The sequence below is a fragment of the Equus asinus genome, chromosome 2 (assembly GCF_041296235.1).
Source record: "Equus asinus isolate D_3611 breed Donkey chromosome 2, EquAss-T2T_v2, whole genome shotgun sequence".
In the NCBI taxonomy this organism is placed as follows: domain Eukaryota; kingdom Metazoa; phylum Chordata; class Mammalia; order Perissodactyla; family Equidae; genus Equus; species Equus asinus.
The window spans coordinates 173,176,605-173,320,783 of record NC_091791.1 but is presented as its reverse complement, the minus strand read 5'-3'; the positions used below and the strand labels follow the sequence as shown (position 1 = coordinate 173,320,783).

The window sequence follows — 144,179 nt, the reverse complement described above, 5'->3', positions numbered from 1 at the left end:
CTATATATGACATCCTCTTTTACCAGGAACCCTGCTTCTTGCTTAATGGACTCTAGTATAAAATTTTATGGTGTTAAGAATGGAGGTTATGAGCAAGCTTAATAACACAGAATTCCTCTCATTGAGTAATTCAAGTTAGAATTCTCCTTATTATACTCTGTTTTAAGCAGACAGCAATGCTGAGCTCCCCATATGGCACCAACACTAGAAAATCTTACACCCATCTAATAGCAGGTTGAAATTATTGGATCCTTTCCATTGCAAACAGGGTCATAAATTGTTGTCATTGAAAAAGAATCTTAATCTAGATAGGTATTTGTAATAGTAACCAATAATAGCCAATAATAACACCTTTCACTTCGATGCTTGCCATCTCACACAACACTTGCCCCAGAACGTCCTTTTTGGGAAGTCTCTTCTAAGATGAGTCCAAGTTAGCTACCTCTATGATTTTACTTAGCCAAGAGTGAAGAAAAAAATCATATGTAATGTCTCTCAGAATAATCTACTCAAAGATCAGTTATAAGGAGGATTTATCCTTCTCTTTTGAGGGTTGCCCCCGGAACTGATCACTTTTCCAAAGTGAGATGCACATGAATTTTTGGATATCCATGTCATCAGAGAAACTCTGGGATAGAAACAACGTCTTACACAATTCTGATTTCCTCATGCTTGACCAGGATTTAGATGGCCTACCATGCCTAAGGAATATGAACCTTTACTCTTTTTGCCTTTGTCATCCTTTGTCATGTGATATATGAAATTGCCTATTCACTGTTATTACTAAACAAGGAAGAAACAAAATCTATACCAGTGAATCCTCTGAGTTCCAGACATATTTATATATGCTCCAATCTTGAAACAGTTCCTCAAAATAATTAGGGTTGATTATCCCATTAATATATTAATTCCTTTATTTGGCTTCTTGTACACCAGTATAAATAGCATGCATATGTAACCTGGTCAAAGTGTTCTATCCAGGATCTCTAATTAATCAAAACTTAAGTTTATAAGGACAGGAAACATACAGAACACAACTGAGTTATTGGAAGTGTTGGTGAGGAGTTAATTCTACTTTCATTCTTTGATTCATGGATTCTTGATTCTAGGAATTGGAGACACAGTATTCACTATATATTTGCCATTGATTCAAATATACTACATCCTGGAATACAAGGTTCCCACAAATGTTGTCCTCCAGTTGGCACATTTGTTGAGTTTTAATAGACTATTAAATTATCCTATTATATTGGCTGCTTCTGGAAGATTGTCTATACAGTAGACCCTGTTCATATCATGGCCATGTGCCTATTATTCCATGTCCTTTGCAGTAAAATACTTCCTTTATCTGAGGCAATAGTATATGAGTATCCTAGGTCAGCAAATCTGGCATTCTCTAAGTTCTCAGATGGTGGTGCTGGCAGCAGTTTGTGGACTAGGAAAATAACTCATTTTCGGAGTTGGTCTATTCCATTAAGTCTGAATCACTACCTTCTCCAGGGTGAAAGGTGGCTTATGTAATAAATTTGCCACTAAGTAGCCAACTGGTCATCCCTAGAGAATGATGCGATATTGTGGGAAGGAATTTGTTCCCATTTAATGGCGGGGGATATTGACCAAGGACAGTATCTAGATCAGTTTTAGTAAGAAAGGGCCTAAGCTATTGGGTATATATAGGCTCCTTCCTTGCCACCATTGCCACTCTGTTTATGGTTTCATTGTGTAAACACTGTAATGGCTAAGGAGACAGACTACCTTATGTCCATCTAACAAGTCATTTTGTCTATCTGATATTTGAGTACTTCCTCTGGAGTGGAGGCCCTCTCATAAGAATTAGAAAAGATACAAAAATCCACAACTATTTACCTGCTTCCATTAGTCTTCCTAAATGCCTTGTAGCAGATGCCGTGATATGCTCCTCAGGTACCCTTCTGAGGACTGAATCTCGTTCCCCTAGTTGCTGAGCTTTTCTATGGCTGAAAACTCTCAGTTGAATCACTCTCCAGAAATTTCTCTCAGAGAAAGTGTGCAACCTTTCTCAAGGTTACAGTACTTCCTTGGTGGCAGTATCCAGTAACTGATTGATGCGGAGGTGTAAACTTTGCTGCGAAGTTGGAAAAACTCTAGACATTCTTGTAGAAATAGCTAAGGCCTTTGTTCAGACAGAATCACTGTTCAATTCCTCTTCTATTCAATCCTACTTCTTTCTCTCCCCGACATAGGCCCAAAAGGGTACTACTCAATTAATTTATTGAATGAAAACCCCAATATCAATCTCTGAAAGACAATATAAGACAGATGGTGCCAGGAGTGATCTGAGGAAACAGACACAAAAATGGGATTTTGGTGCTGTGTGACCAGTAGCAAGGAAGACCTACTGGGAGTAGATGAAACGTTGGGAGCCAACAGAATGCAGTAGCTATGCAACTTTTAAAACTTTCATTGATGGTGAATTGATATGGGATACCAGGGAAGGAAAGGTACTGATGGGGGCAATACACAAGCATATAAGAAGTTTGGGTAAGTAAAAATTATAGTATCTATGGAGTTGAATGGCTTTCTCTAGGTGCTTCTAGTGAACTGAAGAAAGTTGATGAAAGGCTGAAGGTTATTACTTACCAATTAAAGTCTTAGTTTGAAAGCTAAATGGCTTTCTTGGTAACATGTAAGTAGACTCTCAACTTGAGCAGCCAGACGGCATGAAAAGGTAAGAATTTGACCCAGGAATTATCTATAAGTTTATTCATAAGAGTAGCTACAAAGGAGTGTGAATTCTCAACCTCATTTAGTATGTAATACCAAGTTCAGGGCATTGATTGGGTAGGTGAGGGACATTGAGAAATGAGATGGAGATATCTAGATTAACACTTACAAAAATCTTGAATCTCTAGACTCTTCTGAACCCTGTGGTGCTTACAAATGGCCTACTATGCCCTGTTAAAGGCGAGTGCACCCCCTTGCTTGAAGATGATATAGAAGCCTCTGACCTGCAAGAAAGCATGCCCCTTCCTCAGCATCTACCCTCACTACACCTATGGACCAGCAGGCCTATGAGTACCATTGAGCTACAACAGAACCTGACCAGGGAAGTACTGGGCCCACTAAGAGGAAAGGGAGTATAGCTAAAAGGAGATTCAAGATGTAGCCATCTTATACTGGCAAGATCCTCGGGCGCGTACCTGGTTTGAATAAACAGGGGAAGAACTTAAAGTTGAATAACAGAGAGCTTATATATATGAGACTCATGACACAAGATTTATCATCTTAGAAATAATTCCAGAATATGATAGTCATATCCTGTTAGGGTGGCTCTTGGAAATTGGAGAAAGTGATGGCTAACCATAAATAAACAGAAAGGCCAAAATTTTTGTGGAAGAAGAGATTAAAATTCACAGAGAAATGGACATGCTTGAGTAGATATGCTACCTAAGGTAAAAAAACTCACCAACTGTCTAAGTTTTATAGGGGGCTCAAAAGAGACTTTCTTTTTTAACCAAAGCGATAAGGAATGTTCTAGGGAAAGGGGCACCACCATGGCTGAGAAGCTCAGAGGTGACTCATTGGTGTAGGACACAATAGGAGATGCTGTTTCAGATCAGGGATCCCTGACAGCAATGTGAATTATAGGAACGCTAAGTAATGTAAGCCAGATGGCAGTGATTAAATGAGTATGAAAGTCAAAGTGGCAACCAAAGGAACATGACCTCTTGAGAATTAAGGAGATGGTTAATAGACCACTATGTTCCTAGGTGGAAACTAATGGGCTATCAATAAAGAAACTGCTCAATCTAAACATTCAGACAAATTAAGGATAGCTAGGATGTTGAAGGCAGCTACCCCTGCAAAAATCAGTCTCTTGCTCAGTTTTTTGAGTTGAGTCAGTTTTAAACTTGAAACCCACAACCACAGGAAAGACTGAGTCTCCATGAGGAAGATATCTACAACCCCATGGCAAGTGAATAGAATAATGATTTCCCCATTCTTTCTCCAAAAGGAACCTATAGTCACTAATTCAGATACAGCGGACAAAATTGAATATCCAACATTTCAAGGATTATTGAACATAGGATCACACTATAGGATCACATTGATTCATTATATTGAGGACATCATGTTAATCAAACCAGATGAGCAAGAAGTGGTAAGTACACTGATGGTCTTGGTAAGATACATGAACTTCAGAGGGTGATAGAAAAGAATTACCTTAATTCTAGGGCCCACTACGTCAGTAAAGTTTTGAGGTGTTCAATGGTCTAGGGCATACTGATACAATGCCTCTAAAGTAAAGAATAAATTATTGATATTTGTGCATTCTTCAACTTAGAAGGCAGCTTCTGCATGTTCTAGATGCAGCATATTTCATACTTGGGAATACTATGTCAATCCATTTACCTGGTGTCATAAGAGGCCACTGGTTTTGAATGGGACACAGGGTACAAAAGGGCTCTATAGGAGATTCAGTCTATGGTGGAGGTGGCTTGGCTGTTGGATCATAGAACCCTGCAAACTCTATGGTATTTAAGGTATTGATGGTGGAAATAGGTGCCATGTGGTGCTTATAGCCAGCACAAATAAAATAAGAGGAATGGAGACTCCTAGGTTCCTGGATGAAGCTCATACTATCTTCAGTGAATAATTATACATAATTTTAAAACAGCTCCTCCATGCTAATAGGCCCTAGTATAGATGGAGAACTTGACCATGGCATTAAGAGATTATGCAGAAAATCTTCCCATAATTATTTGATTTCTCTCAGACCCACCATGTCATAAGGATGAATGGGCCTAGGACCATTGTAAGGTGGATTGGGTAAAAGCAGAAATAGAGAGCACAGGCAGATTGCAACAGAAAGTGATCCAGAGTTCGGTGACAGCCAACACTGTTACACTGATGTTTCCCTCTTAGCTAATACTATAATCTCATGGGAGTGGGGGACAATAATTTAGGATAAGTTGACTGAGGCCAAATATGGATTAGAGATATGTGTGCATGATAGAAAAAAACGAACTGCTGCAGTACTACAATCCCATTTGGAGTAGCTCCAAAAGATAGAAGTGAGTGAAGCCCACCAAGCTCAGGACTCCCCCCAGTGAAGAGCTTTTCTTAAGGCAACTGATCACCCACTTTGTGTGGAAAGGGAAGAATACTTATGGACTCTTGGGCAATGGTAAAGGGCTTGACTGGTTGAACGGAAGCCTGGAAGAAGAAATATTTGAAGATAGGGAACAAAGAAGTTTGGGGAAGATGCACACGGATGGATCTATGAAACGAGGGCACAAGGAATGAAGAGCTTCATTTTGCATGAAAACACTTACCAAAGAACATCCACTTTAAAAGATACATTAAGCCAGGTCAGTAAGTAGCAACCAGCCTCTGTCATTGTCCACCCCAGAACTGGCAGAATAGTCTCAATAGGCTGTAAATGATATCAATGGGCTCAAAAATACAGTAGCCATGAGGACAGCAATAAAGACTATGTATGGATCCAACTGTATGGACTTCTGATCTCCAAAGTTTACCTACCTACTACTGCTGACAAAGTCAGCAATAGACACTAATTCTGAGCTCCTGATACAATACCATTCCTTGAAGAGACAACTTGTTGCTTGATGGCAAGTTAATTACATTGGATCCCTTCCAAATTGGAAGGAGCAGTGATTCACCCTGAGTGGAATCAATACATATATCCAATAAGGTATGCTTAACTCCCTGCAAGACCTCAGATGGAATCATATCTGGCTTGATCCACTTACTCATGATCCCACATAATATAAGCCCTCTTTACAAAAATGAAGGTATGAAATTTAACATATGTCCATAGGATCCATTGGTCCTATTATCCATCTCACTGCCTCTTAGAAGCTGATGACCTGACAGAGTGATGGAAATGTCTTCTGAAGGTATAACTGAGACACATCAGTTTAGAAATGATAGCTTGCAAAGATGGGGAGACATTTTTCAATGTTCAATGTTTATGCTAAATCAGTGACCATTTTACGCTTCTGAATCTTCAATTGGTAGGATAAACATGGATTTGGTTACTAAGGATAAAAGTAATAGTGGCCTTGAGTAGCATCAAACTCAATGTTTGTCTTCCTTTGAGAAGTTGCACTTCCCAACCTCAAGGCAATATGGGTTTAGATGCCATGGTTCCCAGAGACAAATGTTTCCCTGGGGGGAACAGGATGAGTCATACTAAACTTTAAGCTGTGGTTATCACCTGAACTAAGACTCCTTATTTCAACAGACAAGGAGGCAAGGAAAGGAGTTATCAGCCTGGAAAATATAATTGACCCTAATCATCAGGAGGAAGTAGGACGGGTTTTAGATGTAGAGATGGGAAAGATTATGTTTGGTACCTAGGCCATCCATTTACATTTATGTTGATATTCCTTTGCCCATTTTGGGGGGTAAATTGACAAGTGCAACAGCTTGAAAAGGTCAGGATGACCAGGTGTTCAGAATTCTAAGGCATAATGGTCTTTGTAGGTACCCTATACCAGAAGAAGTGCTATTTAAAAAGAGGGACTCTCAAATCAGACTGGCCTGGAGACGCTTCTGGAAGTAATATCACGATGGCTGCCGAAGGAGAACCCTAAGTCCAGTTCAAACTTGTATTGGTTGGTGATGGTGGTACTGGAAAAACTACATTTATGAAAAGTTACCTGATGGGTGAATTTGAGAAGAAGTATGTAGCTACCCTGAGTGTTGAGGTCTATCCCCTTATGTTCCATACCAACAGAGGACCTATTAAGTTCGATGTGTGAGATACAGCTGGTCAGGAGAAATCTGGTGGACTGAGAGCTGGTTATTGTATCCAAGCCCCGTGTACCATTATAATGTTTGATGTAACATCAAGAGTTACTTACAAGAATGTGCCTAACTGGCAGAGAAATCTGGTACAAGTATGTGAAAACATCCCTGTCATGTTGTGTGGCAATAAAGTGGGTATTAGGACAGGAAAATTATGATAAAACCTATTGTCTTCCACCAAAAGAAGAATCTTCCGTATTACGACATTTCTGCCAAAAGTGACCACAAATTTGAAAAGCCCTTCCTCTGGCTTGCTAGAAACTCATTGCAGACCCTATCTTGGAGTTTGTCACCATGCCTGCTCTTGCCCCACCAGAGGTTGTCATGGACCCAGCTTTGGCAGCACAGTATGAGCATGATCTGGAGGTTGCTCAAACAACTGGTCTCCCGGATGAGGATGATGATCTGTAAGAAAATGAAGCTGGAGCCCAGTGTCAGAAGTCTAGTTTTACAGGCAACTGTCCTGTGATGTCAGTGCTGCAGTGTGTTTGCCACTTTGTTATATAGCTAAGCAGAGCATGTTCTTAATCTTTGGGATGCTGAAGGAGATGAAAGGGCTTCAGAGTGAATGTGGCCGTTAAAAAAATAAGCTTCTTTTTTGGACCTGCATATTTAGCTATTTTGGAACGCGATTGATTCTTATTTCAGTTTCAAATATAAGACTGTTACAGTCACATCACAAAAATAAATAAATGGATAAATAAATAAAGAGGCAATTCCAAATGTACAATAGGAAATGAAGATGCTATGTATCAATTTCACTTCTGAGAGCGGCTGCAGCAGGGGTTGTAGTTCTTCTCAGTAATCTTCCTCTTATTCCCCGGGAAAACAGACCAACCAAATCACAGCAGAGCTTCTCACAGAACTTCTGATATAAAATAAGTAAATCAAAGCAGCATAAGAGGCGAACAATAGTAGATGATGTGTGCGGTATCCAGATCACTCCTTCTAGACTGGGGCACTCATTCTTTCTCTTGTTAGGAGTCCTGGTGGCTAAAGGCTCCCAGCTGAGTCACTGTCTGTCCTGGACGGGAATATCAAGAGGAAATTGGGTTGCCACTACACAATGCAAGCAGGGAGAAATGGAACCCACTTTCTGAGGAGTGTTTTAGTGCTCTGATGTCATGTGATAAATTTAGTGTAAAACTGCAACGACCAATACAAATAGGAGTGCTAATGTCCCAAAAAGAATTCTTAATGGCTCAGACTCTATAAAAAAGAATGTTTGTTTCGAGTCACTTTCCCAGCTAAAGAACCCTGACCACCTGTAGTGCTTATAGAGGCAAGGAGAAAATGTGGCAGAAACCCTTATTTTTGAAAGGTCGCGGTGGTAAGGTGCAGTGGTTCTGTGATGCATAAGGGTTCTTGCAGACCTGCACACAAGCTTCACTTTGTCCTCCTAGCAGCATTCACAGATCTCTCTGTGAGCTCCTCTTTAAAGTGCTAACTTAACAGCTAAATGTGAAGCTTTTTGGATTTCCTTCAAGCTTCAATTTCTGCAAGATATCTAGATATTCCATGGAAGCCATTTAGTGTTATTTCTTCTATAGCACAATTGTAGCTTTCTGTGCTTTCACTCTCTCACCTCTTCGCATATCCATGTGGGTTCTAATTTTTATATTAAACTCCTAATTACTGTAATACTTAAATTGGAATGATAATGATACAAAGTGGATGATAACGGAAACTAATTCATATCCAAAATCGGGATAAAGCTAAAGTATAATTTAGATGTATCTATTAGAAGAGAATAATTTATTATAGGAACAAATATTTATGACTTTGGAGTAGTTCAAGATTTCTTAAACAAGGCACTGAATGCACTAACCATAAGGTAAAACATTTTTAATTGGACTTTATTAAAATTAGCAAAAGATATCATTAAGAGAGTAGAAGAGGACTCCCCAAACTAGGAGAAAGTACTTTCAAAACCTGCATCCCACAATAGACTTACATTCGTATGTATTTTTAACTAATCTGTAAAATTAATTGGAAAAAGACAAACAACACAATTAAGGAAAAAAAATGGACAGGACTTAGGTAATTCTCAAAAGAGCCTATCCAAATCACAGATAAGTTTACAAAAATGTAAATTGTACCCAAAATGCTATACCACTGCAAATCTACTAATATAGCTAAAATGTTTAACTGACAAGACCAAGTGTTGTTAAGAATGTGGAGCAAATGGAACTTTCACAGACTGTTGGGGAGAGTGTGAGTTGACAAAACTATTTTGGAAAATTGTTTGGCTTTATCCAGTAAGGCTGAGCATATCTATTCTCTTAAACATGGAGTTCAACTCTGGTTTTTACCTGAGATGATACAAAGGATAGGCTAGTTAAATGAAACTGTAAATATGAGAGCTTTTTCTAGTATCAAAATTTAGTAATAATTCAAAGATTAGAGGTAACCACAAGACACAAACAAAACACGAACTCCCAAACATCTCAAACGTAATGAGTCACTTATTGGTATCTAACTCCAAGGGGCTGGGAATATGCCCAGAAAAAGAAGGGAACCAGACCCAGATGACTGTTAGAAGTGTTTATGGGATCTGACAAAAGCAACATATCTAGTCCTTGGCAAAATCTGAGTACACTGTGTTGGATTAATTTATTATAGTTATTGGCGAGAAGGAATGATCACAGCAGAAGGGGTCAATGGAATCTACTTAAACTTTTAAAATTTTTACAAAAATTCTTTAAAAGTCTTTTAAATACATTGTATAAGCTCAGGATTATGGAATGATTGTGAAAAAAAATCAGAAGAGATTTGAACTTTGGCAGAGCTATTTAACATTTTTCCCTTGCTTTTATTTGGGATTACATATGGAGATCAGGGTATATCATAATCTTTTCAAGCCATAAAGTCTCTAAGATTTGAAATCTTAAATTTGCTGGATAACATCAAACTTTTTTGATAAGTGGAGATGCTGATGAAAAAAATTATAAGATCTCACAATTAAGTGCAACTAAGCAGAAAATTTGAAGCCAAAACTCTAGAGTAGAGAAGTCCAAATAAAAGAATATAAAAGCACAAAATTCAAATTATGTGTAATTGTCTATAATCCAGAAAAAAAGAGAGGTAATAATAGTAGATTTTATTGCTATTGCTGTTTGTTTCTGTTTGCCATCCTTCTCCCACCCATAGGCTATTAACTCTTGTGTTGGCACAACCAAAATGTTGAACAAATTCCTATGTGTTTTAATGACACTGGTAGAAATAAACTGAAATGCATTGTCCTGAATCAATATAAAGCAATGTGCTTCTAGAACATTCTGCACAGCCATATAACACATTCACTTGATGGTAATCTTTTAATTCAAAAAGGTAAAGGTATGGAAGAAAGAGGATCAAAATCTTTGTAGACATGAATAAAATAGATAAGTTACCAATGGATTTATTGGCCTAACCCTGATAGAGTAGATAAGAGGTAAGGCACTGAAATTGGGCAAAGTTATCTTGGAATAAAGATCAGGAAGCCCTTATTCATGGTGGATAATAAACTTAAAGAACTGTTTGTTCCAAGAAGTGGCAGTGGCAGGAAATTAAACTGGATTCAAAATGATTTTCATCAAATTGATGAATGATAGAACTATAAAAAGTTATTAAGAAAAACTGGGGCATGATTCAACTTTCAGGTTAAATTGAGGAAAATTAATCCATACCACTTAATGACAGGTAACTTGTGGTAATTGTCCACAACAGAATAATTGCTTAGAACTGAGGTGTCTAATAGAAAGTCACTAGCCACATGTGGCTATTTAAATTTAAATTTAAATCAATTAAAATTGAATAAAATAAAAATTCACTTCTTCAATTGCAATACACACATTTGAAATCCTTAATAGCTGCATGATACTAGTAGCTGCAGTATTGGACAGCACAGATTATACACCATTTCCATTATCACAGGAAGTTCTACTGTGCAGTGCTAGTAAAATGACCAGGAATATTACCTAAATTCTTTTCTGTTTCTTTGCTACTCCTAATGGAATATTGTATTTTATATCTCACTAAAGGAGAAATTGTGATGTTAAATATGACTTTCCAAACTCAGTCTTACAGAAAAATTATGTTCTGTGAAAATGTGAAATGGGGTTCCATGAAAAATATGTGGGAAAATTTCTATAGTGAAATATCTTGGGGAAAATGCTTCATGCAATGGCACACACAAGACAGTTACAGAGTATTGTACATTAGCATATTTTAAATACAGTGAAACATTCTATAGTAAATATGTATGTTCAACTTTGGTTACCCAAATATTTAAAGAGAGAATATTTAACTTTTTTCTTAGACCTCTCCAGTAATATTACTGTTTAAGAAATGCTGAGACACCCTATATAGGATTTTTAGTACTTATAAATGCAGATCTCTTACGTGTAAATGTATTCATCCAACTTGTAAAGTTGGTTCTGTTTTAAAGTATCATTTAATAAAAAAAGAATAAGCTATATAACTATGAGTTTATGATAAAAACATTATCTTATTTCATTTTACTTTTCACAGCAATTATGCAGTGTATAGGTTCAGTAACTTGTCCAAGGATAAATAATTACAACATGCTAGAGAAGGGTTTATAGTAAAACTGGCTTTGTTCAAACCTTGTGCCTTTTCTATTATTTTTAAAAATTTCAATAGCCTTTCTTCCAAACTATATTATGCTATAGATCAACATGTAGAGCAGATAAATGGGCAATTTCTCAAATAGAATCTGTGATGGGTGAATCAGAGCCCAGCACCCATGCGAATATATCCAACTCCACTGTGGTCCCCAAAGAGATTGGAAATCATTGTACTAGATTCTCCCACAGGCTAAGCACTATGCTTATTTAGGCAAGTGCAAGATAACAAAACATGATCTTTTACTTCAAGAGAGCTTAAACCTAGGGAGAGGAAAATTGAGATATAAAAATTTAAGGTAGTAGTTGCTCTAGTGCAATTAGTGGCACCCTTGCTGTGTGGAAGGGGAACATATGTTTACTTTGAGGAGTCAGAGATGACTTTACTGATGAGTTTTGACTGAGATGTAGAAAATATTTATTGAATTCGTTGTCAGGCAAATGCTGGAGAGATTTTCAGGCATGGAGAAAGGCATGTGCAAAAGCAAAATGGCATGAGCAAGCTGGCAAGTTTAGAGCAGAGCATCTATTTTGATAAAGTAAGAGTGCAGAGTGCCTAGTTGAGGTAGTCCTCTACAGTATATTGTGAATTTTTAATTTGTCACATTGAGCCCAGGGGCCACTTAATTAAAGTACAGAAATGGCACAGTTTTATTTGTGTGTCAGAAACATAACTCAATATAGATATTAAATTGATTAGAGAGCAAGAAACAAGGCAACTGGTTAAGAGACAATTGCAACAATCCCAGTGAGAAATTTTGGATAATGGGTAATGATAAGTGTCTAGACTGGAACAGATACAATCACCATAGAAAACATTTTGAAAAAAAAAAAAGATGCTGGGTGTTAGACACATTATTATGAAGGTGCTTGTGGAACATTCTTGTGAAGATATCCAGTAGAAAGTTTGGTTCAGAAGTCTGGAGTTCAAAAAAAGTCTGGAGAAAGGTTAACTCTTGAGATGAACTCTAAAGTCAACAACATTCAGGTAGAGGTTGTATTCATAGTCAAGCATCCATGAAAAGCATGGAAGATGAAAATATGGGAAAAAAAACTATGACTGACTCTTGGAAAATACTGATATTGTAATGGTTGGTTGAGGGAGTTAACTTCAATCTCTGACTTATCTCTGAAGACTCTGCTACTCTAGTGTAGTCAAGACCCTCAGTGGTCTTTGAGGATTCCACTTGATATTTTACAAATATTAGTAACAACCTTTCTATTGGAGTCAGAGTGGGGAAAATATGAGTACAACACTCTAAATATGTGTTCTTCCCTGTCATACTATCATGGCTTTATCATGCTGATGAATGACCATTATGAAAGTCTATCCAACCTAAGAAACAAGAGATTATTGACTTATCAGAAGTTTCTAGTTTCCAACTTCCTAAGGTCATTTTTCAAATCTTAGTTCTGCTTATCCGTCTGAGCAGGTAATTGTTAATTAACTGGTCATTAATTTCATCATTTTTTAAATCAGTATATTTTCAATGTTGATGCCAAAGTCACTAAATTACATAAAGACAACTCTTTAGTTAACTATAACCAAATACTTCCATATACATTAGAAAAGGAGTCACATCCTATTTTATTTCACTTTTTAAACTATGCTCAGTTATATTTTTTAACTAGGTTTGGCAGAAATGACAGAATGTAAACATGTGGAAGTGAATTTACTTGAATAAGAGCACAGCTTCTTCTAAGATTCTAATATATATGTTTTGAACACAGATCAAAAACCCTAAGGATCATATATGCTGAATATGCAAATCAAAACTACAATAAGATTAGGACTGGCCAGTGGCACAGCAGTTAGCTGAGCACGTTCTGCTTCAGCAGCCCGGGGTTCTCTGGTTCGGATCCTGGGTGTGGACATGGCACCCCTTGGCAAGCCATGCTGTGGTAGGCGTCCCACATATAAAGTGGAGGAAGATGGGCATGGATGTTAGCTCAGGGCCAGTCTTCCTCAGCAAAAAGAGGAGGATTGGCAGCAGATTTTAGCTCAGGGCTAATCTTCCTCAAAACAAAACAAAACAAAACAAAACTACAATGAGATATAACCTCACATGTTAGGATGGCTATTATTAAAAATGCAAAAGATAACAAGAGTTGGTGAAGATGTGGAGAAATTGGGACCCTCATACACTGTTGATGGGAATGTAAAATGATGCTGCCATTATGAAAAACAGTATGGAGTTTCCTCAAAAAATTAAAAATAAACTATCATATGATGCAGCAATCACCCTTCTGGGTATATAATCAAATGAATTGAAATCAGGATCACAAAGAGATATCTGTACTCCCATGTTCATAACAGCATTACCCATAACAGCCAAAATATGGATGGATAAGGAACATATGGATAGATAAAATGTGATCTATATAGTTATGCATACAATGGAAAATTATTCAATCTTAAAAAAGAAGAAAATTCTTCCATTTATGACAACATGGATGAACCTGGAGGACATTTACTGACTGGAATAAACCAGACGCAGGAAAAACACTGCATGATCTCGCTTGTATGTGGAATCTGCAATAGTCAAACTCATAGAAGCAGAGAGCAGAATGGTGGTTGCCAGAGGAGGTGGTCGTGGGGAATATGGAGATGTCGGTCAAAGGGTAGAAAGTTTCAGTTATACAAGACGAGTATGTTCCAAAGATTTAACGTACAGCATGGTGAATATAGTTAACAATATGATATTGTGCTCTTGAAATTTGCTAAGAGGTTTGATCTTAAGTGTTCTGAACACAAAAAAGAAAAGGATAACTACGTGAGTGATGGATATATCAGTTTACTTGATTGTAGTGATCATTTCACAACATGTACATATATCAAATCATCAAGTTGTATACCTTAAATATATACAATTCCTATTTGTCAATTATACCACCAAAAAACTGAAAAAATATCAAATGATCAATCAAGCTTGTTAGGTTTAAATTTTGAGGAATTTAGAAGATTACATTTGATGCAAATTAAGGAAGTCTATATGAATGTCCCTTGAGAGTATTCTTCATCAAAAAGTCAATTGCTCATGTGGCATCTTTTGTGAAACAGTGTTTGAACGACACTTATACATCCTAATACAATTACTTGTCTCCGAAAGGTTTTGTGATTTGCAAAATCAAAATATTATTGCAGCTAATAATATTCAAAATAGCATTTTAGGACAAGTGAAGATAGTTGCAAAAGAGAAGATTTCAAAAGGTTTTAAGTAGCAATAGTATTATTAGAGTCAGCACAGAAACTTTCAGGTTATAGTATTGAAGAGAAAATAACACTTACTTGAAAATGTTCCATCACGTTTGTTGTTTTTTTTAAAAGTATAATTGATTTAGAAATAAAATCGATAGCACACACCAAACTATCAGCTAACAGGATTGCTGAGTTGGCCTCTTTTGTCAGACTTGCTTATTAAACGGACAAGAAATGGCTGAACTTAGCACAGAATATATTTGCAAGTGAATCGTATTTCTAAAATTCTTAAAAATTGTTTATTTTAGGTACTTTAATAATCACTCTCTTTAAAATTTACAAAATTAATTTGCATAACCAGACCTTTAAAATTGGTAATGAAGTGTTAACTTGCTCTAGCTTGAGTAATTAATTCCATAGCTTAGTTTATTGAGGTCTAACTTAGATAATGTTTGTTATATTAAACTGAATACATATTTTTAGTGAGGAAAAATATCCCTGACAGTACTTTGTTCCATACAGTTATACACTGCAGACAAAGACAGTTTCAATTTCTACATAAATTATTCTTTAAAAATGCTTCCTTTAAAACAAATGAGGCAGTGAAACAGCAGAGCAAAATAACTAAAAGAAAAACAGGTAAAATAAGCACATGATTTTTTCCCTTTGCCCTTCAGTTAAAGGCTATGCTTATAATCCCATGATTTTAGTCACCACCACACTTTACAGCTAAACCTTAGGGCGGTTCCATTAAGTTCAGAAACAAAAGGTAAAAAAAATGTCCCATATGACTTCTATTTATAAACGTCACTCTGGTTTATACCATTCATGTGAAAACTGTACATTGTAAAGAAAAAATACAAATGACAAACATGTGAATATCCTGAATGTAATCTATGAGTTAAAAATTCAATTAAATAGTAATGATACAGTTTAAGTATTCAATTATTAAACTTTTTAATAATGAGAATAATAATGTTGGCTAGTGCACAGTGAACAGGTCTTCTTAGGCATTGCAGGTTGGAATTCAATCACTTCATCTGGTCTTGTCACTGACTAGATGCCCAAAGGCAACTCAAGGGTGGGTTTGGAAGCATTGAACTGTTTCCAAATTGTTATTTTCCCTTTTCTTATGTTAAGGAGATGCACTCGCCAACCACCCTGAACCAGACCAAGCCAGACCAGAGAGCTGTGCCTATGACCTTTGCCTTATTTTTAATGTTAAGAGCTCTCCAGGAGGAGCTTAGGCCTTATTACCATGACCAGCAGTGTGTGTGGAGGCGTGTTTCCATCTGAGCCTGCACAAGTGAATACCTACTCCTCCCTTTTGAGTATTCCTTCCCCATCTGAAATAAATGTCCCTTCTTCCCTTTGTTCAGGGGTGCCATGACTTTGGAAATGATTCCACATGGTCTCCTATTTGCCGCAAATATGCTTTATTTCTAGAGACAACTACTTCTGGTGGAGAGTCTGATTTAACTCACCAGGAGGGAACCCACTTTGGTTTGGTAACAATCTGAAATCACTTTGGCAGTTAACAGCAAGATCCTTTAAAAGAGGCTGTTCCATTGTGACCAAGGAATTCCATCTCTAAGAATCTACAATAACAAAATAGTAAAAACTGAGACATGGAATTGTGAAAAAAGATGTTTACAGAAAAGATATTAGAAAGAGACAAAATTAGAAATAGGAAATGTCTGACTATAGGTAAATAGATGAATATGTAGTACACCTATATAAAGAATTCCATAAAGCAATCTAAAATTCTATTTTATAAGAATATTTAATATGAAAAAATGCTCACAATATATGTGGAGTGCCTAAGGGAGAAATTAAAACTGCATAAACCGTATAATCTAATATAGTAAAAATAAAGAAAAACAAAGAAACATACATATCACATGTATACATACAGAATCTTAGAAAGTCTGAAAGGACAGATGAGATAGATAGATAGATAGATAGATAGACAGATAGACAGATGATAGATTGATAGCAAGGAAGGAAAGGAGTGAGGGAGGAAGAAGTTGGAAAGAATTCCTTGGTGCAATTAAGGGTAGATTTTATTTTCTTTTTACCCTCCTAGGATGAATCTGTACTAGTTTTATTATTTTTAAAAAATATACTGTAAACCTTTTATTACATAATGGATCACATTTTAATTGTTTAAAAGAGCAACAGCTCTAATTCTAAAATGTACTAAATATTTTATTTGGGGGAAATATGGCCCCTTCTCCATTTTGTCCTTCTCTCACTCCTGGATGTACCTTTAGAACATCTTTAGATCTATATAGGAACTAGCAGAGTATAACTATTAAATAATGACATTGCTCTCGCATGCACCAATTCAAAGATAAAATGTAAGTTAATAAATTCTTCATAAAAATGACACTGTTTCACAGAAGGGCACTACTGGAGATTGCTGGCTGATTAAACCTCCAGCAAGATCCATTTGTTTTCTAGATCTCTCCTTATTGATTCTGTAGCACCAACTGCAAGGCAGAATTACTGCTTGCACTTGCCTCAGCACACGAAGACCTGTTGTTTTTTTTATCAAGCATTATGTTTCCTATTTTACTTTTCAATTTCCTGGATGTATCAAGAAAAACAAAATGAGTTAAAAAAAATTGGCACCTGAGACTCTAATTTAGATCACCTAAAAATACAATGAGAAATGGAAAAAGTGTTTCCATGAAAACAGATAATTTTAGCATGTCAAAAATTAAAATTACAAAAGTGTATTCTGCTGACATAAAACTATTAATTTTAAATATTTTTATTTTTATTTTTATTTTAGAATAACATCTAACATTTGGTTACACTTACCTCCTTTCCATGCTATTGATTTTCTGTAATGAGGTTTATAAAGACAATTTCTAGCTGGAACAAATATGAATGGTAAACTCTGTATTACGACTTTTTCCTTGGTTTGCAAAAAAAAAAATTGTTAATATACATTCTGAATCACAATAATAAAACTCTCCTTCCAAGGATATGAAGATTCAACAGTGAAAAAATTTATTTTCAAAAGACGTAATAGACCAACACTTCAGTATCCTAGAATACAATAGCAGGGTGACGAGTAGTGATAGTGTTTTCTGCTCATTCTACATATAGGCGCAGATTAATTTGGGGATGATTTTCAGTTTTTTATCTCTTTTTTTTTAAATTAAGACAAAGACAAACTCAAAATGTGTTTTAAGAGTTATCATTAGAGTGCTAGGAAATATAGACAACTTATCATTTTTCAAGGTGTTTTAGCCTAATTTTTTCCTTTCATTTACCATATAAATTTTGAAACATTTTGGAGGTAATTTGAGATTTTTAAATTAATCCCTAAACCCATTTAGATAAATTTAGATTAACATATTTCTTAGCTCTTTACAGTTTGAATTAGGTTTTATAGATTTTATCCTTTGTATTAATTCACGTAGGATAGGCTAAGAAAACAACGGGACCCAAATATGTAAGAGGTCAGCACCATGAAAAGTTATTGCTTGCTCCTGTAGTCCATGGAAATTCCAATTTTTCAGAGTATGAGGCATGTCTCCTCCCCAAAATCATTTGAGAATAAAAGTCGAGGGCAACTTCTCTAAACTTCAGTATGCAGTTTCCACGGTTGCCCTGCGGGCCGTATTCCTGGTCAGTCAGAACAGGAAATGAGCATGGAGGAGGACGTTGAGGAGACGGAGGGTGTGTGAGGGGTGCAGGTTCATATTTCATAGGAGAGAATATGGTCACATGGACATATCTACCTGAAAGAGAGCTGGGAAACGTAGTCCAGGAAAGAAGAAGAAGACGTTTTTTAGAGGACTGCAAATAACTAAGCCCCAAGTTGGTCCCTCCACCCGTGATACAATTTTTCCCATAGAGAACATACTTCCTCCTTCCCAAGGGAAGCAATCTCATGGCCTCGAGTTACAGAAGTCTGCCCAAAGTCTGTTAGGTTTGAATCTGGTTCCTCATATGCTAAAGACTAACGAATTGAAAAAGTTATGGATACTGTCCCTTCACTGTCAACATTACGGCAAGGGCAGGATTGTTGTGCAAAAAAGCCTGTTTAGGAAAGGGAAAACTGAGAAACATATCGCAGGCCCTAGTTCACGGCAGGATAAAATCCTGCAAGGCAGGACTGCCTGCGAAAGGCCCTTCCCAGGGACCTGGAGAAAGTTTTTGATTCTATCCAGAGCCTGCTCTCTGTGGGGATACTCACTTCTTCGGTGTATCATGTGACCCTTGGCTCTGCCCTTTGAAAAGTCCCTCCATTTTGATTTTCTTCAATGGCCACATCTGAAGTGGGTGGAGTGGAGAATACCCTACTTGGAAACTGCACAGTTTGGACAGCTGTTTTCCTGCTGGTGAAATTCCTGGCATCCACTGGTTGGTTGATGATCACAGACTCTCTCTCTCATTGGGAGATGAGAGCTTCTTTTTAACTTTTTATTTTAATACAATATGAGACTTACAGAAAAGTTGTAAGAATAATGCTAAAATACCCATATCCATGTCACTGAAACTCCCAAATTGTTAATAATTTTATGAGCTTGTGGTCTCTAAGGCAATGCAATTCCATTAAACATTGCTTCTGATAAGTTCCATGTTCTAGTCATTTCCATGTTCCAGTAAATGCTGCCAAATTTCATTCCTTGCACGCGTCCATGCTTCTTTTTCTCTCTGTCTGTCTCTGTGTCTCTGTCTCTCTCTCTCTCACTGATATCCCTTTAAGGCCATCTGAAGCAGTAGGAGTGAATGAGAAGACAACCCCTCTTAAGCTGATTTTTGTACAAGCCGAAGCCCTTTGATTATGCTGTCTTAATATGCCTTTGGTTCTCAGAGTCTTTTTCAGTCTTATCTTTTATTGTTCAGGGTTCAGAGCAGTTGCATTTTCCAACATTACGATGCTTTTAATCTGGCTTTCTCTATTCCCTTCAAATCTCTGTTTAAAACCAGCTAATTCTTGCCTCAGCTCAGCTCTCATACTAATAGCTCAGTGCAGTAAATAGCAGTCACACATTTATTAACATTCCGGCTTTTTCTCACCACTTCCTCTATAGCTACAGGTCCAGTAGGCACTTCTACTTTCCAAGTGATTACAGGTGAAAGTTTTCAAAATGTTGGACCGCTGCATAGCTCGAACCTCCACTTTGCCATTTGCTATATGTATTTTTCTCACCATCTACTATTTCTTTGTTCTTTGTTGGTAGAGCAAAAATTTGTGTTATAAAACATTTTATATTTTTATAGCAGCACTCCACTTTGATATCATCATTTTTCTACTAGTTAGGGTGAGCTGGTCCATAGACAATGGAGCTAAACATGTAATGATTCAAGATAGTGTCATTCTCATGCAAGTGTTTAGGGATGTTCCAAGTCAACGATCAAGAATGGGGTAGGGTAGGGGTACTCTAGGAGTTTCTATTTTGGCAGAAGGAAGGAAAAAAAGCATGAAGGAGTTCTCATGGGTGATTTTTATAGGAATGGGCCTGGAAATGTGCATATCACTTTCTCTCACATTCCACCGGAGAATACTTGGTTATGTTCACTGCAGTCTGCAAGGGAAGTCAAGGATATGGTCTCGGTTTTGCTCCCAGGAATAAAAGGGCAGGCGGGCAGGGAGTGGATTCCACCTCACTTCTGAATTTCTCAAAAGTGGTTGCCTAACTCGTGAGGAACAAAGTATATATGAAAATATAAAAGTAGGTAAGAGAAAAAAATGCTCAAAGGAGAGAACAACAGTAACCACTGAATTTATATCATTTCATAATTTGCATTTTATAAATTGAGAGAAAAACGTCTTCCTTCACTTCCACATATTCAGAATGAATATATGTATTGCCCTAGTCACTGTCCTTTGCTCATACTTGTTTTGATGATGGTGATGATGAAATTAAAATTAGGCTGTGAGGTTTTATGTTTTGTTTCATAGAGTAATGTGCATTTGGCCACAAAAGAAAAAGCAGAAAATAGAGTAAATCTTCAAATTTCAATAAAGTTCTAGTTTCTGATCACTCTGTGACTTAGATATAATTATGTCAGTCACAAGGAAAATATTACTTTCCTTTCAAAGAAAACCAATATCTTTTAACACTAGGACGGCTTTTCTGTGTCTACATAATTCATTTCCATTAAGGTTGTCATGTTTGTTTTTCTGATATAATTCAGGACTTTGTTGGGGCAAGGGAGAAGAACTCTGGACTGCAAAATAAATGGTCAATAATGTATTTTTCACACTGAACCTGGAGTATATCCCATTACCTCTTTGTAACCTATAAATCTGTAACAAAGGGATTTTAATGTATCCTGAATGTGGTGAAGGACAATAAGCTATATTAGGCTGGCAACAGTATTCCATGTGTAAATAAATATTAAAGATAATGATTATATATATTAAGCATTGATTATGTAGCAGAACTTAATCTTCACAAAGCATGAGGTAGATCCTATCATTATGCCTGCTTTACAGATAAGAAAATTGAGCCTCCGTAGTCTCCTTACTTACCCAAGATCCAAAACCAAAGAAATAAAATATTAAAGATATCTACAGAGGTAGAATATGAACACCCATCTATCTGAGCCTAAAATTTGGTAAAAATTACCAGCATGACATATTGCCCTATATTATAACAGCAAATGTTTTACAGCATTTAATCAGTGCTAACACACTTCTAGAAGTTTTATATCTATTAACTCATTTAATACTCACAAGTGAATGGGGCAGGTACTACTTTTATTATGCAAGAGGAAAATGAAGCATGGAAAGATTACATAGATTGCTCACGTTCACACAGCTAGTGAGGAGGAGAGCTAAGATTCATGCCCAGACTGTTTAGCTCCAGGGTCTGTGCATTTAACTACTTCCCTGTGCTGCATCTCCCATATGCTCAGTTCCTACCAAGAAGGAAGTTTATTAGAGGAATAAGTGACCCACTGACATCAACCAGGGCAAAGTGTGGGCTTGTAATACCTGTTTGTAAAACTGATTATATCCTATTCCTTTTGGTTAACTGTTCGTTACTGACTAAACACATGACATCATCCATCTGAAAAATACTTTTTATTTGTGTGTTGATCTGCAAAATTCATATATATTCAGGCCTTTAAGTTTATTTTGCTAGAAATAATTAAAATTAATCAATTGTATAAATGGGGCATTCCGCTCTAGACACATTTTATTCTGTATTTCAAATTAGGCAAGACATAATGAGATTATGTTATTCACCCAGTATGACTTTGTCGACGAATATAATTCATAACCAATCTATAAATGAAAATTTGGGTGAGTTTATTCTGAGCTGAAATCTGAGGACCATGGCCTGGGGCCTTTCTTCCTAAAGGAAGAAAGGGCACCAAAGAAGTGAGGTGTACAGAGTGGTTATATACCCCCAAGCAGGACGTTTCACATATGATTGAAATGTCCCTCCCACAATAGTCACAAGATTGCCCTGTCAGCACAGCACTTGATGGACACAGCAGGTAGTGGATCTGCTATCTTGGTGGGCGTAGCAGGAGGCAAGTCTATTGTCTCAAGCTGGGTGGTCACAGGTGAGCGCAGCAATCAGTTTCTAGCCTGAGGAAAGACACTTAATCCTTAAGGAGATGCCAACGTTGGGAGGTGGAGGGAAGTTGCACCTTTATCTCAAGGGCCTTTGTTCTTGCCATAGGGAATATCTAAAGCAGATATACAATGCATGCTCAACAGCCACGGTCAGGCCCTTTTGGAAAGACAAGGTCAGGCCAAATTAGGTTTATACCAAATGGCTTCCTCATATTCTCCAATATATCCTATTGCTTGCCATTTTTATCTGTCAACTTGAATGCCAGAGTCATATCTAATATCCTCAAATCTATGATACTTACTCTTCTATTTCTTTCACTCAACCAATGTTGCAGTGTTTTAAATAACTTCAAATTTAATGACAGCATGAGCATGTACACTTTGTTGAAAAATTGAAAATAAGTTATTTTCTGCAATGAAAGTAAAGTTTTATTGTTGAAAAGAAGAAACTTATGGAGACTAATGTATTCTAAAAGAAATCTTTCAGCCCATTTCATCCTACCTAGTCATCATGGCTTTGATATCAAAACGAAAGAAATAGAAGCTTAAAATGATGACAGTGGATGAATGCATTGCAGGTTGTAGGGCTTAAACCAATTTTTCTTACCTGGGTAATTTGATCTTCCACGAGTTTCTGTTTTAGCAGGTTATTTTACCATTTCTCCACACCATATGGTGCGAATGCAAGTATGACTATCAAGCAGAATGCTGGCTATGAGGGCGGAGTGGACTGCCCTTGTGTGGGGCCACACACGGAGAATCTGCTGCTGGGGGCTGGTCCTCGAAGAGGAGCACCGCTACAGTGTCAGGCCTGAGAGCTGTAGATTACCAACTCCCCACCTTGTCCATCCTTAGATGTAGATTTATTTCTCACCAAGATCTTCCTGAGAAGATAATGCAGGTGTTCCATGTGAGGCAGTCAGCACTGCCTCTGCTCAGCAGCATACTTTCTCTCTTTATGGATTAGTCTTTCTTCACCACTGCTGTTACAGGTTTAGAATATAGAGAAAGAGTTAAAGATGTGACCCAGAGACACAGCACGTCTGGAGTTCCATTGAACTGGAAACACTGTTCCTGAAAGCAGAGAAAAGGAGTGCTCTTTGAAAAGAGAAAAAACCTTTAGTATAACTGGTGGGGATAACTTAGCATCTATACACTCAGCAACAAGTTCTATCAGATGTCTTCCTCTAACTTTAAAACTCACAGCACCAGAATGGAAATGGGTTCCCCAAAAGCAGGTAGTAGACTATCCCATTTTCTTCTCCATTATTTACATCCAAAATCTCCAGAAAAGTAGCCATGAGTGAATATTCCTCATTCTACAGTTAGGAAAACTGAGACATTAATGGATTAATTAAACAGATGACACTAGTAGTTAAAAAATATATATTCTTTTTTTCCTAAGGCCAGAGAAGTACCAAAAAACTATTTTTACCTTACGTAAAGTGAAATGAGAAAATTAAACAAATTCATTATTATTGCTCCCTCCAGGTGTCAGTTACCAAAATGGAGATAGGATGGGTGATTGCAACTGCCTCACTCGGGTCTTCTATTACTTACAAACTTTATCAATGGTTTTCCAATCTCTAACCAATGGATACTACCTAATCGTAAAGTAAGGTGTTCCCTAGTGAGTGGATTAGGCGATACGAGTGGACAGAATTGATCTGCACCAAAAGCCTCATCATCAGTGCTGAAGAACAAAGGCCACTGAGACTTATAAAAATGTTTGTTTCCTAAACCTAACCTACTGGCTGCCCTTGGTTATAGTCTGCTTTTTACATTAAATGGGTCCAAATCCAAGTAATATTTGTAAACAAATTAGAACTTTACCTGAAGAGAATAAAACATTCGAATATGCACTCTTTTGTTCTCAAGATAGTTTCCCTAGGCAAACTCTTCCTCTTAAAACAATTTGAATAGTAGGATGAGAAATGGTTAATGCCAATTTATTTCCGAACTGTTTATCTAAACTAATGACAATGCCAAAGACTTCTTTCAGAAAGTTCAACATATTCTTTTGATTTACTTTTTACTATATCATTAATAATTACAAATGAGTTCTGAAAGAAGAATGGTGTGTATCTTTCTGTTAACACATTTTCTTGACCCATATTCCCAGAGATAACATTTTCCAGTTCATCCAAAGCTTTCCGTAGTCACCTCTCTTAAGGTCAAGAAAAAGACAAAATAATGAGAAAATAGAGCAAACAGCAGCTAATGGAAGGAGTAGTTCATAAAAAGCCGTAATGGCAATTCCACCCAGACAGCAAAGGAATGCAGTATTTTCACTGAGCAGTACCTGACAGATTCAATAATCAAGGGAAGCCTTAATTGATGACACTTCATTAACATAATGAGTCGAAGCTGGGAAAAGAGAGTCCCTTATTAATTAATCAAGCAAAGCACGAACTGTTTCAGTCTCCTACACTCTGCCATTTTCCATTAATCAAGAAAATGTGTATTAAACTCATTTGAAATCTTGGCATGTGGATTATCATTCCAAGGAAAAGCAATGGCAAAATGGTTTGCCCAGCTGCACACATCTGCTCTGGACTCATGCGTGCCTCCAATTCAGATCTGCAAGGCTGAAAGCATGCACAGAGGGCACAGAGTAAGTGGTTCTCCAAAACATGTAAATCACCATTTCATTAGGAAAGTAAACGAAACCCCACCAGCCTCACTAGGAAAAAAAGAAAAAGAAAAGAGAAATTAACTTCATTCGCCTTTCCTTCAACAATGGTCCAAAACCTCTGTTGTGTGAAATATTATAAAATATTTATGTATACAAAAAATGTATAACAACCTGCTCAACATCCAAACCTGATTCTAGATTGACTATTTCTGGTTCTTCATATCCCATTAGGTCATGAGAGAAATGATTATTGATGGTGGGCTCTGGTACAAAGAAGTCATAAACCCTGGGTCCCCAACTAACCACAGGCACAGGTGTTGAGAATCAATGCTAATGAGGCTAACAAGCCAAGATCAAAGCTGTGGATTCCCTATAGCAGAATGGACTTGAAGAGAGACTAAAACCGTGACTCTATTATTGTAAGGTCACTTCCCCGTGATGTCTCTGATAATCTTCAGGTGAGAGGTGGCTGTCAACATATTAATAAGGTAAAAAGAGTTAGCACCGAGTTTTGAAAACAGATCACTGGAAAGGAAGCCTATGGACTCAGCCTTTAGAACTAACTTTGACAACCACTAGCTATATGGCTTAGTTCCACCCTTTGATGAGTAGGAGCTTTAGTTTACTCCCATACAGTAAGGAGTTTAAACTAGAGGAACTCTTAAGTCAATTTTGACTCTTGTAGTCTAAGATGAAATGCCATTCAGCAAAGAAGGTAATTTGAAGGAGGCAAGGGTCTGACTTACTCATTTAAACAACTATGGAAACTTTACGCAATTTTAGAATGTTGGTTTAATCAAACTCCTTACTTGCTTTGTATCCTTCTGTGTCAGTGCCTCCACATACTGTTGTGCCAATTGTGCACTATCCAGATAGAGGGAGCATCCTTTGCAAGGACTAGAGGTGACCAGGGTTCCTTGAAGTTATGCAATGCCCAAGATGCATGGCCATACATGACAGCCACATAAAACCAAAGTGAATTTGTTTGTCCATCTTGCCTTTATATTCATATTTATCTATACCTTCTCCAGTCCAAGATGTATTTGAAGAATTATCAAATCTTAATAGTTCTAGGACACCTGGAAAAAATAAAAACTGATCAGGCAGAAAACCATTCTATCCATTGCCTATTTATCAGCATTATTTTTAAGTGCTTGATATTCAAAAGACAAATTTGTGTGACAGAAAAGTGATTCATCTAAATATTCAAGTGGGTGCATTAAGCCCAGTAACAAAATAAATTCACATCTGAAGCACTCCTGGCATTCTAGAACTTAAGTGCAGTGATATACGGATTACAAGAAAAGAGCCATTACTGCTCCAGGGGCTCTTTCATGGCAGCCAAATTGGTCCCAAGTGCTGAACATTAACTGTTCGAGCTCTGAGTAGAGATGGGCATTACCTCCTTGAAGGGCAATAACCTGTATCAATTTGGAAAGAGCTCAGCTTTGTGATGAGGAAGATTTTATAGTAATAAATTGTATTTTGTAACTCGAAAATGGCTGAAGCCATCACCTATAACACTGGGTGGTAACCAGGTCTGCATGTTCTCAGCAGCTATTTTTTCTTATAAATATTTTATTGATTTTTCAGGCCACAAAAATTCCCTATTGTCATAAAGTTGGTTTAACGCATAAAATAGACTTTGTTCTATGCGTATAAAATGAAATCTCCTCTCCGGTATAATAGAGAGAGGGAAAATGCCTGTTATATGCAGGATCTAACTATTTTTGAGTTCCAACTATCGACTTTGCAAGAAGACTTTCTGATCTTTTCACTGTTTGCTGAATATTCTTGCAATGTGTTGTTTCTGTGTACAAGTATTATCAGTCAATAAAAAAATAGGAAAATTGATTTAAAAATGAGAAAACGTATTGTATGCCAAAGTCAAAAGTTAGCATAATTAAACACAAACAGAAAGGAAAAGGCAGAGATATAGAGTGATAGCAATTCTTTGTTTTAGATGCTGCGAAATAGTATCAGAAATACTTGTTTATTTCAATAAATATCGGACAGCTGTATTTTGGTAAAGAATGGCTCTCCACTGCTGCTGTGAAAATACTAAATTCCTATAAAAGGTAAGAATTGAGATAAATTAAAAAGATGGAATCCATTATCTTGATAACATGAAAGTATAAAGTAAGGTTGAAAGAATTGGGTCACATAAAACAGAGCAAAATAACAAAGCTACTTTTTAAAAAAATCTATAGCTGGTTAGTTTAAAAGAGACAAATTTTTTCAAGTTTTAACGTAAGTACACTTATTTTAAAACATGGGTTGGGGCCGTCCCCATGGCATAGTGGTTAAATTCAGTACACTCCACTCTGGCAGCCTGGTTTGTGGGTTCTGATCCTGGGTGTGGACCTACACCACTCGTCAGCCATGCTGTAGTGGTGACCCACATATAAAAGTAGAGGAAGATTGGCAAAGATGTTAGCTCAGGGCGAATCTTCCTCAGAAAAGAAAAAAAAAGATGTGAGTTGAATTTCAGAGAGGTGCTAATTTTCAGGGTTTGCCTAGCAACTTACCTCTGAAATGATTTTACTTCTGAAAAAGCCAACTATATTCATCAAATCTTGTTTGGGGAAGATGCATTCCCCTTTGCAGGTCATTTAGAATACTATTCTGTGTGCCTTAAGAGCAATGCCAAAAATAAATAAATAAATAAATAAATAAAACCACTTATTAAACATGGGCAACATCTAAGATATCTGGAGAGAAATGAAATAATTATATGCAAGTTCAAAGAATATTATTATTAGAGGAAGACGGCTTTAGAATAACTTTACAGTAGAGGGAAAGTTATATTTAACTTTGTATTTGCTATTCTGCATAAACCTGATAAAGAACTGCTTCCAATCGGAAGTTCATAAGGAAAAGCTAGAGATGGCCACTGTCTCTGAGTGTATTTTCCTCTATGGCCAACTCATAATTAAATAGAAAATAATGCACCAGATACTGCTAGGAAAAGGAAAACAAAACCAGCCTCATCCATGATTTCAAAGTCGTTTGTTTATTCAATCCCACAGCACATCCTTTGGTCAGTAGTTGAGAGAAGTTTACCACTACCATTTGTCATCCTTTAATGTTTCCCGAGGATCCCCTGGACACATTTTACTAAACAAGATACTTTGTGAACAGAAGAGCTCAGGTTCATAGAGAAGGAATAATGCCCAAGTGATAAAATGAACAAGTGATGAAGGCAGAAACAAAATCTCTGTCTTCCAATTGCCAGATCACTGCTTCACGTGAGCTCCTCTTGTGTTGTTGTGCTGGGACCCACAAGTGTACCTGGTATCCTTGCTGGGAAAACTGTAAGGACAACTCATGCTATTTTAACAGGATGACTGAGAGAATGAAAATGAATAGGATTTCTATTCTTGATATTCTTATATCTGGAGTTGGAGGTGCAGGAAATTACTCTGCAGACCAATAAATACTAAGAACCACAGTCTGTAGGCGTCTTAGCAGTTACAAAAGAACTACAAAAATTAAATCTTGACCTATTTTTAAAATACAGTATTAAAATACATTTTTAAGGAATGTGATTCTTTCAATGTATTAATACAGCAGAATCTTATGTGGTTATAACTAATCTGTATACTTGATTACTGGAAATTTTGGGGTTGTGTCATAATTTGAAATTATAATTCATTGTATTTAAGGAAACTTCCAAAGGATTCATGCTTTAGAGAGCACTTATTCCTGGAAATTCCTATGTCAAACCTAGAGCCAAAACTTAAGATGAAACATAGTTTTACAAAGATGAAGATGATTGCTTTGCTATTTTGAATCTTTCAAAGAAGAGAAATTAAAACTAATTTTTAAAAAATGGGAAAATTCAGGACTTCAATATTTCTAACATATACATATGTGTGTATATATACACATATATATACACATAGGTAAATTTTCCTGAACATAGGGTAAATAAAGTGAGGGACAAATGAAAAGCTTAGAGGGAGGGTTATGAAGCAGTATAAGACCTAGAAAACTTTGTTAGCCATGATGGTGATCATCTCTAGGCTAGACAAGCCTAAAGGCTAATGCCATTCCCTTAAAAATTATGGCAACCTCAAGTCATCTCATATTTCTCCATGATTTTTATAAAGAGAATTATTCACATTTTTATATTCAGGTTTCAGAATGAGAACAGCATGCCTGGATGTTATAATGTAAGGAAACCTAAGAAACAGTGCATTCACCACATCTAGGAGTCTTCATTAAAGTGTTTAAAAATAATTACATCTAATTGTTTTAGAATGTAGATTCAGAACATGTTTGATTATAGAAACATAAATTTGAGGTTGAGTTCATTTGAGATAGAGTAGCAATACATACTAAATCAAACCTTCCACCAATAATTTGATATGAATGTGCTCATGGGGAAAATGGCATCCAATTTGAAACCAATACTGTCCCACGAAGTTGATATATGCTCATTCAGCCATAGAGACTCGTCAAAGAGAAGTGTATACTGGTTTTTTTTTTTGAGATTTTTTACTCCTCCAACTTACTACAATACTAACTATTGTCTTGCCTCCATTGGCACCTTTCATTGGTCATTTTTGACTGCCATCTTCCAAGCCAAGGAGGTAGAACTGATACAAAAGGAAGTGTGTAAACACAAATCATTATACTTATGAAAAAGTGCTTTCATGGGATTTACCTTATAAATCCTATCATTTTGTGACAGCATTAGTTTATAGAAATGTATGATCGTGCATGTGTATGTTAGTGCTTGTGTGTGTGGCAGCAAACCTATATCTTCAAGATTGTCAAATCAATCGATATGGACCACTGTTAAAAAACAACAGACTTAAATTCTGCTTATATGCTTGAAACTGGAATAGAGATCATGGCTATCTATCAATTTCAGAGAAGAACCCAGTAGACTAAATCAATTACAACACTTTTAATTTCTTAAATAAAAGTTATGGTAAGTGAATTCCATCCCAAAAGAAAAAAAAGCTCTAGGGAAATGGAAAACAAGACTAATTTTTGATACAATAACTCAACAGGGAGGGGAAGAAATATTATCAAACTATACATTGGAAGAATTAATAATCACTGAAACACGTAATATTTAATCACAACCAGTTGCATTCATTTTAGATTTTTCTTTATATTTCTCCCTTACAGCATAAGAAAATAGAACCACCACCATCATAAAGACAAAAATTCTGAGATTCCATTATCAAGGTGAATATATGAATCACTGTTATGCATAGAGCACAATTTTAACTAGAATATTAAAAAGTTTCTGTCAAAGGTAGGAATGGTAAAAGGATCCTTCTAGAAATAACATCATTGGGGAATTCATAGATGTATTAGAAAGTGCATAGAAAGCCACAATGGCTTCTCCAGATGCCGCTTGGGGAAAATAAGAAACAATTTTTTATGTGTGTGAATCAATCAAAGATCATAAGATCTCTTTCTTCCTCAGGTTTAATCCATGGAATCTCTCTACTTGTTTAGAAAATGGGCTGCTATCTTCATTGTATCCTTCTCCTTTATTTTCCAAATGAGATCAATTAATAATTCCCATTGATGCTTCTCCACTCCATCTCTCATCTATGTACTCTTTGTGATCCCACAGATAATCTTAGTTCAGGCTGTCTTTACCTCCCTAGAGGAATAGGAGAGAGGTAGGCAATTATAGAGGTCATATTTTGAGAAGGTGGAATCTAGGGCACACCTGATACTTTTAATTGGAAGAGGGATACTTCATCCAAAGTAACAGAGGGAAAGTCAGACAGTGTAGCTGGTTACGGGTGCAAGTAAGTTCATAGTTTTGTGATGGAAAGGTGAAAAGAGTACATGCCTGATTATATCCGATTTATCAATTAAGTGCAAAGTTTGACCACTGGTGGAGGGCACAGTAGACGAAGAGGCAGGAATAGAACATGCAAGAGAAATAAGATGATATTAGTCCTTGTCTTGAAGCCTACTGGACATTTTACACAAAGCCAACAGCTATAAATCCTATGAAAGATGTGAAACAAACCTTTTCTTGTACAAATTCTAATTAAAATTAGGTCACAAATGTTCTAAACATCCACTTTAACAAGCAGGTGTTCTTTCAGAAGATGTAGACTCAATGGGCAGAAGGAATAATTGCAGATGATATTGTCAAGGGCTCATGTTGATAACATATATATGGTTCTCCACTACTCCTTCTAAAAAAAGCACTAGAGTTACCACAAGGAGATTGCGTGACAAGCTGCTTCTCATACATCTGTCTTAAATTTGCTCAATAATTTTACCTCTGGCTCCGAAAGGCAGAATTTGCACCCTAATGCAATCTCTGCCTTGAGTGCCTTAGGACTTTGCACCCTAATGCAATCTCTGCCTTGAGTGCCTTAGGACTTTGCCTTGGCCAGGCGAGGGCGGATGTTCTCGTTCTTCACTTGGTCCTTGACAATAAATCTCTCTATTTTTCTCATTGGGAAAAACATAAAACTCTTCTCACAGTCACATCTGTGGAATATGTCCTACTTTGGATCCTTTGTAAACAAGCCAGCAACGTCAGCTAAATTTATCATGAATATCTAAATGGTGACTATTAGACTGGAGTACAAAGGGTGGAGGGGGAGTTACTATATGCCTGGAAAGAAAGAAAAATGACACCTGGTAAGAGTAATGAAGCGATCTGTTTACCAGAATGGTGGAATAGTTTTCAGACTAAGAATACAGAGACACAGGCATACGGGATACTGCAGAAGTCCACTTTTTAAAAAAATGAAGCATAAGCTGAGGTCTGATTCTCATGAAGTTGAACGTAGGTTCAAGACGAGTCTATGAGGAAGTACGATTTGATTCTAAAACCAATAATGCTGGTTTACAATCCGTTAAGCCTTTCTGGCCGAGGAAAAGTGTGGCATTTGAGAAAGATAGAGACTCTAGCTCAGTGGTTTCAAGTGGGAATGCAGTTGTCCTCCAGGAACACTTAGCAATGTCTGCAGACAATTTTTGTTGTCATAATGAGGGGGTATGCTACTGGCATCTAGTGAGTAGACATCATGGATGCTACTAAACATCCTACAATGCAAGGACAGCCTTTTACAACAAAGAATTATCTGGCCCAAAATGTCGATATCACCAAGGTTGAGAAATTCTGTTCTAAAAAATGGCCAAGTAGCTACAGTTGTAAGCAGATTGAATAGTAGGCAGAGAATTTACCATTCCTGTGTTCTCAGGGTTATTCTTATTTGATTTATGTTGCATTTTGGGTGTCTTCACATAAATTACTGAGAAACAATCTTGTGTTCATGGGTTTTTTGATCTTTAGAATGTTTTCTCTGTCCTTTTGTCTGATGACTTACACACTTTTTGGTTATATTGCTGGTCTTCCTCTGGAATTCAATCTGCTCTCTCCCTACAAAATTTTCCCTACTTTACAGCCTGCCTCCTACTTCCAACACAACCCCATCTTCATCTGTTTTTATTTGACTTCATGCTTTGTCCCAATCATTGCACCTTCAGACACAAATAAATGATTTTGATCTGGACACACCCTTGTACTGTGTTCTTGCCGTGTCCCAAGATGTGATGTGACAATTGCAAACATGTGCTTCATTATACAGCTGGGATATTTCACAAAATATGGTTGGGATAGCATATCAAGACTTAAGAAAGAACTAATTTGAACTAATGCACACTGACCCATATCTTTTTTTCCCTGACACTTCAGAGTGTGAGACCATTTGTCAAATGTACTTTTCATTCATCAGAGAACAAAAATACCCCACCACAGATGCCCACCAGCCCTGGGGAACTGCCAAAAGCTGCAGTTCTACAGCCACTTTCTTGGAAACACAAAGGACAATGTGTTTATTTAATTATGTTGTGCTAGAAGCTCACAATATTTAGCTGCTTCCAACTCATCTGCATAATAATGATTGCATGGAATCAGTTATAGTGATAAAAACACATTCATAGAGGAGGTATTGTTCTTTCCTCTTGAATCATATATCTCTTTATCCATATACATGCTTTAAATTCAGCACATGTTTGGATAATCCTCTTTGTGACAGCTTCTGCAGCATCTCTGAACAGACATAAAAATAAGGAGAGAGCTTGGAACATTTTATTCCTCTTAGTATATAAAAAATTGAAAATGCAAAGAGCTGAATATTTAAGGATTTAAAACTCCTGATAAGTATAAAATCTTTTCCAACCACACTATTTCAAATTCCAGAGGGAAATAATAATGTAATAATAAATTAGTCTGTAGCATGTGGAGTAGCTTTAGAAAACAAGTTTTGTTTTTTTCCTCTATATGCCATCGAAAGTACCTCTTCCTGATGAACTGCCCTCATTTTTTTATTGTACAATGTTGGGTTATTTATTGCTCTTTCAAAATGGACCAGCTCTCATCATACATTTTCTGCATATTTTATTATGAATGATAAAACTTGTTTATGTGAGTAAAGTAAAAAAGCCCACATTTTTCTTGATGAACTAGTCTTTGCGTAGAGGCATGATTCTCTTTTCCTTGAAAAAAATACTAAATTTGATTGCTTATTTAAATTATATCTCCGCTCAGCTCTAAATTTGTATTATTATCTTTTAACATAAGGTACTGTATCGTTTAGAACATGTGCATGTAAGAAATACTATAGGAGAGAATATTCTCTCTATCTGTGGATAAGCTCCCCAAATTCCCATATATCAAAGTAACTAGGGCAATCTTTCCAAATGGGTGGGGATATATGGGGGACGCCTCTATCTAGGAACATTTTTAAGCTATCAGTCATTATCTGCAAAGAAAAAAATAATTTGTTCTCGAAATCTATTCTGGCATTTTCATATAACTTTAAGATTGCAAGATACTCTGGTTTGATTTGGCCTAAATGCTTTCTTTCTTTTCTTCATTTACTTTTGACCATTTTTAAGTTAAATAACTAGTGATGGTAAAGTGGTAGTGCAATGGGAAGATCTGGATCCTACTGGGTGGAATTAAAAATAAGGTGAAATATACATATAAATTCTATAGGATGGCCTGAGACTTCACTACACCAGTGCTGATGATCGTAAATAAACTATGCTTCCATGAAAAAGTACTCAACTTGCTCCAAAATGCTTGCAAACACAGAAGTCAGTACTAGGTGGGGAGACCAGGAAATCTCTGTAGATCTGTACTCTACGTCAGCACACCCTAGGAAGGAAATTCTGGAGAAAGATTGGTAGCTGATTCAAAAAAAAAGCTCTTTCGGGGCCGGTGGGTGGCACAGTGGTTAAGTTTGCACATTCTGCTTCGGGGCCCGGGGTTTGCCACTTCAGATCCCGGGTGGGGACATGGCACCGCTTGGCAAGCCATGCTGTGGGAGATGTCCCACATATAAAGTAGAGGAAGATGGACATGAATGTTAGCTCAGGCCCAGTCTTCCTCAGCAAAAAATGAGGAGGATTGTCAGCAGATGTTAGCTCAGGGATAATCTTCCTAAAAAAAAACAAAAAAAATTCTCTTTCTTTTTTCGAAAGGGAAAGCATAGTCTCTTTTATTCCACAAAAGAACTTTCAAGAGATACCTTTCTTCTGATCAAGAAAAGGCAGTTCTCAAATTTGGTGGAGATTTACCTCCTAACCTCCAGAGAGCTTTGAAAGCAAACCATCTGTTTAAATGATTTCCAGCAGCAATTCTGGAATATGAAGACCTCACTATCCTTAAATTCCCTCTATAAAGACAAGCAAGCTGTGTTTCTACTATTCTGAGTATTAAATCAATATAGCATAGCAACAAATATACTTAAAAACTGTAGATTAATACTCAAAATTACATAGAGAATAGTGACAGCTAAAGTTAAAGCAAGCAAACAAATGACAATAAAATCAGTTAACACCCCACTTAAAAGGAAGGATTCAGTGTATGTCTTAGGTTCAGTGTGATTTAGCCCAATCTCTGAGGTACATATCATGAAACCTACCAGATGATGAATAGACAAAGAATGCTTCCCTACATGATGATAGCATTCCTATCCTGTACAAACCGGACCAGAAAAGTCGGCAGATAAAATTTCAAAGCTCTTGTAATAAGGCTTTAAACAAAAATAGTGTGTGTATCATTTGGGGATGGAGGAAGAACCAGGATCTAATAATTCAAATTATTTCCCTTAAATATTCTGGCTAACCATGATTTGTTGCATGCAGCAATAAATTTCTCTCAAAGCACAAAATATGTCTTAAAACTACTGACACAGTAGTTAGAGTGTATGGGATTTGAGGCTCTCATCATGCATTTTTAGGCATTGAAATGTTGTGGTTTTTCTTTGACAAATAATGTGGAAGGAGGAACATTGTTGGCAATTCTTGGTTATAAAGAGATATATGTCTTCATCAAATTCAATTCTACAGGTATTTTTAAGCACGTACATTTTATGGTTATTCTTTCTTTCACAGTGGACAAGCTTCTTAAGAAGCTCATGGTCTAAAAGGGAGGAGAAATACATCCTAAAAGAAGAGAGAAACAAAGAAAAGAGCCTCTGACTGTGTCTTTGAGCATAAAACAAAGCTTTCTGGAGGTGGGGGATTAAGCAGGTGGGGGAAAGAGGAGGTGAAGATGAGTGGGCCAGGCACCATGGACACATGGAAAGGTCTCGATGTGAGAAAAAACACAGACTTGCAAGGAATTCAGTAGGCTGAAGTGAATCTACACACTTTTTGCTGTGCTTTTTTTGTTGTTTATTTCTAGCTCCTAAAAGATTCTTTAAATATAATTTCTATTATTTGAGGTATCCACACGGTTTCAGTAATTAGCTATAACCCCAAAGATCTTGTCTCAAACACAGCAGTCAGAAATTTTTATTCAGGATTCCAAAGCAACGTTTGCAAAATCCTTGTTGTAGATCGCTGGCTCCCAAACAGGCACATGTAAGCTTTGCTATGCGTTCTCCCTAAGAGGTAGGAGGGTACATTTGTATGCCTAATAACGTCCACCCAGCTGTAAGGGTATCGATATTCTACATCTGCCTCAGGAAACAAGTTGCCGTCAGTTTTGAGATGCATATTTGTGACTGCAAGCTGATCCAATCATTGTCATATTAATCTGACTGCTTCTCTAGATCGATAGAGAGCACTTATGACTTCACAACATTTTACATATGGAATTGCAAATCTTTCTGGCAGTGAGATGGTCTGGAAAAAAAGGATTAGTAATTCAAAGTACATTTTCTGTCACTCATGTTTTGTGTTTGCAGTACCAGCACAAATGAAGACCTTGATTTCCAACTTTATATCATACTTACAATCAAAATATAGATAGTACTAAAATAGAGCTTTGAACTCCTCTCTTTACTATTATTATTATAAATAAGATTTTCATGCAATATCTGGAAAATCCTCAGACTAAGAGTGCCAAGATGGTGAACAGTGCTTTGTCTAACAAGATCAGTTCCCTGCTAAAGATCCTTAAATGTCTGACTCTCTGTCACCTTTGAGATACTCAGAAAGGCGCACAACACAACCTATGGACATCGCTAACCTCATCTCTTGTTAGGTTTCCATCCTATGTTTTAACCATATTGAATTGTTTCAACTTTCTGTTACAAGCCAACTCAGGTTCTCACCTCCCACCTGTGCACTTGTAATTTTTGTCTGCTTGATGCTCCTTCCCCAGGCCTCCCAATCTGGATTAGGTGCCACTAAAAATTGCTTTTTATGCACCTTATCCTTTATCAAAACTTTTGTCACATTGCCTTTGCTCATGTGTTTTCACTCCCAGTGAAATAGAAGCTGCATATTGCAGGCAGCTCTGTCTTTCAAATACCCAATATTTCTAGTCGTTAGTAGTTGCTTAATAAATATCTATTGAATAAATAAATAAAAATATGTGGATAAACACTGTTTCTCCTTCCCTTTATATGGACTTTTTAAGGTGGGCTTAGGAATGCTGAGTTGTTTTTCCTCTGTCTTCTTATTGAGTTTTTATTCATTTAATTCACGTGGTAGGGAAAATTGATTTTCTTGCCTGATAGCTTAACTCAGCAGTACAGTTTTGACAACGCTGGAGCTTGGTGTTTTGTTTTTGTGTTTTTTGTTCTCTGAATGGATTTCATTGGTTTGTTCTGTACTGTTTACCATTATAATCTGAATTTCAGTAAAAGTATTGAAGTGTCACAAGCTGTGTGTGTGTATGTGTGTGCATGTGTGTGTGGTAGTTGCTTGTGAGGTTAGTGGGTTTAATATACATTATTCTTTACTTTTACTGGACTAGTTTATGCGCATTATAAGAGATAGGTCTTTTTTTTTACGACAATGTCTGAAATTATTATAGGATAATACCATAATTTTGTGGAGTTTCATTTACAGATTTGGCATCTTGAAATGAGAAAGCAACACTACCAAATATTTGTTATTTTGACCAATCTAAAACTGTCTTTAATAACGTAGTCTTTTTGTACAGCACCTTAAAAAATTCCATCATAAAATGTCCTTTGATTTTTATAAAAACAATATTTAATAATTATTATCTCCACCTTACACGGATGTGAGTGAATCAAAGAGATATTAAAATAACTTACCGGAGATCAAATTGATAGTGACAGGACACATTTCTCCTGAATCTCAGCCCTGGCCTCTGTTCAACTGACCAACAAAATAGAATCAATAATAGGAATTTACTTAATTAATATTTCCAATAATGATTTCACAGACGTTCACCTGTCTTTTCAAAGAAAACTTTCCCTTTTAAAACGGTTATCCCTCAAGTTATCGAGAAGGACAATGATGTGAGAATGGGAAGACACCGGTAGACATAATTATGGGACATACATTTTTTAGGAAAAGTATAAAGAAATTTAGATCATTAAATGGATAAGGAGGTGATGCAGCATATTACCAGGTGGAAATAAAAATTTCTGAGTCCTCCCAAAGTTCCCCAAGTAAGCATAGAGGTGTTGACAAATCCAACCACATGAATGACACTTTCACTGGATGTGAAGAAGCTCAGCTTTGACATCGTCAAAGGATTTATATAGTTCTGCTGCTGAGTCCTCCCCACCCTCACCACATCTGTCCTGGGCACTGGCTGTGGGCTTGCTTGCTTATTAGTACACATAACTGGAACAAAACTAGCCAAGAGTATTTTTCCTGAATGACTAAGTGAAGAAAAGTCAGTTTCTAAGGTGGAGCATCCCCTACAGTGTTTCTAATGGGTTGGATGGCACTATTAGCATTTGGAACAGGATGCTTAGCATCCCTGGCTCCTACTCAATAAATTCTAGTGCTCTCTTTTGCTCATTGTGGAAAACACCCTCCTTGCCTTTACAAATGCCCTAGTTTAGACCCATGGAATGGGCTGCCTGAGAATTCTCCCTGCCTCAAATGTTTTGGGAAAAAAATCTGCTTTCACGTCTTCAATATTTGTTGGAAAAATGTTATAGCATTTCCTGTAATTATCCTGTCCGTCATTCACTTCTGCAAAATCATCTAAAATACAATCGTATTTTAGGGCTAATGTATATTTATTATATATCACATATATGTCCATATGTTATTATCTTATGATAACAATGAACACTGTGTGAGAGATATCAGACAAATGGAACAGGACAGAAATATTTCATATAATTTAAAGTTAAAAAAGCACAGACCTACTACCATCCTCACTCTCAGTAAATTCAGACACACTTTAGAGAGGGACTCATTCTCTATTTGAACTCTTTTCTTGACAGGAAGTAAGTAACTTTACATTTCTGAACAACCATAATTGTTGAAGTTGTTAGAAATGTTTTCCTTATATGTCATTAGCTGCTTACCTATAAACTAGTGGTTTTAATTTTGACATCTGAATGACACAGAATAAAAATAATGTATATATTTTCCAAGGAAATACTTGAAGATTTTAAGATAGAAAGCTCTTTACGTATGAAATATTCTCAGTCCCCTCTTTCATTCCACATACAGCAAAATTTCCAAATATTTCTCCACTCTGATCCCTTTAGTCCAGACACATTGGAGGCAGTTAATGTGTCCTTGATATGCAGACTCCCAATATATAAAATTTGCAATAGCTTTTGTTGTTGCTGGCAACCACAACTCACTGTTAACTAAGACTGAGTTTTCAATTGATTTTAAACTTTACACTTTTGTGCATGCAATAAATATCTCAAAATCCTATTTGAAGTTAGTTTTTTTATGTAAAGATTTTTATATAAATGTAGTGTCTTATGTAATTCTCTACCTCAATTCGTATGCTACTTTCAGTTCATAATTCTGATTATGCATTCAGTATTTTGGCTCTCCTTAGCTTTGTCTTCCATATACTTGATAAACTTAAAATTGTGATAATGACGTCTGTCTGTTTTTAATAATAAAGTCTAATAACTTATATGTGTAATAAATTATATTACACATTTAAAGTTCAACAGTGCTTACATAGCACACCCTTAATGGCTATCAGTTCACTTTCCTCTCCCTGCCTCAGCTCACCTCTTTCAACATTTATTGAATGATTCAAGGTGAAACCCTATAAGACACCACCAATAATTGCCCTCTAGTTTCACTATGATCTATTAACAATATTATTGGAAATGGTGATTAACTAACTCTTAATATGTCAACCTGTAATTCATTCAGTCTGTAGTCTCCTATATTGTCTCAAATACGTTGCAGTAGAATTTGTTTAATGCCCTAAGAAATCCAGATATATTATGTCTACACTGTTCATACCTTCTATCACTTTAGTAATGAAAAGCGACAACCATAAAGTAAATTAGATGGCAAGATTTGCTCTTACTAAATTCATTCAGTTACCTAAGTGATTAACAAGTTATTTTTCTTTTGTTTTTAAGTTTTAAATTTCAAACATAGAGAAAATAGAAATGTATAACATAGAACATAAAAACACACAAGGAAATAGACATGCATTATGGCAGTAACTAATTTTCCCCCAGATTTCATCCTGATCTCTTTCCTTTTTGTAATAGAAATCAACTTCTATTCTCAGAGCTTTGGCATTGCACTTAACTGGCCAGTTACAGGTCATATTTCATAATCTCCTTGTACTGCGTGTAGACAAGGACTCCGTCTTTATCAATGGAATATGAGTAGAAGTGGGTGTGCAACCTCGACATCATCTCCCTAAAAGAAAATTGCCTCCTTTCCGCTGCCTCTCTAGTTCCCTCTCATAGGCTAGAGATGGAAGCGTTGCTGATGTCCCAGCTCCAACTAAGCAATTCAGGTAAACACCCATTTGAATGCTAGAGCTTAAAATAGAAGGAAGTCAGATTCCCTCTTGACCTTGTGAAGCAGACTTGCCTACCTAGATGTTGTCATGTAATGTGGTGAAAATAAGCTTCCATCTTGTTTTTAGCTTCTGTCTTTGGGATCCATTTGTCACATAATTAGCTTATATCTTAATTTTTACCCCTATATACCCACTGCTAAATATTTAAACATTAACATTTACTATATTTGCTTAGGATTCTTTTAAACAAAATAAATATTAGAGGTACTATTGAATCATTTCTCTCAGTCATCGTATTTTCCTCTCTCTTCCAGAAGTAATTGCCATGCTGAAGACTAGTAGGAAAGACTACTTATTGCTTTCACTGGGATTTGCCATTGAACCAGCAAACAAGAACTGAAAAAGGTACACTACGAAAGGCTACAAATGATTAAATAAGCATAGCTTCTCAGTGCCTGCCTAGCTCCTTACAGAGGTGCATTAACAGTTTAGTGAGAAATGCAGTCTGTGCAGAATGAGACATTTGCCACACTGGGCAATCCAGTGTTTTATCCCATTAGGCTTGGGAAGGGAAATGTGTGTCCTTGAGGTCTAGTTGGCACTTTAAAAGAAATTTCTTTTGCTGAGTTACAGTGATATTCTGCTGTTATTGCATCATCAGACTTTAAGAAAACTAGCCTTGGCCTATTAAGCTTTATACTTTCCCTACATTCAATGATATTTTTAAATGAGATGCTCAGTCTTCACAAACCAGCTGTTGAATTCAGGGATAAAGAACTGTTGAAGGATGAGCACTCGATTACATTGCAACTGTCGCTCGATAAATGTTTGTTAAATTATATTGAATGCATATTAGAATATAATCCAGTCATAACTAGCAAAAATGAGGTATCAATTCTGAGAAGAGTAATATTTTCTTATGGAATTCTTGCTGTGATTCAGAGTGCTCTGCTTTTTAGTGTATATAAAAATTCATACAATCATGGAAAATGTGTGCCACTTAATAAATGCAGTCATATAAAAGTGGTTTAATACCACCACAAATTAGATATTTGCAAATGAAACAACTATATGTATATCAGCAGAATTAATTAAACATTAATGTCCAGTTCCAAAATATTCCATCGTTCACTTAGCTATCTACTGAGTTTTATATCTTTACTACCTTTACCTTCACCATGGAGTAAATATATAGACATTTACTGTTTTCATTTTTTCTTGGTCCCAAAAGTTGGTGATAAATGTTTATAAAATATGGATGTTAAAAGTTTAAGGAGCAAGAAATCCTTTTGCAGAACAGTTTAAAATATTAATTTCAGAAATCCTCAGACACTGTGTACTAGTGACCAGAGCTTGATCTTTACCTTACAGCCAATCTTTCCACCACAATACCCCCAAATTAATCCCAGTAATTCTGTGTTAGCTTGAGATTCCGTTGAGAAAAGAGCCTGAAGTAAGAGATCAGATATAAAGTGTTTGTCTGGGGATTTGATCTAGTCTAGAGGAGTGAGAGGACAGAATCATGAAACAGGCCAAGAGGAAAAGCCAGTTCAAGGGTCCATTATTGAGCCAGTTTCTGTCATGGACAACTGTGGCCCAATTCCACCGGAGAAGCTCTGGATTTCTGTGTAGAATGTGTCCCAGAAGGGTCTGCCTCTTATCCAGAAAAGGAGAGTAGTTTTTGCCTTTCTTCTCCCTCTGACATATCTTTAATTCTAAGATATTTCAATTTTATTTCATAAATAATAATATATTATATATGCTGTAATAACTTTTTTAGATATTATTAAATAATAATATTTCAGATGACCAAAATAAGACTCACCAACATTAAATAAATTCCCCAAGTTTGTCCAGAAGTAAGTAGTAAAAGCGAGGACTTGAAGACAATTTTCCAGTCAGGAAAAAGATGGTATAATAAAATTTGTATAACACAGGAGAGTTTAATGAAGGGGTTGTCTATGAAGATATCATGTAGGAAAACCAGCAGGGATAGGGCAATGTCCCATAGATAGTGTCGGGGTGGGCAGAGTTCTACCCCTATGTCTAAAGGAGTACAGGAAAGAAGCTGTTACCAGAAAGTGGAAGAAGAGCATTGCATGGAGAAGACTATATTGCCAGGGAGTGTGGCTTTTGAGAGTAGAACACAGCCAGCCCAAGACTGTAAGGACAAGGCAGGGTGAATAAACATCTCTGAGAAGCTGAAGAGCAAGAGGGATATGAACGTAGTTGCTTCATCCTCTTGCTGCAGATTTTAACAAGGTGGAAATGAGAGGACAGCAGATCTGGGTAAAATAGAAAACAAACAGAAGACATCCAGTACAAGAAGACCATCCGGTTCCAAAGCCATATTTTTAATCACTATGTTATTAAGCCATTCTTAAAAAAGACGTTGTATGATATGAATATTTGTACAGAAAGTTTGTTCTGCAAGCTAATGTATGAAAAAGGACAGGGCGGGGGCTGGCCCCGTGGCTGAGTGGTTAAGTTCGCGCGCTCCACTGCAGGTGGCCCAGTGTTTCGTTGGTTCGAATCCTGGGCGCGGACACGGCACTGCTCATCAAACCACGCTGAGGCAGCGTCCCACACGCCACAACTAGAAGGACCCACAATGAAGAATATACAACTATGTACTGGGGGGCTTTGGGGAGAAAAAGGAAAAAATAAAATCTTTAAAAAAAAAAAGGACAGGGCGGATACTGGAAGTGGGGAAATCAGGTTGATTTGCAATGATCAAAGAGAGAGATTGAGGGCCTACAACTGTTGTTGCAGTATGTGTGGACTGATTGTGAGTACATTTCAGAGGTAGAGTCAACAGTACTTGACAACTAAATTGCATATGCAAATATGATAAAAGAGAATGAAGAAGTCATCTTTGTAGGCATGGAGGTCTTGCACAAAATGGCACTATTAAAAGAAACAGACAAAATAGAAATTGGAGCAGGTTTAAAAAGGATCAAGATTATTTAATTTGGGGGCAGACTATATTTGAAATTCTAATGGAATATACCAGTGAAAACATCTAGCCAGTTGTTGGAAATGCAGCAGTATATCTCTTGGGGGGAGGTCAGAATTTGGAATACCAACGAGGGAGTCATCTGCAAGGAGTGATATTTATAGTCATGAGTTAGGATAAGGAAAAAAGACATTATATATGTGGAGAAGTGCTTTCCATAGAATGTACAATTTAGATGAAAGGTTAAATTCACTTGAAAGACATAACACATTTAATATTGTATCTAATAACAAAACTTCAAAATATACAATGCAAAAAGTAAGCAAATTAAAAGTATAAAATGAGAAACTGACCTTTAGAAAGAGATATTTTAACCTATTTTAGCAATCAGTAGATTAGTCAGTCAAGTTGACACATAAAATTAACTACCATACTTTCCCAACATCATATTTTAAAAAAATCAATTCCCATCAGATAAATTGGTGAATGTAAGGAGTGAGATTTTAAAACTTTGAAAAGATACAAAGTGCCAATGTCTTTAAGAGTTTGGAACAGGGAAATATCTTTTTTGAGGGTACTACAAGCTCAAACTACAAAAAAAGAGTGATTAATTAGACTAAATTGAAATTGGAATTATGTAATTGTATATATCAAGAACATAATAAAGAAAATGAAAAGATTGCTCAATAACAAAAAGAAATCTGCCACACTTACACTGACAACAAATTAATATATAAAACATCTGTTTAAAAATCCCTATTTACCAATTACAAAAAATCAACAATACTTAAGAAATATGTGTAAAAGATATACATACATAGACTGCAAGAAAAAATATAAAGAAAGACACTCAAAATAATTATTAAACAGAATACAAATACTACGAGAGACCATTCATATACACCATACTACCAAAAATTACGAGTATGACAATATCATTTGTTGAGAATTATGGATGTAAACAAAGACTGTTACACTGTTGATAGTTAGGTAAATTGACAGTCCCTCTAAGGAAAACAACTTGTGATTACCTAGTAAACTTGAGCATATATATATGACTTAATAATTTCACTCATAGACATATACTGTAGAAAAATGCTTGCATATATACCCAGGAGATATATTCAAGAATATGCATAAGTGTATTATTCATAAGCACAACAAATTGGAAATTACCTAGATGTTCATCAATAATACAATGGGTAAATTGTGTTACTGGCATAAATGAACACCTTAGAGCTGTAAAAATGGATAAATTACGGCTACACCATCAACTTGGAATGTTCTCAAAAGAAAAATATTGAATTACTAAAGCAAGTGTCAGAATACATCAAGCATAATTTAACATATATAAAATTTAAAACCTTGAACAAGTAAATAATATATTTTTAGAGAGCACATATATACGGTAAACTGAAAAAAAAAGAAACAAGTAGAGTACAAAGATCAGAAAATCATAAAGTGGTTACCACTACAGAGAAGAGAGATCTGACCAGAAGTGGGCACACTGGGAATGTGGCAAATTGTATTTTCCCAAAATGGCTATAGTAATATCTCCAGGCCCACATACTTTTCCAGAAATATGCCATTTTCTCCTCAATAGATGGAGTTCATTTACCCTTTCCTTGAACTTTGTGACTGTCTCAATGTATGGAATAAGACAGAAGTGATGGTGTATGACTTTCAAGACCCAGTCATCACTGATAATACAACTTTTGCCTGATTCCCTCTCCCCATTTTGAGATGCTTATCGTTGAGACACATTCACCATATCATGAAACCACCTAGGACACATGTAGATGTTTAGTCCTAGCTAAAGTCCCAGCCAACAGCCATCATCAACCACCAGACACGCAAATGAACAAGTCTTCTCTGACTCCAGCCTTTAAAGTGCCCAGCTCTAAGTGAACGATACAGAGATAAGCTGTCAGCCCAGCCCTGCAGAGCCCAGTTGAAATTGTAGATTCGCGAGGAAAACAAATGCTGTCATTGCTTGGCAGCATTTAATTATGAGGTTGCTTGTTATGCAGAAATAGATAACTGGAACAGATTCTGCTACTTAGAAGTAGAATGTCACTAAAACAAAATCCAGAGCATGTGGCTTCAGACATGGGTGGTGGGTTGGAATGACAGTGAAGAGAGTGCTAGTAGACACCCAATGGGCTTTAAGGAGCTTGTAGGTGAGAGCTTAAAGGAAAGGGAGGATTATTAGAAACTAGAGGAAAGGGAGTCTTTTGTGTAATGGAGAAAAGTTTACCAGCACTTTCCTGAAGTAATGTGGATAATGGGAAAGTACCTAATGAGCTGAACAATCTAGCAAAGGTGGACTGTTGGAGATACTGTCGGTCTCCTTGCAGCTGTCTACAGCAAAAGCTGAGAGGAAGAAGATAAGTTAAGTGCATATGAAGGAGCCAAGACTTGTTGGGCTTAAAAACAAAACTACTGCTCATTTTCAGCCTCTCCAAGATTCTCAAATTAAGAAGGGCTTCCAAGCAAAAATCAATCCAGAGAGAGATGATAAGATTCTTGGTTATGATCACAGAAAGACAAAAGGCAATGCCTCAGAGAACTGTTCAGTCACATAAAAGTTCTTTTAAAGATCTTCAAGGCCTGCCTCACAGATTTCCTCCTTAGAAAGAGGGAGCGGGGAGAGGATGTCCTTGAACCTAATCAGAAAATAATGAGCTTTCTTATTCTCACATTTGTAATCCCTCACCCAAAGCATCATTAGAATACAACCATCCCTTAAGACAGCTGTGGTCATTCATTTTGCTGTTTACACATGCTTTTATTTCCCTCTGTGGCCATTAAAACAATTACAGAAACTTGTAAAATTTGTAATCGGTATTTATCAAGAAACAAACAAATTATGATGATCTAAAACAGAATGGCAGCTAAAGGGCTTTACTCCAAAACGATCAGATTTTCTGAGTAACTGATATGTCAGAACTATTCCCAGTGAGGATTTAACCAGAATTTTTATCCATCATTCATTAAATTGCAACACTGTGTTACTTTATAAGCCCTCACTGAAAAAGCATCCTTACTAATGTTATTATCAATTATTTTAATTAATAATAATAAATTATTAATTTTAATTAATAATTAATGATGGATGCTGGGTACGTGTGGGTTTGCTATAGTATTCTCTCTTGCTTTATGGATTATGGATTATTTGAAAATACCCATAATAAAAATTTTTTTTTAAAGAATGCCTCATTTTGATAATTTAAAATATACAGTTCTAGAGAAATAGGTTTTATACAATCTGTACAAGTTGATAATTTGTTAGTATACAACTTCTTAATCATAATTCCTTGCTTTATTTTAGAACATGAAACTTCTATGAAATGCTTCCTTTCACATGCTCTGTATAGAAGAAAAAGTCCATAATGCGATAATTAAAAACAAACTCCAAATAAAGTTGTTTACAAATCAAAAAGGGGAGGGTACTTGTAAGAAGCTTAAAGATTTCCCACAGCACATTTAAAGGAAGGGCTTATCCCAATGAGATTTATAAGTAAGATTTTGTTTAATGAATTGAATCCCAGTAACATTCGTAGGAAAGCCACAGAATTTTAAAGATAATTGTTTGAGGGGAAAACACTGGTTTGGCCTGAACTGCACAGATATTATTACAAAATGGAAGAAGATTCTCTTTTAGTTTTAATTTCTCCACATCCGGGAAAGGGGAGTACTCATCTGGCGATTCTGAATGCAGACCAAGGGTCAAAACCTAGACCAGGCAGAAGGCAGATTGTGGGGAAGAGACATCCAGCAAAGCTTTTAACAATATCCAGGGCCTCCAGAGATAGAACTGGAAACTTGCAGAACTGCTAGAACACAGCCAGACTTCCCTTCAAGCTGAAATCAGAGATTGTGTGAAGACTTTGGCTGAAAGCTTCTGCAGGGCAGAATAAAATGTCCTCCAGTCACAGGGTCCTGAGAAAACAACTGCCAGAGGAAAGGGGCAAGAGAAACAAAATAGGCAAGAGATGAAAACCCTAGAAGGGGTGCTGGATTGACCCTGAATCTGCACAGCTCCTTTGCATACTACAGTGTGGGCCAATGCTGGTGCAGTTACAGGCGAAGAATCCAAGGCTGGTCCTGTCAGAGGCGATTGCTGGGGACAGGGAAAGCAACAGTCATTTGACAGTCACAGAGGTTGGAGGGTTACAACTGACATCTTCAGGAACCTCAAACACACACTCAGTGTGTTTCACTTGGAAACACTGTCCAAATTACGAAGCCCTATGCGGTGTGAGACTAAAAACCTAATTAAAAAGCTCTGGAGGTTAGGACAGAACTAATATATGAGAACTGAGCAAAGTCCTGCCACACTCCAAAATCAAAATACACAAAAATACAAAGGCAGCCCAGAGAGAGAATCATTCTTACCCAAACTGTGTTCCAGCTCCCTCACAGCCTAATCCTCGAATGAACTGAGGTGACCAGGTCATTCGTCTGTTTGCCCAAGACAAAAAAGGAGTAACCCTTTCTCATGGAAGATAATATCATCTGCAGTTTTCAATGTTATTTTAGAGACATGCTTTAGAACAAAATAAAAATTAGAGACATGTAAGTAGGCGAGATTATTTGAGCAATAATCAAATATCATACTTAACGGAGAAATCCTGACAGCTTTCTCTCTGAGATTGGGAATGAGAAAACAAAACCTGTTCTCATCATTTCTATTCAAAATTGTACAGGGAGTTGTAGCCAGCAAAATAGGCAAATAAAAAAAAAAAAGAATTATGAAGCAATAAATAAAATTGCCCAAGAAATCTATGGATGAAATTTTAAAAAAGTTTGCAAGATTTGCAAAATACAAGTTCAATATGCAAAAACCATTTTAATTACTATATGCCAGCAATCAAGAGAAAATGAAATTTTAAAATAATATCCTGAAAAATATTAAATAAATGTAATACATGATGCAGTAGACCTCAACACTGGAAAATATAAAATGTTACTGAGAGAAATTGAACACTACCTGAATAAATGGAGAGATGTGCTATGTCCATGATTTGGAATACTTAATAATGTTAAAATAAAAATCTATGCAAAATAATTTATAGATTACATCAATATTTAATAAAATTATCATTAGTTATTTTTGCAAAATAAGTAAACTGATCTTAAAATTCACAAGAAATACAAATAGTAAGGTATACACAGAGCATTCCTGAAGGAGATTGCTATTGAGAACTTAGAGTGCTGTATATGAAGAACTCTAGGAAAGCTCTAGTAAATAAGACCTTACGATATTGGTATAAAGGTGGACAAAATGAAAAATTGAACAGAATAGTCATTCCAGAAACAGAATAACACATATACAGTCACCTGACTTATGACAAAGGGGACACTACAGTACAATGAGGAAATAATGATCTTTTCAATAAAGTGCCAGAATAATTCAAAATCGATATGGGAAAAAAATGTATCCTGAGTTCTGCTTTTGACTACGAGGATGTAACAGGGTCTGGAATTATTCTCCCTCTGGAAACACCTAAGAATACTCAAGAAAATATATGAAAAACTATTTTCAGGCAGCGTAAGACCATGATCCTTCCAGAAAGAATAAAATTAAGCACAGTTGGCCCAACAATTGGCCAGGGTTTCTGTTTGGAGGCAAGTTCTAGATTGCAGTACAAGGAGGCAGGACTCAAACAGAATCTAGAATTCTCATTGAGTTGAGGAGAGAGATTGAAGTTTGAGGAGATCATGGTGACTAGAATTTGAAGAGGAAAGCATACAAGATGAAGAAACTATATGGAGAAAAAATTCCAGAGATCAGCATCAGGTTTCCCATCATTCTTAACTGACTACTAATTTGCACATGTATCAAGTTAAACCACATGAGATTTGGAAAAGAATAATAATCAGGGAAGATTATAAATAATAGCATGTAATTCAAGCAATTTCCAGAACTCACACAGAACAAGAAATTGTTTTAATTCTTACCAACCAGAATGGAGAAGCCTCCTCGAATACATGAGACATTCAGAAGAAACTGCAGTAAAGCCCTGACAGCAGTGGGGCTGTTTGTCTCAGAGTAATAGTCCCATTAGCTTACCCTAAAAAGAGCTTAAAACCAAGCTCATAATGATCCAAGTCATCCACAAACAATTGGACCGACAGCCGGAAAAATGTCCAACGATCACCAGAAAAATACAACAAAATCTAATGTTAAACCATAAAGATCACAATGTTTGGCATTAAATCAAAAATTACTGCATATATCAACAAGCAGATAAATAAGAAAAGAAAGAATGAGTTAATAGAAAAAGAGAAATTATAGAGATGATGAAATTGCCAGTTGGCAATCATTTTGCAATACATATAGATATCAAAACATTATGGAGTTAACCTTAAACTAATATAATATGTCAATTACATCTCAGTAAATCTGGACTAAAAAAGAAATGAACAATCATGGCTTTCAGAATATTTGTTAAAAATATCTAATATACACTTGATAATACAAGGGAAAAAATGAACATAAAGAAAATAAAATTGGAAGATACAAAACATAGAAATTCTAAAGATAAAAGAAACAGTATCTGAAATGAAAATTTTACTCGAGTAAATAGGCAGACATGGCTATGTTAATATCAGAAAAGGTAGACTCCAGAATAATTATTACCAAGAAAAAAGAAGGATGTTTCATAATGACAAACTGGTCAGTTTATCAAGAAACAGAAAAATCTTAAATGTGTATGAACACAACTTAAAAAGCTTCAAAATATATTAATCAAGACTGACAGAACTGAAAGAAGAAATAGAAAATTTTACAATTATAGTGGAATAGAGGGTTTAACCTATCCCTCACATTAATTGATAAAATAGCACTCAAAGAGTAAAGATAAAGACATGAACAACAACATCAATCAACTCAACTTTATTGACATTTACAGAACATACCAAACAAATCCGCCAAATTCACATTATTTCCAAGCTTACCTGGAGTATTCGCCAAGATTGACCAAATTCTGGGTAATAAAACAAATTCTCAACAAATTTAAGAATATTTAAATAAAAGAATGTTCTCTGACAACAATGGAATAAACTAAAAATCAATAACAGAAGATATCTGGAAAATTCGGAATTATTAGAATATTAAAAAGCAAATGTTAAATAATACAAGACTCAAAGAACAAATCACAAGAGGATTTAGAAAGTGTTTTGAACATAATGGAAATAAGTATACTACATATGAAAATTTGAGGAATGTAGCTGAAACAGTGCTTAAGAGGAAATTTATAAGATTAAATGCTAATATCAAAAATAAGAAAGGTCACAGGCCAATGACAATGTTTCCAAATTAATAAATTATAAAAACAAGAACAAATTAAACCCAACATACACAGAGGGAGAATAATAGAAATCAGTAAAATAGAACACAAAATAACAATATATAAGGTCAGTGAAACTGAAAGGCTTTTTTTAATCAATAAAATTATTAATAAGCATCTACCCAGTTACAGTTGAAATAGGGAAATATGTTTTTATCTCTAAGTGTTTTAGGCTTTTGGGTGCTATTTTAAATGGTATTTTTTTAAGATCATGACACACCTTCCATACATTTAAAGGGATAATTATGGAACATAATGAACAACTTTAGGTTATACAATAGTATGCTGTACAAATACTTTGAAAGACAAAAATTGCCAAAACTAGCTTAAGAAGAGATAAAACATCTTTGCAGCTCTATACTTATTAAAGAAAGTAAATGTATAATTAAAATCTTTCCATAAAGAAGACTCCAGATCAACATCGTTTCTAACATTTAAGGAAGAATTAACACCAATCCCACACAAAAACTTATATAAAATAGAGGAGAAAGGAACACTTCTCAACTCATTTTCTCAGTACTGCCTTATCCTGATAACAAAACAGACAAAAATAGTAAAGAAATCAAAAGTACAAAACAATATCCCTCATAAACTGAGGAAATCCTTATGAAAAATTTAACAAATTAAATCTAGCATCTTATCAAAAGATAATACACCAATTCCATGTGGGGTATACCTCCTGGATTCAAGATTGATTTAACATTCTAAAAATCAATGCAATTCACATAAAAAAATTTATGATAAATGCATAAAAATTTATGCATAGTAAAAGCAATTTGACAAAAATCAGTACATTCAAAATAAAAACTCTCACTCCAATGCCACATTCTTTTGATTACGGAGAGGAATTTATTACTATATAGAATCAGGTAGAGAATAAGTCCTTCAAATTTGTTCTTTTTCAAAATTATTTTGGCTCTTGTAAAGGTGTTGAATTTCTAAATACATTTTAGAATATCAGGTTGTCAATATCTATCAAAAAATCTGCTGGAATTTTGAGCTGGATTGTATTGATTTATAGATCAGTTTGGGGAATACTGACATCTTAACACATATCATGATATATCACTTCATTTCTTTAGGTCTTTAAAAGTTTCTCTTAGCAGTGTTTTTAGTTTTTGGTGAACAGGTCTCCACATATTTTGCTAGGTTTATCTCTAAGTGTGTCATGCTTTTGGGTGCTATTTTAAATGGTGTATTTTAAAAAATTCAATTCTTAACTGATTGTTGCTAGGATATAAAAACACAATCTACACAATCTACCTCTGTATTTTGACCTTGTATCCTGCAACCTTGTAAACCCACCTATTATTTCTAGTAGTTTTTTAAAGATTCCTTATTCCTATGTGCAAGATTATTTCATCCTCAAATAAGAAAATTTTACTCCTTCTTTTCCAATATGTGTTCCTGATATCTACAAAGACAGAGTAAATTTGCAATGCCATGGAAAAAATGATATATTTTGCATATCCCAATATTCAAGACGCCCTTCTAGCTCCAATAAACTCTGGACCAGTGGCTTTTAAATATTTTTGTTTTATTGTAGTTCAAAGTAGGACACAAATTTTTACATTGCATCAGTGTCCACCCACACATACACACATGCATACATAATTGAGACAAAAATTCACATTTACCTCAAAAATGTGACACACTGATATTTCCTATTATATTTAATTACGTAATATTTTACTTTATTGTATTTTAAAATACTTCTCAAAACCCATTAAAATATCTGCTAATGGGTCACAACTTACTGTTTGAAAAGTAAAGTGCTATAAACACTGTAAATTTCTGCCAGAACTATCCCCACAGAGGAAGTTAGCCTTGCAGTAAACACAAAGGCTTCAGAATTTATTCATTTATTTACAGTCATTCAACAAATATTTATTGAGCGCTCACTGTATTGGTTTCCTAGGGCTGCTGTAACAGAGTACGACAAACTGGGTGACTTACAACAGAAATGTACTCTCCCACAGTTCTGGAGGCAAGTCCAAAATCAGAGTCAGTGGGGCCATGCTCCTCCTGCTAAAGGCTCTAGGAAAGAATCTTTCCTTCTTGCTACCACCTTTTGTGTGTCCTGGCTTTCCCTAGCACATTGACACATCTCCTCAATCTCTGCTGCTGTCTTCCCCTCATCTTCTCCATGTCCATGTCCTCTCCTCTTCTTGTAAGGATACCAGTGATCAGGTTAGAGCCTGACCCAAATCCAGGATGATTTCATAAGGAGATCCTTTATTAATTATATCTTCAAAGACCCTATTTCCAAATAAGGTGACATTCTGAGATTCCAGATGGACTTGAAATTTTGGGGAACTTTATTTAAGCCACTACAATTATACTTATTCTAGGTGCTGTAATAAATAGTAGAAGAAAAGCTTTCCCCTTAATTTTTTGTTTGCAATATATTGTAAAAGTGTTTGTTGAGCTATAAGTCTGGACCCATTAAAGGGTCACAATCAAAAAAAAGTTTTAATAATAGAAAAGGGTAGCAAACAGGCGATATCATATACAGTAAGGATAAATATTGTTCAACAAAATTTTGTTTCTGGTTTTGTGTATATATGTGTGCTCTAGAAGTAAACTATTTTTCTTACTGTGAGTTCTTTAAAGAGCTTGAAGGTGACTACTTTAGAACTGAGCTTCCTAACTATTTCAAAAGTGGCCTGGGCTCTTTTTCAGGCCAATGTCTGTACACAGGTCTGAACCCCACTTAGGTTTTAGAGGATTTTTTTCTTTTGACCGTTTGACTCCCTTCACCCATTTCTCCCACCCCATATCTCCAGCAACCACTCATCTATTCTCTGTATCTATGAGCTGGGTTTTTGTTTTGCCTTTTTAAAAAAATCCCACATATAAGAGAGATCATATGGTCTTGTCTTTCGCTGTCTTACTTATTTCACTCAGCATAATACTCTTGAGGACCATCTATGACATCACAAATGACAAGATTTCATTTTCATTATGGCTGAATCAATTCTATTGTATAAATGCCACAATTTCTTTATCCATTCATCCATTTATGGACACTTAGTTTGTTTCCATATCTCAGTTATTGTAAATAATGCTGTAATGAACATGGGAGTTCATATATCTCCTTTTTTGGTTAGGAAGATTGGCCCTGAGCTAATATCTGTTGCCAATCTTTCTCATTTTTTTGCTTGAGGAATATTGTTGCTGAGCTAACATCTGTGCCAATCTTCTTCTATTTTATATATGGGATGTCACTGCAGCATGACTTGATGAGCAATGTGTATATCTGCTCCCAGAATCCAAATCCACGATCCCTTTGCCACCAAAATGGAGCATGCAAACTTAACCACTATGCCACTGGGCTGGTCCTGCATATGTCTTTTTGTTAGTGTTGTGTTTTCTTCTTATCAATACCCAGAAGTGGAATTGCTGGATCATATGCTAGCTTTATTTTTAATTTTTTGAGGAAACTCCATACTGTTTTCCATAGTGGCTACACCAATTTACATTCCCATCAACAATGCACAAGGATTCTCCTTTTTACTACATCATCACCAGCACTTATTATTACTTGTCTTTTTGATAATAGTCCTGGAGCACCAGCCTGAAGGGCAGGCTTCAGGTATGGCACACGCCTTGTAGCCTACAGAGCTTCTCTCAAGGAACATAGGCTTTGGATGCTATCTTGGTGTTCTCCCTCTGCCTAACTTTAACTTGTTACCATTCCCTAGAAAAGAACTTATTCAGTCATCTAGAGCTCTGATTTTCATAATTTTCACCCAGGGGACACTGCCAGATCCCCTGGCTCTGGTGGCCAGTGGGGCTTACACTTGCAGTCCCACAGGACTGTATATATTTGCATACTTTTAAAAGCTGCTGCCTGAGAGTCTGGCTTGAAATCAGCCTGAATTTAGGTGTTAAGACCTTTCCCTTAGGGACACTGACAGGTCTTAGCACATCCCCAACTACTGGGAGCTATTAAAGACATGATAGGATGCTTGAATAAGCACAAAGGTTTGAGAGACAACAAAGAGCTGTGTCAGGGTTGAATGACAAGGTTCATCTCCTACACAAAGCCACCCCTTCAAGACTGGGAGAGGTGGTTATTTCATCTACTCTCTAGAAGCCAACACAGAGAGTCAAGCAAAATGAAGAAACAAAAGAATATATTCCAAATGAGAGAACAAGATAAAAACCTCAGAAAAAAGAAAAACTTAATGCAATGAAGATAAGTAATTTACCTGACAAAGAGTTCAAAGGAATGATTATCAAGATGCTTACCAAACTAAGGAGCAGAATGGATGAACAGTGAGAACATCAACAAAGAGATAGAAAATATAAGAAAGGACCAAATAAAAGTCACAGACCTGAAGAATACAACAACTGAACTGAAAAATACATTAGAGCAGTTCAACAGCAGATCAGATGAAGAAGAAGAAAAGATCAGTCAACTCAAAGACAAGGCAGTGGAACTCACCCAATCAAAGCAGCACAAACAACAAAGAATGAAAAAAAGTGAAGATAGTTTAAGAGATTTATGGGACACCATCAAATGGACTAACCTTTTCAATATAGGTCTCCCAGAAGGAGAAGAGAGAGAGAAAGGGACAGAAATCTTATTGAAGAAATAATGGCTGAAAACTTCCTTAACCTGGGGAAGGAAACAGACATGCAGATCCAGGAAGCTCAGAGCTCCAAATAAGATGAACTCTTAAGAGACCCACACCAAGATACATTATAATTAAAATGTCAAAAGTAAAAGACAAGGAGAGAATATTAAAAGCAGCAAGAGAAAAATAACTTGTTACATACATACCCCCATAAGACTATCAGCAGACTTTTCAACAGAAAGTTTACAGGCCAGTAGGGGATGGCATGATATATTCAAAGTGCTGAAAGAAAAAAACTTCTGACTAAGAATATTCTATCTGTCAAAGTTATCATTCAGACTCAAAGGAGAGATAAAGAGTTTTCCAGACAAGAAAAAGCTAAAAGAGTTCATCACCACCAAACCAGCCTTACAAGAAATGTTAACAGGACTTCTTTAAGCTAAAAAGAAAGGGCACTTATTAGTAACAAGAAAACATACAAAAGAATAAATCTCACTGGAAAGGTAAATACATAGTAAAGGTAGTAAATTAATCACTTATAAAGCTCGTGTGAAGGTTGAAAGACAAAGTAGTAAAAATAACTTTGATTACAATAATTAGTTAAGGGATATACAAGATAAGAAGATGTAAAATGTGACATCAAAACCATAACACGTGGAGGGGAGAGTAAAATGTTGAGTTTTAGAATGGGATCAAACTTGAGTTTCTATCAACTTAAAATAGAGCATTATAGAATATATGTAAGCCTCATGGTAACCACAAAGCAAAAACCATTAGTAAATATACAAAAGAGAATGTGAAAGGAATATAAGCATGCCGCTAAAGAAAGTCATCAAACCACACAAAGGAAGAGAGCAAGGGAAGATGAAAGGAACAGAGAGGAATTACAAAAACAGTCATAAAACAATTAACAAAATGGCAATATGTATGTACCTCTCAATAATTACTTTAAATGTAAATGGACTAAATTTTACAATTAAAAGACGTAAAATGAATCAGTGGATAGAAAAATAAGAGCCAACTATACGCTGCCTACAAAAGACTCACTTCAGATGTAAGGACACACACTAACTGAAAGTGAAGGGGTGGAAAAAGATATTCTATACAAATGCAACCCAAAAGAAAGCTGGAGTAGCTATACTAATATCAGACAAAAGAGACTTTAAAACAAAGACAATAATAAGAAACAAAGACAGCATTACATAGTAAAAAAGGGATCAATTCAACAACAGGATATGATATTTGCCAACATAGGAACACCTAAATATGTAAAGCAAATATTGACAGACCTGAAGTGACAAATGGGCAGCAATACAATAAAAGCAGGGAACTTTAATATTCTCACTTACATCAATGAATGGATCATCCAGATAGAAAATCAGTAAGGACACATCAGCCTTAAATGACGTATGAGACCAGATGGACTTAACAGATATATGCAGAACATTCCAGCCAAAAGCAACAGAATAGACATTCTTCTCAAGTGTGCATGGAACATTTTCCAGGATAGATCATATGTTAGGCCACAAAACAAGTTTTAATAAATTTAAGAGGATTGAAATCACATCAAGTATCTTTTCCAACTGCAATGGTATGAGACTAGAAATCAGTTGCAAGAAGAAAACTGGAAAATTCACAAATATTTGAAGATTAAACAACATGTTACTGAGCAAACAATGGGTCAAAGAAGAAATCACAAGAGAAATCAAAAAATGCATTGAGACAAATAAAAATGGAAACATAACATACTAAAATTTGTGGGATGCAGCAAAAGCAGTTTCAAGAGATATATTCCTTGATATAGTGATAAATTCCTACCTCAAGACATAAGAAAAGTCTCAAATAAATAAGCTAACTTTATACGTTAAGGAACTAGAAAAAGAACAAAGCCCAAAGTTAGTAGAAGGAAGGAAATAAAAAAGATTAGAGCAGAGATAAATGATATAGAGACTAAAAAGACAATAAAGATGATCAATGAAACTAAGAGCTGATTCTTTGAAAAGATGAAAAACATTGACAAGCCTGTAGCTAGGCTCACCAGGAAAAAAAAGAGAGAGGACTCACATAAATAAAATCAGAAATGAAAGAGAAGATATTACAACTGATACCATGGAAGTACAAAGGATCATAAGAGACTACTATGAACAATTATGTGCCTTGCCCTTAATTCTAATAAACACCCAAGAAAACTAAACAAGGGAATCTGTTGCCTAGACACCATTCCAAGGATTATCTAACCAGGAAAGATAAAATGTACTATAACTACAAAAGGAAAATAGTGACCAACCAGGATAAGCAAATGCCTAGTTCACTGAACTGAGAGGCTAGTGTTGGCAAGTCGTTGGATGAACAGAACAAGAATGCAATGCAGCAGTTAAGATTGGTTTTGTGGTTCATTTGTGTTAAAGGTAAATGTGGGATAACATGAGCACAGGCTGTCTGCAGCTATTTCTTGCTATGCGTGGCCTGGCTTAAATGGAGTTACAACATGTTCTTACTGATGTCAAACCTTTGGCACACCAAACCAAACCTTATTGTTAAGGAGTGTGGGTTCTCAAAGGAAAATATGTTGCTCTGGGGCTGGCTCCATGGCCGAGTGGTTGGATTCACGCACTCTGCTTCGCCAGCCTGGGGTTTCCTGGGTTCAGATCCTGGGTGCAGACCTAGTGCTGCTTGTCAAGCCATGCTGAGGCGGCGTCCCACGTAGCAGAGCCTACAACTACCCACGTAGAAAGACCTACAACTGGAATAAACATCTATGTACCCAGGGGCTTTGGGGAGAAGAAGAAGAAGAAGAAGAAGAAAAAAACATGTTGATCTTTGCAATTCAGGGATCATTTAATGCCATAGTTCTCAAAATTCTGTGAACCTTTTTAAAATAAAGAAATCTCATCCTATCCCCAGATTTCTGAATTAGAATGTCCCGAGGGTGGGAACCAGTCATATACACTTTCAAAAAGTTTCATAGATGGCCTGGAGAACTGCAAGTTTGGAAGAAAAAGGTTATCAAGAAAAATGCTGATCACGTCAAATCTATCCTTATTAGAGTATTTGCCCTGGGATTTTGTGTCAATGTCACAAATTGAAAAGAGTTATGAGAAAGAAATGTATCTACTTAAGAAAGTTAATTCCCATAACACTGGTTACTGCTACTGGGGATAAAAAAATTCAACCCACTGTCCCTGCTCCAGGAGCTCTCAGTCTAGACTTTGCCCAAAGGAAAGGCATGATGCTCACCTTGGATTGCTCTCCATTTTCATGTCGTAGTCTTAGCTTTCCTTCACAGGTTTTTCTACAGGAAGAATAATATTTTCTCTACATTTAAATGTCTCCATTTCCCATTCTTTGAAATTTCCTGTAATTAGTAACAAAAACTCATATTTGATTAGACTGTGAATTTTTTTTTGAAGTTCCTGGAGTGTGATCAGCATGACCTCAGCATCTTATTATTTTACAGAAGGTTTTTAAGTCTCTTTCTCAGAGATGAAGTACAACTTCATGCAGCCTCCAGATTTTCTGACTTTGATGATGATGTCTCCTAATGGTTTCCTAGTTTTCAGATTTGATTATACTAATGTATATAAAACATTTCAGGCACTAATGATACTATCTTTGAGAGCTGAATTTAGATCACATAAATGAGAACTCCCCGCACCAAAATGGTTCTTTGTAAAGGAATTTTGTGAAAATGCCACTCCTATCTTCACTTATGATGCCCTCTTCCTCATCATCATCTTAAATGTTTAAGGAAACACTTAAAATTTCTCATAGGAAAGACTTTTGTCATGGACAAATAGTTAGCTAGATGGCAACTCTTCCAAAGCCAGTGCTTGCTGATGCTTGCTCCCTGGCTGGCAAAAGACCCGTTTGCACAAACGCTAAGAGGTTTCTTGGCTCCACTATGTACTATAATTCACCCCGTTATGGAGGAAAACAGCTGTTTTGTGATCATCGTCTGGACATTTGCCATATTGGCATACTGAGTAAAAATCCCAACTTGACTCTCAGCACTGCAGCTCAGTCTCTAGGCTATTGGAGAACGAATGGAAGAGAGAATCCTTGGGCTTTCTCTTTTAATTCATTGACTTTGATTGTCCTCTCTAACTTATAGCATGTTTCGTTATTTATCAATAGCTCGATTGGCAGCAATATATAGCAATAAAAATATCCCTTGAAATTTTGTGTTTCCAAATCAAGATATCCAAAGATAACCACAGCCATTATAAGTAAATACCCTCGACTGCACTTCATAGTGATGTATAACTTCATTGGCTCATGATGGCACCTTATTCCCAAACCATGTACCTAGCTCAGTGGCTGGAGTCGGCACGTGGTTTGTATGCAATTTGAAGTCCATAAACGGCCCTCAATACTAGTTATCATATATTTGTAAAGTGCCCAAACACAGATTGCTTCAGGAGAAACATTACTGAGAATTCCCTCACCTCCATGAATGTAAAAACCTCATAAAATGAAACTGCATTTTAAAATTTTAATCTTAAGGGGTTTTAACAGCAAGTACACAAGACACTCGAGAATTTTGTCTAATTATTCTCCAGAATAACATAAGCACATATCCTGAAACAATTCACATGGAGTAGTCCATTTGAAATTCAGATAATACCCTCATATTCTCTTTGTAATGGTAGGTACATTTAAAAAGAAAAGAACATAATAAGATACACTGGGAAGAATAAAGAAATCACTTCCTTTTGTAGAGATGCATCAAGTTCCAGATTCCTTTGGATACGGTTACTATACTGCTGTGAGATTGCACTGATCTAACCATTACACCATGGAACAATCCACTAATAACTCACTAAGGATCATTAAACTTCACTTAAGGCAGTTAGTGGTTTATCAAAGGGACAAAAACATTAATTCCATCTCCAAATGGACTCACAGGGCATGGAGATTCTCAAATCTGTCATCCAGATGAGGGAGACATGCATATGCATATGCATTTCGATCACTGAGCATAAGTAACAGCCATCCCATTTAAAGGGCACAATTTACATTCTGCTCTTGTTTCTTTAGTACTCCAAGCCTGGGTTTGTTTATAGGAAGATAGTATTATCAAGCCTTTACCAATAAATCGTGATGCATTTTTAAGAATATCTAAAAATTTTAAGAGTCTGAAATTCTTCCCCAGACTCTAGGATTACTTTCAGATAAGGAGAAAGAAACACTCTACATATTTCTTGCAAATTGTGAATAATCATTTTCCATAGGAAATTGAAGAGGGAATCATCATACTAAATATTAGTAGTGAAAGAGTGGTGAAAGGACCTTTATCGAGTTTCCAGGAGATAACAGACACGTAGAAAAGATTGGAGCAGATCACAACTAACCTGGAACCAGAGTAGGTTCCAGAGATGCCATACAGTTGTAGGGACACAAGTATTTCCTTGTGTATATGCACAACAGCCAATTCTAGGCACACACTCTAAATCCCATTTCCAGCACTTGGAAAAGAGGATTATCAATGAAGAGATGGGCCACTGATCCTTGGAGAAGGCATAGGATGAGACACAGTTGACTAGTTATTAATTTTTAAATAATTTTCAGAAAATTTATTTTGTTAATATTTATTTTATGATGCAAGACTTTTCCTTTCTTTAAAAGTCTGCTGCATGTAAATATAATAAATATTAAAAGAACAGTTATTTCTTGAGGAATATTTATAAAATACTTTGCATTCATTAATAAAACACTTTACAACCAAATAAATATTTTGTGTCAGGGCAATGTCAGCAGGAATAGGTCCACTAATTATATTATGCAGGAGGAAATTTTGTTTGTCTGTTTGTTTAATATGCTTTGTTCTCCAAAATTCTCTATCTTCCCAAGAATGGTCTTTATGCCCTGTACCTGAAAACACATCATTCTAAAAGAGGATCTGACAATGAGTTCAGGCCTAACATAAAAATATCTACTATTAAGGAAAAAAAAAAAAGGTACTTGTAGTTCTTCAGCTCCCAACATGAGCCAATGTTTGAGAAAAGGAATGTGTTTGCTTTATACAATACTATTCACAACCAAATTATCCCAAAGTGCTTTACAAAGTAATTAGTTGGAGACTAGTATGAGAGCATGTAGGCAAACATAGGAGCCATTAAGACACTCAGCAACAGCTCACACACTGCTTTGGACATTAGAACCTGTTTTATTGAGAGTGGAGATGTTAGTTCAATTATAGAGTAATTTAATAGAATAATTGGAATTCCTCTGGGTCTGGTAAGTTTTACAGATCATCAAAAATGATAAGTTAATTCCACATTTTTTGAATTTCTAAAAATATCCAAGTGTGAATTAAAACATATATTTTCCCTCAGGTAATTTGTTTATAAGTTATTATTGCTATGAGGTTGAATTATAACAGAAAAGACTTACATGATTCTTTTCAAAAGATACTTTCCAGATTTGGTAAAGAGATATCATTTCATAAATTCTTTTACCTTCCCCATTTGACAAAGGTTTTACTGGTTTTCCCCTGAGCATTATTTATGCAAAGATTCAACCAGAAGTCCTTTTCCCTCCTCTCAGCGTATTTAATCCCTACCCTTCCTTTAAATCACAGTCAGATCTAACCTCTTTCATGAAAAAATCCCCAAATGAAACACCCTCTTTCCTGATTTTATATCACGTTTCTTATATTTCTCACTTGGCCTCAGCTCAGGTTATTTTTGATTATTTATACTTCAAGAATAAGACCCATGAGGACAGCAATAATGTCCATTGATTCATGCATTCCCAATACTTTAAGTAGAGAAGTGCCATGGTCAGATGCGTCGTTTCCGAAGCCCCCGCAGATGGCAGCCTCGAGGACGTACTGGCGGGAGCTTCTCCAAGAAAGCAATACACCGTGATGGTGATGGAGCAGTTAACAAACAGCCAAGCTTCTGGCGTCTACTCCCTCACCAGCTTGAGGTTTCTTCCTCATCCACCCGTGCTCCAAATTATTTTGATCAAGGGTCCCTCTTTAGACACCATTCCACACAGAAACAACCACTTATAGGTGAGTGTGGTGACATAACTGCATCTTGATCTCTTCATCATTGTGAATGTCAAAGGCAGCTGGCTAGGATGAGCTCAGCAGCTGTCAGACTGTTTCTTACCTTCCTCTGGTGCTCATGTCACAGTGTGGACTTCCCCCAGCTGACCCCTCTTTCTCTACAGGAGCAAGGAAAATTCAACAGATGAAATAATAAAAGAAAGAATGAATTAGAGAATAAAAAGCGTAGTTGGATTTTTACCTAAAATATATCATAAAACGTTAAAGTCTTTTGCTCTAAAACCTGTTTCTCACACAATTGTTGAATGTGCAGAGGGGCCCTCATTTGAAGGTTTACTCAGTAAAGGTCATAAAATCAACAATTTCTGTTAAGTAGGATTATGTTTTGTGGGTTTGAATTTTTCTGTCACTTTTTCTGTCTTGGGCAGGCACTCACTTTGGAAGTCTCTTTGGCAGTGACACCTTTCTTAGTAACAGGTACAGCCTATCAGCGAAACTCGATAAGTGCCACTGCACAGTCTGTAGGGCAGAGGCTAGTTCCATTTCTGTGGTTACAGCTTATACTTCTTTAACCAAGCTGACTCACGAAGAAACCAGGCCAGGAGACAATCTATCACACTTCAAGGCTGAAGCCGGTTGCCCAGGATGAACCGTTACATCCCAGCCACCCAGGGAATATGGAAGCTATTTGATACTATAATCATCAGTTTGGGCTCTCTTGTTTACCAGTGGCAGAAAACCAACCCAAACAAGTTTATTCAAAAAGGACTTCACTAATTCACATATAGAACAGTCCTGGTTCAGGCTTGCCTTGATCCTGGGGCTCACATAATGTCAACAGCACCCGATCTCTCTCAAAACTGAGCTCTGCCTTCTTTGTGTTGGCTCCATTCTTTGATAGGAATTCCCTTCCTGGTGCCAAAATGGATCCAACGGCTTCAGCTTTATATCCTCTGAATTCAAGTTCTATAGTCCAGTAAATATCTGATGACAACTCATTAGCTCTCACTGTGTTAGGTGCCCCTCTCTGAAACAATTACTCTGGGCAAGAGAATGCACTGCCTAATTTCAGAAATTGGAAAGGAGTCAATAACCATCAAATCGGCAAGGGTGAAAGTAAGAGAAGGGTGATTCACTGAGGGGAGTCAGGGTGCTAATGGGGAGGGAAAGGGGAATATATAATAAATGGCTGAAAAACATAAATGACTGCTACACTATCAACAGCAAAACTTCTCTCTTGTTTCACTAGGAGTTTACTGCAACACCAATAACATTCTTTGTGACGCAATTTTCATCTATTTCCCTTTAGGTGGACTTTGGATGAAAATTTGCATAAATATTTATGTAGAAAATATCGTCCTCACAAACTTATCTACAAATTCACATATTTATCAAATAAGCATATAGTCTCAGGACACATTATGAGCCATTAATGGTATTTCGTCAGCTCTCTAAGTTCTGGAAGTTTCTTTGTGTGATCAGCATCCTCTAGGAGGGGCAGAATAGTCTCCGTCACTTGGGTTAAACTTTCAAGATACTTGAGAACTCTTCCATCAAAATATTTCCCCCAACTTGACAATTCATTTATTTTATTCATTGAAATTATGTATGGAGCATCTGTTTTGTGTCTGACGCCACAATAGCTGCTAGGGAAATAGTGAACTGCAGAGACCAAACTCTGCCCTCATGAAGTTTAAGCGCAGTGGTGATATGATCAGCTTTGTGTTTTGAAAAGATCGCTCTGACTGACTGAACAAATGAATAAGCAAATAAAGAGCCATGGGTTGCAGTGCCTATAAATATACTATCACATTATATTTCTTTCTATTCACCATTACCTTCTCTAGGAATCTTCTTTAAAAGACAAAATTCTGAAAATTTTATAGTAACTACCTTTTAAAATATGATCATATTTATAATTGCAATAATTTATCCCCCTTGTAGAGGAAATTTTTGTTTGCTTGTTTTTTTCCAGTTTTACTGAGATACAATTGACATACTTCACTGTATAAGTTGAAGGTATACAGCGTAATGGTTTGACTCACATGTATTGTGAAATGATTACCACAGTAAGTTTAGTTAGCATCTATTATCTCATAGGGATAGAGGAAGTTTTTAATCACATGAGACGAGGCAAGGAAATTATGTTGGTAAATATAATAGGTAGAGAGGCAACCATGTGCATCTTTTCTCTTGTATAAAACTGGGGAAGGCTGGATCAGAAAGGCCGGTTTCAACACTTAATGTCCTTTCTCTTCCTCACCGCTGGCATTAGGAACTACATTAAGTGGGAAGTACTGAACAGTAGGACTAAAAAAGCAGGAAAGAGGAAGATAAATACAGACCTGTATTCTCCATGTTAAGGTATTTAGATTTTATCTGAAAAATGGTCATTTGGGAACTTTTATTCTCTTTGCCTCTGAATCCCCAAAAGTACTTATTTTCTAAACATTCATTTGGCTATGTAAGTGCCTTATAATTGACCATCTATTATAGCATTAGATTGTAAATTATCTCTTCTTTTGCTATTTAGCTTTTCAAACATGTGTCATATTTGAGTCATATCTAAGCCTTTGAGTTTCAGGAAGACCTTGATCTTCTTGTAGTCTAATCCCATCCCTTACACCATCTTGGCACTTGTTCGATTTCTAAGCTTCCCATTAGTTTTGGTATTCATTTATTAGGTGGCACCTATTCTTTCAAAGGTAAATGGTTAGCCTTTAGAATGTGAATAAAGAACATGTTATCGCTGGCAATGTTCCTCCCGTCATATCTATTGTACTCTAGTGTTCTTCCTGGGTTGGAGTTTTTTCCAATCAAAAACGATTTCAACTCAATCAGAAATCTCCCATATATCCTCAGAGGGAATGGTTCCTGAAGCACACCCTCAGGGTTATTTTTCAATCTTCTGATCTTGTAATCACTAGAGCTCAAATAGTTCCCAAGTCACTAGATAAGTTTTAGACAAGCATTGATTTATTTTCTGAGTTTCATCTTGCCAGACCTCTCATTTTAAAGATTGCTTCAAAAATGAGGTCTACGTTACTTTAACACTGGCTCTTTCCTTGATACATGTCTTGCTGTTAACTGAATACATGTCAGAAACACAAGAGACATCCACAGGGCACTTTCTATGCTAATCATTAAATGGACCCTGGTATGTTTTTCCTCTCAAAATTACCTTGGGTAAAATAACACTCTTGGGCTGAAGGAATTGCGACATTTTCTACTGGAATCTCCAAATGGCCCAATGTTTCTCAGTCCTGGCTTTGCATTACATCACAAAGGAGGAGTTATAAAAATATGCATGGGGCACTTCACTCCCAGAGATTTTGAATTTAACTTGCCCGAAGTAGTGCCCGGACATTAGTGACACCAACAATCAGCCAGGTTTGCGAAGCATGTTGCGCTAGTCAATAAAAGTAATAGTTTTTTTGTTTTGATTTTAATAAAACAAGAATCTGAAGACCTAAATTCAAGTCCTTTATAACTCTGCCAGTAATTATCTTGTGAATTTGGGCAAGTCATTTCATCTTTCCGAGTCTCAGATTTTAGACCTGTAAAATAAAAAGTTTAGATGAGATGATTTAATCCTTTACTAGGCCAACAGGTTTTATCTTCTAAATTTCAGACACACTGAGTTCCAGGTTGGATACAACGAATATGAGCCAGTCACTGACCCTGGTCTGTGGATTTTTAAGAAGTGGCTGTCATAACCAGCAGTACCTTTTCATTTACAATTAAATTCTTACTAAAATAAATTTTTAATTCAACAAAAATTTTATTAAATGCTATCCCGAACACTCTTTCTTTCACCTCTCTGCTTATAGTTAATTGCTTAATTAAGTAATTCAGTTGTTTTATTACTCTGAAGGAGTTTTGTAGATGGAGGTCAGGGTTGATTTCTTATATGTTAATCACCCTATAGTCTCACCATATTTGGGCAGAATGAAGTGGATTACGACAAGCTTTAATTTAGTTGCAGAAATGAATAATAAGGCAGAGACTGGTCCAGGAAACAGGTTAGGCAAGTGGCTCGATGATATTTAGGGCAAGATGAGGAACTACATTAGCATGTCTATTTCTAGTTCTTGAAAAGCTACAAGAATGGTTAACCAAATCTTGCAAGTCAGGTCATTGGTGCCTTAATGATCCAGATGATATCCTGTCCAATCTGGCGGGCCTTCTTCATACACCTTACCCATTCTGCGTCTTTACGTGTACTCAGAAAAGGAGTAGAATCCTTCACACTCCCATTGCCCCACTTTTCAAGAACTCTATGGTCATTTTATCTTCTAGCTCATCTCTCTTACTCTTGATAGCATTCCCAGCAACCGCTCCACTTTCTCTTGTTTTAATGTCACCCAAAAGAAACAATGTTTTGCTTTTCTCTTTCATTTGCCTTTCTCTGCTATAGGATTCCTCCCAGACGGATAATATGGACTTCTGAGGTTTATTGCATAAAACATTCCAAATGTCTTGATTTATAAGTGGGTTGCATATGTACAGATATTTGGACGCTATTGATTTGGATTGATTGTCTGTTATAAGCCTTAGTAACCCTCCCCCACCCTGTCTTCCTTTATTATTTAACTCCTTGGATTCAGTTTGGGGTCCGAGCACAATTTGGAGTAAAAGAAAATTAGCAATTTGGGGCAATCCTATATTGCACTCACTCTGCAGAACAGACTGAATATATTTTTAGGCACTGCATGTTTATAACCTCATTTTCCCTCATTACTTTACAGAGGTGACCTTGTTCTAATACCTTCAGCACCTGATGTTATAAAAGTGAAATTCTTTTCAAACCTGCTCTGTTAATGTGTTCCTGCTCAGAAACAAATGCAAGATAACATTAACATTCCTGCCACAAAATACCTGCTAATTTGCTTGCAGAGAAGATAGAAAGCTTTTCATTACATATCACAAACTTCATTTATGTAGGATGAGTCACCAGGCTTGCTGAAAAGCCAATGAGCATCTAATCTCCAATGTTGCCTTCAACTCTAACATCAATCCTCCTGGTTCTACGCATCTTTTATCAGCTATTCAGTCTTTCCTTTTTTTTTTTTTAATTTCCATCCTGTTACCAAATTGTGTTGTTCATCTGTCAAAACAGCTTTGATTTATACTTTTTTAATATTACAGCTTCAGAGAAGAAAACACATACAGAGGAATATGCTATTTTCTTATTAAGGTCAGAATGAAATCTATGCAACAGAAAATGAACAACTTGCTTTCAAACAAATGATGACACTATTAAGTTCAGAAAAGTTGCATTCCTGATCTTAAATTCTGCTTGATATGTGTCCTTCCATGTTAAGTTTCTCTTGAAAATGGTCTGCAGAGTTCTGTGTAGATTTATATGCCATCTCCAGGCACAAGTGAAAAATAAAAAGAAAGATGTCAATGTTTTGGTTTGTTCTAAACTTATTAAGACAATGGCGTTTCAATTACGGTTATTCTATTAAAGTCATATCTTCATGGCATACTGTCATTGATGGAGTCCTCTGTTAGTCTCTCAGAACTTTCCTGAAGATTAACCCTGGAGAGCTACTTAGTATCAATCTTGAATCATTTCCTTAAGAATGACAAAAAAATTCTGCTTTATATATCATACTTAACGATTGACTTTCATTAACCATATTTAATACATATTCTTACTTATTAGACATAAAATTCCCCAAGTGTTTTAGGGACTCAGAAAACCTCATTAAGAATGAACTCTTTTTGTTGATGGTTTCCTTTGCTATGAAGAAGCTTTTTAGTCTGATGAAGTCTCATTTGTTTATTTTTTCTTTTGTTTCCTTTGCCTGAATAGACACGGTATTTGAAAAGATACTGCTAAGACTAATGTCAAAGAGTGTACTGTCTATATTTTCTTCTAAGAGTTTTATGGTTTCAGGTCTTAAATTCACGTCTGTACTCCATTTTGAGTTAATTTTTGTGTATGGTATAAGATAATGGTCTACTTTCATTCTTTTGCATGTGGCTGTCCAATTTTCCCAAGACCATTTATTGAAGAGGCTTTCCTTTCTCCATTGTATCTTCTTGGCTCCTTTCAAAGGATTAGCTTTCCATAGATGTGTGGTTTTATTTCGGAGCTTCCAATTCTGTTCCATTGATCTGTGCGTCTGTCTTTAAGAAGATATGGTAGAGACCAGTCCCGTGGCCAAGTAGTTAAACTTCCATGCTCAGCTTTGGTGGCTGGGGTTTGCAGGTTCAGATTCCAGGTGTAAACCTGCTCCACTCATCAGCCATGCTGTGGAGCCATCCCACGTGCAAAGTAGAGGAAGATATGTTAGCTCAGGGCTAATCTTACTCAAGAAAAAAAAAATAATAAAGAGAAGGATTGGCAATGGCAATGGATGTTAGCTCAGGGCAAATCTTCCTCAAACAAAAAGAAAAAAGAGGAGTACTGGCAACAGATATAAGCTCAGGGTGAATCTTACTCAAAAAAAAAAGGAGCTGTGCTATATGTATATACACCATGGAATACTACTCAGACAGAAAAAAAGACAAAATTGTGCCATTTGCAACAAAATGGATGGACCCAGAGGGTATTATGCTAAATGAAATAAGTCAGACAGAGAAAGGCAAATACTGTATGATTTCACTCATATGTGGAGATAAACAAACAAACACATAGATGATGAGAACAGATTAGCTATTACCAGAGGAGAAGTCGGTGGGGGAGGGTGAAGGGGATAAAGGGACACATATGTGTGGTGAGGGATAAAAATTGGACTGTTGCTGGTGAACACAATTCAGTCTATACAGAAAGTGAAATATAGTGAGGTACACCCGAAATTTACACAATATTGTAAGCCAGTATGACCTCAATAAAATAATTAAAGAAAAAAAGAAATGAACTCTTTTGCTCTGGCAGAATTAGGTAACAAGTTAAACTGAATTTAATACTCTTGAAGGTGAAAAGTCAATACAAGTCAGGCAAAGAACATGTGTTTAGAAGATTGGAGACATTCTACCGCTTTGTACCAGTGGTATATTATGCAAACTTAAAACTTTTTTTTCTTTTCTTCCGTCTTTCATTTCTTTTAAACATCAAAGATATTTTATCCTTCCCAACAGGCTCACACAGAGGCATTTCTTTGCTGTAAGCAGCAGAGCCTGAGGTCATTATGCCCAATATGTTGTATCCTAGGCCCTAAAAGGTCTTCATATCATCCTGATGAAAAACGCAAGGTTAAATGAAGCTCCAGAGAGAATTCTTCCTAAAACAAAGCTAGTCTTATTTGTCTGGAGGTAAGGCACACACTTCTCCATAGTGTGACTGTTCCATGTGATTAAAAATGAGATAGTTACTAACTGGTTCCACCAAGTGACATTTAAGGCACCAATACCGAAGGTTTCACCAGAAGTTTCACACCTCAATTTATACCTTCTTCAGCCCAGAATTCATGGATGTGTACACACAAAGATAATAGCCAAATAGAATGCCTATTGTGAAGTTTTCCTGCTTCTTAATTATCAGCTCCAGTAAGTGTATTGAAATCATTCTATCCCAAGATGTTCCAAATCTACATTCTCGCTTAAGACCCCAAGTTTCCCCAACATTAAATCATTCATTTCTTCAACATCACCAAATTATTAGATAGAACAGAAAAAAACTTCTGAATCCTCAACTTTCTTGATTAATTATTTACTTACATCAGATATTTTTATGCCTAAATCAATTCTACTTCAGTACATTTGATGCTGACAAAAATAGGATTTATTCTGAAACAATCTACAAGTGATTTTTGTGTTGAGGATTTTGCTATACTTTTCCTTATCACTTTCATCTCTTTGTGGGAAATTTTTCAACTCTAGGAAATTTACATGAAAATTACCATAACAATGGTGTGCAACCTATATCACTACACATTTAACAGTGAGTTTATAAACATGCCTTTTATGAGCCCTATAACAACACTACGAAGAAGATATGTGGTCAACTGGTACATTGTCAGCACCGGGGTACATTGGAAAGAATTTTGATTCATAATTCAGAAGACCTCAATACTAGCTGTAGCTTCAACAATTTTTAATGTTAGTTTGGATAAGTCACATGACCCCTTTGAACCTCAGTTTCTTTAGTCCTTAATTTGACTAACTAATGAAAATCAACTATGAGCTGTAGGTTGTCTGGAAATGAGCAAAATAATCCATACCTTCACGTTCTGATATAGTGGAGACTCAGATATATATTTAAGACTACCGACATGATACTAGATATATAAATTAAAGTTTGTAATACCAGTCTAAGGAAAATTATAACAGAAATACTCTTGCAAAATATTGTTTAGATCAAATAAAATAAGGAAGAAAGGAATTTGAAAACATTGCACATATTATGCAAATGTAAAGTATTAGTATCAACATCACTCTAGGAAATAGTCCCAGGTTCAACAGGCAGAATGATGGCCCCCCAAAATATCTACATCCTAATCCCTGAAACCTGGGAATATGTTGCCTATGGCACAAAAGGGGCTTTGCAGGTGTGTTTAAGTCAAGGCGTTTGGGATGCAGAGAGTATCCTGGGTTATCTGAGTGGACCCAATGTAATCATCCTTCATAGTAGAAGAAGGTGGCAGAAGAGGAGATCAGAGTAATGAGGTGTGAGCAGGACTCACCCATCAGTGTTGGCTTCAAGACGGAGGAACGGAGCCATGAGGTAGAGAGTGTGGATGGCCTTTAGAAGCTGCAAAAGGTACAGAAGCAGACTCCTCCCTAGACCGGCCACGAGGGAATGTAGCCTCTCTGACACCTCCATGTTAGCCCACTGAGATCTGTGCTGCACTTCTAACGTACAGAAATCTAAGACAACAGATCTGTGCTGTGTTGAGTCACCAAGCTTGTAGTACTCTGTCACAGCAGCCATAGAAAATTAATACACCAGGCACGAAGCTGTATAATGTCAGACTTAAGCAGTTCCTAGGAACTCAGCCTCCAAGAATGAAAGCCAGACCAGGTGGATTGCTACTCTTGGAAGGCATTTGGTGGCCAGAAAACACAAGGGAGTGTATGGGGCATAAAAAAGAGACAGGGTGGCTCTTGGCCAAAGTGAGGAGAGAACAGAAAACAAACATAAAGTATAATGATCTACGTTCACATATTATTAAGGATCTAGTATATACATAATTATATGCTACAAGTGTTAAGGAATACAAGAAAGGTAAACCCAGTGCGTGTTCTTAAGTGCAGAGTCCAGTTAAAGAAAGACAACAGCAATACAGGACAGTCGCGAGTAAACATCAAATAGTAGAAACATGAGCATAATTTAAGTAGTATAAATTATACATAGAACTATGAGTTCTATGAGTCCGCAGATGAGAGTATTGACAAAAGGAGAGTAGTGAGGATGGGGATGTGAAGAGGTGCAAAGATTACAAGTCCTACCAGTATAGGACCAAGAGGAGGTAAATGCAGAGTAAATGGGAAGATTCCTACTCTGACTTCCCATCGCAACTAGAGGATTTCAGTGTTTATCTTTTTGTATATTTTGGACTCCCATGATAGGTTTCCTTTGTATAAAGATGCAAAGCTTTTTCAAATAATTTGACAACCACGCAGCAACCAATAGGAAACCAGTGAATAGATTTAAGCTTAGAAATTCCATGAATACTTGCCAGGAATGTTAGAGATGGAACAGAGAGGTCAATTGCAATAACCCAAGTTCAAGGATAATTGGGAAAGAAGTAACAAAGACAAATCTGAATGGTTAAAAAAAGAAAAGAAAAAAACAAAGAAAAAACCTGCTATAACTTGATGACTAGATAAGAGAGGGAGATAGAATGACCCTAAGATTCCCGGCTTGAAAGACGAGGTGGATAGTGCTGCTACTAGTCACTGAGTAGCAACACTGGTTTGAATATACTAATTTAATCCTCATAACAATGCTAGGAGTTGGCTTATATTATTATTCCATGTTTATTGATGAGGAAGCTGAGTTTACAAGAAGCTAAGTAATTTGCCCAGGGTCACTGGGTTAGCTACTGGCAGGGCCAGGATTCAAATTCAGGCAGAGTGGCTCTGGAACCATGTTCTCAGCCATTGTGCTATAGAGGATGGAGTAGTTATTTAGACAAAGACAGCAACTTTCATTTCAGGCATGTGAGATTTGAGGCAAACGAAATAGAACAACTCTGCAGTACATTTTGCTATCATTATAGGAAGATCTCAGAACATCGCTGCTGTGCAGAGCAAGGTTGACCCTGACAAATGATAAATCTAGATGCCATTAAATCACTGTTTGAGTCAATAGGACATCTTGACTTTTGCTGAATGTGCTGAGAACGGTAATATTATTTCATTATCCCTAAACTATAGCAATTCATAAAGGAATTAGAGAATTTCCCTGGGGACAGTCATGCCATATGGTTGTTATAAAAATATAGTTTTAAACAACATCAAATCTAAGCAGTGTTGTTGAAAGCTCTTCATATCACACTAAGTATAATTCCTAAGGGCTCAATAGAACACTAAATAAACCCCTGAAACAAGTAAATTAGCTGATTATACATTACTTGGCCTTTATAAATACAAAGAAAAATACTTCAACAATTATATTTCATTTTTTTTTAATGTAGGTAAATTCCTCCTTAAGGTTTAGTTACCAAACTATCACAGACGAGCAAAATAACAGAAATTAGTTTCAGTTTAGGTGTGGAATTTCTGGCATATAATTAGAGATCTACAAACTCATATGAAGACAAGAGAAGCCTCGTTACCCGCAGGTAGTTGACAAAATGCTTTGCCACCTGCATATTGCCTGTTAAATTTAGATCAAGATTGACGAAATATTTTTTCCTGTGGTGCTTATAACTCAAAAGCCAAAACTTCTAAGACTTCCTTGCCCTAGTTTTACTTTGTATTTATTTATTTATTTTTTAAGAAATCTTTCTTCATAGAAGCCTTTAGAACTCTTGTGAGTCTTTTTTTTTTTTTTTTTTCCTATTCCTTTGCTGTTTGGAATTTCACTCTTGAGTTACAGCTAGCGAAAGCTTTAAGATAACCACAACAACAAAAACAAAAATGTGACATGAAGTGGCATCTGACCTTCTGGCAGGCAGAATGGAACAAAATCTCTCCTTTAAATCCCTCCCGTATTTGGTGACTCTTCTAATCCCAAAGACCTGACTCTTATTGATTCCTTTCGTGTTATAAAAGAAATATCATATCTGAAGGACTTCTTTATAAAAGTCTGGAGAGTCTCAGCTACTTTGTTCAGAAGAATGCTCATGTTGAATAAAGAGCCAATAATAAGTACTAAAAGAAGGGCTCTGACCATTTGGAGAAAAACACGAAGAGGAATCTTACATTTCCTCTGAATATCATGCTGAAGCATCTTATCGCTTTCTGACATATGCTATATTTGGTTGTAGAATCTGAATATAAGTCATAAACAGATTGAGAGAATTCTCAAATATTGTGAATAAACTGAGATTAGTTAACTCAAAGATAAATTGATATGAACATGTTAGGTCATATCCATACATATATGAGTATATACATATATATGTTTGCTTTTCTTATTATACATTAATTTGTTTTAAATTTAAATTTTCAAATATATGTATAAGTACATTCAGTATCTATATATTCCTTATGTGATTTGCCAACATTTCAGCATTTTCCACACATATAAACTATGATTTTCGGAGTTTGAAGTCTCAGCTGCTATTCACTCTGGAAGTCAGAGAATTGTTTTGGGAACTCTTAGGTCACTCTGCTGCATCTGGGTCACTGAGCTCAGATCCAGGCAGAACAGAATGTTGCTCTTCTCCCAATGGACTTCTTTTTTAGTGCATGCTGCTTTTAATATTCACTCTTTCCCTGGGGTCTAAACGTGTTACACTCAAAGTCCAGCTCAGCACAGTGGTCCGACTTCTGACACTCTTGAGGATATTGTGGGCTACATTAATGTTTAACATATGGGTAATGAGCTACCTATAGATCAAGGGAATAAATCCTGGAAGTTCCCAATAAGAAAAAGTCATTCTATAGATACGTCCTCCAAGTAAACCATTAAAATAATTTGAGATAATTCAAGTGACTTAATTATTAGAATGTAGTTACTGTTTGCCAGTCTTACCTACAAGGCAGTCAATGTCAAGGATCTCAAGGGTAGTGTAATAAGGAATCTGTAATGTATTCACTTAGTGTTTAGTGAAATATTACTTAATAGAACTCAATTGGAAGATACAATATCTTTTTATAAATTTTCGCCTAAACACTGGCATTTACACTCAGCCTAAGGATATTTCCAAAGTAATCAGTTACACTAAAAACATAATTAGTTTTAAAATAGCTAAGATCCATAGCAAAAATAGAAAAGTCCCGGTTGTGACCATACTTCACCAACAACAGTAACTTACCCTTTCAAAAACAAAATAATAAAAAAGTATTTGGGGGGAAGCAATGTTAAGGTATTTGTTTTAGAAGTGATGGAATACAAAATGTCATGAACAACAGTTTAAGAATATGAGTTCTTTGGATTGCACTGAACAACCAAAAGTGCAACACGTCATGACAATTCTTGGAGAGATGCTGAGAAACCGGAAAGCTCAATTTTCTGCCTTCGTATGAGACCATACCTAAATTGACCTAGGAGAAATTATTTTCTCTTAGGAAAGAATTATGTGACTACTTTTAAGAACTGTGTGAAGTAAGAAAAACAGAAATTCCTTTAGTTCTTTCACACAGAGGAAATTTAACGTAGAGAATTGATTAAGCAAGTGATGAAAAAGTTGAGGAGCCAAACTGAGTACTATGAAGCACAACAAACGTTAACAACAGCAGGAAGACACCAATGATCCCTGGGACAAAGGGAACAATGAGAAGTGGAGTAACCCAAGCAAGAAAGTAGGGTTGTCTAACGGGCATTAGCATCCATTGCTTGCCGGGCAGGAGCAGAAACCATGGAACCAGCTTTCTATGATGAGCTCGAGCCAATATGGACACATGGCCACTGCCAGAAATGCTACTGTAAGCAGAGAAAGATGGGGAGAAATATCCTGATTTATTCCCATCTCACACCCACTAATGCCAACAATTTGCTAAACGTAACCAGAAGTCAATAGACATGAAAATCTGTGATACAGAACAAAATAAGGGAATGCAAGAAATAGGCTAGAAACTAAACAGGCAAACGACAAGCACAGGAATTCTGAGAAATGGAAAATTTCAGAATCCCTAAATATCAGCTCATCCAGCCTCTTACCTGTTCCAGATCGTTTATAGCCAGAAATGGTTCTGAAAAACGTCTGTGCTTATAATGAAACAAAATCCTTTATTTGTAGTCTGATCACATTCTCTAATGCTCACTAATCTGGTCACCATCCTTTTTACAGTAGCTCTTCAGTTATAAAGTTCATTTGGTGGCCTTAATTACTATTTTATTTGATTGGCTATAGAAGCTAAATATTCCTAAAGTTCATTCTTGGGTGATTGTCTTCAAGAATGAACACAAAGAATGAGATTGAGATGCCGTGGCAGAAACCTAGAGAACTTACAGTTTCATCCTCCTTGAAGTATTTCTCAAATGCTCTGTCTATAGACTTTTATATTTCTCCTTAGTGTGGAGGAGTAAGGAATATTCAATTAATCAAAGCTGTTCTTATACAGTACCTTCAAGTGACAAAATCTAATCCTTTTCTATTCTGCTTAGAACACCACCTTCCATTTTGCATAAATATTTCCAGGATCCAGCTATCTATCTCTGAAATCACGTTGAAAAAGTTTATCACTCCTTTCTTGGGAGGCAATATCAAATCTTACTCATGTAAAAATGCCATTGACTTTCAGTCTTTTTTCTGTTCTCAATGTTCTCCTAATTCTCTATGTCTAACTCATTGGAATATACTTTGATGGGTTATTTTTTTTGCTTTGAGTTATGGTCTTAAGCCAGTTTTTAGCACTGACAATGTGGTTATTTTCATCCCAGCCAAATTCAATTAATTTTTCAAGTAAAATTTCGAGGCACATTATATCAAAGCTTTTACTCCAGTTAAAAACAAAATTCAGGAATGGAAAACAGCTGTGTGCCTTTCCCCACTGTTTCTTTAATTCCATCTAAAGTTTATTTGTTCTTGTATTAGCATGGTTTCCATAGAATTTAGTGTTTTTTTTTGAAGGGTGGAGATGGGTGCTTTTTGCGTTAGTCAGGGTTCTCCAGACAGAACCAGTAGGATGTATGGATAAGTATATATAAATGTGCATGTGTGTATTTGTTTAAGGAATCGGCTTATGCGATTGTAGGGGCTGGTAAATTTCAAATTTGCAAGGCAGGCCCAAAGGCTAGAAGTTCTGGTAAGAGTTGATGTTTCAGTCTTGAGTTGGAAGGCAGGCTGGGGGCAGAATTCATTCCTCTGAGGGGCCTCAGTCTTTTAAGTCCTTCAACTGACTGGATGAGGCCTACCCACACTGTGGAGGGTAATCTGCTGTATTCAAAGTCTACTGATTTAAATGTTGATCATGTCTAAATAATGACTTCACAGCAACATCTAGACTGGTCTTTGACCAGACACCTGGGCACCATAACCTAGTCAAGGTTGACATGTAAACTTAACCATCACATTTTCCTTTGTCACAAATTCCTTCTTCGCCATTTCAAATCACCAGAAACCTATTTCATTTGAATTGTATTGCATCATCTATTATAAAAAATATACTGATATGAAATATTTGGGGAAATTTGCATTCTGAATATATGGCTATCATTTCCAAAATATTACTTAAGAATATTAAATATTATTATTAAACTTTATTTTAAACAAATGCATCAAAATAAAAAATGACTAGCAATATTTCCCAAGCAGAAAATCTGACAAAATTCCTGTAGGAGAGGTAAATTAACTTATATTTATTATAAAATGCCCCCAAAAGCTAACTTAAATTTGTAAAAATTTGTTTCCTTAATGCTGAAAATTTATTCTACAATCTTCTTTGTATTATCTTAATTTTTCATACATTTTACAAAAGCAAATTTCAGTAACTATACATGGAGTATCGATTTTGAATGTGCAGCTAAATCAATTTGTTACAAAAAACATGTTTTAGTAAGCTTAAAAGCCACTGCTTATACTGTAATTACTCCTATTTTGAACCTTGGGAGGCATTACTTCAGCGAATCTTCCCCTGGTATTTATGCAGCATTGTGGTTTAGAAAATACTTTTTCTTTTTTATATAAATACTGCCTTATCACTTTCCCACAAATCTGCTTTTAAAATAAGCATAGTTATAATAAATTAATGTTCCTAGGGAGACTAACTTCTTGGTCACTTTATAGAGTTTATTAATTAAATGTCATTTCTTGTATATTAATGATCTTTTTTAACCTTACAATTTCGCCAGCTGAGATTAGAAATAAAATAGTTCTCCATTAATTCTTTTGTTCAATGTTGTTTTAATTTTTCTTTCTGATATCTTTTATATTCTTTCAAAAGTTCAACTGCCACAGAGGTTAAGAACTTAGAGGTTCTTAATGTTTTTTCAGTCTTCTGATAGTAGGATGGACGGTCTACAAATTTGAACTCCATCGGAAAACATGTTTGTTCTTCCTTTTTTTATTAAGGAACTTAAGTGATATTTAGATTATCAAATCACATATTACTTTTTAAATAATAGTAAGTTTCAAAGTTAGAATTAAACAGCCATGGATTCCTTTCACCAAACCATCTGCTAAGCTTGTATGTAAGAAAAATATGGATTATTAATATTCCTTTTCTGAAGATAATGCTTTTCTCTATATCATTTAAGGATTTTTCATAAACACAGCCTCATTAATCATCTCAGTGTCCCCTAAGGTAATTGTGTATGCATGATTTCCATTTTACAGATTATAAACTAACCTAAGGAAACTGAGTGTCATGGAATTCATTTTGTTTCTCATGACACGGCTATGACCCACAAAGATTTCAAATTTATTATAGGCATAGACTTTATTTTACTCTTCTATTATATTCCCCAAAGTCCAAAGAGAATGTAGTCTTGTGTGACTAAAGAAGAAAAAAAGTTTCAGTCAGAAAGCCAGGCTTTGAGACACAGCTTTCCCTTTTGGGCAAATTATTTAACCTCTCCAAGTTTACATCTGTGAAACACCTGCTCTTTCCACAACACAGTGTTGTTTGTGAGGCTCAAATGAAAGAAGTATGTAAATGTGTTTTGTAAATTGCAGCTTCTATATCAATGCTAGTTGTTATGTTACACTTATATCCCCACTTGACAATTTATTTGAAGCAAAGATTGAGTTTATCACTGTTGGCATCTTTCAAGCCATAGTGCAGGTATAGCAGATGTATTCAGCAATCATTTATTGGATGCATTAATGAATGACTTCTATTGAACATTTACTGTGTGTCAGGCCCTATTCTAGATCGTCATGTCGATAGGTTGCATTTTTAAATGTTGTTATTAGGCCTGAAGTTGCTAAAAGCCTGAAGGAAGTAAGGATGCAAGCATATGGTTAACTGGAGGGAAACCATCTAGACAAAGGATACAGCAAGCACAAAGACACAGATGTGGAGTGTGCCAAGAAGGTTCAAGATACACATGGAGGATGCAGATGGCTGTTGCAGTGTAAACAGGGAGGAGTTAGTAGCGCATGAGATCTGAGGTAATAGAAATAGGGATAGATCAAGAAACACTGTGGGTTCTTATAAATACTGGTCTTTACTCTGAACAGTTTGGCAAGCCCTGGACTGTTTCATACAGGGAGAGATATCACTGTAGCTCCTGCATTGAGAATAGAGTGTAAAGGAAGAACAGCAGGAGCAATGAGACCAGACAAGGGGTCAGTGCAAGAGTCCAGGCAAGATATGATGGTGGACTCAACTAAGGTGTACTAGCAGAGAAGGTTGTGATAAGAAGGCAGGTGCTAGATACACTTTAAATGTAGAGCTGATAAAAATCTCTGATTGTGTTTAGAGTGAAATTATACACAAATTTTGGAAAAATTGACATCTTTATAAAACTGAATCATCCATTATTTGAACACAGAATATCTCTTCAATTATATATCTTTTATTTCCCTTAATTAGCTGTGTAGCTTCCAGTGTAGAATTCCAGAACTTATTTTCCCTAGATATTTAGCAATTTTTGTTGCTGCAAGTTTATCCTTAACTTATTATTTTTAGCCTATCTTATATAATCTTTATATCCATACAGAAATATATGTAATGTTTTTAAGTTCTGTAGTAGTCACTAAAAGAATGATACTAGATATAAAACAAAAATATAACAGAGGATAAAGAGGAATTTGAAGATACTTGATTAAAACCAAAGGAAAGAAAGGAGCCACAGAGAAGTGAACAAAAAATGAATAGCAGGATGGTAGGCTTAAACACAAATGTAATAATATGCATATGTATGCACACATGTGTGTGTACATATTTGTATACATACACGTGTATTGTAATATATATGAGTAAGATGTTAAAAAATGTGCTTTATATATTTTATTTCCATGTTTCATATTTTACTTTTTTCTTTCTTTGTGTCCTTTACCTGGAGTAGTCAAATCATTTTGATTATGCCATATTTTTCCTCGCTCAACTATTTTTACACTATTTTCCTTTTAATGATTACTCTATATATTTTATGCATCTTTGATTTATTGCAGTCCAATACCAATTTATGTTTTACCACTTCCCAAATAATGCTGGAACCTTAAGACTATTTAAATTATTTAATTCTCTGTGACTTTTGCTTTAATTTTATATATATTCCAAATATATATATATTTATATAAATTCCAAAACAATTATTGTTAATAAATATTCACTTAGATTTAGTTTCTTATCTCAACTTTCAGTTGCTCTTCATTCTTATCTAATTTCTGTGTTTCCACCCATCATTGTTTTCTTTTTACCTAATTCCTTTATTATTTTTTAGTTCACGTTGTCTGATAACAAAATTCTCATTATTTTCCTCTTTTTTTGGTTGGTTAAACATAGCTTTATTTTACCTTCATGTTTAAAGGATAGCATTGCAGGGTATACAATAAGTTCTCATATTTTAGACACCTTTCCATTTTCTTTTAGATTTCATTATTTCTGTTAAAGGTCAGGTTTCATCAGCTTTGTAAAATTCATATTTTCTCAAATCTCGTTTTGCACTGTTCTCTCTTGCCTCCAGTTCTGGGATTTTAATTACTCTTGTGTTGGGATGGAGAAATCCCACATGTGTCTTACACTCCTTTCCTTTATTTTGCAATATTTTTTCTCTCTGTTTTCAATTAAGATCAATACTTTTGTTGCTTTGGGTCACAGTTCACTAACTGTGTTTTCTGCTCTAATATGCTGATAAAATAATTTATTGAAGTCGTTTTTGTCAGTGTTATTGAGGTATAGTTGACAAATAAAATTGTAAGATATTTAAAGTGTACATTATGATGATTCGATAGTTGTATACACTGTGAAAGATTTCCCGCCATGTAATTAATAAACACATCCATCACCTCCCATATTTCCGTTTCTTTTTTTTTTTTTTTGTGAGAACACTTAAATTCTACTCTCTTAGGAAATTTCAATTATATAAAACAATGTTATCGGCTGCAGTCACCATATTTTACAATAGATCCTCAGACTTTATTCATCTTATAGCTAAAAGGATGTAGCCCTTTACCAACCTATTTCCCCTGGTCCCCAGCCCCTGGAACCACTTTTCTATTCTGTTTCTAGGAGTTTGCCTTATTTTTAGATTCCACATGTAAGTGATACATGCAGTATTTACCTTTTCCCATTTGGCTTATTTCAATAGCACATTGCCCTCAAGTTTCATCCATGTTGTCGCAAACAGAGAGGTGACTTTCTTTCTCATGGCTGAATATTATGCCATTGTATACATACATATACCACATCTTCTTTACCCTTTCATCCATTGGTGGATGTTTAGGTTGTTTCCATGTCTTGACTATTGTGAATAATGCTGTAATGAAGATGGGACTGCAGATATCTCTTCGAGATTCTGTTTTCATTTCCTTTAGATATATACTAGAAGTGGGATTGCTTGATCATATGGTAATTGCACTTATTTCTTGAGGAACCTCTATACAGTTTTCCATAGTGACTGAACCAATTTACATTCCCACAACAGTGTACGAGAGTTCCCTTTAAGCCATATCTTGCCAATATGGATTGTTGTTATGTGTTGTCTAATTGTTATTTGTTGTATTTTTGATGATAGTCATTCTAACAAGTTTGAGATGATATTTCATTGTGTTTTTGATTTGCATTTCCCGGATGATTAAGGATGGTAAGCATCATTTCATGTATCTGTTGGCATTCATGTGCCTGTGTGTCTTTGGAAAAATCACTGCTCAGTTCCTCTGTCTGTTTTTTAATCATATTTTTGATTTTTTGCTATTGAGTTGTATAAGTTATTCTAATATTTTGGATATTAACTCCTTATTAGATATATCATTTGCAAATATTTACTCCCATTGTGTAGGCTACCATTTCATTTTGTTGATGGTTTCCTTTATGGTGGTACAGAAGCTTTTTAATTTGATGTAGTCCCACTTGTTTACTTTTGTGTTTATTTCCATTGCTTTTGGTATTAAATCCAAAAAAACATTGCCCAAACTGACATTGAGGAGCTTACCTGCTAAGTTTTCTTCTAGGAATTTTAAGGTTTCAGGTCTTATGCTCAAATCCTTAATCCATATTGAGTTGATTTTTGTGTATGGTTTAAGATAGGTATCTTGTTTCATTCTTATGCATGTGGCTATCCAGTTTTCCCAACAGCATTTCCCACTGTATACTCTTGGCTCCTTTGTCATAAATTAATTGACTATATATGCATAGGTTTACTTCTGGACTCTATTCTGTTCCACTTATCTATGTGTCTGTTTTTATGCCAACATCATACTGTTTTTGTTACTATAGTTTTGTAGTATTGTCTGAAATCAGAAAGTGTGATGCCTCCAGCTTTGTTCTTTCTCAAGACAGCTTTGGCCATCTGAGGTCTTTGTAGTTCCACACAAATTTTGGGATTGTTTTTTCCTATTTCTGTAAAAAATGCCATGGAATTTTAATAGGGCTCACATTAAATCTGTAGATTGCTTTGAGTAGTGTGGACATTTTAACAATATTAATTCTCTCAATCCATGAACACAGGATATCTTTCCATTTATTTCTGTCTTCTTCAATTTCTTTCTTTGATGTCTCATAGTTTTCAGTGTACATATCTTTAACCTTCTTGGTTAAATTAATTTATAGGTATTTTATTCTCTTTGCTACAATGTGAATGGGTTTGTTTTCTTAATTAATATTTCTGATAGTTCATTGTTGGTATATAGAAATGCAACTAAATGTCCATACTACTCAATGTCCATACTACACAAAGCACTCAAAGCAATCTACAGATTCAATGTGAGCCCTATTAAAATTCCATATTCCATATATATATATATAAAATCACATCATCAGATATGGATAAAGACAATTATACTTTGTCTTATTTGATTTGAGTGCATTTTATTTCTTTTTCTTACCTAATCGCTTTGGCTAGGACTTCTAGTACTCTGTTGAATAAAAGTGGTGAGAGTGTGTATCCTTGTCTTGCTTCAGATCATAGAAGAAAAGCTTTCAGCTTCTCACCTTTGAGTATGATGTTAGCTGTGGGCTTGTCATGCGTGGCCTTTATTATATTGAGGTACGATCTCTCTATACCCAATTTGTTGAGAGTTTTTATCGCTAATGGATCTTGAATTTTGCCAAATGCCTTTCCTGCATCTATTGAGATGATCATCTAAATTTATCCTTTATTTTGTTAGTGTGGTATATCACACTGATTGATTTGCAGGTGTAGAACCATCCTTGCATCTCTGGAATGAACCTCTCTTCACCACGGTGTATGATCCTTTTAATGTATTATTGAATTTGGTTTGCTAATATTTCACTGAGGATATTTGCATTTATGTTCATCAGTGATATTGGCCTGTAATTTTATTTTTTTGTAGTGTCCTTGTCTGGCTTTGGTATCAGGGTAATGCTTGTCTCATAAAAATTAGTTTGGAGGGCCAGCCCCATGGCCGAGTGGTTAAGTTTGCACACTCTGCTTTGGCAGCCCAGAATCTGCTGGTTCAGATCCTGGGCACAGACCTATACACTGCTTATCAAGCAATGCTGTGGTGGCATCCCACATAGAGGAACTGGAATGACTTACAACTAGGATACACAACTATGTACTGTGGATTTGGCGAGCAATAAAAAGGAGGAAGATTGACAACAGGTGTTAGCTCAGAGCCAATCTTCAAAAAAAAATTAAAAATAAAGAGTTTGGAAGGCTTGTTCCTTCTTCTACCACTTTTGGGAGAGTTTGAGAAGGATTGATATTTTCTTTAAATGTTTAGCAAAATTCACCAGTGAAGCCATCTGGTCCTGGATTTTTCTTTGTTGGAAGGTTTTTGATTACTAATACAATATTCTTACTAGTAATTGGTCTGTTCATGTTTTCTATTTCTTCCTTATTAAATCTTGGTAGGTGGACTGTTTCTAGGAATTTATCCATTTCTTCTAGGTTGCCTGGTTCGTTGGCTTATAATCGTTCATAGAAGTCTTTTACAATCCTTTGTATTTCTGTGGTATCAATTGTAATGTCTCCTCTTTCAGTTCTAATTTTACTCATTTTAGTCCTCTCTTTTTCTTTCTAAGTCTAGATAGAAGGTTGTCTATTTTGTTTATCTTTTTAAAAAAACCCTCTCTTAGTTTCATTGACGTTTTCTATTGTCTTTTTAGTCTCCATTTATTCTCACTCTGATCTTTGTGATTGAATTTCCACAAATGGCCAACAGGTGCCTGAAAAGATGCTCAGTATCACTAATCATTAGGGAAATGCAAATCAAAACCACAATGAGATATCACCTTACACTACTAGAATGACTATCATCAAAAAGACAGGAGATGACAAGTGTTGGCTAGGATGTGGAGAAAAGGGAATCTTTGTACACTTATGCTGAGAACGTGAATTTGTTCAGCCACTGTGGAAAACAGCATGATGCATTCTCAAAAAATTGAAAATAGAGCTAACATATGATCCACCAATTCTACGTCTGGGTATGTACCCAAAGGAAATAAAAACAGGATATTAAAGAGATATATGAACTCCCATGTTTATTGCAGCATTATTCACAATAGCCAAGATATGGAAATAACCTAAATGTTCATCAATGAATGAATGGATAAAGATGTGACATATATATATATCATATATATTTGTACAATTTTACAAATTTTACAAATTTGTAAAATTGTACAAATACATGTATATATGTATTTGTATAATACAATATTATATATATTATATGAATACTATTCAACCATGAGAAAGAAAGAAATCCTGCCATTTGTGACAACATGGATTGCCTTGAGGACATTATGCTAAGTGAGATAAATCAGATTGAGAAAGACAAATACTGTATGATAACATATATGTGGAATATAATGCATATATAGTGAATATAGACAATGTTGTATTATAACCATCAAACTTGCTAAGAGACTAGATCTTAATTATTCCAATGACTAAAGAGAAATGATAATTATATGATGTGATAGAGGTGCTAATTAATGCTACAATGGCAATCATATAATAATATATAAATGTATCAAATTAACATGCTGTATGCCTTAAATTTACACAGTTTTATATGTCAAATATATTTCAATTAAAAAATTTTTAAAAATAAATAGAATATTAGCAAATTGAATCTCAGAAAATAAATAAGAAATTAAACCACAAAATAGTCCAGTTTGTTCCAAGTATGTAAAACCCTGATTTCTGGTCGTTCACATTCATAAAATAGAGAACAGAAATACAATCAGTGCAGTAGACAGAAAAAAATGACAAAGTTAAAAACGGTTCATGACTAAAACTCAGCAAACTAGGAGGAGAGGGGAAATTTTCCTTGATCCAGAAAGTAGTATCTACAAATATCCCACAGCAAAAATTTTAGTTAATGGTGAAATATTAAAAGTTCCTCTTCCGAGATCAGGAATGAGACAATGGTCTGCTCTTATCTCTTTTATTGAACATAGGACTGAATGTCCTGGTCACCGCTGAATTACAAGAATAAAAGGTACAAGTATTTGAGGACTTAAACTCATTTTATCTCATAAAACTCATAAAAAGACTCATAACTCATAAAACGACTTAAAACTTATCAAACAACATCATTGTATACTTTAAAAATTAAAAGGATATATAGTCAAATTATTAGAATTAATAAGTGGATTTAGCCAAATTTTTGAATATGGAGATTGGCCATAAAATCTAAAAACACATATAGAAATACATGTAACAAATTATACATAGATATTACATTGCAAGACACAATAAATTCAGGGACATTACATGATATATTCAATGCGTTGTCCCTCAGTAGTAATACATAATTCCATAATGTTGCATAAAATTGTAATGAAAGTTAATGCAGCATTTCCATCAGTCCCTATATTTAAATCTGTGATGTGTCACTTAATATGATGCTGTATAATTTCACTGACAAGCCCTCTGCTTTGGGCATATCCTACTTAGTGTATGTTAGTGCTTCATTTCAGTGGTGGCACTTAGTAGCCACTCAAACTATCTACTGATTGAATAACTGAATAACTGACTATAATATTTTCCTAATCTCTAAAATCTCTTAAATGTATGCCACTATTCAGATCAACTCTTATTGTAAGTTGGATGATTTTTCTTTTCTGAGAGATAAAGGTATTAAATATCTCTTCTCTTTTAACAATATTGTCTATCCAATTACTTTCTCCAGCCAAGTAAATTAAGCAATATATATTTTTTGTATCCTATTGTTAGTGATGTGTAAGATAACCGCCTGGAGCAGAGACAGGCAATATGATATTGCTGAACAAGATGCACAGATATGTTGTAAAACAGACTGGCTTCCAATTCCAGCCATTAGTTATGACACAATAATTCTAAGACCTAAGACAAATTATTTTACCTTTCTAAGTCTCAGTTTAGAGTTAAAAATGGGAAAATAATATCTATCTCTAAAGGTCACTGTAAAAATTAAAATGTGACCTTATATGGTAGTTGCTTTGCATAATGCTTACACACGATATTTAATTATTATTATTACAAGTTAATGACTGTACAATCCCTGTACATACTTCTCATTGGAAACTCCCAAATTTCTAAATAAGAGCCTAGGCAGAGAAATCTAGTTGTAAGAGGAGTTCTAGAAAATATGTTTGGAACTATAGAAACTCTATTTAGTAAGCACACTCTATTTAGAATACATTTTTTATTTGACGTGTGTTGGGGATAGCGGGTAATGGAGAATATGGAGAGTGTTGATACTTCTCCATTGACTGTGTGCAATTATCCTTCTGGGTGCAATGAATTTCCTACTCATACAAGAGTTTAAAGCAGAGGGAAAAAAATTTGTTGCTCTTTAAAACCAAAGTCGTTAATTCTGAAGAGGAGCAAGTTAAAAGGCAGCTGCTAAGTTCTCCAAAGTTCTACCAAGAACATTGAAGGCATTTGCGAATTGCTGTGGTTTCATTATTGTACAATATTTGGAGTATGTTGGCCTTCATTAGGGAGTACGTTGGCTTTTATTGGCATTAGGCTATAGCACAGGTGTTAACAACAAGGAAAGTAAAATTGGTGGACGTTTACACACTACAATGCAGGTAACTCAAAAAAGAAACTTTAATATTTATATTAAAATGTAAAATTAAGTTTGTGTAAGATTTAAAATAACCTCAACATTACATTATTTTAAAAAGTCTTTGTTGTTCAAAGGCAATACCCAAGATTGGCAGAGAATTGAAGTAACAAATATTGCTGAGATCATCTTAAAGCAAGGAGGGAATACGTGGTCATTCTCTCCCAAGATTCATTGCCTCTGTCTTTACCTAACAAAATCACAAAGTTGGAACATAATTGGAATCTAGAAGAAATATAAACAAACACATTTATGAAACAAGTGTTTGTGTTGTTTCTGGGGACCACTTAAGCACTGGTGACAGAGCGGTGTAAAACCTGCAAGCCCTGTCCCTCTGAAGTTTACATTCCGTCAGCAACACATGAAGTCTCGAAATGTCTAATGTAGTGTTTATGAGGTTGAGTGGGACAGCCTTTATTCAGTATTTCAGCTTTGTTCAGATACAATTATGGCAATCAGCAAAACCAAACAGAAGAAATTATTTCACATGAACTCTCCTGGCTCCAGGATTTTTAACTAGTAGTATAGTTCTCTAGAATCTTCCAACTATAAGGTGCAAAAGAAGAATTTGGAGGTTAAGAGTATTATTGTATTGAAGGGAATATAATTTCCAAAGATTACAGATGTTAATCTAATGATGGAAATTTTAAGATCATTCTATAGACTTGCTTAGAAAGTTTGGGCTGTTAACATTTTGCAGTTGGAATTTGGGTATGAAAGCCTGGAAAGATAGTGGTATTTTTGTTTGTTTGTTTGTTTGTTTGTTTGCTTGCTTGCTTATCAAAAACAGAAAGCTAGAAATTGAGATTGATAGATTATATCCTCCAATTGCAACTTGGTCTTAAGGAGTCCTAGAATCTGAATTCTGACAAGGAGTTTCTGAAACTTCAAGTGACCTCAGTCCTCTCTATCTCACAATATTTAACTGCAAAAATCAACTGTGGGACTCAGGATAGATTGAGTGTGTGACTCAATCGACAGGGTTCATAAGCACCTATTATAATGTCCTTAACATTCTGCTAGTTTCTGTGAATACAAGAAGAGTTTAAGACATAGTCTTGACTCTCAAAGAGTTTAAAAGTTTATTTGGAAATTCATATGAAATAAACACGTTAAGAGAACAACATAACACCTTGCATAGTTGAGTGCTTATTAGTGGAATTTCAGGGGAGGAGAAAGTTAATAGATATGTTTTTATTTAGAAAAGAACTCTAGGAGAGGATAGACTAGAGACTGGCCCATTGGTCTGGCTGGGATTTGTGTAGGCAAAAAGAAAATCCTTGCAGACAAGGATGGCATGAATGAAGGCACAATGAAAAGGAACATAACTGTGCAGTCGCTGAGTGTGAAGATATTCCCAAAGTACAAGCTGAGAATCCTCACCCAGTGTCATATCAGAATTTCTGTAACATAATCCTAGTCAGCATTTAGTTGTCTTCAGCTGAGATTTTTGTTGTATTTTTCATATAAGGATATAAATGTGGGTATACATGAATAAATAAAATAAAATGTATTGTCTAAACACATTCTTCAATATTGATTGATCCTTTAGCGAGTTGTATTTTGTCAAGAGTCTCATACCATAAGCCTGAAAATGAGTATATGGAAAGCAGAAGTGTATATGGGATAAGAAATAGTTTTCTGACGGAGATCTAACCCAGCTTTTTTAGCCACAAAAGTGTGCTCTCTTTTCAGGTAGGGTAGGAGAATTTGTATAAATGATGGTGCACAGATTTTTCTCTATTTCTGACGATGCACAAAAAATTAAAGAGAGAAAAGAACTGAAATTGCAGCCAAAGATTTTTAGAAAAAGTATCTCACCTATCAGAATTTTAACCCAGAAGAAAAGATTAGTAAGGCACATTTTTAAGGAAATGTTATTAAGCCCTGTCTCTAAAGCACTGAGCTACAAACAAGGGGTGATTGAAGTGGCTGCTTGAAGTGAATTCCCTACAAACAGAACCCCTTTCTGAAGGAAATCTATAAGGGTGTTAAAAATGTGTTCCTTGTTCGATAGCACAACACAGCTTTCTTGAATGCCAAAATACCACACATAGTAAGTTATACTAAATTGAAACAGCTTCAATTCAGTGGAATAGGGATTAACATCACAGTTATTTATGGTGTTAACAAAGACAAGAAAGAAATTCCACTGATGAGAGGCATCTAAGTCATTCAGCTTATCACCTCACCGAGTTGTCAGACATCGGGCAAGCACATTTTTCTTTTGCTTATTGCTAAACTAAAATTATGAAAGCTCTGGGGGGAAATCAGTTTTACTTGTGATCAAATGTTTAAAAGGGCCATTGCTGGTAACAGATAGGCACATATTTGATAAACTCAGCCTTAGAATATATTGTTCTCCTATTAGATTTTTCTCACGCCTTGATCTAGAATTGCAATAAACAAGAAATGTGTTGAGCTCAATATTTCTGCTGAACACTTCCCTTATTACAGTATCCTACCACCACCCCACAAGTATGGTCTATTATTTAAAGTTAGTATCATTCATTATTTACCATCCCAAATCCAAATTTTTCACCTTCTTTGGAAAGTATTATAATTATTCAACAAATATGCTCTATTAATTTAAATATTTGGACATCTTATTGGCCTTCCAAGCTGATTTTTAACTGATTGAAGCAAGCAGATAGATAAGTAAAATAATTCCGAATAAGAAATCGCTAAAAGGAAATTTGTAATTCCCACTCCAGCATGCGGCAGTTACTCCAGAGCTCAGAGTACTTAGATCTTTTAGCACGTCTGAACCTGCATGCAGACGGTGTGCTTTGTCAAGCTTAACTGAAGCCTGCAGAGCACAGTGGGATCCAAGCCATATCAGAGGCTCCACAGTCCCTTTCCTAATGTCACCACAGTATATGACCAGGACGCCACATTGTGAACATCAGACCCATCACAGAAAGTGGTCCCTGCTCCAGCATCACGTGGCTCTGGTCAGTGCACTGGCACTCTGCTCAGTTACACACTAAGCTTTCTATTATTTTGAGCTTCAGTTGCATTCAATTATCTCTTCTCAAAGCTAGTGCCGATGTCTTGTTAAATAAAACCAATAATATTGGGTGGTACTCCTGAATTATAAAAATAAAAGCGTGAATAATTATATATTCAATTTTCCATTACTTTCAAAATCTTGTGTCTGAATCTATGTTTATCTCATGGTAGATCCAGTAAAAAAATGTGGATCTTTCCTGAAGCTACATGCAGAGTTACCTTGAGAAGTTAAGAGACATAAATCCACACAAGAATGCTATCCTTAATGATTCACATTATAAAAGGCCTCTTAGATTCCAAGTTAAGATTACAGTGTCCTCTTACTACTGGTACTTCATAATTCTTGAACACCTAAACACCATAACTTCGTAGCATCTTAACACAAGACCAAGATGTTAAAATTATTCCCAGTGATCATCTCAGTCATCTACTGCTTCCCTCCCACAGACCCAAGTCATCTCTAAAAGAGGGCTATGTTCAAATTGTCGTGGGATCTCATCACTTCTCATATATATTTAGTTCCTAGAATCTCATCATCTGCACTAAATGGAATTTCTTACTTTAAATGATATAATTTCAGCTAGTTCTCTTCAGCCCCAGTTCTCATGGAAATGCACAAGATTTAACGAGCAGCTGATCTCTATGTCATATGTTTAAATTTGATATTAGCCTTTCCTCTGTCTTCTCTTCTATTCTTAGATACCGTAAGTGCCCAAATTGAAAGCATGGGCTAGCAGATCTTTTTCATATCTGTCCTTTGCCTTTTACAGCGTGTCCTTGCCGGCTGTCCTCTTTTCAAATTTTGTTTTCCTCTGAATGGGCTATTGCACTGATGGCTTTTGGCAGCTGCCGAGTGCTAAACTTGCATATAAAATCAATCTGTGGGACCAGAGCCACAAAACAGGGCCTACTTGAAATGGTTTTTTTTTCGGCTTTCTGGTTACCGTCATCTTAGAGTTTTAGTGCAATGGGCAAGGACAATAATTCATTGTACTTTATGAGAAATCTTTATTTTCAAGGGCTACTTCTTGGTTGAATTCTTTTCAGAGTATCCTCTTGAATTTATGCAGCACATACAGTAATTGAAGATCCGCCTCTTTAAATATTGTGGAGGAGAGACCAAGCCAGAGTTTTCTGCACCAAAGTTGTCATTAGTGTATACAAAGTTAGTAAGATACTTTGGCACACTCGTTATTTTCCCATACAAGCGAGGTATTACCAGAAGTATTATCACATTATCTTCCTCTTGTATATTTTTCTACTTTATCTCAAGAATAAAAGCCTTATTTCATTGCAGTTAAGACTACGGATTTTGGTATCAACCCAACCTAGATTCACTTCCCAGTTCTTTCTGAATGGAAAGAATGGATGTCCTTGGGCCAATTACTTATATAGTAATTAAACCTCATTATATTCATTTGTAAAATATAATGATAGTTCCTATCTTAGAGGAATAAGGTGGAAATTAAAAAAATAAATTAATAATTCATATAATGCAGCTAGCACAATACCTGACACAAAAGAACCTTTCAAAGTATGTCATTACATTTACGATTAATTATAATAATTGCCACTTTTGTTGTCTCCTAGTACGAGGAAGTTGTGCCTGAGTAACTCACCTCATTGCAATCATCTACTCCTCTGAACCAGAAATTAAAAATGTATGGTATTTCCAGAGTATAGTTAAAGCAACATAAATAATGTTTGAGAACAGATCATTTTTTAAAATGTAGTTCCTCAAAAAGGCTTTTGTTACCCTTATCTTTACTATTTAACAAGTCACTCCGAACTTAGTGGCATAAAACAATAGCCATTTAATTAGGCTTAGAAAATTGGTAGGTCAGATATCTGGAAAGGTACAACAGGATTGACCCTTTTTGCTTCACAATGTCTGGGGACTCAGCTGGAAAGACTGAAATGATAGGAGGCCATAACAGCTGTCTGGAGGTGTCACTTCAAGACGTCTTCTTCATTCATATGTTTTGCTCAATTGGGACAGTTGACCAGAGCTCTGAAACGCGGACTCTCTGTGTGGTTTGGGCTCTTCAGAACATGGTGGCTGGGTTCTGACGAGAGTTTCCTGAAACAGAATCTCCATGGAGGAGTGTTTCAAGAGAACCAGCTGGAAGCTGCATGATGTTTTCTGACCTAGCCTCAGAAGTCACACAGATGTCCCTTTAGCTGTACTCCCGCCAGTCAACGTAGTCACAAACCTGTCCAGGTTCAAAGGGAGGGGACATAAATTCCATCTTTGTTTGCAAGAAGAGTTAAAGAATTTTGAGGCCCTATTTTAAAACAACACGTATTTTCTCCATAAACTATCCTCCCTTTGATCATTCTTTCTTTCTACGCTTCCCTTTCCCTTATCATTCAGCACTACCTAGTACACATTATACATTGCTTTGTGGTTATTCCCGAGTCAATTAAACTTTATGTTATCGAGAATATTGTAAACTCAAGAACACAGAAATCAAATCTCCCTTTCATTTGTGTCTTCAAATGATTTCTAGCGTTGGATTCTTCTTTCACGTTTCTGATTCACTCAGTAAGCTTAAATATTTAGCAGTGCTTTAAAACAAAAGTGCATAGGCATTGGTAACAATGGTTAACAACTTTACAAGTGAGTACCAGATTAGGAAATGCATAATAGATACCAAAGTACATTACAAGACAGCCTGACTAAACCAAGACTTCCCCTAAACAAGGTTAACAATGAGGAAAGAATTATCTTTTTATTTAACAAGCCAGGGGTCCCTAATTCATAAAGAAACTAAAATTTTCATCAGTTTTGGAATCAGAAAATGTCTATTTGTTCCTATCAGATGCCTAAAATGAATGCAGACTCAAAACACTGGAGAGTTGGAATCTATCATTCATCATGAGAGGGAATATTTCCCCTGTATTTTATTTAAGACACTTATGGTTGATTTGAGTTATTAAAGCATCATTGAATTGCTTTTGTATTTTTGAAACACTTAAACTGTCATGCCAAATTTGGAGAAGCAAGATTTTATTAAAGCAGTTAATTCTTTTATCCTTTCCTTCAAAAATTATCTCTTGAAAATCTATTTCCTACAATTCCAGATGCTATGAATACAAAGATACATAGGACACAATTCTTGCCCACACCAAGATTACCTCCTAGTTGCAAAGGTAAATAAGTAGGCCTATAATAAATCTTGAATGTGGTAAGTGTTCTGAGAGAGGAATATTCAAGGTTCTATTGGGACATGGCTTAGAAATTAAGGGCTAAACAAGTCAATTGTGATAGATGATTTGATGTGTTGTCCAGCTTTCCCACCAGGACTGAAAGAATTATTCCCTCAGCTAGAGGGAGTACTGTTGTCAGACAGCATTCAGCTGTCAAGCTTTCTCAGGAATTACCTCTGCTGAAAAGTCACCTTTCCTGAGGCCATGGCCCCTTCCCGGGGCAGCCCACATTCAATGACTAGCTCAATTCTGAAGAGCTCTACCAGCTTTAGAACTCCCTTTGGAGTCAGCTGAGATCCTTTTTGGAGACTTCTGTCTCTAGTCAGTTGTACTTCTGTCCCTTTCCTTCCACAAGTGTGATCCTAACTTTAGATTACTCAAGGTAGCATTGAAAATTCTTCATTATCTGAATCTGACCTTATATCTTCATTTCCCGTTCTTCCCATTTATTTAATACTCAACTAAACAAACTGAACTGCTGCAACTATTGTATTTTTTCCCACTTCTGTGTCTTTGCTCACACAGTTCCTTTGCCCTGACATGGCCACGTGGCCAAATTCTACCTGTATTTTAAGACGCAACTCAGAGAACCTCCATTCATCAAATTTTACTCATCTTTCCTTTCACCACCACCAAGCTAAAGGGAATTGCTCTCTCCTCTGAACATGTATTGCATTTTATGTGCTCTTCTCTTGTAATTTTATATTTACCAGTTCATACTGTAATTATTTAAAAGTATGACATTTCCTTTTCTAGATCCTAAACGGTACACAGTGAATATCACAAAGACGTGGAAAAGAAAAGGAAGGTCAGAGGGAAAGAAGCTGGAATGAGGGAAGGATGGGGAGATTGAGGAAGAAGAAAGAGAAAGGATAATGGAGATGGAGAAAGAAGGATCAGAGATGAACAGCAGAAAAGGAGGGCAGCGCTTTGTCTTTCAAAAGAGTGTATTGAAAAAAATGCAGGATTATCTAATTTTTAAAAAATAAGAATATCAGTAACTCTTTATGGCACTTCCAGTGGAATTAAATAATAAACACTATCATCACTTTGTACTTTGGTCAAGACAGTAAGGAAATGGCAAACTTCAGAAGTGAAGTCTGAAATACGTTCCTTTTAATTAATATACTTTTGTCCTTGAAGCTGAGATTGTACACATATAAACCATTTTACTTCCTCTTGAGCTATTTCAAGCACTATTATAGAGCTCTGAGTTGCTCATTAAGGAATTTAGAAAGAAGAGCAAAGGATTTAAAGAAAGGTTATTTTATGGATGCTCTAGAGAATTAGAACCATAGCCAGCTGAAGACGCTCAGCAGATCCAGACAAAATGTGTCTTCCCTATGAATGTTCCGTACCCTGGTCACCCAGCACTTCAATCTTTGTCATGTTTGAATTCTTCCAGGAGCAACACTCAGAAAGGCAAATGAAAAGTTTAATTTCCGATATTGCCACAGTTTTTAATTTAGAGAGAATTTTTTAGGAATCAGCACCATGTCAGTTTGGATGCCCATGAGTCTTTGAATTCTCTAGTCCTAGCCCATCAGGTTATCAGGTCACTGCTTCACCAAAAAAGGTCAACTCAGAAGGACTTATAGTTTCACAGCCTCTTCTCAAAAGTACTCTCTGACTATAGTCAATAAGGCTCTTTTGAATAGAAAAAATACTTTCTAAGCAAGCAATGGTGCTTCTTCCACTTCTCTTCAGCATCCTGTGCCCCATCCAGCGGGAACAGGAGCGCTGTTTGGCTTGAACATCCGTGCTCTTCAGTCAGTAGTTGCATTGCCCCTCAGACTAAAGGCAAAGGAGAGATCTGACAGTTACCGCACACAAGTATAGAATCCCTGGCCTGAGGCTGCCCTCATTGTGCCTCCATCAGACTTTTTAGACTCAGAGACAGAAACCCTTGACGGCACCAATATTGAACTCTGGCCAGGGACAACTCTGCTGTAAGTATCTCAGGCAGAACCATTGACAATTACTTTATACTGTTTACAAAGTTAGAAAAGAATGCATCCAGCAAGCAGTCACCAAGATCATGATGATACCATGGATCATTCCTTTCATCTGAACAGTTCTTTTGCCTACTCTTAATTTAATTTGGTTTCAGCCTCATTCCTTTTGGAGTTGAAGTCTGATCATCCCCAATAATTGATGATGCTGAAAGAAGTCATCTCATCCAAATCCCGAGCAGCTGTGGTTTTTCCATTTGCTGACTCTCTCATGTCTGCCATTATCCAGGCTATTGGTCAAACATTCCAAAACGGTTGGACAATTTCCATCAAGTAGCCTCAGCAAATTTGTATTTGGAGACAGCCTGCTTAGCCACTATCCCTTCACCATCCCTACCTGTACCCAAGGGCAGTGCACAAAGCACTGCACAGTCCATGGTTGTGGAGCAGTTGATGCTTCTTACACCAGCTCTGCAGCCAGGTTACCAAAGGTCGTATCTTTATGGTGTCCAGTAAAGCTCATGTCACGTTTCCTAGCCTGGAGACTGGAATGGAATGGAAATAACATAGGATTTGTAGCCAGAAAATTTGAGTTTGACATGATCATTTGCTCCCTATATCATCCTTTAAAAAACTGCAACATCTCTGCCTCTATTTCTTAATCTGCAAAATGGGTGGACAGAATGTTAAAGTCATTAATCACTCATCTCTGTTGGGAAAGGTAAATAAGATAATGGACATGGCTTTTCAAATAATTTTTAAAAATCTGTATAAGCTTTTGTACTAAGTAACTAAATTAATATTGCAAACTTACAAGCTATGTTTTTGAACCAGCATAACCTAACCTCAGTAAATTACCAAAGCCAATTATGAAGGAAAAAGTTATACTCTTTTCTATTTCAGGATATCATTATTTTTTTCTTTTTCCTGTGGGAGACTTGCCAAGCCCAAACAGATGGTGTTGGTTAAAAAAGAAAAGGTAATTTAATAAAGGCAACCTCATGTCGTTTATAACCCATTTTAAAAGCACAAAGCATAAACCATTTTACTCTCACCCAGTGGCATCAGGTCACTGCTTCACCAAAAAAGGTCAACTCAGAAGGACTTATAGTTTCACAGCCTCTTCTCAAAAGTACTCTCTGACTATAGTCAATAAGGCTCACTTGAATAGAAAAAAGTTAAGCAAAGAAAGATTTCCAATTCTATTCTAAGGCTTAAAATGAAGTGGTTAACTTGACATCAAGGATTAAATATATGTCAAATAGAAAGTCAAAACGTTAAAGAAATCCTGTGATACAAAACTGCAAATTTCATGTCCTCTCAATATTTTCTAAGCAAGCAATGGTGCTTCTTCCACTTCTCTTCAGCATCCTGTGCCCCATCCAGCGGGAACAGGAGCGCTGTTTGGCTTGAACATCTGTGCTCTTCAGTCAGTAGTTGCATTGCCCCTCAGACTAATGTTTTGTTTCCAGTGGAAATGATGACTTCTAGAATCTAGCTAGGAAAATAACACCCCACAATAGCAGAGAGAGCTGGGTAAACTGAGTAGACAGGCATGTAAGGAGGAGATCACTGAACCTAAGTGACTTAAGAGGCACCAAACTGTCGGAAAACAAGTCTCCTAACTTTTCTTCCGCAGAATGTAACAAACACATGGCAAGGTGCCCTTGATAGAGCAGACCGCAAATGCGAAAACCCTTCGAACACAATCTTGTTGTCGTTTCGCTTTTAATATTGAGGCTATTTCTTCTTCATATCTTTTGAAAAAGACACATTTTAGAGATGATCTGATTGATTTCAACATGTGGGAATTTGAATAGCAACCTTTTCTAAGACTCATTTTTCAGCAAAAAGTGACTAAAACTGATGTGCATAAAGGCATTTGACTCACGGCAGGCACGAGACTAGGTTCTGACATTCTCTCTCTTGTATTTGTGTGTATGAGTTTGTGTCTGTGTTTATACATGCACGTACATATATCACATATATATGAATTACATGTGTAATTCACATATATATTACATGTGCGTGTGTGATATATGTACAATTTTACATCCTAGAAATAGTCCTTGAAAGCAGTAACATTTCACCATTATGGACTCAATGACATTGCATAACCAGGATATGTAATAGCCATAGCCAATGTTCTCATGAATAGAGATGATCTTAGGGTAGATCAGACAAAAGAAAAACTATACTGTAAAATATATATCAATCCCAGAACCTCACTTAATGACTTGTAATTTGTATGCTGCTTTGATGTCCTAGGGCCTCAATCTTTAAAAAAAAAAAAAAAGGTAAATCTGATTAAACCTTTTATAATTTGTTAAAGTACAGGATGAGTAATGTTAGCATGAGCTGAGAAAAACAAAACACTAGAAAGATATGTGGAGCTGTCAGTAATTCATCAGGGCCAGGCTATTTTAGCACCTAATAATTTCTTCTGTGCTCCTTCTTTGGAAGAGAACAAATCAGAACGCCAATGCAGTAAATTCTCACAGGGGAAACCATAATTCTATCGATGTGCTTCACGATGGCTTTTTGTTTTCAATTCTGCAAAAGCAGATCGATAAAACTAATGCAGGTTCTCTCCTAAGATTTTCCTTCTACATCCATAGTTAAGAGACTTGATAACACTGCTTTAACTGATTCGGCACTGGCAGGCATAACGGAGGAAGGTTTTGCAGAGAAGTGGAATATAAAAGGTAGAGAAAGAAAAACAAACAAACAAAATACAGCGCTAGAATGGGGCAGTTTCATTTATCAGTTAAACATGTGAACTGTTAAACTACCTAGGTTTGAATCCTAGTTTTACTTACTAGCTGTGTGACTTCAGCAAGAGATTTGACCATTCCGTACCTCATTTAATTCAAATAGTAAATGAGGATAATAAGCAGTAAGAGAGTTAAATCAGATTATTCATGTAAAATATTCTTAGAAGTTCTAGTAAATTCTAAGTGTTCAACAATGTTAACTTATCATTGCTACTATGGCATGACTTTACTACTCTTGCTCTCTGAACATGGGTGCCCCTCCTAGATCATTCAAAAACTGTCAGAAGAGATGATGACGTTCAAGGAAACAAGAATCGATGCATCCAGAATGTAGACTTGGACAGAGTTTGGGATGGAGGTGAGGAAGGAGTCTGTAAAGGAACAGAAGGAGTTTGAAAAGACTTTTAACAGCTCCTGCCCATCATTCTTTTTATTTGCTGCACTCCTAAGAGCTGATAGAAAAAGAAACTATAACACACATGCTAACCAGGCTGAAGAGGCTTAAGGGGAGTGTTGAAGCAGCCTTGGTTTTCAGAGCTAACATTGTCTTCTAATGCTCATTTAAGTTAGACTTCAAATCTTCAAAACAATTCTTATCTCTACTCTCAGACAGTAATGTACTCAGTCCTTTGTATCTACTTTATTGAAATTGTAGGCTCATTCCTTTACGTCCTTTCCATGCACTCTCTGGAATGGCCCAAACCCTCGTCTCTAACAATATAGCAAGTAGGACCCTCCTGGGTACCAGCTCTGAGGCCATGACTTACTAGCTGTGGGCCCTTGAGCAAAAAATTTAACCTCCTGTTTGTACCTGAAACTTCACATCTTGCCTATGTCCTCATCTATAAAACAGATGCATTGTGGGAGAATTCAAAAAGATAATGCATGTGAAGTTTAGCACGTGAAAAGTGAAGAATGAATGATAGGTGTTAATTGTATGATTGCTATGTTGTTTTTAACTTTATTTTGTATCATTATTGTTCATATGTCAAGCTCGTGCTGGACAGTTGCTTTTTCTATGAAGTCTATGTGGAAAAATCTTAAGCGTCAATGAATATTCATTATTCTGAATTCCTAAAATCCTCACATTCTGCGCTACACAATCAAGCTCTTGAAAATTTCAAGAGAGTAACTTGTCATTTCATAGATATATTTGTGCAGGTTGCATTTGTCAGCTGGGTGTTTTCATTCTTCTTATGTATTCTTATAAATACAAAATATGCTTATATTGAAATAGTCTCCTTGTAACACGTAAAATAGCAGACTATACAGCTTCTTATTAATGTATGAAATTTTTTATTAGGTGTATTGATAGAAGGAAGATGTTGGATGGAACTAGCCTTATTTGCAGCCCCAAGATTATAATTAGGTGGAAATACAAATGGTTTCATCAACATGGTTATACATAAAAATGCCAACAGTGCACAGCGTATGATTTCTAGATATATTACAAAGATCTCTTCACCTTCACACAATATAAACGTGATGCAAAGGCCACTATGCTATAAAAACTACATTTGCATTGTTATATTATTTTCCCTGGAATTTATGATTTTGAGAGACATGTAAAAGAGAAATATAATTCCCTTAACTTTTGTTAATTTGAAAAATATTTCTCCATAACTTCAAATATTTTCCCCAGCAGTTCATATCCTAAGGCTTATATTTAATACATTCAGCCAAAGCTCCCACTTAAGACTCGACAATAGTTCCCAGATGAGTGGTTCATTGTGTGATTTTGAAGTCAATGGTATTTGAAGAGGAAATGGACAGTGGAAAAAAATAACAAACAGCACTTTTTAAAAAATTAATAGGCTTTATTTTTTAGAAAAATTTTAAGATTGTAGAGAAACTGAGCAGTAAGTACATAGAATTCCCATATACCCCCTCCCCCTACACACATACACAGTTTCCCCTCTTATTGACATCTTGCATTAATGTAACACATTTATTCCAGTTGATGTTCCAGTTATTTAATTATTATTGAATAAGGTCCATAGTTTACATTAGGGTTCACTCTGTATACTCTGAGTTTGACAGATAGATGACATGTGTCCACCATTTTAGTATCAAACAGAGTAGTTTCACTGCCCTAAAAACCTCCTGTGCTCCACCTTTTCATTTCTCCCTCCCTCTCCGTAAACTCCTGGCAATCATTGATCTTTTTTTACTGTCTCCACAGTTCTGCTTTTTCCAGAATATTATATAGTTAGAATCATATAGTACATAGCCTTTAAAAGAGAAAACAAAGTAAAAACTTCTTTCACTTATCAATATGCATTTAAAGTCCCTTCATATCTTTCTGTGGCTTGATAGGTCATTTCTTTTTTATTTCTCAAAAATGTTTCATTATATGAAATGTGTCAGTTTGTCCATTCACCTATTGAATGCTTCCAAATGTTGGCAATTATGAATAAACCTGCTATAAACATTTGTGTGCAGGTTTTTGTGTGGACATCAGTTGTCAACTCCTTTGGGTTAATACGCAAGAGCTGTGCTATTTTGAATTCTCGTTAATAATGAATGAGAGTTCCTGTTGCTCCGCATCCTCGTCAGCATTTGTATTGTCAGTTTTTTGGATTTTGGTCATTCTAATAAGTCTCATTATTGTTTTAATTTCCAATTCCCTGATGAGAAATTATAATGAGCATTTTTTCATATGCTCACTTGTCATCTGTGTATCTTCGTTGATGAGGTAACTGTTCAGATCTTTTGCTATTTTTTAATTGGGTTGTTTATTTACTTTTATTGTTTTAATTCTTCTATGTATGCTTTAGATGCCAGTCCTTTATATGTGTTTTTTGCCCACTTTTTTATAACAGACTTTATTTTTTAGAGCAGTTTTAGATTTACAAAAATTTTAAAAGATAGTACAGAGAGTTCCTACATACTTTAAACTTAGTTTTCCTGTTTTTAACATCTTACCTCAGTAACAAACGTAGCTTTTAATAATTAATCAAGAGAAAATATGAAAATTGAAATAAGATCCAAACATTATCACTTTCCTGAGGACGGTAAGGAACCAAGAGTATCTGCACCTGCATTCAGGGGCCCTGGATGCTGCTGTTTGGAGGCACTCAGACGTTCTGCTCTTCTAACCAATAGCAATAATAATAATTGTAGTTCTTAACAGTTTTCAAGTGATTTAAATATGTGTTTCTTAGGAGGAATTATGATTGGGTAAAAGAGTGAACAAAGTAAGTGGATCAAGCCCTTTCAATTCTGTGATTCCTTTTCTTTTCAGCCTCCATGTTTTAGGTAGAATAGAATAAACTTATGATGTATTACCTTTATTAAATGAGCAAGAAATGTCCCAAGAACTACAATCAGGGCTTCACATTTTCTTTCCAGGGCTCATTCATCTATACAGGATGGATTCACTCACAAAAGGATTCACTCTTCTCAAATTGATTGAAAAGACTAAATAACAACAATAAGGTCTAAAATTCCATATTATTTATAATCTTTCGGTGTTCATTCCTTGTTTGTAGCCTACAGGTTTTTCTTTGAAAGTCCTAAACAAGGTCAGAATTACCCAAAAGATCATCACCCTTTTCTGTAAATGTCTAAAGTTTTCCTTTATGATTACAATTGCTTCTTATACAAAAGAAAATGCAACGTTTTATCACAAGTTAAAATCTCCACCTGAGTACCACATCTACGTCAAAAACTAATACACAAGCAAGGTAACTTTTGTTGTCAGAAACATAGATATTAAAATTGTAACGTCAAATCTCAGGTCAGTACTACAATTAACAAAAGTTTTGCCCACCTTATATGTTTTCTTCTGACCAACATCAGCCTTCAAACCCTGAGGCAGTTTCTTTTTCTACGTTTTAAAATATTTTTCAATAGATGGTATCAAACTATCTCATTACTGAGCAAAATCTTCTTGAGACCTTGAATTTTCACATTGGTTTCACATTTGTCACAAAAGGTGTTTTTCAGTAAGTAATGTATTTTGGCTTAAATTTCTTATATATGATAGATAACTCAGCAAGATGGGAATGCATTTTAAATCATCCTCGGAGGTGTACAACAACTGTGTCCATTACAACATGCAAGGCATTTATCCAGAATGTTTTATCTCATGTCTCAGGTTAGGAACTTAACATTGTCTCTTAAATTTGTATTTGTAGCTCAACTTGGGAACTTTCTATCTAACGTTTATTTCCTTGGCATTTAGTTCTTGATTTTTCCATGAGGAATAGGTATATGCTCTCCCAAAAACAATTCTAAATCTTTTTGATATTGTGTATAATACTTTTCTAATTTTTATATCTGTGTGTGTGTGTGTGTGTGACTTGTAAGGGATGTAGACATTTTAAACATATTCAAGTATTAAATAACCAAGCAACAAATATGGTTTCTGTTCTAATATCTCATAAAATTCCAAATCTTAAAATCTGCCTAATATGTTTATAAAGCCCATTTCTTTTCAAATATAATGAACTGGATGGCTCTTTAAAGTTTCATTAAGTCATGATATACATACAGAAAGCACACACATGTAAGAGTACATTTTAATGGATTTTCACAGACTGAAAACATCTATGTAACCATCATACCAGAAGCACTCCTCGTGGTCCTTTCTAGGTCCTGTAAAACCCATGACACCTGTGGCTATGACAGGTTGTGTTCTATAAGTGCAAATAGTAAACCCAAAACATGATAATGGTGAGAGAACCTATCAAAAGACCCAGAAAATTGTCGGCATGCTCTCCTATAGCACGAGACCTCACCTGATTACATCTGCAACATTCTGCCCCTTTGGACACAGAATATTATGAGAGAGGGACAATAATGCTTGGGAGTTGAAAACTGGGGTTTGTTTGAGTCTAAGCTCTGCAATTCAATATTCTTTGAAACAAATCAGTTAAAACAATTGCTGAACCTCAGTACGATAATCCATTACTTCAGATTTTTATGAGGTTCAGAGGCAAAAGCACAATGAAAGTGCCATATATATTTTAAAGGGCCCTGTAAACACACCATTATTTTTGTTTACAAAATATGGGATGTCCCCCAGTTCTACCAGTGCTGTAGCTTTAGATGGTCAACCAGGGCTTAAAACATCTCTAAGTGTTACAGAGCACATTTTGCCCATACTTGCATAATCTTGGTCTGAAGTGAAATTGCCATAATATTGACATCATCAGTAACAGGTTTCTTAACTAGGTATCTACCATAATATTCCAAAATTGTTTTAGAAACAAAAGTTCTGCTGCTTTTTTTTAAAAAGAAAAATCACTTCATTTCCTACATATGATGTGTTTTTGGTAATAAATCACACATTTTTTAAATAAACAAGACATCTGGAGATTAAAATATTACTTAAGTTTGCTGCAGTCATTGCCCCCTTGCTACCTAAAGTTGTCTTTATTAATGAATTTAAATAAGGACACATTTATTTCTGAAGCTCTTTTATTCTAGACTTATTTTAGCATCAATGATCATTGCAAGTAAAAAAATAAATTCACTTTGTCACCTATTGGATTTTATTCTATTGAATTCAGTACATAGGCTCTCATGAATGAAAAATGTGCTGCAATTATTATCCATACTATTTGCTAAATATAAAGAATAAAAAAATTCTGCTCTGTGGAAAAAGAGATAAAATAATGATGCCATTTTCTATGTTTAAGATGAAAATACAGATATCCTATTAAAGGACAAACATAACAGAAAGGATCAAAATTAAAAATAATATTGGCTGGTTTAATTTGAGATTCTAAAAATGCAAGCACATATCATCAATCATCAAGTGCTTACTACACGTTCAGAGAAGCTCTGATCATTATGCAGAAACTAGATAAAGAAGACATTGTTCCCGGTGATTTAAATTAATTATTCCACTATAAACTCAGCATTGAAGGTCCTGGGTCTGAGTCCTGGATTTCTGTTTGCCCCTAGATCCACAGCCCCTTTTATATCTCTGCTTGTCTTTTGTACTCCAAATTTATGAATTCCTGCCTTCATGACTGGTTTGGATTTAAGCTCTTCTGGGCTAAAACCTTGTTAGTGTTTACAGACCTAGACATTTGCCTGGCCCTCGCCAGCTTCCAATTCTTAAGGTCTAATCATGTCCTCCAGACTTTTTAGGTGAATATTGTCCCCATCCTTTCTCTTTCTGACTTCAGAGCCCTGACATCACCTAGAAATTCCCATTCTTAGGACCCAGCCATCAAATCTGATTCTCTTGAATGTTAGCACTCTCTTCAATCAAATTATTTCCCTTTGACAACATGATTTGGAGACCCAGATTTCCCGCAAAATTCGGTATGATGTATGCAAAGTGTGAAGGGAACTGGACTATCTCTATAGTCTTAGGGATTCCATAGCTTAGCCCATATTCCAGAAAGAAGTAAAGAATATGGCATTGAAGGCAAAAGATAATGCGAACAGTTCTGAAACAAATATTTCTAAGTCATACCATGGTCTTCATGATTTGGTGCCAGGTGGAAAACCTTTGAAGAGCAACATTATTCAAAGTGGAAGCACCATCAAGCCTTCAGTACTGTGTAAATTCTGGCAATTCTAAAGGATTTTGATTATGTGGACAAAATTGTTTAAAAAGGATAGGAAAAATTAAGGGTTTTTCTCGTGTTGATCATACATGGCCATCGGGAAAGTTTGGGAGTCAAAAGAGCTATACATAAAATAATAGCAAGTAAGGCAAGGTAATATACAATTTAGTGCTTAATTTACTAAGATTTTAAATACAATAGAGGTGGTAGAATTCAGCCAAGAAGATACTGATACTTGATCCTGAAAAATAATTAGAGAATGGAGATAACACTCATGCAACAATGGATTCATCCCAACCGATGCAGTGTGGCAGGAGTCAGTGTCCAGTTCTTAAGGCACAGAACATCAGTGTAAATGTTTCATCACTGTGCCGAGGAGTCGTAGGAAATTTGATTACCCCAGGAAAAGCAAGGCCAAATTAAGGACTGCCCTGAAGGCCAGGAAAAGAAGATGAAAAGAAACGTAGTCAAAGTATGAAAACATTGACAGATTTGGACCAAGGGAAGGTGTATGTCTTTACATATTAGATCTGCTTCATTTGCTCCTTTTTTCTCTGTTAGGCTAATATTGATAAGCATAGTCTAGGTCAGTTAAGTTCATATTAAATTGTAATTGACTGTAACTTAGAGTTCTTTGGGAGTAGCGTAGGAAGTTTGGAGGGGATGGTCAAGCAGATGGAGAATTAGTTCTCCACCCCTGACTCACTGCTTTGATCTGGTTTACACACTGTGATTGTGTCACATTTCTTTGAAACACAGCTTCAGCAGCTTAGAATACTGCAAAGCACAGCTAGGTGGTAAAATCATAAAATCTAGTTATGGAGAGGGACTTTTAAGACTAAAAGACATTTCAAGTTGATGACTACGCGCCTGTAATAAATTTGGAAGTTGATAAATCTTTTCAAATTGTTCTTTTAGAGAGAGATCTAAACCCTCCTCCCCAAACAATGATTTGCCTAAAAGCTCACGACACTTGGTAATAGGGGGGAACTAGGCTCTAGGTCTCTGTCTTTGGAGATTCTCCTTATTTTTTGATTCTGACCCTGCATTTCCACTTTTGATATCATGTTGCAGTATTATTGCTTGGGATAAAACATATGTTTCACTAAATCCATTGGCTAATGCCAGAATAATGAAGATAAAAAAAACCACACCTAGAATCAAATAGTTAACCGTATTATTTATAATCTCAAAACTAATATTTTTCAACAACAGATATATTTACGTTGCACTAAATTTTTATGGTTATTCTTCTTTGTTCAAAGTTGATTTATTGACCAACTCTATTACCTTTACCCAATCACGTTTTAGGAGACACGTCATCAACATTTGCATGTCTCGTTAGTAAAACTGTCTTAATCATCCTAAAGATTAATTATTCCTCTCAATTTATTCTAAACTCACAGGCATCACTTTTTTAAAGCACGTCGTCTATTATAGGCTTTGGCTATTGCCAAACTAATTCCTTCACACCTATATCCCTACTTAGTGTGTTTCATAACACTTTTTAATACTTTACAAAGAAAATTACTTAAATCATCCAGGTACCATAATTTATTGGACACAGTCTATGTGCAAGGCTCTGGCCAAATGCTGCAGGAGAAGCACCAAAGAAGAAACTGATAAATAAGTGGAAAGCAATAAGATATATTGGAGTATATGAGGAAGACATTTGGTTTAAAATTAATTCGGCCTGACCTTGTTTTTCCAAAATGGCCTGACATGGCCTGTTGAGCATGCATTGTATGTCTGTTTTAAATATTTACTATGTCCTAAAGACAAGAATGATGCCCTTAGAGATAGGGATGTAGCTTCCCCTATATCAGCATTTCTTTAAGGATAAACATCTCTCCCTAAACTGAGGATTAATTACTGACCTGCTGTGCTCACCTTGTGACCACTCACCTTGTGGCCACTGACCTGCTGTATTCACCAATCTTCTGTAGCAGCTAAGTGTCTCATGACAATTGTAAAGGGACATTCCTATCATATGTGATATAAGGTCTTTATTCTAAGACGGTATATAACCACTCTGGACACCCTACTTCTTTGGTGCCCTTCCTTCCTTAGGGAAGGAAGGCCCTAGGCCAGTTCTCAGATCTGGCTTATAATAAACTCACCCCAATTTTGATTTGTAGATTGATTATGGATTATTTGTATCGATAGTACCATTGTTGTGCCTTTGGAAAGAGTATCTCAGAATGTGAGATAAACATATTCCAGTTAGGAAAAGTCTTTGGAATACTTTCAATGCAACCTACAAATGAGGGCAAATCAAATCCAAAATTAAAATAGTGCAGGTTGTAAAAGGAGATGGAGTGTATAGGAGAGTTCATATACTACTGCACTCTCATCTGGCCTAACCCCACCAGCATCAAGCTCTTTTATTACCTATGTTTTGTCTATATTTTATTAGATACTGTCGTGTGTTACATGTTTCCCCTGCTGTAAGCCATCTGGACTGCTTGATGACACCGCTTCGATGTTCTCTGACAATCTTGACTTTAGCCTGGAATATCATCCCCTGAGTTGTCCTTCTCAACCTAGCAAGCTTTCATTCCATTGTCATCATTGTGTTGTAAGTCCCAAGTTGCTGATGAGTATCCCCAGCAGATCCGGCATACTCACTAACCCTTATCTTAATCAAAGAGAAAAAGTTTACAATTCAGCTGGGCATCAAACTGGGTTGAAATTCTCTGCCACCAGGGACTGAAAGAGCAAAACATGACCTCTCACACATTTATTTTGAAATTCACTGGCATTTAGTGTCAATGATAGGTTAGAGCAGAGGAGTAGATACTGCCTCCAGAGAGCCATTGTCAAAATTTTCCTGTTTTAGCGGATCTAAGAAATGCCTTTTACACTCATTTATTATCATATTACCATGACTCTTTAATATTTATTCCATCTAGCATCAATTTATTAATCAAAGGGAGTGAGGCCATAAGGAAATGTAGTGTAGACAAAAGCCATTTCAAAGGTGATACAAGGCAGTTCCTACAGGAAGCTGTTGGCTGGCGGGGGGATAGGAACTGCACATTCAGGGCAACTTCAACATACAGGTTTTTTTTGTTTTGTTTTGTTTTGTTTTTTGAGGAAGATTAGCCCTGAGCTAACTACGGCCAGTCCTCCTCTTTTCTGTTGAGGAAGCCTGGCCCTGAGCTAAGTGGTGCCACGTCCGCACCCGGGATCTGAACCAGTGAACCCTGGGCCGCCGAGAAGTGGAACGTGCGAACTTAACCGCTGCACCACCGGGCCGGCCCATAACATATAGGTAAGGCAGGACATCTCAGAAAAAACCTGAGAGTCCCAGGCCAGAGTCCAGCCATGGACATCAGGACATCAAGAAAGAAAAGGAAAGAGAAAAGAAAGTTATCACCATGAAGTAGGAGTTTGACATTAGGAGGGCATACCCCCCCCATCCCTCCCCCCCCCCCCCCCCCCGCCCCAAAAATGTATCTTTCTTATCAATTCTGCCCTTGGGTGATGGAAGACAATTTTGGTTACTGTTGAATTGGAACACACGGCGAAAAAAAGAAGAAGGAAAGCACGAAAGAAAAAACAATGTCCTTGGTCTTTTCTAGTCTAGGTAATACTGATTACCTAGATGAATCTGCTATTAATCTGCTCATTGACTAATTAGAACCTCACCAACCTTTATGGTCATTCACTCTTGGAGTGTCAACTTCCTCCTATAAACTGATGTGACCCTGAGCTAAACTTCTAAGCCTGTCTTTGGTTCTGAACTTCTTTCTGAGTGCCCAAACACTGGCCTTTCAAAGGTATCACACTAAAAGTTGACCTCATTATCTTCTCCACAATATTGGCTTTTCTTAACATCCTAAGCTAATTCAGTAAATGGCACCTACAGTCCCGAGACTCTAATTGGCAGATAACTGTATCTGATTAGCCTTTAATGACAGTTTTTTAAAAAGTTTTGAGACATTACTTTCCATTTATAATTCACAGCAAGAGGTACTAATTTTCTATTTATGGGCCTAAAATAAGATTTTTAAAATAAGTTCATGCAATTAAAAAATCGGGTTGACTTAAAAGAAGACGTCAAAGCCAACAGTCTATGCACTATGCATTTACGTTAAAGTTAGAAAATTCATACACAAATGACTGATTTAAAAACTCTGTCACAAGCCTTAAATTGTTCTCTATATGATGGTCCCTGCTGTCTTTTCATCTTCAGTACTTACCGTCCCTACTTCTGCTTGAATCTTATACACCAGTCATTGTTAGAATTCCCTGGACACAGATGTACTGCATGCCCACCACATTGCCTTTTCCAATGTCAGTTACTCTGCTTGGAATTAACCCCTCCAATCATGGGTGGATGGGTCATCTCTATCGCCGTTTATCAGCCTGACAATATCTTCTCAGGTTCTAAAATTCATTAAAATACATCTCACTACAATGATGCATTTTATTTCCAAATTCATCCTCCTAAGTTTTCAACCTTCAAAGGCATGTTTCAGTCTTTTCTGTACCTCTAGGCACTTGCCAAGAAGCCTGAATCAGACTGGGCACCTAAAAAATGTTTTTTGAGTGAATGACTATTTCTTTGATATTAGAAATTAATGTTTAATATATTAGAGCCATAAATAACCTGTCTTTCAGCTCTGGACTGTAATTCTATCAAAGATTTCTGTTGGCCATGCTTGCTTCTCAAACTCTAAACAGAAGTGTATACAATCCTGAGTACTGACAATCTCCAGATGTTGCTTCCAGAAGCCAACAGCTCATCTTTATGGCCTATCCTCAACTCTAACTGCTTTCCATTACATATTCTCTCCTTTCAAAGAATCTTTTAAATTTAAAAGTCAAGCATATCAAGCCTTCTGTCCTGCATCACAGGATGTAGGGGACGTTTATTCCAAGCCTGCGGCTTAATAGGTAGATGAGCAAATGTCCCTTCTCCCTCAATGTACTGTGTCAATGATTTCTAAGGATAATTTAGTCTAACACTCCACAAGAGATTGGAGTATTTGCCAAAAGTTCTTTTTCCTAGAAGAGAATTGTTGGTTTTACAGCACAGCATTGCATCAATTACTTGTAATTAGTCTTTGGCATTAAAAAAAAGACCATTCTAGCCTGAATATGACTTTGAGTAGCCTGCTGGTATCTGTAATCTTTCCTCAAAAATCTTTCATACTATATACATGTCAAAAAGAGAAGAAAGACCCTTAATAGATTGATCAGACTATACCTGGGATTTGTTTGCTTATTTGCTTCTTTTTGCTGTTTCAGAAGAAGCAATTCAGCCCATTGTATGCAACCCATTCTGGGAATGGGGATGGGGGAGGATGACTTCCCCAGGACAGAGTCAGAATGATAATGTCCTACCCCTATTTATTCCTTTACAAGTTCTGGACACAAATCATTGGGTTTCAAAAGACAGAGCCCTCCCAGTTTTCAAGAAAAAAGGAACACAGTTTTTCTAATCATTTAAGTACCATTTAGTCTGATTCGTAATCTATGGAGATTGCCACAGAAGGCAAAGATTCCCCTTAACAGAGGGACTGGAATTTCTGAAAGTAGTGGAGTGGAATAGTAAGGGCTCAAGTTGGGAGTTGATTGAGAAGGGGTTTGCTATTAATAAGTGCTAGATAAGTGATCCAAAGGGATCCTGCAATTCTTGCCATTTCAACGCCCAGAAATAGTGGATCAGAGTTTGGGATAGCTGACTAGCATGTCTTCATAGCCCCTATGTCAAGAGACATCACTAAGGGAACATTGCGCAGTTTGAACCCAAAGTCTCACTCCATCTACCAGTATGCTACTGTGGTGGGTAGAATAACCCTCACCCCAACCCCCCAAAATATGTTCAATATTAATCCCCAGAAGCTGCGAATAAGTTATGTTACATGGAAAAGGGGAATTAAGGTTGCAGACACCATTAAGATCACCTATCAGCTGACCTAAAATAGGGAGATTATCCTGAATTACTCAGGTGGGCCCAAAGTAATCACAAGAGTTCTTAAAAGTGGATGAGACAATGAGAAAAAAGAGCCAGAGAGCTAGATGGCAGCGTTAGAAGGACCCAAGTCAATATTACTAGTTCTTGAAGATAGAGAAAGGGAGCCATGCGCCAAGGAGAGCAGGCAGCTTCTAGAAGCTGAAAAAGGAAAGGAAACAAATTCTCCTCTAGAGCCTCCAGAAAGAAATGCAGCCCACCTGCACCTTGATCTCAGCCCAGTGAGATCTGCGCTTGTCTCCTAATCTGCAGAAGAGTAAAATAAGAAATCTGTCTTGTTTAAGCCACTAAACTTTTAGTAAATTATTAGAGCAGCGATAGAAAACTACATTACAAAGCCACCATGACTACTTCAAGGGGAATCTTTTTCCCAGCTGCACACAGGATCACTCTAAGACCAAAGAAAGCCCTGGTCACTTAGCAGAATGTTATACTGAAGATCCCGTACTTGTACTTGGGGCTAAAACTGAGCTCACTCACTACGCAATCACAGGATAGTGATAGTGAGGAAAGGACGCCTCAGACTTTGTGATGGAAATTTGCTCTCTTGTCTCTGCGTTAACCATCACACAAATCACCTATATTTGCACCTATTCTGTCCTTCTCTGCATCATAACTGGGGATTTACGCCTCTCCACCGATCCTCTCCACAGATGACGATTTGAAACCCATCACCTTCTATCTTCATAGGCACTTGACTGCATTGATTACTTTTCCTTTCTATTGTGTATTTAATCCCTCTCTCTGGAATGAAAATTTCCTGCTGTGGTTTTTAAACATTATCAAGTCTCTTTCATCAGCAAACAATCGTCCAAAAAATCCTTCCTTCTGTTCCCTATCCTATCTCTAAGTAGAACCTTGGGAGAAAATGCTCTCTATAGTAGAAGTACTGCTATTTCGTGAGTACATTTGTCGTCTCCCTTTTTTTCTCCATTTAAGTCAAACCTAGAATCATACCTCTCTCTAAAGTGACCAGTGACCTCTATACCACTAAAACCAATGCACATTCTTAGAGCAATTGACATTGTTGACCTCTCCCAATGTCTTCAAACACTCCTTTATCCAACCATTTGCAAAGAACCATTCTCTATCTAGGAATGTTGTTTTTCTCTCCATTTCACGTGATTATTACTATAGCTATCTCAGATTGGCACTTACAGAGGGAAACGTTGCCTGATTAAGTTAATCTTTCTATTATATACTTACCACAATTGTGTTTTTAAATGAGGGTCTGTGATTATTTGATTAATGTCTATCTTTCTTATGGGAATGTGGGCTCCTTAGGGTCAAGGTCCATGTCTGTTTTTGCTTACCATTATAGCCATAATTCCAAAAACATTCCTAAGAGCAATCCTAATAAAATTGATAGGCACTAAAAAAATATTTGTTCAGGGGCCAGCCAGGTGGCATAGTGGTTAAGTTTGTGAACTCTGCTTTGGCAGCCCAGGGTTTGCAGGTTCAGATCCCAGGCACAGACCTATGTAATGCTCATCAAGCCATGCTGTGGTGGCATCCCACATACAAAATAGAGGAAGATCGACAACAGATGTTAACTCAGGGCCAATCTTCCTCACCAAAAACAAAACCAATTTTTTCAATGAATGATAAATTTCAAAAGGGAAAAATGCATACGTAGAAAAAAGAGTGAGAAATCAATTTGATGGCTCATCTTATTTTAATCTTTTAAATGATCCAATGAAAATAGAAGTTCCATTATATAGATGAGAAAACTGAGGTTTGGAGAGAATAAATAAATCCTCTAAGGCCTCACAAGGAAAAGTGGCAAAATCAAGACATGGAATTTAGATATGCTTAGCCCAAAGTCTATTTTTGATATTTTGTTCATCATGAATATTTGCATAAATTTTACATTTTTTAAAATATTGCATTAAACTATTATTTCTCTTGGTAAATGTGCTTTTAGTTACCCCCTTAAATTTTGTGCCCCACTTGCCCTAACTTACCCCATCCTCATTGGACCCTGTACTAAGTATAAAGAGTTTAGTTAAAACGTTTATTTTGAAAGTAAGCTATATATGGAATTAAGTGATAGAAATCAGTCTTGCTGAGGGAAGATAGGAGAAAACAGTATTCTTAACCTGGATCAGAAGGATGAGAAGGGGCTTAAGAACAGACTCCATCCCTCAGTAAGGTAATGACTAGGATCTGAAAGAGCAGTGACAGGTGATTCTCCACGTGCCGAGGGCAGAAGAAGATAGAGAGAGAAGGATTTTCTATGCAGACACAAAAGTATGTTTGTTTGGCACAAGCATCACTTCTACCACATTCTGTTGTTCTGTTGTTGGTCAGTGCAAGTCACAAGGCCAGCCCAGATTCAAGAGGAGGCAAATATACTCCACCTCTTGACGAGTGGAGTTGCAAAGTCACACGGCCAGGGGTGTGTTTCCAGATAGAAGAATAGCTCCTACCAATTTTTGCCTATAGTCTACTACAAGTAGCAATGCTAGTACCATCATAGCGTAACTAGCAGAGGGTAAATTAGCTATTCACTTGTAAATCTTTGGCAATTTGGTTGGCAAATAACAGTCCTTTGCTGTTTTATTTTGCTTATTGATGTTTACTAGTGAACCTCATTCTGAAAACTGTGGAAATCACATTCCACAACATTCTAATTGTCTCTGGGGGAGAATGGATGGTTCTCAGATAAGAGACACTCTAGTTTTTGTTTGTTTGTCTTTGTTTTTCCTGACAGAAGGAAAATCCACCACCATTGCTCCCCCCCCGCCCCCCCCCCCCGCCCCGCCTATTTAACAGATTTTGCTCAATTTACCCTTGGAGACGTGATCACTCAGTTTGGGCATACTGCCTGTGTTAGGAAAGGCCGCGGGCGGGACGGAAATGATGATACCAACCAGACAGAATCTGCTGAAGCCCTCTCTATTAAAAATGCATTCTACGACGAATGGTTAATGTCTCTAAGAGTCAGGAAAAACGTTAGAGCCACCTGGGGATGGACTAAACGGATGATCTTGTGGCCTCAGCCTGCTGGAGACAGTTTTCCTGTCCATATCCAAACCGAAGAAATGAATCAGGGAAACAAGTTGTCTCAATTTACTTTACTGCCTCAAACAAGGCTTCATTATTAATGGAAATTGTTATAGAAAAACTCGGGGTTTTTTTTTTCCCCATGTATTGTTTATATGCCTGTTTAAATTCAAATTTGAGCTAGCAGCTAGGGAAATAAGAATGTTTGAAGCGTACGGCAAAAATCTCATATGCGGAAGCCTGATTTATCCAGAAGCGTAAATGCTGAATTATACACCTCCCACTTATTCTAAATTGAACTGCCCACGTCTTTGTGGGGCTGCCCACAAGGTGTCTAATGAGTTATATGCCTACACTTATTTAACAAGAAAAGAAACCAAATAGAGCGTAACTGAAACCTGGGTACATTTTGTTTTTGTTTTGTTTCAGAGAGCTGTCAGATATTTCAGTCCAATCTTAAAGTTGCTGCTTCCCTTTATTGCAAGTCTACTTCAGAATTTTAGTTACCTCTTGCTACAAAAGGTTTCAGTTTACAGGGTGGCAGGAAGAATGAAGATCGATGGTTCCTGGGTCTGGCTGGTCATACCAATTTGTACTGCAATCTAGGTGCTGCAATCTCTGAGATTTGAGTTTAAATGTGGGCCTTGCAGCTTTAGAAGAAAGATGTGGTCTGCATTCGGCTGTAGATCAACGCTGCCAGTTTATTCACAGATGAGGCATCCATCATGCTTGTGCACATGGGCATTTCATGGGGTAGAGAAAGGAAAGGAAAAGGAAAGGAGAGAGAGATGGAATGAGGAAAGGAAAAAAGGGAGAAAAGGAGGGAAGGAGGAAGAAAGAAAGGAAGGAGGGGTGGGGAGGGAGGTGATCTTGTTTGTTTTCTTAAAATAGCACAGACAGTAAATCTTTTAGGTAACATTTCCTGGTTCGTTCATAGAAAATAGCATCAGTCAAACATAAAAAAACAATATTATTGTTTAACAAATGCATGCTTAATAAAAATATAATAAAAACTAACCTCCAGTGCATACTGAATGATAAACGTGGGTCCAATATTTTTACTGGCATATACTGCTAGTTAATCCAAATTAATTCTCTTTTTAAAATCTTGCCTTTGAGGCATTGTCTCTCTGACTTGCCACATAAAGTGTCCTCCAATATTGCAATCTTGAACTACTTGCATTTGAAGGATTTCAAGTGATTCATATAAAATTTTTAGTTCCAAACAATCACTCTAAATTTGTAATGAAGGCCAAGTTCCTTTCTTATTTTATGAATTTAAAAAATTGGCAACACAATGGGTTAAGAAGTTCTAATTTTATAATGCAATCACATTCTAACTTTTAATGATATAGCTTTTTGCTTAACCCTTGAGATAATTCATATAACTTTACACATGCAATTGATTTTAGTTGCTGTTTTCTTGTCCCGTGAAACCTGAGGAAAAGCAGTGAGAAATAACATCGGTCTTTTGTAGTGGAGCAAAAATATCTATAGCTCGTTTCACAAATAAAAAGCTTGACTTTTCGGTCTCCTGGGCATATTTGAAGTGGGGGAGCCTATTTAAGGGAGAACGGAGGCTGCAGACCAGAATTTTCCCTGCTTTTTGTTTCTCTGCTTGTTTCTTCAAGACAAATACTTTGCAAAGAAAAATATTTTCTTTTAGGTTGAGAATGGATTTAGATTCAGTCAGTGAAATTGAATGCTAAAGTAATAAGCTAATATGATCTTCTTGAAAGAAATAGATAGGTCATGTTTATTTCGTTGAAACAGTTGGAACAGATTTTATATACTATACACAGTCTAACCATCTTTCAGAAGGGAAAAAATAGTTTTTTTATACATTAGGTTATAATTAATGTATTTATTTAATAAAGAGGAATGCTCTTTGTTTAAAATACATAATTAAGAAATTTACTCTTTTCTCTAAAGCAATCTAAGATAACCCTCTTTGGCTCTATCCTCCAGGTTGTAGTACCCTCTGATGGTAAAGAAGAGAGGTTATAGGGGAACTTAAAATGTTAACTGAATGGTAAAATAACTTTAATTCAGATGAGAAATGTCTTCTCTCTTCACTCAGTTCTGAAGGAGAGAAATCTTTAGTTTTACTCAGATATATACTTAAAAAAACATACTTTCAGATACTATCACAGTTATCTTTCCCATTCCAGAGATGAGGATAGTAAGGCCCAGAAAGAAAGAGCGTTTGTCTTTGGTAAAGAGTTGTATGCAGTGATCAATAAGCAGTGATTTGTGCTTAAATAAACACCACAGCCATTAGCTTAGAAATATTTGCAGAAGTCCATATACTGCTCATTCAGTCACTATTCTGTATTTTCTGTTTCCAAAGAATCAACTTAATCACACAATGTGATGATGCTAAAGGGCTAGTTTAATATCTTTAGAGCCCTAAATACTGTGAAAAGAATGCACCCCCACACATTCAAATAGTGACCAGTACTAAACCATAAAATGAGTAGTATTAGGAATTGCAACATTTCTGATTTTTCCCACAGAGACTTTCTTTTTAAGAAATATCATACATAAAATCATTTTCAAAAAAGAGTTGGTATTCTTGTTTGCTGGGCCCTAAGCACAACCTTGACCTGCCTCTTGGGTGTTCCAGAGGGACGACGTCTCAATCTCTTACACCACAGTAGCATGCGACTTTAACATTTAATCTGTTTCCTTTCTCTTCACATTCTTGAATATTTTAATTAGGAATCATTTTAATGGAAACATTTGAATTACCTAATATAGCCTTTAAACAACAGTCCAAATAAAGAAAAAAAAATGTTCCCTTTAAAAGAAATTGTCAGCTTTGCTGAGCATTCAGAGTAGCTGAGTATGGGGCACTACTCTGAATTAGCTCTTTAGTTTTTATTAAAGTTGTTATATTGAATAAGTTAAATATCTCTGCTCCTAATTTAAAATGGTAATGAGAAGCTGAAAATAAAAAGCATTCCAGTGAGGAATATCAGGGACATGCATGTCAAATTTAATAAAAGGATTCTTCATCCTTGTTTTAGCTTTGGCTTTATTCTTTTGACCAAAAAAGAACGTTGGAATCTTGACATAAAAGAGAAGGCTATAAATGAAGTGCAATGACTTTAGAGGTGAATGTATTGGTTCGTGTATTACTTGGTATTGAAATTTAGGATCTCTTAGAAAACCAAATTTCCAAAACCTATTAAAAAGACATAATTAATAATTCTACCTGAAACGATCTCTTTTTGCCATTATTATCACAAGAATTATATGAAGATATGCTTTAATCTAATCACTTGATCAAAAATTTACCTGTCGGCTTTCTTAGAGTATTTTTACCACTTTACATATTTTAATATATGGTAAGTGATGTTTATTTCTGTATTTGAACATTATCTGCTAATATAAATTGGCTTATCTAAGACTCCACATGAGAAAGTGAAAAGGCATCACTTTTAAATTTCCCCAGAAGACGTAATCACTCCATGATGTATTAAGGTATGTTGTCTTTAAAATGATCACTAACATAATAGAATTTTTACATGTTTTGGAGCCAAATTGCACTAGAAGACAGTGGTGTATATAGGGCAGTAAAAAAGAGGTTAGTTTTAGTTTGACATGTCAGTTTCATCTGACAAAACCATTTCAACTGACAGAAACCATTTAGGGCTTAGAGTTAGGGCATTGGTAGGGGGCTCATATGGCCACAAGAGGGCAGCAGATGGTCTGAAACTAATGAACTGGGCTGATGCATGTAGAAGGATTACAGTAGTGAAGGTTTTTCAGTCTAGAATGAGTACTTTCCAGCCTAAAAACGAAAAAGAAAGAAAAGAAGGAAGGAAGGAAGGAAGGGAAAGAAAGAGTGAAGGAGGAAAATGTGCCAAGAAGGGACAAAAGATAGGGAAACACAGGTACTTTTTAACATGTTTGGTTCGAGGGGTTTTTTTGATACAGGGATGCTCTGTGTGTGTGTGTGTGTGTGTTACCAATAGCTAAACTACTCAGCTACCCAAGGCTAAAATACATAAAAACTCTTAGTTCTGCCTAAATCGACCTCCAAAAGGTGCAATTGATGGCAAACTCCCTCCACTACAAAAAATGAAGCTTTTATCTGTAAGTTTTCTCTTCTCATATATCAACATTTTTCTCTCCTGAATAGTTAACCTCCAGCAAAACACTAGGTTTTGAAAATTGAAGAGCATAATCCAGCTGATTCTGCCCCTCTGCCTCCATAGTCCTCATCCAGGGACTAGAAATGGCAGTTTTCTAAATTTTGTGTTTGATTTTCTTTTTGTTAAATCATTTTCAATTATTTCTTGTCACAGGTTATGTTTCTTAGCTATGGTCCAGATATCACTAGAGAACTCAAGGTCTACATGTTAATTAATCTTTCACAGTTCTTCCCAAAGAGCACAAGACTACAAAAAAGACATAATTTACTAGTTTGCTTTCCCTAAACAATGTATCTGCCATTAAACCACCTTATCCTATTTACTAGGCTTTGCCTCCGTAATACTGAAGTAGATTTAAGTCATACCCAGGCTTAGATGGATACATAACATTGCATATAGTGAATGGAGGCCATTGCAGCTTTCTTCAGTGGAGGTGCCATTCACTCATCTTTACGTCTTGGCACATCCTCGTTAAATAGATAGCAAATAAATAAATCCTTGGGAAGTCACACAAGAAGCGTCGATCCTGATTCAGTGCAGAGTTTGATTATGAATCACAGAACAGGTCTACCTCTCCAGTCATTTTTACAATCACATCGGACATCAGACTCTCGGAATAGTAAATATTTGCCCAAGTCTCAGTTATTTGGGCTCAAAAGTCCAAGAAAAATTAAAGAATATTAAGAAAATATGTCTTCATTATATTGACCAATATACACCAACAATCATACCAATATAACAAAATTCAATTGGGGATATATGCAATTTACCCTGCTTCCTCACTCAGTCATTTACAACGCTTTAAAAAAGGACATAAGTAATTATAGCAAATATGGTTTCATCCCCTCTTGTTTGCACCTGTTTTCTATCAGATAGTCTTGGCTATGAGCAGGAAAATGATGAAAGAGTGCACATCAAAGTGGTAAAAAGTTTTCGGAAAGAAAATCTATAATGTATAAAGCGATAAATAAATAGCCCATAGTTCGCTAGGAGAGGAGAGCCGTGCTTTGTTCAAGTCGGAACACTTGCTAGCTTTGAGAAAAATAATGAACACATTATATGCCAGGTATTCTTCTAAGTACTTTATATATGTTACTCATTTTAGTCTTAAAGCAATCCTATAATTTGGTCTTATTAACCATGTCAGTTTTATAATTGAAGAAGTTTTATAATTAAAGTGCCAAGTAACTTCCCTAAGGTCACACAACTCGAAAGTGGAAGCTTTCTGCATAACCAGCTTTTTCTAAGTGTTGGTCTCCCAGGTGCGAAGCAGGAGGAGAGCATGCAGGCTAGTTTGGTTAGTGATGCCTTATTTTCACCCTTTCAATTAGGAGAAGAGGAAGTTTAGCACAAATAACTAGACTCTTCTAGAATGATAAAACGAAAGCGTTGTTTGAACCATAGAAAAGAGAGGGGGTTACATGTCTTGCAATGTATCTTGAGAAATTAGTTCATGAGTAGCTAATGTAATTTTTCAACCTTATCCTAGACCTTTCATGTGCTTTTAAAATTTCATACAATTTTTCTTTACAGTTTTGCCTTTGGTGTGTTTCTAGCCAAAATCCTTAAGGCAATGGAAAGAAAATTGGACTGAGAGTCAGGAGATGTGAATTCTAGAACAAGTTTTTTCACCTTACAGACCAACTAGTCAAGCTGAGTCATTTTATATAAAATATATATCTTTATTGGTGTTGCTTCCCATTATATAAAATATGAGAGTGGGCCAGGTGGTCTCTTTCACCTCTAATTTTTAAAATAATTGTAGTCTAGCACACTTGAATACATCCCAGGTTCTTTTTCACTCATTCCTTTTTTTATATGCTACATTCCTGGGAGAGAGAGGCAGGCTTTCATCCTCTGACGGCTTGACCTGTCATCTGATATATCTGCATCACACGGCTGGCCCATTTGGGTGATGGCTCCAGAGGAATTGTTTCCATGTCCCAATTTCTAGCCATCTAGCTGATCCACCTCTTTGAGAGATGCTTTCCCCATAATAGAAATACAGCTTTCAGAGTGATCATGTTTGTGTGTGTGTGTGTGTGTGATTCTTATTAGGTCAGTGGATTGGCCTATTTCTGTTATTAATGTTGCCTTACTCCACATCACCATGACTCCAAATTTCCAAGTCATTGTCCATTGGCCCTTCACTCTGGTATCCCACACTCAGTTAGACAATGAATCCAGCCAATTCCACCCTAAGTATCTTAGTCAGCTTGGGCTGCTTTAACAAATTACCATAGATTGGGTGGCTTAAACCACAAACATTTATTTATTACCGTCTGGAGCCTTGGAGTCCAAGATCAAGGTGCCTGGAAATTTGGTGTCTAGTGAAGACCCTCTTCCTGATTTGTAAACAGCAAACTTCTTCTATGTCCTCACATAGTGGAGACAGAGAGAAAACCTCTCTCTCATGTCTCAACTTATAAGGTCACTAACCTCATTCATGTGGGCTTCACTTTTGTGACCTAATTATCTCCCAAAGACCTCCCCTCCAAACACCATTGTGTTAGAGATTAAGGCTCCTACACAAGAATTTTAGTGGGACACAAACTTTCAATTGACAGCACTAAGCAAAGTGTGTGTGTGTGTGCATATATATATATATATTCCCATCTCCTCTTTCTTGTTACTGTTGTCATCATTATAGTGTAGCCTCTTATTACTCTTTTGGGCTGTTAAGTCAACTTATAACTTGTATCCCATCCTCAGGCTCTCTCCATGCTAATCCATCTTCCAGAGAGCTGTCAGAGGAATATTCCTCAGTGTGACTCTGATCACTTTACTTCCCTCTCAGAAACCCCCAGTGAGGACCATTTTTTGCCAAATCAAATGTGAACACATGGCAAAGTGATTAGGGCTCTCTGGAGTATGACCCCCTAGACAGCACATCTGAAGAGGAAAAATGGAATTCGAGAAAATCTGAGCTAGGCACTGGACACCAAACAATTGTGTCTCTCATTTTCCTCATTTATAAAATTAGATTAGACTTCATAATCTTGTGGTCACCTTCTGAAACCAATACTTTGTGAATATAGCTTTTCAGCCTTAACCCCTACTTCTCTACTTCAGATACCTAATATCGCCAACAAGAATCAAACTACTAGCCATTGCTAGAATATGAGCTGTATTTCTACCAGCGAGCTTGTATTCTATAATGCCATCCCTCATCAAGTGCCCTTCCAGCCAATGTGTCAACCAAAACCCAACCCATCACTAGGATTCTGCTCAACTAACAACTAAAAGTTCTCTCTCCTGCCTCCAAATCTCTTAGGAAAACATTGCATTCTCCATATTTAGGTCTTAGCTCCTGTCTCAGTCAGTTCTGGCTGCTATAATAAATACCATAATAAACTAGCGGGCTTAAACAACAAACACCTATTTCTCACAGCTCTGGAGCCTTGAAAGTCCAAGATCAAGGTACCGGCAGATGTAGTGTCTGGTGAGAGCCCACTTTCTGGCTTATAGATGGACACCTTCTCATTATATCCCCACGTGGTCAGAGAGAGAGCACAGTGCTCTCATGGGTCTCTTGCTCTCATGTGTCTCTTCTTGTAAGGGCACTAAGCCCATTATAAGGGCTCCACTCTCATGAACTAATTGTATTCCAAAGGCCCCATCTCCAAATATTATCATATTGGAGATTACAATTGCAACATATGACTATTGGGGAGACATAAGCCTTCAGTCTATAGCAGTTCCCCTATTCAAGTTATGAACCAAATGGGCAGAAACCATTTTCTTTGATCCTTTTATCTCTGTCAGATCTTATTGATTACAGATTTTCAATAAATTTTAATGATTTACTAAATTATGGGATATAAAAATCAAACGCTATAAGAGATTTAAATTCCTGATAAATATTTGAAATGAAGTTACTGTGCCTGATGAAGTTCCAAAAGAAAGCTTACCTATCACATGAATCCTCATGTGATGATTCACTGAGATCCAGAGTGCTACAGGGTCACTGCAGCTTACAGTTACAGAAAGGGAGGAAATTTCTATGTGACTTGATCTATTTCAGTAAAAGAACTCCTCTACGACAATAAAACTCTAAAGAAATGGTATTGAATACAACCATCAGTAAAACCTTGAAAGAAAGATATTTCTAAGAGTCAAAATTATTTCTTAGAATGTTCAAAAGAATCCCTCCTTATGATAATTCCATTTTAAAACTGAAAAAATATAATGGCATTTATTAAAGCACACATATTTAATAAAAAAATAAGAAATTGATAAGGACATATCATCTTTAAAGAATTTGGGGGGGAAATAGATGTTTTGACTTCTGTAACAGAGAAGAACTGAATATCAAAATAAATTATTTAGATATGTCATATAATAGATATATATCACCTTTCCTCTTCTTACAGGAGAAATAACTGATGATGATAACTCTTGGAAATAATATCTTAACTCATAATTTGTGAAAGGTAACCAAAAGAAGTTTGGAAATATGTTTTTTCCCACTTGCCTTCCCAAAAAAGTTTAACATTAAAAATAAAACAACCAATAAAAAGCAGAAGAAGTCAGGCTTCACAAAATCGTATCAAAAATAGCATCTAATTTTGGAAAAAAATAATATTTTACATTAAAAAATACGTAGATACACAGTAGAAAACAACTTTCTTCAGACTATTTTAACTCATCTTTTTGCCTTTGGGATTTCTCCTACGTCCAAACCTTGCCATAACACTCCATCCCTCGCCATTAGCCGTAGCTTTCCTGGGCCACAGGAAAGAGCAAAAAGAAAAGAGACAGCGACCACTCGGACTTATCATGTCTTCAAAAATTGTTCAGGTTCATGATGCCTTTCAGCATCATAGGAGAATGAATAATCAAAGTTCAAAGGAGTATACTTGATAATTTTATGTGAAAAGATTTTAAAAGCCTATACTTAACAAATTTAACCTTCCTTCTCATAAAAATATTTTTACATATATGAAATTATTTAAACGAAATTATAATCAGTCTCATGACCCTGCCCAAAAGATGTAGCATAGGTGCTCTGGACATTTTAATGGTGAACTAGAGCTCTTGGCTGTTTGTCCGTGTTATGCCAGCCATTCTTGAAGTCATACATTCATGTTTAGATTATTCAGAACTTCAGATGGAGCTGATCTGACCCTGTGCTGTGCTCTGTGGGTACACGGACATATAAAACACAACTCTCATATTCCTACCTTATTGTCTAACTGTCTTACGTTCCTTGAAAAGTCTGTTATTACATCCTTACTGTCTTATCCCAGCACCCTTGTGGCTAAAAGCATCTGTCTTCAAAATAGCAATAACAGGTTTCCTATGAAAAATAGACCAGCACCAACAGGTTGAGATGTGGATTTCAAATCAGATGTATTTTGGACTTGTCACACAAAACTTGAACGTCACCTTACGTTAAACTTTTCTTATGCGAATGTCGACTCACTTGCTTAAATTAGAAAAGAGAACTGTTTTTATATGTAAAGTGGTATAATATCAGTTGAAAGCAGACTGTTATAAGTTAAAGAGGTGTACTATAAAATGTAGAGCAACTCAAAAAAATAAAGAGATATGGTAAATAAACCAGTCAAGTTAGAGTCAGAGTGGGAAATCAAAATCTCCTTAGTTAATGCAAAATAAGGCAGGGAAAAAGGTAAAATAACAGATGAGACTGGCCAGCCCTGGTGGCCTAATGGTTAAGTTAGCCTTGCTCTGCTTCAGCAGCCTGGGGTTTGGTTCCTGGGTATGGAGCTACACTACTGGTCTGTCAGTGGCCATGCTGTGGCACTGGCTCACAAAAAGAAACAAAAAAAAGAGGAAGAGGAAGATTGGCAACAGATGTTAACACAGGGTGAATCTTCCTCAGCAAAGAAAAAAGAAACACAAGATGGGAAAATTTTTTAAACAAATAGCATAGTATAGATATGACCCTAACTGATTTAATACTTATATTAAATGCAAATGATCTAAGTACCCTAATTAGAGGGGAAAGATAGACACACTGGATAAAAAAGCAAGACTTGTTTGCTCTCTAAGAGAAACTCATTTTTAATATAAAGAAATAGGTGGGTTAAAAGTAAAATCTGGAAAAGAGATAGTCCTTGCAAACTATTAATCGGAAAGTTGGAGGGGTTCTGTAAATATCAGACAAAATAGACTTCAACAAGGGATATTATAAGGAATAAAAAAAGATAACTCATAATGATTGAAGGGTCAACTCATTAAGAGAATTTAAAAATTCTAAATGTGTATCTACCCAGGAACAAATCTTCAAAACACTTGAAGCAAAATACAACAGAATTGAAAGGAGGAACATCTATATTGCAGTTGGAGACGAACACTCTTGACCGAAAATAAGGAACCATATAGAAGACCTGAACAACGTTGCCTACCAGCCTCATCTGACTGATATTGTAGAGTACTCTACCTTCCATCATCGAATGCACATTAGTTCCAAAAACAGACGAAACATTCGTAAAGAGAGACGATAAGACGTCTCAACAAATTTAAAAAGATTGAAACCATAGATCGTATTTTCTCACCAAACTGAAACTAAAATAGAAGACAACAACGGAAAAATATATAGAAAATCCCTGGTGTATGGAAAATTTGAAATAAGTTTAAATTTAAACAACTTTAAATAACTTAGAGTTAAAAGAACAAATTACAAAGAAATTAGAAATATTTAACTGGGCAGAAAATGAAAATACAGTAAGTCAAAATGTGTGGGATGATGCTAAAGCAGTGTGTATAGGAAAAATGTCATTTTAATTCTAAGTGCTTAGATTAGATAACAAGGGTCTCAGACTAATGATCTAAGTTTTCACATGGATAAAATGAAAAGGAAGAGAAAATTGAAAACATAGTAAGCAAAAGGTAGAAAATATTAAAGATATGAGGAAACAGCTATAATAGAAAATAGGCAAAGAACAGAGAAGATCAATAAAACCTTGCAAACACCAAAAAAGCTGGTAAAATCTCTTGCTAAATCTATCAAAAAGAAAAAAAAAGAGAAAGAGAGAAGACAAAATTAGCAATATTTGCAATAAAAGATAAGATATACATCTTACAGATATTAAAAGGACAGCAAAAGAATTATATATAATCTATGTCAATAAATTCGAAAACTCAGAGGAAATAGAATAATTCCTTAAAAGACATATTACCAAACTCTTTCAGAAAGAAACTGAAAATCTGAAGATCCCTATATCTACTAAATAAATTGAATTTTAGTTAGAAACTTGCCCACAAAGAAAAGACAAGGGCCAGTTGTCTATACTAATCAATTTCATCAAACATTTAAGGAAGAATTAATCTCAATCTTCCCCAAACTCTATCAGATAATTGAGGAGAAAGAGAAACTCTTCAGTGAATTTTGTAAGGAAAGCATTACCCTGATACCAAAAGCAGACAAAGACACTACAAGAAAATTAAACCCCCAGTCAATACTTTCAAGTAGATGCAAAAAGCCTTCACAAAATATTAGCAAATGAAAATCAGTAATGTATAAAAAAGGTATTATACCATGAGGTTTATTTCAAGAATGCAAGTTGGGTTTAAGAGTAAAAATATCATTCAAGAACTATTAAATGATGTTGCAAATGGCAGAATTTTGTTTTTTTTAAACACTGAATAACATTCCATTGTATGTATATACCACATTTTCTTGATCTATTTATCTGTTGATGGACGCTTGAGTTGTTTCCATATTTTGGCTATTGTGAATAGTGCTACAATGAACATGAGAGAGTAGCTATCTTTTTGAGATCCTTATTTCAATTATTTAGATATATAACAAGATGTGGCATTGCTGGATGATATGGTAATTCTATTTTTAATTTTTTGAGGAACCTTCGTACTGTTTTCCGTGGTTGCTGCACCATTCTACATTCCTACCGACAGTGTGCTAGGGTTCCAATTTCTCCACAACCTCACCCACACTTTTTCGTTTTTTAAAGATTGGTGCCTGAGCTAACAACTGTTGCCAATCTTTTTTTTTTTCCTGCTTTTTTTCTCCCCAACCCCCCCCAGCACATAGTTGTGTATTTTTTTTTTAGTTGTAGGTCCTTCTGGTTGTGGCACGTGGGACGCTGCCTCAACGTGGCCTGACAAGTGGTGCCATGTCTGCGCCCAGGATCTGAACCAGTGAAACCCTGGGCCAGGGGAAGTGGAGCGCGAGAGCTTAACCACTTGGCCAGGGGGCTGGCCCCAGCAAGACTTCTTATGCTAAGTGAAATTAGCCAGTCACAGAAGGATGAAAACCACATGATTCCATTTATGTGAGGTACCTAAAATAGTCAAATTCATCAAAGAAGAGACTACGGTAGTGGTTTCTAGGGTCTGGGGGGTGGGGGAAATGGGAAGACGTTATTCAATAGATATAAAGTTTCAGTTATGCTGGAGGAATAAGTTCTAGAGATCTGCTGCACCATGTAGTAGAGTCTGAAGTTAACAGTGTGGTATGGTCCACTTTAAAATTTGTTCAGAGTGTAGCTCTCATGTTGTGTTCTTACCCTTTCCCTTCAAAAGAGGAAATACACTGAAACTCTGGGAGATGTTGGATATGTCTATTATCTTGATTGTGGTGATGGTATCACAAGTGTTCGCACAAGACCAAACTCATCAAATTGTACACATTAAATATGTGCAGTTTTTTGTACATCAATTATATCTCAATAAAGCTCTTAAAAATAATAATAATAGAACCTATCTCAAGAATTCTAAGTACTGAATGCTTAGCACAGCATCTGGCATAGGATAATCACTAAAAAATGACAAAATACAATAAAATACTTTCAATAAATAAAATACTTTCAATAAAGAAAGAATTAGTAAATGAGTTTAGCCTGTTTGCAGAGTACTAGGTCAACATACCAAAATTATTTATATTTTTGTATTCTAGAAAAAAATGGAAATCAAAATTAAAACAATAACATTTACAACAGTATCTAACACCATGAAATATTTATGGATAAATTAGCAAAGCTTTTGTAAGACCTGTACACTAAAAATTACAAAAGATTGCTGAGAGAAAAATTTAGATCTAAGTAAGTGGAGTTATCCATGTTGATGAATGAGAATATTCAAGACTGTTAAAATTTTAATTCTCCCAAAATTGAACTCTTGATTCTACTCGTTGACCATCAAAATTTGAGCAGTCTTTTTTTTTTGGTAGAAATTAATAAACTAACTCTAAAATTTATATAAAAATTTAAAATATCAAGAATAATTAAAATAACTTAATAAAGAAGAGCAAAAGTGAAAGAATTAAAGTACTTGATTTCAAGACTTACCCTAAAGCTACAATAATCAAGACAATGTGGTACTGGCTTAAAGATAGAGACAAAGATCAACAGAACAGAAGAAAGACTCCAGAAATAAGCCAATGAGCATACTTTTACTTGATTCATGATAAGTTGCTGAGGCACTTCAATAGTGAAGAGGTAGTGTTTTTCAAAAAATAGTGGTAGAATAACTGAATATGGATATAGGAAAAAAACTGCACATAAAAATTAACTTGAAATGGATCTAGACCTGAACACAAAATTTAGAACTATAAAATTTCCAGGAGAAAATCTTTGTGATCTTAGAGAAGACAAATATTTAAGAGATTTCACAAAAAGTAATAACATAAAAAAAGTAGATTGAGCTTCAAGAAATTAAAAAAAAATTCTCTGAAACACATGATGAGGAAAATTAAAAGACATGATACTAACTAGAAGAAAATATTTGCAAAACTTACTTCTGAAAATAAGCTTGTATCCTTAATATTTAAATAAATTGTATGTATCAATAAGAAGAATACAAAATATTAAAAATAGGAACAAGGCTTCACAAAAGAAGATATATGACTGGCCAATGTACACAGGAAAAGATGCTCAACATCATTAATCCTCAGGCAAATGCAAATTTTAATTACAGTGAAATACGACTTTACAACCATTAGAAGGGCTAAAATTAGAAGATTGTCAATATCAATTGTTGGCTGGGATGCGGAACAACTGGAACTCTTTCTTATGCATTGCTGGTGGGACTACAAAATGGTACAACCACATTAGCAGACATTCTGGGAGTTTCTAATAAAGTTCAGCAGAACCTTATCATATGAACCAGCAGTACTCCTTCAGGTATTTACTAAAGAAATGAAAACATGAATCCAAACAAAGAATTGTACACAAATATTTATAGTAGCTTTATTTATCATAGCCAGAAATTAGAGCCAAAAGAACATCAACAGGTAAGTAAATAAACAAATAAGTGGAGTTATACTGTATTAATGTGGTTTATCCGTGTGAATATTACTCAGCAATAAAAGGGAAAAAGCTACAAATACATACAGTGACGTGGACAGATACGTAAAACATTATGCTCAGAAAAAAAGTCACATACGAAAGAATACATGTGATGCCATTTATTTAAAATTGCAGGAAAAACAAACCTAATATACTGATCAAAAGTAGATCAATGGTCATCAAAGGCTGGGGGATGGGGGAAGGCCGGCCAGGATAGGACACAGGGAAATCTACTGGGGTCATAGGATATACTATATTTTGATTATTGTGTAAAGATTTGGAAAAATTCTTCACTGCACTTAAAATCTATGCATTTTATAGCTTGTAAATTAATGCTCAATGAAGTTATTAAAACTGCTCCCCTAAAAGATTTTGAGCACAAATAACATGGCAACTGTTTCTACTATATGATATCATATTGGTCTTATTACTTCAGAGCCCACAAAGTTGGCACTCTCCAAAACCAGGCGCCTATGAACTCTATCTAAAATAAATGGACTATGGCTGAGAGCAAACCAGTTCAATTAATAAATTAACTGATTCTGGATGAAAATTCCCTAGAAACATTCCAAATTAATGATGCTTCAGGATTTCATTAATCAAATATTGAGAACATCTTGCACCCTTTTATCTCATAAAGGAGACCGTTCTCCTCAGCTGTTGAGTTCTGAATCATAAAATGAAAACCCAGGGAGTTTTAGAGGTCCAGTTCAACCTCCATAGAAGGAGCAGTCAGCCGAGTTCTTCGTGTATTCAGTGATACGGGTGTTCCACACAAGGGCCATTGTCCTGTCAGCATTTAATAAATGGCAAACCACAAAAACACTAACCTTGATAATTGCCGGATAAATCCGAGGAAGTCTAATTTTACTTGGAAATATAAAAGGATATGTTTCCAATCTGCAGTCTGTAAGAACAGGGAGAAAAGGACACACATATTCAGTCTACCGCCCTCTCTTCTTTGTGTTCTCAAGCTATCCCTTTTTTCAACAGCTTGGCGGAAAGGAGAAATAGACCACTTATTTTCTGAACAGGAAACACACGGCAAGAAAGCAGCCCATGAAGCAGAGCCACTGTGAGTGCCTTATACAGCTCATCGGTGCACACAGATCTGGCCTCTAATGAAGCCATTTACATGCAGATGCAGGCCTGTGTGTGTGGACACCAGTCCCAACTCTGGGAATTGTTGTTTCATCTAATCAAAAGAAATTTGCACATGAAAGCCACATCCGTGTTCATTAACCCCACAGCTCTCTCAATATTGCTTCTGTATTATTCCTAACAAAATTGCAAACCTTCATATGATTAGGTACCCCACTTCAGAGCTTTATTTTCCTCCCACCCCTAACTCCGGCCTGCATCTGAGTGTAAAACTGAATGTGGGTCTGTAAGACTGAAGAATTTGTAAATCCACTTACTGAAAAGTAAGCCCAGTCACCTTTTTCACATTGATTGGCCTACGTAGACACATGCTTACTCTTTTCCCCAACCAAGGAGAATTCCATGCTTACAATCTTATCATCACTAGAAGTATAAATATGCTCTTCAGGATGGGAATCCCAAGAGAATAAGTTTAATTGCCAACTTTATTTTCATGTGTAAATAAGATAAAAGTCACAGATGTGTCTGGTGGCAAGTGTTACTCACACATTGCATTGAAACACGAAGGCCATAACAAAAGTATTTGCTGCAAGTCCTAAAAGTAAACGTCATGGCTATCAGTTGATACAGGTCCATCACACACTTAATAAGAATTACCTCTCCTGTCAATCGTGTGGATGTTAATCGTATAGAATGTGCCAGTGATCCAGCGCCATGACTTTGTCATAGTGGACAAAGAGGATGCATAATATTCGTACCAATTCTTATTATCGAAGATGATCCTGAGCCTGGACTTTCTAATATATATAATAAATGTATAGTAATAAATGTACTGGAATTGTTTATTTTGCTAGTAACAGCAAATTGAGTTTCTCTTTCTACAGAATTAGACGAGCAAGAATAACTTAGCTTTGTTAATGCAATTCAGCAGTGACCGCCGGGAAGGCTGGAGCTGAAAGGCCAGGCGGAACTTCCTACCACTCAGTGTCCGGCCTTTTCCGTGAAACTGACAACAACGGTCTTAGTTAGTGCCAACTAGGATTTTCTTAATGTGGACACCTGCATAATGTGAACTAGATGGAGAATCCTACCAGATTCTCTATCAACTATCAAACAGCTGTCAGACATTGACAATTTTCGGTTGTTATTGTTCTAGAAAACATTCAGATTACTAGCCTAGAGATATATCTCTTTACCTCTCATTTGTATTAATGCTCTAAATCATCTGGACACCTATTAGTTCCTCTTCTAAATTTCCATATTTATTTTCGACCAAAAACACAGCTTATGGATCCTCCATAAAACAAATAAACAAGCCAAAGTATGATACTGTGTTTTCAGCTTATCGAATGATTGTAAAAATTGTATAATTGAGGGGCCAGCCCAGTGGCGCAGCTATTTAGTTCGCTTGTTCCACTTCGGTGGCCCAGGGTTCACCAGTTCAGATCCTGGGTTTGGAACTATGCACCACTTGTCAAGCCATGCTGTGACAGGTGTCCCGCATATAAAGTGGAGGAAGATGGGCATGGATGATAGCCCAGGGCCAGTCTTCCTCAGCAAAAAGAGGAGGATTGGAGGCGGATATTAGCTCAGGGCTAAAATCCCACAAAAAAAAAAACAAAACATATCCCTTGATTATTAGTATTAAGGAGCTGGTTATAACTATGGGGCCCAGCAAGTGCTGAAAGAAGGGCAGACGTTGGATTAAAATGTCAACTGTAGTGTCCTGCATTCTTTAGGGGAAAGCTAAACTTTCAGCCCAATGGTTCTGCAGTGGTGTTCCGTGGATACATTGCAGAAGCCACTATACAGACTTAACACAAGAAGGGGGGAGTTCACCTCCCACTACATTTCCCAAGTCGCCATCCAGAGTTCTACTTTTCTGTATCTGGAAACCTACATAGGATATTTTTTTAAGAAAGTTTCTGCAGCTAAAAGAATTTGAAATCATCAGCATATGCAGAAGAAGACAAGAAAGAGGAGATGCAGAAACGAGAAAAAATCATCTATTATCACTTATGAACATAAAAAGAAATGGAAAGCGGCACTATCACATTTTCTAGTCGCAGAAATGCTCCCGTGGAATCGTTTTATTGCTCCAGTTGATGGGAGAGCAGTAAAACAACTGTTGGATTTCATTTTCAATTGTTGCTTAGTCTGTAAGAATGTTCAGCAAGTAGATTTGCAAAAACTTTGGAACGGCCCATCTGTTCATTTTAAAGGATGAAGGAAAGGAAAGCAATTAGGAAAAAGGAAGAAGAGAGATGAAGTATTGGGAGAAATTTCTTGTTTCATATTTGTAAATTACAGCTTTAAATAAAAATCCTTGAATTCTGGAACACATTAATGTAGAGAAAATTCCAGAAGAAATGGTTCAAGAAGTGAAAAGTACATATCACATTTCTGAATGATTTCAGTTTTCTATAGCCTCTTACAAGCAAACACTTTATATGGAGTGTCAGAATTCATAAATGCATAAAAGGCCCATTCATTCATTCATTCACTTATTCAAAAATTATTAAGCAATGACTAGATCCTAGACACTATGCATTTAGTGGTTCAAAACATATTCAGTGCAAAGAAAGGCCAGAGAACAGACAATTACAATGCAGAGTGGTGAACGACTTGATAGCAGTAAGCACAGAGCACTATGGGAGTTTTCAGCCTAAAAGTCATAGAAGTCTTTTTGATGAAATTATGCTTAGGGAACAAAAGTCAGTAAGTGGAGAAAGAGGAGAGTTAATCCAACTCAGGTATATGACTAAAAAACAAACCATATTTGTGGGATAACGGGAAAGGTAATATTGAATATGAGGTTAATAATTTAGTCTTGAAATTAATTTTCCTCGAATTATTGTTAAAATATGTATTGTAGCCAAATGATAGCTCTTCTTAAAAGATAGATTGAAATGCTAAATATAGTCAACAATCAAAAGTCACGTTTTCTTTTCTAAAAAAAAGAGCAGGATCTATTTGGTCTTATGCTGGCTGCTGGTACCCTCTGAAGAACATTTTGCTGAATAGTTCCAAATAAAAACTGTGAAAGAGGTGAGGAGGGTATCCCATAAATGCACAGCAAATTAGCATCTCTGTTGTTCTGAGCTTAAAGGGATCAAAATCCAAATCATAGAATAGGGGATCTTTGGGGGTGGGGGGAGGCCAAGCCTCTCACTATAGCAGTCTGTCGTCATTTCCCACTATGGACTCCACAGAAAACTAGTCTGGGAGGTGGTCCGTGAAAACTGAGCTCTATGCCCAATTAACTCTGGAAATCATTTTGTTCCAAAGCCTCTCCTTGAAAATCCACAGTGCGTATAAACGTAGTACAAGTTCCATGAAGTCTTTCTTTAAAGAAACCTCCTTAACTTTGTATAATTCCGTCTTTCCCCATTTTACTCCAGAACATTTTGTTTGTGTACCTCTCACACTGGTAATATCCCATAAAACCGGAGTTTTTTGGAAAACACTTTGTGAAATTCTTGATTATATCTAATTTATTTGCCTGAAATGAAAGTAATTATACAATTCATCACTGTGCACATGGTAGCCAAAGACAGGTTCCAAATATTCCTAGCTTCTCCATGCCACCAAATTTCAAATAACAGCTTCTCATCCAACCTGAAGCCTGCATTTACTAAGGATGCACACGAACCTCTCCTAAGTCCATCCCCTTATTAACGTTCTATTTTGATGACTTTTTTTTGCAACTCAGTTTTTCAGAACACTACAGTTTTGACAACACTAACAACTGTCACATTGAAACACTCCCTTCCTTTTTTTGTTGTCCAGTGACATGGTGGAATACTCCTTTCTCCAACTGCCTGCTCACGGACCGCTTTTCTCTAGGGTATTTGCTGTTTTATCCTCCTCCGTTTCTGGATTTTAATTATTCTCCAAGGCCCAGATTTGGCCCTCTGTTCTTTCTGCTCTCTTTTCATGTTCTAACCGACCATGTCTAACTGCTTACAGTTCTGCTTGATGATCCTTAAATACATGTTTACCTTCTCCTTTTTCACATAAGCTCCATTCTCATATTTTGGGTACCTGTCACAGTCCTAAACTCTAACCATTCAATACTAAAATCATCATTGATTTCATCACTATAAAAGTACTGATTTCCATTTCAATCCTTTTTTTAGCCTTGAAATTTTGACAATATTTCTCCTTCACACCTTATATCCAACCAAATATCGAATCCTGATCGTGTTTCTTTCACCCATCTCTCCTTTCCATTCCAATCATCCTTTCAAGTGTGTACAGTTCCACATGCCTCCTCCCTTCCTACATCTCATCTCTACACCCTCACACATTGCTCTTCCGAAAATATAGAGGTCTTTATGTCAATAGCTTGTCACAGATTATTTTATGGTTATTGACTTTTTGAAAAATGCTATGTACTACAAATAATAGATGCTCCATATACAAAGTTTGTAAATCCAGAAGAGGATGAAGGAAAAGAATCACCCAGAATATTTCTGTCTCATCCACTGATAACCACAGTCAATATCTTTGTGTATTTTTGAATACTACCAGTATATGCTTTTAACCTAATTTACTAAACAGTATTACATTTTTGTGAAATAGATATTCTTTTAAAACATGGGGTTTACTGAGAATTTCATGTTCCAAGATATATCCTAACTCATTTAACCATATTCCTATTGTTGGCCATTTAGGCGAAGTTCAGTTACTCGATATTATTAATAGCAGTGTAGAGCACTCATTTTTAAATTACGTCCGATTATTTTTCCCCTCAGGGTAAATTCTTAGAAGTAGCAATTTTGGGTCAAAGGCTATGAAAATTTTCAGAAATATTGAATCACTTTTCACCAGCATCAGCAGGGTAAGATTTCTTCTAAAACTCCTCATAATTTTCTTAGTTTTCATTGTATAAATTCTAAAACCTCAGCATAGCTTTCAAAACTCTATCTAACCTCATTTCACACTACTATAAATATTCCATTGAGCCCATTATAGTTTCCTCGCTCTCTCTTAAGTACAACACACTCTTGATCTCAGGCTTCTATTTATGTTAGCCTTTATTTCAGAATGTTCTTTCTGTTCCTTCTCTATCTATACAAATCATGCTCATTTTCCTCAACTCTTGCCCATGTGACACATCTTTAATTGGCTTTCCTTCATAAATCACTTTCACTTTTCTCTGAACTCCCGTGTCATTATCAAATATTTTGATTTTGACTTGAATTATTGATTAGTCTATATAACTTTTTACCTGACTTTTGATTTGAGGTTATCCCCCCCTCTAAAACTATGTTACTTCAAATATTTCAACATTTAACCAATACTATGCATCTTATAATGCTCAGTGAATGTTTGTTGAATGAATAATAAATAATAGTTACTAAAATAGTAACCCATACATTAGTAAAACACCAAGCTAAAGTCATATTCATTTCATTGGCTAGTTATTACTTGACAGTTGAAATTTTAGCAAGCTATGATAAGAGGTCACTAAGAAAAATTTTATTTTCAGAATGTTCTCTTTTCTCAATTAACCCTTTCTTTGCCTTTGTATGTTATGAGAACTTGAAGCAGTTAAATTTGTCAGCTTCGACCCTAAACAAACCCCAAAGTAAATCTCAGAGAGTACACTGTAAGTTATCCCTCTGAAACATGTTGTACTCAGGAACTGAGGATATTATTAGGAAATAAAAATAATGATGTATTCTTGGAAATTATTAAGATGGTTTGTTTCATTGCAATATTTTCCCCAAGATTTATAGTTTCGTGTCACGTTTTATGTCAACCTTGGCAGTAACTTAACAACTAATTGTAACAAAACTTTTGAGACTTACTGCAAAATTAGAAAAAGGAATAGAATTTGACTCATAAGTATATTCAGATAATCATTAGGATATAAGATTTATTTCTATAATCCCTTACTGTATAAGTTTGGGATACTTTGATTATTATGTATATTATTAACTCCTTCAATTTGCATAACGTTAAACCAGATCTTGGAATAATGATGACTAAAATTATGTTGTTACATTCCTTTTTACAATAAGATATTTATAGATGAAATTTCATTTGGTTGTAAAAGACCCCTACAACCTTAACAGAAATTTAAGTTATTTTGGGTTTTCTAACATAGAGTAATTCTAGGAAGCATTAAGCTTATGCAATAAAAGAAGTCAAATTATTGTTCCTACTTTAAAAATGGCATTTCTGGTTATTTTTTTCCAAGATAATTTTTGAGATAGAGATTTTGACCACACTCTGCCTCAGGTTACACAAGTTTGATTGTCTTAAAATGTCTATGCAAAAAAAAGAAAAAGAACCCTTTAAGATATCAAATCCATTCCAACTTTTATCTAATGAGAGCATTTGTTTTATGGGTTTTTTTCCACTGATTTCTAAAACAGCCTATGAGTTTACACTTGGGAAAGCACCTGTTCCACCTCTAAATGATTACCCATCACCAGAAAGGAATCTGGAAGGACCGCTTCAGCTTCTAATTATTATTACTCTTCAATAACTTAAATAATCAAGTAACTTTAATAACCAAATCACGTTTTTCATAAGGGAATCTGTACAATCTAGTTTAACCTCACAGGCGTGGAGAGAGATTCCAACAGGTGAGTTATCTGATGCTCTAGATCGGGGATTCTTTGCCTCCGACTTCTCCAGTTTCTGTTGTATTCTTGTGAAGACGTCCATCCCTCACCAATCTGAGACAGGGCCCCAAGACAGAACCAGGAAACTGCTGAGTAGACCATAAAATCTCGGTCTAAAACTCCTTAATGGAGTTTCAGTTTTTCATATAGACTATTAGTTAAGGTTTTACATTTTTATCTTTAGTACCTTATCTACCATAAACAGTTGAAGGAGAACAAAATGCTCAGGAGAGCTAAATCTCTGATTTCTGTTCTTGGAAGAGGACTGACTTTCTGCGTTCCAAACATTTTGCAATTGTTTTCCATGTGTTATCTCTTCAATCCTGGAAATATTACTGTGAATCAGATTATCTTACCCTCATTTTTATAAATGAAGACAGTAAAGATTAGAAAAGATAGTTTAGTATGTCACCAAGAGAAATGAAACAGTTAAGTCAGGCTCTAAGGCAGTAATTTGACTACGAATTTTAGGAAAATCGACAATTTACACTTTAAAAGGATCATGAAAAATCAACTGAAAAAAAAAGGAGAATGCTTGCTTTGTTTTTGGTCCTGGACTGGAATTCTTTGACATCCCTCTGATGATCTGAATAGGCTCTAATCCCAGGTCCAAGGACTGACTCCAACCAGCACCTGTGTGGGACGCTGAGTCATCTGTGTGCTACTGCTTGCTGCCTTGAAAAGACCTCATGCCTAGAACAGAAAGTACTTTCAGAGGAAGAACGACATTGACTTGACCTATTCCCCAGCTGCTTGGAGAGAAGTTCACACACAGGTCTAAGCCTGTTTGCCTATCCAAAGGAAGCTTTGGATGAATTGCTCATTCATTATCCCAACGTCTATAATTCAGGATTGCTCTCTGTGAGGGTGCTCTATTACTCCTCAGTAATATCGAAAAGGCTAAAGTTAGACAAACAAGACAACTTTGTCCTCCCCACTATTGTGTAAGAAAGCTTACAATGTCTGACTGTCTCTTTCTAGCTTGCTATGAATCCCTGCTGATGAAAAGATAAACAAGGGCATATGTTAATGAGGAGTCAAGTGCAAATTGAATGTAAATAAAAGGGAGGCCTTCTAGTCATGAAAAATATTTGAAAGTGATTTTTCTTCCCTCATCTTTCCCTCAGAATTCACTTGCTCATGTCAAATTTCCTTTCTCCCCTCAACAGTGATGTTGAGAGTATAAATCATTGATATTGAAGATATTTTATGTCTACATGTATGAGAAAAGAGAAAGAAACAAAACTGTGTATGTTTAAATTGTGAATATAAAAGTTGTTAATATCCTCACTTACTGTTTCATATGCTTTACCAGAATGTCTAGATTTTAGATAATTATTAGTTTTCACGAAAATATAAAAAAGTCAGAGTTTTTCAACTTAGAAACTCTCCTCCAAAAAAGATTTGATATTTTCTATTAATGTAAGAAAATTTTAAAATAATATTGCTTTCCTAGTTGTCAGTCTCTTGATACATGCAATTCACTAATTCAAAGTGAAAAGTTTCTTTTTTTTTTTGGAGGAAGATTAGCCCTCAGCTAACTACTGCCAGTCCTCCTCTTTTTGCTGAGGAAGCCTGGCTCTGAGCTAACATCCGTGCCCATATTCCTCTAGTTTATACGTGGGACGCCTACCACAGCATGGCTGCCAAGCAGTGCCATGTCCGCACCCGGGATCCGAACCAGCGAACCCCGGGCCGCCGAGAAGCGGAACGTGCGAACTTAACCGCTGCGCCACCGGGCCGGCCCCTGAAAAGTTCCTTTTTCACAAATTTTTTTGTTTGTCCGAATTTGGTAAAATATATTGGAAAAAGTTAAGCTTCTTCAGAAGGCTATATAATCAGCAGCATAGCTCTTGATTCTTTAATCCTTTTCCCATAACAGTCCTAGTAACTTATCACTTACAGAGAATCCTATATTGCTCATCTCTATATGAATCCATCAAAAACAAAGCAAATGCTTAAATACAGCCTGGAGATATGCCACAACTAGCTTCTTGGTATTTTAAGTCCTCTACAGCATGTTATTTATAAACAAATACGTAGACAAACATAAATAGACGAAAATTTAGCACTTATTTCTTACTTGAAGTGTTCCAAGAATAACTTTGAAAAGAAAATACATGATACTGCCTAGGAATCTGTACAAAGCCACCTACAATCAATTCAGAATAATATAGAGAGTCAAAACCACGAGGAAACATCTGTCAGTAGTCAACCTCCTCCCCACAATGGCAAAGCCATGTTTTCAGACAGATAACTATCTCTGAAAAATGGCAGAATAAAGTAGAGGAAATGAGCTGTATAGAGATGCTGCCTACTAACCTACATAACAGTATGAAAAACAGTGTATAATGACTTCTTTCTTACTCCGACCCTGTCTCTGCTGCCAGACCCCCGGGAACTGCACAAGACCACCACCTCAATAAAATTCTGCACATCATGGAATGTCCATTTTCTGGCTTGAAATTGGAATTATGGTTGCCATGGTGATACATCTTGCTTTAGACTCTGTTGATGCACAAAGGCTGTGCATTTCGCTATAGCAAAAGACAGCAGCTAGTCACCGATGTGATTTACATAGAGAAGCTAGGGACGGGGTTTACCCTGAGAGCTCCTATTTTGTGATCCCCACTGTACTGTCCTTCTGGTAAGGTCAGTGCATCACTACCACTTGTCCGGAGCTTGTTGAGCTATCCTTTTTAGTAACAGCAAATCTAAGATGTGCTTTTTTTCTGGAAAACTGATTGCACTGGGGGTAGCCAGTGTTTAGGCCTGGTTCTGCCTCCTTCAACTTTCATCACACCCACTCTGCTCTTCCCATTCATGACAACCAGGCCTCCTCAATTAGTCACAAACTTCCATAACCAGCTCCCGGATTTTCCAATTCCAAATTGCTTAAAAATAAGTTATTAGCAATCCACATAAATAAAGGGTAGAATAATTACAAAAACTTTTAAAGGTTTTTAGGGTTGAAAATTAAAAATTTCTTGATACTTGCCTAAAATATTTTCAAAATACTAAAAATACAAATGTTGGTTTAAAAGAACTGACAATTTCATGATGCCATCCATTTTCCTTTGACTCCTGTCTAATTCTCCACTTACATCTCCTGACTCCTCCCTGTCACAGCCCAGTCACCTTGTCTTGCCTGATGTAGAATGCACTTTCATGCTTCAGAACATTACCTGATCATTCTTTTTGCTTCAAAAGTTCACTTCTTCTCTCCTACCTCCCTTCATCCCTTTGACTGGCAGGCTCTTCTCCCACTTCTGGACCAAGCTTAAGGAACGTTTCCTCAAGGACTTCTTCCTTGATCTACCCCACCCTCTCAATCCTCCCCCGTCGTTAAGAAGATTAGGGGTCGCTTAAACTTTCTCTGGTAGCAACCAGCACTTTTATAGTTGTATTTTTATAGTTATTTCTATAATTGTCTCTTTAACTCATGTCTTCATCACCACACTTCCAACCACATGAAAACTAGCACTGTGTACACACAATAGGTATCCTAAAAATAATAATGATCATTGAATGAAAGAGAAAATAAATGAATGGGCATATGAATAAGTGAATTTCTTGAAGATAATAAAGAGGCAATGCTTTTGTTAGTGTACCTATCTGCTTTGCTTTAATTGCGGATTATCTATAGTAAAAGCACTTTTAATAAAGTTTAATTATTTTTCTAACATCAGACAGTGAATTTGCTTATAAAGAGTATCATTTTTTTTAAAGATTGCCACCTGAGCTAACATCTGTTGACAATCTTCCTTTTTGTTTTCCTTTTCTCCCCAAAGCCCCCCAGTACGTAGTTGTATATTCTAGCTGTAGGTCCTTCTGATTGTGCCATGCGGGATGCAGCCTCAGCATGGCCTGATGAGCGGTGCCATGTCCATGCCCAGGATCCAAACCGGTGAAACCCTGGGCCTCCAAAGTGGAGCGTGCAAACTTAACCACTCGGCCACAGGGCAGCCCCAAAGAGTATCTTTGTTATTATAACACTTTATTACAACACTTACAATTGACAAGCTTAAGTTATTTTCAGTTGAGACCATGACCTGCTTTAAATTTGAGTGACTCATTACACTACTCACCACAGAGAGCACTTGTATTTGGGGCTCTAAGAAGTCACAAATGCAGCAAGCTTCCTGCCCTGCAAATGCTTGCAATTTATTCCAACACCACTCCCTCCACCCCCTCCACCCCGGGAGAAACACCAGTCCTCTCCAAACAAAACAAAAGAAGAGCTTGAAAACAACGAGAAGGAAGTATAGTAGTACATTCTTTGTGCTGTGCACATTTAAATAAAAACTTCCCTAGCACTTTGGCTGTCTCTCCCTGGAGCATTTTATCATATGTCAGATATGGTTTGAGGCTCTGTGGCTAAGAAGACATAATCCTTGCCCTCGCAAAGCACATATTCCAGTTAAGAACACAGACCAGAAGAGAGAGAATTTCTACCCAACGGAGTCGGGGCTCTGCCTGAACTGGGAATAAAGGTCTGTGGGAGCACTTATGAGGAAGAGGGCTAATTTGCATAGGGAGACAATGGTTTTATACAGTCGGCCACAAAGAGCTGGGTCTTCTTGAAGGAGGAGTAGGTTTTGTCAAGTGGACCGATAGGAGAAGATCATTATTAGAAAAAGAAATTTCACGGGAAAAGGCAGACGCTCTTTGCAGGATATATTTTAAAATGTGTGGCAGTCATGATTGAATGTTATTTGAATGAACAAAATTGTTATAACAGAAAATAGCAAAGGATAAATTGAAAGGAATCATTTCCAAATTTTCTTATACATTTTTTATAAATGATAGTTATTCTATTTGTCACAATGCTAAATGTTTTCACTATAGAAGAGAATGAATAGAGTGGTCACTGTGGTAAACAGGTGATACCATTGCCAATACTGACGGCTTTCTGACACTGTTGAACATACTCGCCTCCTCTGGTTTTAGTTACTTTACAGCTGTATTGCTGTAGAGATAAACACACAAAACCATAAGAGAACATACCCTCTGATTACATATCTTCAAAAAATGTAATAGCCTAGAAAGTCAAATAACTTAAGATTTCCAGTATATTGTGAGCTCTTTGGAATACAGAAAAACTGTCGATGTTTAAGACTCAGCAAGTATGAGTTAATGTCCTAATAGATTAAGGGAGGACAGTTGGCCTTTCTTAAATGCCACCAACAAAGGAAATTTCTATTTGGAATAAAACTTAGAAGAATATTTTCTTGGTCAGAAACTGAAGAAATCGGAATTCTCGTAAAAAACCCCAACAAGAAAGCAGTTTTATGTTTAGATATGTAGATCTATATCTCTGAATGTTGACATCTTTCTTAAAATATCTGGAAAATGTCTGCATTGATTTGTTTCTGTGAATTTTATTTAATATAGGATTTGTGAACTTGTAAATTTTTTTCTTCTAATATTTAAATAAAGCTGTTAATTTCATTTTAAAGCTACATTCATTCTGATTATTTAATTTTATAAGCATTTTAAAATGAATTTGGGATCATTTCTAATGAAAAAATAAGTAAACCATTTAGAGATCAGAAATTCTAGCCTCTGTGAATAATGTTTATGAACATGTGACACCAAAACCAGGTTGGAGAAGGGGGGAATTTGGACAATGAAATATCTTCTTTATCTTGGCTTAGAAGGAATAAAAAATAATATTGTTATAACATCATAGAAATGTGAAATTGGTAACTGTTGATATTTCTCAAGTTTCCCAAAAGATTTCCAAGTACTAAATTTTGCAATGCTCATATGTTAATGTTTTATAGGTTTTCACAAATGATTTACTAACTTCATAATGTTTGCACTTCCAACATAATGGCAATTTAACTATAAGTCTCTGAGAAATGTTTAGATATTCTAGGTATTTGTTTGTGGAGTTAGACGATTCAGAATAAAAACATTGTGTAGGCACCTCAAACATTCTGTACATACCAATTAGACATCTTATCTTTCTGTATCAACCCTAAAATAGTTGTGATTTGATGGCCTTACATAGAGAAGATAGTCAGTGTGCTTAGAGATTTTTTTTCTTTTCCAGAGAGCTAACTGGGCTTCTAAGACTTAGTTGTATTTATATCTAGAACATTTATCTTACTTGCTTACTTTCTGAGATGAATCACTGGAAAACATATGCGTAAAAGAAAATAGACATGCCAGCTTAGTACCCATGTGCAATTGTGGGTGTGTACAAAAATACATTTATCATCATTCCTATAGTTATCCTTACATACAGCGCATGGACTATGCATGCTATTGAACTAAGTTCCCATATGGACATATAAAGAATAGTTTATAAATACATAAATAGGTGTAGTATATATTTACACGTGTGCAATCCATTCTTATTGTGGTGAACTCCACTGGGCATTACAGTTTTCATCTCCTTTTTTCCCCCGCAACAGCAAGATTTCACTGTGTACCGCTAGACATCATATTCCCAGTTGTGGCTGAGAGTAAACAAACTCAAAACAGGATCTCCAGGTCTCTTTATTGATGCTGCCCTGGGAGGAGGCAGTGCATTAACAAGTGGGAAAAAAGTAGAGGAGGAAGGAATTTAAATTCAATGCCGTGAAAAGAAGGAAAGAAACCCTCAAAGGAAAGCCACTTACTTTCCAACACTACCTGATAAACAAATTAATTTCCTCCTTCTTCCTGCAGGCTCTAAAATGCCAGTGTTGGAAGTAGGGGTGACGAGATGGTGGAAAGGAGGAAAAGGGGCATTAGAGACGAGCTGGAGTTCTCCGGACTGGATGTTTGTAATTATTTAAGGTGACTGCGTTTGAGGGAATTAAGGGTGTCTTGTTACAGATAGCTTTCTTTTCAGAATAAAAGATTCGGTTCTATTTTAAAACTGCTTATTTAGATCTAACAGTGGAAAGAGACTCACAAACAACTGGTACTTATAGGCACTCAACACACAGGTCTGCCATTAGGCACTTTTTTAAGAGTTTGAGAATGATAATAATAGGAATTTCTATGCAAAGTATATTCGCTGCGAATATTTACACAGAATATACACTTGTAACTGAATTAATAAAGCAGTAGTCTACAGATTACATATGGAAACATGGAATTTTGGGTAGCTGTTAAAGTTTTTGTTACAGAGAAATTTCTTTGTGCAGGCGTTCTTCGAAATCCTAATCTGCATTTTGTTGATGAGGTATGAGTGTATATAAGATCAGCCCCTTTCAGCCTAAGAGAACCTTCATCTAAATGGTTAGAAACAGGAAGAGGGGTTCTAAAAACTAGACTATGTGGTCATACCCCCTAGATACACGTCTTTTCCCACCCACATGCTCTACCCACCTGTTAGTTTGGGAAATGCATCCAATGGGTATTTTGGAGACTTAAACGCTTTACCTTGTAGCTGTGTTCCCACCACAGGTGACTGCCCTTCCCTCTTGTTTGCTTCACCATGATTAGTTTCTTACACAGTGGAAGCAAATGGGGAAATTTCAACTGTTGGTAAATAAAGGGCTGTGCATGAGTGCCTCTTAATAGCTTATCATTGTGTGTAATCAAACTGAATAATTGCCGGAGAGGAGAGTTCCTACGCATTGGCAGATGCCCGTGGGCTGAGCTGTGCTCTGGAATGTCATCATGCAACAAAGCCCTGGATGGATAATGCATCAGCAGTAGTGGGGCTCTTGGCATGTCACGCAGGTGGGGAGAAATCAGCGAGGTGAGGCAAATGTAAGTGTGCCAATGACATGGGAATGGTATTAGATGGATAGGGGGCAAGTAAAAAGACAAAGAAGCCAAGAAATTGAAGAAAACAGCTTTCACCACTAAATGGAAATTACCTTGAATGCTGCATTGCACCAGTGACTTTGACAGCTGAAGCAGCAGCAAAGAGAACTTGACTAAGATATTGGCCATGCTGTTTGCTTTGCAAGGGGCTAAGTGTGGCTGACTTTCTCCTGACAAGATCAATCACCGTTCATACAACACAATGAGCCAAATTCAAGAATATTTTCTTGGGGGCACTCACAAAAAGATTGAAAAGCAGCAGGCTGTTCCTATGCCCTGAATCCACAGGGACACAGAAACTCATTCTCCAAATGGCCATTTACGTAAGAATTTTCTTATGCATTACATAAAATTATGCTTTGTGAATGTCTACTATTTTATGCGATATAATTAAACTTTAATGTCATTTATCAGTCAGAAAATAGATGCACAGATTCCAGATAATTTTAAATCTACAATTATTTCGCCCCCTTTTGGACTGGATTTTACAGACTAGACCCTTGTTTTCCTGCTCTCTCTGTTCCCGATGTTCTCCTACAGAACGCGGTATGTATATGGCAGATTGGTTGGCACTTGTTATTGGGTTTTGCAGCGAATTAGCTTCGTCATGCACATGCTCACGCACGCGCACACGCACACCAGGTCAAGTGAGTCTCATTATAGGCTGGCGTTGCCTGTGACAGACAAGTAACATCTGTGCTGCTTTGTCTGCAAACAGTGTGTCTGCTGGGGAATCTTATTCACAAATCCTTTAAAACATACAGGCTCCCCCTTTCTTCTCTCTCCTTTTTGCATGAGGATGTGAATACGAATTGAAATTCCAAATTAACTATTCCAGATAAAGCTTAAGGTTTTCATTAATATTTAAATTGAACTATCAGACGTGATGTTGTGATATTTCACACCAACAGCTTGCACAGAAAGCCTTTTAAATATTAAGCTTTCGTCATTTTCAAAGGAAAGGAGGAATTGTTCTTTTCTTTCAAACAGTGATACCGTGGAATCTAACATAAACCATGTAAGAAACAAAAAAAGCATGAAATTAGCCATAGACACTTAGGTGCTATCTCTGCCTTTGTACACCACCCTGAATACCAGAGTTCTGTGGTCTGGCAAATCGGCTCATTCCAGCACTTAAAAGAGAAGCAACTACA

The 144,179-nt window shown here is 36.1% G+C and overlaps 1 long non-coding RNA gene and 1 pseudogene across 1 annotated transcript; both read left to right on the top strand.

Annotated features, from left to right (window-relative positions):
- Window positions 1-6,575: 6,575 nt before the first annotated feature.
- On the top strand, window positions 6,576-7,224 carry LOC106830422 (GTP-binding nuclear protein Ran-like; annotated as a pseudogene).
- A 32,626-nt stretch (window positions 7,225-39,850) lies between these two features.
- On the top strand, window positions 39,851-128,596 carry LOC123283527 (uncharacterized). Its single transcript, XR_006524206.2, has 3 exons — window positions 39,851-40,008; window positions 40,329-40,419; window positions 128,510-128,596. It is a non-coding gene; the product is annotated as an uncharacterized lncRNA (long non-coding RNA).
- The last annotated feature ends 15,583 nt before the right edge of the window (window positions 128,597-144,179 follow it).